General features: G+C 38.1%; 3 protein-coding genes across 16 annotated transcripts; 1 reads left to right on the forward strand and 2 right to left on the reverse strand.

The window, feature by feature from the left end:
* Window positions 1-13,912: 13,912 nt before the first annotated feature.
* On the reverse strand, window positions 13,913-16,903 carry LOC129522051 (uncharacterized). 2 transcript variants are annotated; one of them, XM_055344129.1, is made up of 2 exons: window positions 15,328-16,903; window positions 13,913-15,051 (listed from the first exon to the last, which is right to left on the reverse strand). In XM_055344129.1, exons 1-2 carry the CDS (start codon window positions 15,617-15,619, stop codon window positions 14,924-14,926), a joined length of 420 nt encoding a protein of 139 aa, XP_055200104.1. In that variant the 5' UTR covers window positions 15,620-16,903; the 3' UTR covers window positions 13,913-14,923. The 2 variants fall into 2 exon arrangements, 1 of the variants encoding a protein (XP_055200104.1); XR_008666886.1 differs by having other exon boundaries at window positions 15,019-15,051.
* Window positions 16,904-21,508: 4,605 nt separating this feature from the next.
* On the forward strand, window positions 21,509-69,103 carry TASOR (transcription activation suppressor). Of its 5 annotated transcripts, none has more exons than XM_055344096.1 (24): window positions 21,509-22,085; window positions 29,944-30,089; window positions 31,693-31,785; window positions 32,462-32,534; window positions 32,959-33,050; window positions 33,532-33,693; window positions 36,136-36,260; window positions 38,156-38,187; window positions 38,941-39,046; window positions 39,845-39,948; window positions 40,028-40,131; window positions 49,261-49,333; window positions 49,435-49,506; window positions 50,430-51,131; window positions 54,436-54,839; window positions 56,049-56,190; window positions 57,434-57,493; window positions 60,690-60,757; window positions 64,137-64,259; window positions 64,992-65,151; window positions 65,601-65,709; window positions 66,997-67,175; window positions 67,348-67,512; window positions 68,395-69,103. In XM_055344096.1, the coding sequence occupies exons 1-24, from the start codon at window positions 21,749-21,751 to the stop codon at window positions 68,919-68,921; spliced, it is 4,158 nt and encodes a 1,385-aa protein (XP_055200071.1). In that variant the 5' UTR covers window positions 21,509-21,748; the 3' UTR covers window positions 68,922-69,103. The 5 variants fall into 5 exon arrangements, with proteins under 5 accessions (XP_055200071.1, XP_055200068.1, XP_055200067.1 ...); XM_055344093.1 differs by lacking the exon at window positions 60,690-60,757 and adding an exon at window positions 60,813-61,624 and having other exon boundaries at window positions 68,395-69,102; XM_055344092.1 differs by having other exon boundaries at window positions 60,690-61,624; window positions 68,395-69,101.
* A 185-nt stretch (window positions 69,104-69,288) lies between these two features.
* Window positions 69,289-116,328, reverse strand: CCDC66 (coiled-coil domain containing 66). 9 transcript variants are annotated; one of them, XM_055344104.1, is made up of 19 exons: window positions 116,265-116,322; window positions 113,503-113,567; window positions 112,842-112,867; window positions 103,909-104,353; window positions 101,826-101,991; window positions 101,552-101,655; window positions 99,231-99,352; window positions 98,698-98,799; window positions 86,287-86,418; window positions 85,631-85,881; window positions 85,337-85,421; window positions 84,337-84,498; window positions 80,589-80,733; window positions 79,389-79,475; window positions 73,795-74,270; window positions 73,186-73,223; window positions 71,910-72,139; window positions 71,644-71,768; window positions 69,289-70,346 (listed from the first exon to the last, which is right to left on the reverse strand). In XM_055344104.1, exons 4-19 carry the CDS (start codon window positions 104,351-104,353, stop codon window positions 70,260-70,262), a joined length of 2,757 nt encoding a protein of 918 aa, XP_055200079.1. In that variant the 5' UTR covers window positions 112,842-112,867; window positions 113,503-113,567; window positions 116,265-116,322; the 3' UTR covers window positions 69,289-70,259. The 9 variants fall into 9 exon arrangements, with proteins under 9 accessions (XP_055200079.1, XP_055200073.1, XP_055200076.1 ...); XM_055344098.1 differs by having other exon boundaries at window positions 116,246-116,314; XM_055344101.1 differs by lacking the exon at window positions 112,842-112,867 and having other exon boundaries at window positions 116,265-116,328.
* Window positions 116,329-144,179: the final 27,851 nt, after the last annotated feature.

Genomic DNA, 144,179 nt, shown 5'->3' on the forward strand with positions numbered 1-144,179 from the left:
ATTGGTGGAATCTCATGTTTGTTCTTTTTCTTTGAAGAAAAAACATAGAAAATTATTTATTCAGTTATCTTTTGTCAACACAGATGTAAGCATTGGTTGGAGGTCAAAATAACTTCCTACATCATATGCCTGAAAAAAAGTATTTCCCCCAAGTTATTAGTGGACCACTTTGTCAATTTCCTTTTTTTTTACGATTTTATTTATTTATTCACAAGACATGCACACAGAGAGAGAGGCAGAGACACAGGCAGAGGGAGAAACAGGCTCCATGCAGGAAGCCTGATGTGGGACTCAATACTAGGTCTCCAGGATTACGCCCCGGGCTGAAGGCGGAGCTAAACTGCTGAACCAACTGGGCTGCCCTGTCAATTTCCTTTAAAAAAAAATAGTTTTATGGATATAATTCACATACCACCGAATTATTAAAGTATGCAAGTCAGTGTTTAGTGTAATCATCACATTTAATTTTAGGACATTTTCATCATCCTAAAAGGAAACCATACTCTTTAACTTTCACCCCTAAATCCACCCATGCCTCCAGCTCTAAGTAAACACAAAAGTACTTTCTGTCTCTTTATAGATTTCCATATACTGGCCATTTCGTATAAATGGAATAATTCCAAATGCAGCCTTTTGTGACTGACTTCTCTCCTTAGCATAGTTTTCAAGGCTCATCTTCATTGCAGGTACCAGTTCTTTATTCCTTTGTATTCTGAGGAATACAAAGAGGGGGAGGAAGAGAATCTCAGGCTGACTTTATGCCAAGCACGGGATCCCATGTGGAGGGCTCAGTCTCACGATCTTGAGATCATGACCTGAGCTGAAACTAAGAGTCAGAGACTCAACCAATTTAGCCATCCAGGCACCCCAATCCCAATACTGTTCTCTTAAAATCAGTATTTACCGTGTAGCAAAATGTCCTGTCAAACACATCTTTTATTACTAAGCTTTTATAAATTGGGGAGAAAATGTGCAAAATCAAAGTCAGTCTGAATATGTTTCTGGGACTATGTAGCACCAAATAATAGACCAATAACCTGAATCATGTGATGTAAAAGGGAAGGCTCTTGGTTCAGTTTTTGCTCAGTTAAGGATGGGTGATTTGCTCCCATCTATGAATCTGTAGGTGCCATTAGAAACAAGTAAAAATGCAGGGTGCCTGGGTGGTGCAGTCCGTTAAGGTGTCTGACTCTTGCAGTTAGTTAAGGTGACCAACTCTTGGTTTCAGCTCCTGTCACGATCTCAGAGTCGTGAGATCAAGCCCAGTGCCTGGCTCAGGCTCAGGGCAGAGTCTACTTAAGTTTCTCTCCTCCTCTCCCTTTGCTCCTCCCATTCGTGCTCACACGCACTCTCTCAAATAAATAAATAAATCCTTAGGAAAAAAAGAAACAAGGAAAAATGAAAGAAGCTTGTGTTTGTAAGGGATTTGGTGGAAAGTTTCCTACTGCCCTAGAATAGTGAGACAAACCAGAGAAGAGAAAGACCACACTGGAGAGGGACTGAAATGCAATACTGCTGTACCTCAATCATTCTTCCTTATTTCTCTTGAGAGCCTTGATTGACAAACTAAAGATCCTAGAGACTGGCAAGCAAATTGATTTTGTAAGATTAGAAAAGCCTGAAATTGGAGTTAGGAGAAGCAAATTTGGGTCCTGCTCCATCAATTCCTGGTGGTATTTCAGAAAGACAATTAAGGGGCCATTTCCTCCCCTGCCCAAAGTGGCAATGTTCTCTTCTGACAATTTCTGTGAAGATTAAATGAGGTTATGGGAAGCACTAGATGCTTAACCCAGGGTCAGGATGGACCTGCTTTGTTTTCAGTTGTATACCCAGAAGCCCAGCCTGGGACTGGTAGCAGATAAGGTTCCAAGAAGTATATGTTGAGGGAATGAATGAAGCATTTGGTACACTGTAAGGAGTTATTCAAATGTTCTTTCTGATTTATTACGCCTTTTCTTCCAATTTATTTAATCTTCCACATTAAGCGGTGTGATGGCTCTTATTCTGAAAATATGAATTCCTACCTGACGTTCTTTTGACCTCCTTTATTATAAATAAAACCATAAAAGCAAAGACTTTTCATTTGAATTTTTCACACATTTCACCACTGTTTGCATTTTTGCAGTGTGCTACTTCCTCCTAAACATTTTTACTTTTTGTGTGACTCATTTTCTTGGCACCCTCCTCCTTCTTAGAGAACTCCGCAATGTAAAGTTAGTATAAATCTGAGTCTTTCTTTAGGTGCAGGTGGCAGTGGTTTAATGATCTTATGAAGTCTGTACCAGCTAGCCAGCTGATATGACACAACAATCACTTCCAACTGTTAAATCCTTTTAATTCAACAAGTCTTGGATTTGGCAGATGAAGTTCATCTGTCTTCTCAAATGCAGTACAAGACACTATGAATTTGTGTAGATCATTCAAAGGGCATTTGCTAGACATGCCCTAACTTATATTTTCAAAAAATTCAGATTCTCATATAATGAATCCAGATGGCATAAAGCAAGATATACCAATAAGCACTTAATAGGGTAAAACCAAATTGGGTAATGTGAGATATTAGCAATTTTTTAGCCAGAAAATACCAGATGCCACTCTCTTTGACCTCAGTAGTCAAAACATACTTAGTAAACACCTGCTATGTATCAGGCACTGTGTCAGACCATGGTTAGCAAACCCAGATATTATTCCTCAGCCCATGGAACAGACCATAAGGTCTACTGGGAGAGACAGATTGAATTAATCCCACAAATGCGGGATTGAGGGAAGTGGGAAGTAAATTGGGTGCAAGAAACAAATTTCTATGAAAGCACCAAACAGGGGAACCCAACCTAGATGACAAGGAAGGATTCCTTGAGCTAAAGGAAGTGCAAGAGCTAATAGGGAAGAGAATGGCACACCACACTGGGGAAACCGCATGTACTAAGGTCGCCATGGGGAGCTTAGCAAGTGTGCCAGGCTGAGAAAGCACCAAGGAGGGGCTTAGGGAAGAGGAATCAGATGGAAAGGTATAGGAAGGTCAGAATCAGCAAGACAATATGGGCCACATGAAGAATTCTTTTCTTTATCCCTTGAATAATAAGAACCCTCAGAAGAGCGTGGTTTCATTTTTTTGTTTGTTTGTTTTGTTTTGTTTTTTTGTTTAATTGAAGAATAACATCATAGGGTAAGATGCACAACCCTAAAATGTGTATATAGTCCAATAATATTTATACATGTATACACTGCATAACAATCACCCAGATCAAGATGCAGAACATTTCCACCATTCCAGAAAGTTCCTCATGTCCCCTTTGAGTCAACATACCCTCTCCACACCAAACACTAGGAATCAATTATTTATCAGCATAGATTGTTCTTGCCTGTTATTGAAATTCATATAAATGAAATCATACTACACACAGTTTTGTATCTGGATGTACTTCATTTAACATCGTGCTTATGAGGGATCCCTGGGTGGCGCAGCGGTTTGGTGCCTGCCTTTGGCCCAGGGCGCGATCCTGGAGACCTGGGATCGAATCCCACATCGGGCTCCCGGTGCATGGAGCCTGCTTCTCCCTCTGCCTCTCTCTCTCTCTCTCTCTCTCTCTCTCTCTCTCTGTGACTATCATAAATAAATAAATTTTAAAAAAAATTCTTAAAAAAAAAAAAAACATTGTGCTTATGCGATTCAGCCATAGTACTAAATTTAACAGAAGCCTTAGAAGGGTTTGACTCAGAAATGAAACAAAAACTAACAGTAACTTGGTAACAGCTCTTGACTCCTGTGTTTAGTTGATATTTGTGGTTAACAGAGTCAGCTGTGCATTTGAAGGGATACTTGCATACTTGCTCATCCTTAATTATTTTCATTGCATACAAGTTTTTCCTTCCAGATATCAACTATGAATGAATTTCAAACAAGTTTATTGTCCAACTACAGGGTCTTTATTATAGTTACCTGGGATATACTCAAGAAATATATCTGTTAAACGAATAACAGGATAAATACTTCAGGGAAGAAGACTCCGTGTAAGTAGAATTGCTGTTTTATCTCAAGTGTAATGGAAGGAATGACAGTTTCATGTTTTTTGATGCATCTGAATAGGCAATGGCATTGTAGCTTTTAAATACTGTCTTTATTCATAAAAATGAATGGATTGAACTAATTAATCTCTCAGATCCTTGAAGCTCTATGAATTGAATCTGTTAGTGGTGGTTTTGTTGATTGGTTTTCATTATGCTTCCATACTGCTGCTTTTTAATGGAAATGTCAAACAAAAAGCTTCTTAGCTGTGTGACTTTGAAGTCTCAAGGTGAGCATGAGTAACATCTATTACCTGAAAAAGGCACGTGAAATTTTTTTTTAAAAGATTCTATTTATTCATGAGAGACACAGACTGAGAGAGAGAGGCAGAGACACAGGCAGAGGGAGAAGCAGGCTCCATGCAGGGAGCCCGATGTGGGGCTCGATCCTGGGACCCCAGGATCATGCCCTGAGTCAAAGGCAGGCACTAAACCGATGAGCCACCCAGGGATCCCCGACACGTGAAATTTTTTTGCAAATGTTAAGGTATATTTTGACTACCAATCTTATTAGTGCTTTTGTTTACCTCAGTTCTGTTATTAATGCTTCTGTTTTACACTGTGTGAATCCTGTAACTGGTTTTTTACTTACTTAATAGCTTTGATCAGCATGTAGAAATCTACAGTTCCTCTAGATTAAAACAGAGATCCTTCTAAAATCTCTGCATTGGGTTTTTGGGGGATTAAGACATTGTTTTATTATTGCCAGAGCTACTGAGTAATGACAATGACAGTTTCTGAGCATGCTTTTCCATATCTTCATTCCTTTTCTTTTTTAAAAAGTAATTCTTTTATAGGGATGTATTCATATGCTTTAAAGAATGAAAGGATAAGGGCACCTCGGTGGTGTAGTTGGTTGAGTGTTCAACTCTTAGTTTTGGCTCAGGTCATGATCTTAGGGTTGTGAGACCAAGCCCCTAGTTGGGCTCCACTCTCAGCACAGAGTCTGCTTAACACTCTTCTCCCTCTCCCTCTGCATCTCCTCCTCTTAAATAAATCTGTAAAAACAGAAATAAATTATGAAAGGATATAAAGTCTCCCACCTTCTCTTTCAGAGCTTTCTCCCTTTCAAAGGGAAAGCAATGTTGCTAGTTACTCATGTAGATTTCCACAGAAGTTTTGTGCAAATAGATATACATACTTTTGTAGTGCAAATGATAACATTCTATCCTGTTCTGTACCTTGTTTTTGTTTTGTTTTTAAGCACATAAGCTACTTCATCAGAAAAATGGGAATCACTTGAGTACCCACCTCATAGTTGTGAAAATTAAATAAGCTTAACATATGCAAAGTACTTAGAAAGTACCAAGTGTATTGTAGCCTCTATATTCATTTCCTATTGCTGCATAACAAACTACCACAAACTTAGTGGCATAAAGCAATACCCAGGTGTCTTACAGTTTCCAGAGGCCAGAGTCAGTATAGCTTAGCTGATTTCTGTGCCTGGGTCTCACAAGGCTGAAATCATGACATCAGCTGGGCTTCATTCTCACCTGGAGACTCACTAGGAAAGAATTTGCTTTTAAGTGCTCTCAAGTTGTTGGCAGCTGTAGAATTTATGGCCAATTTGCTTTATTAAAGCCAGCAAGTGGGGGGAGAGAATGATTCTGCTGCTTGGAGTCTCTGATCTCAGGGAATGAGTAGGTCCTCTATTCTTTTTTTTCATTGAGATATAATTCATATATCACAAAATCCATCCTTTTTTAAAAAAAATTTAAAGTAAGCTCTACATCCAATGTGGGGCTTGAATCCATGACCCTGAGATCAAGAGTTGCTGACCTCAGTATTCCAAGGACTGAGCCAGCCAGGCACCCAAAAATCCATCCTTTTAAAGTGCATATTTCAGTGGTTGATAGTATATGCACAAAGCTATGCAATTATCATCATGTCTAACTTCAGAATATTTTTATCACCCTAAAAAGAAATCCCATATTCATTAGCAGTCTGTCATCATTCCCTGAATACCCTCCCTCCTCACCTTTTCTAGCTTTGGTAACCACCAGTCTTTCTGTTTCTATGGATTTGCCTATTCTGAACATTCATATGAATAGGCATATAATATAGTGGCCTTTTGTGTCTGGCTTCTTTCACTTAGTACAATGTTTTCAAGGTGCGTCCATGCAGCATATATCAGTTTTTCATGCCTTGTTATGGCTGCATAGTTTTCCATTGTATGGATATATCCTATCCATTGTATGGATATTTAGGTTGTGTCCAATCCTTTGCTATTACAAACACTTGATATTCCATTATAAACAGCAACAGATATGTTTAAAGATTTTGTATGTGAATGAATATATCTGCATTATAAATTTCTAGAAGTAAAATTGCTAGATCAGAGGTTCATCCATTAATAATACTAATATTGTTCAGTTATACCACTTATAATCTGTCTTTTAAAGTACTGTTTGAGGGAGGGAGGTGAGATTACATAGCAGAAAATGCCCTGAGTTCTGGACTTTATTTTACCACTAACAAGAGAAGTTAGTGTACAGTGGTTATTAAGAGCATGGGCTTTGGAGGCAGACTGCCTGGGTTAGAATCTTAGTTCTGCCACTTATGACTTAAATGACCTTAAGAAAGTTAAATAACAACAAAACAAACAAACAAAAAAAGAAAGTTAAATAACCACTCGGCTTCAGTTTCTTTATCTGTAAAATGGGATGGCATTAGTGTCAGGTTTAGTCTGGTTGGTAGTGAAATGAGGGTAACAAGATGGAGGGTCCGCTGCCATGTTGTTGGTGCCTCCCGATCCTGCTTGATCCTGCCGCCCAACATTCTGATCCTTTTGTTATTATAGGGCATCAGTTCAGATCTGGCTACTTACTGCTGAGTAGGGGGCGTCATGGGGGTCCCTTGGAAGTGGGCAAGCGGGAGTAGGGGTGTAGGAGGAGTTGGTTGACAGATATTCGAGGCATTTCACGAATTCATTCCTGGATGAATCCGAGAATGCAAGGGGCCATCATTAATAATATGCCAATGATTAGGAGTGGGCTTAGAAGGGGGAGGAGCCATGTAGTTAGTGGGGTCTGCCACCATTGAGGTGTAGTTGGCTGCTGGGGTGGTACCAGGTTTGGAGAGACTCATGAACTTTGGCAAGGGTGTAGAGATTGGTCTCAACTACACCTGTTTCACTGATATAGTAACAGCATTCTTCATTGAGAAACTTGCAAGTTCTACCCTTGTCTGTGGTGAGGAGGTCCAAGGTACGTTGGTTCTGGAGAGCTATCTGGGCCACTGAGGTTATTTTGCATTGTAAGGAAGCCAGAGACTCTGCCGAGGCCTCGATGGCCATTTGAAGCCTTTCAGATAGGTCCCTGGTGGAATCTACAGAGTGGATTAAGGCCCCCATCCCCAATCCCGTGGCCACTAGGGTTGAGGCCAGGGAGACACCAACAACTAGTGGGAGAAAGACCACTCGTTTCTGCTTTTCCAGGGTGCTGGTGAGGAGAGCTACTTCTGCCTGACTATAGATAGTTAACCCCAGAACCAAGGAGACAGGCAGACAGAGGAGAGAGGCAGAGGTATTGAGAGATTTAGAAAGGGTGCCATTGTACCAAAAGAAACCACCAATAGGGATGTGATGAACGGTAACCTTTGACAGGGTGGCGTTGCAGAGGGAGAGTTAGGGGTGGAATACAGAAAGGGAATTGGTGGTTGAGAGGGTCAATGAATAAGGGAATGTCATGGAGAGCGGGAGAAGGTCCCACAGGTGTGGGTGTGGGGTTGGTGCAGTTAAATGGATTGCAGAGGAGAATAGCCACCAGGGGGGCTTTGCCCAAGGTGGCACAGATAAAGCAGTGGGACAAATTAATAGGTTTAAGACCCGGTCGGTGAGTTTCTGAAATTGGAAACTGGGGACAAGAAGGAAAGGAGGTTTGATCTTTTAACTGAATTTTTACTGGGGGAAGGGGGGGAGTGGCCACAACTGGTTTAGAGGTGTCCCAGACTTGGGGGTTAACGGGTAAAGGAAGACGGGGTGGTGGGGAGGGATCAGGAGAAGTTAAGGGTAAGATGAGGTGAGTAGAGACAGTGGGTGAGGGAGAAAGACAAATGGTGGCCTTGAGTTTGTGTAGGATATCCCGGCTGAGGAGAGGAGCTGGGCAGGAAGGAATGATAAGGAAGGAGTGTGAGAAGGGGAACCCATCCAGGTTGCAAGAGAGTAGTGGGGTAGTTCATGGACTAGAGGAGGTGCCATCAATTCCCACCACTGCTACTAGGGAGGTGAAACTGGCCCCTGAGTAGGAAGGCAGAACAGAGTAGGTCGCCCCCATGTCCAACAGGAAAGAGATGGACTTATCCGCTGCCTGGAGCAGGATCCTGGGCTTGGCCTGGGTTAGGGGGTGTCTAAGTCTGGGCCCCATCAGTCATCAGCCAATCCGAGTAGTTGGAAGTCTGGACTTACCAGTTCAGGGTTTCTTCCTCGGTGTGGAGGCACCGAGGATCTTCTGAGACCTGGACAGTCAGATTTCCAGTGGCCCATAATTCAACACTGAGGGCATGGCCGCATTGGCTCCTGGGGATTGAAACATTGACAGGCCCAGTGTCCCTCGGTGCCGCATCTGAAGCAAGCCCCAGGCAAGGTATGGTTGGTTCCCCCTTTCTGTGGGCTCCCGGAGCCCGCCGGCTGCAGGGCTGCCACCAAGGCTTGGGTCTGGAGTTGGACCTTCTGTTGGAGCCTGGCCTGCCACTTGAGTTCAGCTGCTTCCTCCTGGGTATTAAAGACTTTATTTATTTATTTATTTATTTATTTATTTATTTATTTATTTATTTATAATTTTTTTTCTTTAATTTTTATTTACTTAGGATAGTCACAGAGAGAGAGAGAGAGAGGCAGAGACACAGGCAGAGGGAGAAGCAGGCTCCATGCACCGGGAGCCCGACGTGGGATTCGATCCCGGGTCTCCAGGATCGCGCCCTGGGCCAAAGGCAGGCGCCAAACCGCTGCGCCACCCAGGGATCCCTATTAAAGACTTTCAATGACATTTTCACCAGGTTGGGAATGGGACTTTAAGGACCCTCCTCAGCCTTTAATTGTTTACAGATATTAGGGAAGGACTGAGAGATAAAATGGGTCACCAAGACAGTAGCCCCAGCTGGGGAGGTAGGGTCCAGGCGAGTGTACTGGGTTTATGCCTCAGTGAATCTATTAAGGAAAACTGCAGGGTTTTTGTTATGCCCAAGATTGCAAATCCGAGAAACCACCAAGGAGCCAACACCAATGCAAGCACACAAGGGTTTACTAGCAAGCTCGAGCTTGGGTCCAAGTATACCTGTCACAGTGGAGCAGGGACTTGGACCCCAAAGTGGGTTCCAGCTGGATTTTTATAGCCTGGTCTAGGGGATTTCCGGTAAGGGTAGGGGAGTTTCTCAAGCTCTTAGTTCCTCATTCCAATATGGAACTTCCTGTTAAGGGCATGCTCTGCGGTTTTTCTTGGAACTAACTTGGGCTAGAGGCCGCAGTTGTTACTATCTAGGGGCCAGGGGTGGGGGACATTTTCTGAAATTTCTTGGGTCCCACATTCCCCCCTTTTTCAGAGGAACCCAATGCAGGACCCATGATTGGGTCCTGAATGTTCAGTGGTTGGTATTGTTGCCTTAGCACCATGAGTTGAACAGTGTTAACCCGGTCCCTGACAAAAGCCACTAGTCTATTAATGAGGCAGGGTCTAAAGGTCAGAAAGAGGAGGAGGAGGGGGGGGCCAGCTAGGGAGGACAACAAGGTAGTTAGCCAGGGAGAATGATCAAACTAGGATTTGAACCACCCCTGTTGCTGCCCTCGCTCTTGTTTTCGCCTGGCCAGTCCTTCCCTGATCTTTGCCATCGATTCTTGGACTATCCCTGAGTGGTCATTGTAGAAATAGCACTCTTTGTTCAGGGCAGCACATATTCCCCCTTGCTGTAGAAAAATTAGGTCTAACCCCCTCCTGTTTTGGAGCACCACTTCAGATAAAGATGTTAGGGATTCTTGGAGGTGGGAAATGAAGGTCTCTATGTGCTCTATGTCTACATCAATGGCAGCCCTAAGGCTACTGTACTGGGAAGCCTGGGTGGCCAGTGAGGCAATACCTATTCCTGCACCAGCCAAACCAATTCCTAGTAGGGTGGCGATGGTGACAGCAGAGATGGGCTCTCGTTTATTTCGCCCGTGGGTACCCGGGTCCATCCATTAAAGTACCTGCTCATCTGAATGGTAGATGATTCTAGGGAGTAGTTGAACCAGCACACAGAAGCCCCTAGTTCTGTTTATAACCTGTCGGTGAGCGCAGGGAGTTAATCCCTCAGAACAGGCCCACCAACTGTCTTAGGGCGGTAGACGATACCTGGTACTATTTATAGGCTGTGTAATGTTGCACAGAATCTGGTAGTGGTGTGGAGGAGTGCCTAGCAGAGCCCCTGGCCTGACACGGATTGTAAGGTGAGGCCTTTACTACCAGGCTTTTGGTTCCACCTGCAAGCATTAGGGTCCATGGTTGTGTTATATTGACCCATTATTGCAATTCCTTCATAGAAGGGGGGCTGGATGTCATAGCACAGCCAGCAGGATCGGGTAAAATTAGGTTTAGCTGCATTGAGGAATCTGTAAGCTTGGGACATCAGAGCCCAAAGAGGGTGTTGAGAAGGGCTGAGGGGAAGGCGAGTCGGGACTGGGGTGCCCTAACTGGAGGAGTTGTGGGAAAAATTCGAAGGGGGTGTTGTAGATATTGCCTAAGATTGAAGAGGCACTAGCACAGGGTTGGGGCCTATCTCTTGAGTTTGACCTTGCGGCTTCTCAAGTTGTCTGATCATGAATAGGACTCCATTATCATACCCGCTTTGGTAAAGTCGGAGCCCCCCACAGAAGTCCTACTCTCCAATTTGTATCTTGTTTCCCAGCCTCTGTGAAGGAAATGGTGACTGGATTACAGTAAGGGCATCCCGAGCATGTGCGGCGTATAGTATTCAGTTGGATTTTTATGAGGCCGGTTGGGTTTTGTGACAGCCAATGGCATGTCCCAGTTTGTTCGCAACCCCATGTTTTGCAGAAGTAGTCCGTCCAGCCACCACATTTGGAGGCCTTATTATGGTCAGACTGGGAGGGGGCCAGACATATGTAAAAGCAGGTATCTCAGAGGGCCATCTTGGCCCTCTTGGTGCCACATCCTGGTATTCCTATTCTGCCTTGGTGCCAGGGGTCCTGAGTAAATAGTTCACATAAGTCGATAGTCAGATTAGGCCACCAGGTACCTCTAGGGGGTAGCCCCGACAGCTGGGTTACTATCTGATTAGAGTTTGGGATGAGGACTTGCCAGGTTAGATTAAGTGGTTGGTGGGGGTTGGTTTTAGCCGTGAGGGGATACAGCGCAAGTAATATTAGCGGGGTAAGTGGGAGCGACACAGCCTTAGCTTTAGGGAATTGTCCTTGTCAGGCTGACTCTTCCATTCTGGAACAAAGTCCTTGAGGACAGCATGTGGATCAGCTGGCCGGATGTGGGTGTAGTGGATCCAGGGAGTTATTCCGTCGACCTTGAGAGCAGTGGGTGTAGTCAGGATCACAATGTAGGGTCCTTTCCAGCGAGGCTGGAGTGTTGGTATCTCTGCACATACATCTAATCGCCCGGTCAATATCGATGGGGGTCAGGGGGTGGCCCAGTCTCATAGAGGGCCCTCAGCTTAGGCCATACCTGCTCATGGGCTCTTTGTAACATTTGGAGGGAGAAAAGAAGTTGTTGGTCATTGAACTCAGCAAGCACTTTGGGTTTCAGGGTAGGAATGATAGGTGGGGGTATACCAAATATGATTTCGTAGGGAGTCAGTCCCATCTTATATGGTAAGTTCCTCACCCTATGTAGGGCAAAACGGAGGAGAGTCACCCAGTCCCTGCCAGTCTCCAAGACTAATTTAGTTAAAGTCTCTTTTAATGTCCTATTCATCCTTTCTACTTGACCTGAGCTCTGGGGTCTGTAAGCACAATGTAATTTCCAATCTGCCCCCAGTATTTGTGCTATTCCCTGTGTTACCTTGGAAATGAACCCTGGTCCATTGTCGGATCCAATCCTGGAAGGAAATCCATACCTTGGCAGAATGTCCTCCAGCAGCTTTTTGGTCACGATTTGTGCTGTTTCATGTTTGGTGGGGAACGCCTCTGTCCACCCTGAAAAGGTATCTATAAAAACTAGCAATACCTTCCAGGCCTTACCTCAGTGAAATCTACTTCCCAGTATGCTCCTGGGCGGTCTCCCCTGAGTCGGGTTCTGGGGTTAGACCCATGGGCAGTGGCGTTGGTTAGCTGGCATGCATGACACTTGCCACAGTCTGCTCGATCTTTGCTTGAGAGTCTTTTTTTTTTTTAAGATTTTTTATTTATTTATTCATGACAGACACAGAGAGAGAGAGAGGCAGAGAGACAGGCAGAGGGAGAAGCAGGCTCCACGCAGGGAGCCCAACATGGGACTCGATCCCGGGTCTCCAGGATTACACCCCGGGCTGAAGGCAGCACTAAACTGCTGTGCCACCGGGGCTGCTCGAGAGTCTTTAACAGTGATCTTTGCATGTCGTATGAGGTCTTCCATCTTTCTTGTTCCCATATGAGTACTCTGATGCATTTTGGATAGGACTCATCATCCTAGTTCCTCTGGCAGGATGATACTGGAGTCTGCGGCCCTCCACCAGCCACGCAAGCACTGGGTCATAGGCAAGCGTTTGATCCAGTGTAAGTCAGCATCAGTATAGTTGGGGGTGTCTGGCAGGGTCGGTGCCTCCGGATCGGGTAGCATGGTTATTAAGACCTGGGTCACCTAGAGGGCCGCCTCCTTTGCTTTTGAATCGGCTATCCAGTTTCCCCTAGCTACTGGTGTATCTGCTTTTTGGTGTCCCAGACAATGGATGATAGCTAGTGCCTTGGGCAGCCAGAGGGCCCTCAGGAGTTCAAGGATCTCTGTTTTGTTTTTAATAGTCTTTCCTTCTGCTGTCAGAAGCCCTCTCTCTCTGTAAAGGGCTCCATGGATATGAGCAGTGGCAAAGGTGTACCTGCTGTTGGTGTAAATGTTTATTCGTTTACCTTCTCCCATGGATAGCACCTTGGCCAGTGCGATCAGTTCTGCCTGTTGAGCCAATGTTCCGGCTGCCAATGGCTCTGCCCAGATGGTCTCCGTTTCTGTGGTTATGACTGCCCCCGCGTATCTGATTCCTTCTTGGACAAACTGCTGCCATCTACCAGGTGGCGTCTGCATTAGGCAGTGGCTGGTCCTGGAGATCAGCTCTGATTCCGTGTACCTGTGCCAAAATTTCTTGACAGTCATGCAGAAGGGGGTCCCAGTCTGGGTTAGGGAGTAGCATTGCCGGATTCAGCGTTGTTGGTGGCTTGAATAAGATTCTGGTGGGGTTTAGCAGTAGGCTCTGATAATGGGTCAGACAAGCATTGCTGATTCAGTGGTCTGGGGGCTGTTTGAGTACCCCTTAAATAGCATGTGGGGTGGTAACATACAGTTCTTGCCCCATGGCCAGCTTGTCTGCATCCTTGACCATAGTGGCCACCACAGCAATAATTTTTAAGCATGGGGGCCATCCAGTGGCCACCTTGTCCAGCTTTATGGAGAGATAGGTTATGGGTCTCTTCCAGGGACCTATGTACTGGACAAGGACCCCTTTTGCCACCCCGTCTTTCTCATCCACATACAGGTAGAAGGGCTTGGTTAGGTCGGGCAACCCGAGAGCTGGGGCAGACACCAAGGCCTGTTTAATGTCATTAAAGACTTTATTCATGGCCTCCGTCCATTCAAAATTTTGCTGGTGCCTGGCGGCCTCGTAGAGGGTCTGGCCATATCAGCAAAACTCGGAATCCATAATCAACAGAACCCTGCTGACCCCAGAAATTCATGTACCTGGCAGACGGTTTGTGGCTGTGGGATCCTTAGGACAGTTTCCTTCCGTGCATCCATCAACCATCTTTGTCCATCCTTTAATTTGTACCCTAGGTAACCTCTGCTCTCTGGGCTTTTTTAGCTGAGGCCCAGTATCCTAGAGCCACTATTGTCTGGAGCAAATCCTTGGTGCCTCGCAGGCATGTGTCCTGGTCCTCTGCCACCAACAGGATAATATCTACATATTGCAATAAGGTCAAATGAGGGTGCTCGGAACGGAACTCACCCAAGTCTTCATGTAAGGCCTCATTGAAGATGGTTGGCTAATTTTTGAATCCTGGTAGTCGAATCCAGGTGAGCTGGCCATTGATGCCTTTCTCGGGGTCTGTCCATTCAAAGGCAAAAAGGTCTTGGCTCTTGGGTGCTAAAGGCAGGCTGAAAAAGGCGTCTTTTAAATCTAATACCATATACCAAGTTTTGTCTGGAGGCAAGGTGGAGGAGGGTGTATGGGTTTGGGACCGTAGGGTGCATATCCTCTACTCACTGGTTGACTTCCCTTAAGTCCTGGACTGGCCTATAATCGTTAGAGTGCAGTTTCTGCACTGGCAGCAAGGGAGTGTTCCATGCCGATTGGCAAGGCCTCAATATGCCCAAGTCCAGTAGTCGCTGTATGTGGGGTGTGATTCCCATTCACACTACGAGAGGCATGGGGTATTGGCGGACCCTGACAGGGTCTGCCCCTGGCTTTAGTTCTATGTATATGGCCAGTCGGTGCTGGGCCAGCCCAATTCCCCCAGTTTCTGCCCATGCTTGGGGATATTCCTGCAGCCAACAGTCAATGTCAGTCATTGGGGCTGAGAGCGTTTGGTGGAGATGATATTCGTCTTCTAAACTCAGGACAAGCACCTGAATCGGGTTTCCCCTCCTTGTTTAGGACTTTTGCCCCTTCAGGGTGGAAGCGAATTTGTGCCCCCATCTTGGTGAGCAAGTCCCGACCTAACAACAGGTAGGGACATTCAGGGATGACCATGAAGGAGTGGGATATATCCAGCCCATGCCAAGATCCACAGTTCTTCGGGTAGTCCATGGTACTGTTTGGTGCCTGTGGCCCCTTGCACCCATGAAGTCTTGCTTGCCAATTGCCCTTGGGGTTGTAATAAAACCGAGTGTTGTGCCCCAGTGTCCACTAGGAATTCAACAGGTTGCCCCTCCACTCTGAGAGTTACCCTGGGCTCGGGGAGGGGTGCCGAACCCCGACTTCCCTAGTCATCCAGGCCCTCCATCTCCAAGATCTTGGCAGGGGCCTTAGGTATTTTGTTAGGGCAGTCTTTGACCCAGGGGCCCTCTTCTTTGCAATAAGCACATTGGTTTTTGTTCAGTTTAGGGCGCTCCCGATGGGGACCAGGGCCATCCTCCTTACCTGTCCCTGAAACCAGCTTCTTAAGGTGCCTCCGTTGTTCCTGTGGTTCATCCATGGTTGTGGCCAGCAGGATCTTGGCCAGGTTTTGGGTCTGCCGGTCGCTTAGTTTAGTTTGTTGCTCTTCCGGACTTTCTCCATTATTATAAACTCTTTCTGCTACTATTATTAAGTCCTGCAAGCTCTTCTCTCCCAGTCTCTCTACTCTTTGCAATTTCTTTTTAATGTCTGGAGTGGCCTGGTTAACAAAAGCCATGATAATTGCAGCCTTTGTTTCTGGGTCTTCTGGGTTCATAGGGGTGTCCTGCCTAAAAGCCTCTATGATTCTAAGAAGGCTGCTGGACTCTCATCCTTACCTTGTCTTACATCATATACCTCGGCCAGATTGGTAGGCTTGCACATGGCAACCTTGAGACCTGCCATTAGAGTCTGGCAGTAGACCCAGAGTCTCTCCTTACCTTCAGCCGAGTTGTAGTCCCAGGTAGGGTGGGATAAGAGGAAGGCAGCATTTATGAGGTCTGGATTTTGAGTCAGCTGTCTGTCCTCTCCCAGGACAGACTTCCAGTCTTCCACCTGAATTCATTCTGTCTCTTTGGTGGTGAAGAGAACCTGCAAGAGCTGTTGGCAGTCATCCCAAGTAGGCTGGTGGGTAAAGAGAACAGTATCTAAAAGCCCGATTAGATCTTTCAGGTTATCAGATAATTTTGCATTTTGGGTTCTCCAATTATATAAATCACTGGTGGAGAACGGCCAATATAACATTGATTGTTCTCCAGTCTCGTTGGGAGGCCCCATGGCGCAGAGGGGAAGGGCGGTGGAGTTGGCCGGCCCCACATTTGGAGGTGGGGCCACCCGGTGGGTCCGTCCGCGTGTCCCTATTGCTGGCCCGCGCACAGGGACTCCCTCGTCAGGGAGGGGTGGTGCCCCTTCTGCAGCCCTCGGTGCCTCCAATGGAGGGGCAGAAGGGTGAGGGGGCATCAGGTAGGGCAGTGGGAGAATCAGGTCCTCTGGAGAAGAATCCTGCAAGACCGGATAAAGGAGCCTTTTGGTCTTAGATTCAGTCTCCTTCTCGGCCTTTCGCAGGGCTAGAATCTTGGAAGGTCCTGCTTTGGGGGGTAAAAATGATTTTAGCCAAGGAGGGGGATTCTCAATCATGTCCTGCCAGACCAGGATGTAGGGCACCTGGTCAGGGTGGCCGACCGGTTTATCCCTGAAGATCAGGGCCTTAACCTGTAAGATAATAGGTAGGTGGAAAGTTCCTTCTCGGGGCCATCCCACGTCAAAGGTTGGCCGTTCTGACATGCAGTTAAGTTTGAAATTTCCCTCTCCGTATGTCTGTGCTCAGATTATGAGCTCTTTCCCTAGCGTCCGAGAAGTGGGAGAGCATAAGAGACAGGGGGGTGGTTTGTGTCTGCCCCGTTATGTCCCCCGTCCACACCAAGGCACAGACAATTATGATGATTAGCAAGAACACAGTAACACAGACAAATGTTCCAGCGCGTTCCAGTGCGGCCGCAGAGACAAGTAAACCTAAGGGCTGGCTGTCCATAAGGGCGGGCAGTCGGCCCTCCTCACAGATGAGGATTTCGTCCTGGCGGGGGCAAGGGACGTCTCCTCAAGAGCCCTGGTTGATGGCCCGCCAGCACATCTGCCTAAGCCAATGTCGACCTAATACAGATTGGAATTCCTACAGGTAAAAGTACAGTTTAGAGCTCTCAGAGAATATGTGCGCAAAAGGTAGAAAAAGTTGAGTGCACTCACGAGGCGCAGGACCCTCTGGGTGGGGCTGTGGAGGCCGAGAAAATTAAGGCCATTCCACCTCAAGTTTAGCGTTGGCACAAGTACAGCCATCTTAGCTTCGGCAGCCATCTCAGGCCCCTTTGAACAAGAGCTGAACTTCACCCGACTTCAGTTACAGGAAAAACCTCAGAACACCCTTGACAGAAAGTCCCATATAGGAATGAAGACAGAGCTTAAGAAACTCCCCCACTCTTTCCCCCATATCAGAATGAAGAAATTCCTCCACCCCTTCTGGAAATCTCCTAGACCAGCCCATAAAAACCCAGCTGGAACCCACCTGGGGGTCCAAGTGCCTGCTCTGCAGTGTCGGGTACACTTGGACCCAAGGTCGAGCTTGCTAATAAACCCTCATGTGCTTGCATCGGTGCTGGCTCCTTGGTGGTTTCTCAGATTCGCAATCTCGGGCACAACAGGGTCCTCTCGGATCCTGGACGGGTCCCCAGTCAGGGCCTTTTGTTTTTGGGACAGAAGGAGGTGGCGCCTGCACCAGGACTTGAGCAGTAGAACATTGGGAACAGAGGGAGGGGTGAGAGCGGAGGGTCCAAGAAGCCTGAATGTAAGGAACCTCAGGCCATTCACCCTGGCGTTGACAGAGGTTGTTCAGATCCATAAGGATCTGGTTAAGACGGCATTTTCTGAGATCCTGTGAGAACCCCAGAGTTTCAAAATTGACCAGTAGACAACCCAAGGGAGCTTTGGGGTCAAATTTGGATTGGGCAGTTCCCATGATTCCCACCAGGTAACCCAGAGACTAAAAACAGGCGTCCCCATTTGCAGCTCAAGGTTATGGACAGAAACAAAGGTCACTGTGAGGATGAGGACCTCTCCTGATCCCCAGGGACCAACGGAAAGCCACACGGCGCTCGGCGGGGGTGCCCTGGCGCGGCTGCGGGCTTCGGGCAGGACCACCTGGTCCGGGGTGTGGAATCGGGGGAACTTACCAGCGTCTCAAGGCGTTGGGTTCAGTTAAGGTCCTGGTGATGAGAGGAGAGGGGCTTCCCACCAGAGTGGGGCCTCGATCTCCTCCCGGGTTTCGGCACCAAATGTCAGGGTTAATCCGGTTGGCAGTGAAGTGAAATAGAGAGGCCAGGCAAAGGTGGGTGGAGGCAAGCTTTTAATGGAAGCGCTTTCAGACGAGGTTCCGGCCCTGCAAGGGAGTGAGGCTGGGGAAGTCGGGGACCGGGGAATCCCACCCAAAGGGCGTACAGGTGAGCATTTTAAGGGGGGGAGGGGTGAGGAGTTGTGTCTGTCTGAGGTGATAGGTATTAGGGCATATTACGGGTGGAATCGGTATGGGGCAATAACTGCTTATGCCCTTATATGGGGTTTGGATAAGGTGCGGTTCAGGTTTCCTGCATAGGTCCTGTGTCCCCATGGCGACGTGTCCTTGGGCGGTCTGCTGGTGCTACCTTCTGAGGTGAGGGTAACTAGATGGGGGATCCGATCCCCCTTGATCCTGCCGGCCCAACAATTAGTACTTTCTGTGGGTATTAATGAAATAATACATGTAAAACTTTTATACCAGTGCCTGACACATAGGAAGTGCTCAATAAATGTTACCTCTTACTAGCTGGCAATGTGATCTTGGGCCACTGTCTTTTTCTATTTTCTTTTTTTTTTAATTTTATTTATTTATTCGAGAGAGAGAGAGAGAGAGAGAGAGAGAGAGAGAGAGAAAGGCAGAGGCACAGGCAGAGGGAGAAACAGGCTCCATGCAGGGAGCCTGACGTAGGACTCAATCGTGGACTCCAGGATCAGGCCCTGGGCCGAATGCGGTGCTAAACCGCCTAGCCACCCGGGCTGCCCTGTTTCTATTTTTAAAATGAGAAGTTTGAACAGGGTTGTTTTGTTTCCAAGTTTTAAAAGGTGATTGTAGTCCCTGGATATTTAATTATATACTGTCTTACGTTGTTCTCTAATGTTCCTTGCATTATTGTTAATTGCTGTTGGTAGGGGACAACACAGGTTTTATACTTTTAACCTTTGGTAGCCATTGCTCTAGAATCATGTACATCTGTAGTGGCTCTCCCCTTGTGTTCCCCCTACCTCTGCCAAATATATATGCTGGATATCTATATGCATACATATATAAATACACATATGGATAGCCTCTCAGTTTTTCTGCGATAGGTAGGATTGAGCAAATTTATGCACCCTCTCTTTCTTATATCTTATTGTCTCTCCTTAACCATCACCACAGATTCTAATTTTACATACATTCCCCACTGATTTGTAAACTCAAAGGAGGTAACCATGTCCATCTGCTTCAGAGGTACATCTCAGCATATAGCAGTGCTTGGTCCCCAATAAGCACATATTTTTCATTAAAAAGGTATTTTTAATATTGAATATTAGTATTGTGACCTGGCTAAACCTAAATATTTTTGCTATCTACAATTGTCAAGATCATATGTTAAATCTTCCCAATTTCTTTTACCTTATGAGGTATAATAACGAATTCATTAAATTTTTTTAAATAAATGATTTGGATGGGAAAAATTTTTGTCCTCATAAAATTTAAGATTCGATCTCTGTAGAAATGGTTTATCCTGACTTCGTTTTAGGTACTGTACCAACAACGTGTGTGTTTGCCTTATACATAGCCTAAGGGTTTCTAGTTTCCAAGTAAAGTTGGCTTTTGCTGAGCAAATGACGAAATCCTTATTTAGTTGAGTAATGGCTCCAGCATGCAATTAGTTCCTCCTTATCTTTTAATCTGATAAAAATGAGCTTGTAGGGATGCCTTTAATGAACCAACAAAAAAAAAAGTTACCATCTGGAGACCTCAACATCCGAGTTTCTGATCTTCTGTAGCCTCTTTTATTATTAACTAAAGTCTGATCCCCCACCTTCCGGTTACCTTTAACTTAAAGTAACATAGTAGTTTGTCTTAATATAGCCTCTAGTGTTTTCATCAGTTTTTAAAAATGTTTTTACATTAACTAATAAAAAGTGATTGTTTGAAACTCACTTTCCTATGATTTAGTGAGCTGATGCAAATAGATTGGCCAAGCATGATTAGCATTTCCACTTTAGCTGGGATGCTATTTAACACAGGACATTGGAATCCGACTTTTCCTGTTGCCCCAGCGGGGGGAGGGGGGGGAGCTCTTTAACTAGTACTCACCTGGTGAGGCCTAGGGTTTTATAATACAGGCTTGGCCAATCAACTCCTTGGGAGACAGCTAGAGCTTGAAAATGGAGACCTGGGTCCCCATCTGTTTGGAGACTGAGCAAAATATTCTCATTTCTTCAGTCACAAAATGCATACTTGCAGGCCTGCTATGAAGATTGAGTTTTAGAAAAGTAGTGAAGTGCAAGTACTCTATGTCAGAATTAGATAGACCTGGCTTCAAATTCTGATTTTTTAAATTAACTTAAATTGTTCAATGTCTTACAACACTTATTTAAATTGTGCATGATAGCATCTTCCTGATATCTCTTTTTGGGAGGATTAAATGGAGATAAAGTATGTATACTTGTCCACAGGCCTTGCATTACGGGAAGCACCCCGTAAATAGTCTGTACTCAAGATAACCCATGTTAGTGGTTTTAATTTAGTTAGCATCAAGTATTTAAAACGCCTTCCACCTGACAAATTGTTTTAAGGGAGAGCGACCACCTGCTGTGTCTCTTTTAATGTGCTGATAAACTTCCAGACTTTTTATACTTCAATACAGGAAAATTGAAAACACCAAAGGGGGGGGAAAAAGCCTAGAAGTCAGCAATCCCCCCCCCCCTTTAAGTTCCCCAGATCCAAATCCTGTTAATACTGGGCGGTTGAAGTCACATCAAAGGATCCCAGGTATTGACTGCTGGCTGGAGGCAAGCCACAGGTTCCAACTCTTTAAGATAAAAGCGGGGCGGGGTGGGTTGCAAGATCTGGTGGGAAAGGCCCAACCTCTGGGCCCAGAGGCTTTCAGGTGGTTGTTTCAGCAGTCCTTTGTCTTACCTCCTCTCCAGGCCCCCATACACACGCAAATATTTCACAAGGCTGGGTTTCCTCCCGCATCCGCTGCTTGAATGCTCTTTTGGTGGAGGAAGCCCGTGCGTGCGCACAGAGGGGTTATCTTGCTACGAGAGGCGACGCCTGCGCCCGCGGGAGCCATCCAGGCTTGCCTCCCTCCCCGCAGCGCCGGCCGGAGCGGCCCGGGAGCTCGCGGCGGGCCTTCAGCTCCGGCCACCCCCAGAGCCCGCCGCGGCGTCGAGGTATTGGCAGGGCGTTGCCGTCACCCCTTTTGGCGGGCTCGGGCGCCCCGAGGCTCCGCCCCCCTGCGCCGTCTATCCGCGCCCGCGGAAGCGGGCGCCGCGCCCCCATTGGCGGAGCGGCCCGCGGAGGCCCCGCCCCCTCCCGGCCCCGACGCGAGCACGTTGAGTGGCGGGGGCCGGCAGAAGAACTGCCCGAGCGAGGAGCGGCTCCCGGGGCCGGGTAGCACGGTTGGGGCGCCAGCTTTGGGACCCCCCCCCAGAGACTGCTGGGTCGGGACCGCGGCCCGCGGTCACGGGGGGAAGGGGGTGGGTGGGCTGAGAGCAGCTCGGCGGCGAGGCCGGCCCGCCGCCCCTTCCCCCCCACCCCCGTCGACCTTGCCGGCAGAAGCTTCCCGGAGCTCCTCACGCCGGCGCGATGGCGACTGCTGGAGAGACGGAGGCCTCTCCGCCGACGGACGCGAGCTGGGAAAGTGGCGGCGGCGGGGACGACGAGATGAAGCTGGCGCTTCCGGAGCTTGAGTCCTCCCCACAAAATGGCGGCGGCGGCGGCGGCGGCCTCAGCATCGCGGAGCCCGGCGGCGGGGCCGGGCCTGAGGAGACCGCTGCGGCCTCGGCCGCCCCGGGCGTCAGCCACGAGCAGCCTCAGGACGCGTCTGAGGCGGGCGCGGCCGCTCTGCTCAAAGGCCCCGAAGAGCCCGAGAGGCCCGTTAGGAGGAGTTTTCAGATCCCCAGGAAGAGCAGAGAAAAGAAAGGTGGTGCTTCCCCTCTTCCCCAACCCCTCTTTCTCTCTCCCCTCCATCTTTTCATTAGAACCTCTCTGTCTCTTCTTCCCACACCCATCCGAGACACGTAAACACGCATGCAGCGCCAGCCGCCTCCCCTCGCTGCCACCCAGCTGCTGCGCCTGGTGCGAGAGGAAAGCGGTGGAACCACGCTCCCCTGCTCCCCCTGTCCCCGCGGAAGTTGGAAGTAGCTCAGGTTTGAAGCTTGTCCGTAAGGCTGCAGCTCCCAGAGAGGAAAGATGGTGCTCGGCGCCCCTCCCTCCCAGCCCCTGAAGGCACAGAAGCTGGTGTGTCCTCCTAAGGATGCTTCTGACAAGTCTCACTGTGGAAATAGCCCGTGGCCATGGATTCTGGGGCTTTCTCCAAGGCCATTGCATTCAGAGGACCACAAGTGCTTCTCCCTATGGAAATTTCTTCAGCTAGAAGTGTCTACTTGAAATTTGCTCGATGTCAGCGTCTCTCTCCCCTTGTTTAGAAGTCTCCATTAGATGTGATCCATGCACACTGCTATTTTCCATCACACTTCATTTCCATGTAGATTCTTCCCCCTTGTTTTTGAAGCGTAAGATTAAATAGGTCTCTCTCTTTAAATCCAAACTTTAGAATGTTTTCTCTTGTATTTGAGAGGAATGGGAAGGTAGGTTCTTGGTGCAGTAATTTCCCTCTGGAAAGGAAAAAAATAGAGAAGTTAGCTTATGCCCAAGAGTCACCAACTTGATCTTGCAGACAAGAGAACTTTTTATAAAAAGGCCAGTCTAGTTTTTGGAACCAACATAGGAACAGTTATATGAACTACTTTTACCTTTTTAAAACTTAATGCTATATTATGACACATTTCCAATGGAGATCGAAATTTCTAGTATCGTTTTCTATTGTACTATTTTTGACTATCCAGTGATTTGGGATGTTCTGGATTTAGTCAATTTAAAGTCTCTGTTGTACTGCGTGGTTCAGTTTTTCATGACTTACTTTGGAAAAATGATGGGAATTCTTATTTGCAGAAAACTTTTTAATTTGTAATTTAAATAATAGTAAAGACTTAGAATCTTGAATGAAGCCTGAGCTTCCTTTTTCCATGTGCTTAACCATCTCCATTTGTACAACTGAAGTTGTTAGAGCCTTTTATCAGTAATACACAAATAAAGTCAAACTGTTGATTTCTATTTCAATGACAAAGCCAAGGAAATCCTTGGTATGAGAAACCATGTTGACAAAAAAGAAGTTACCTTTGTCCACTAGCATGAGGAATGTTTCTAGAAATACCTTTTAAGGGAATTGATGTAGAGTTCAAGAGGATACTTGTAAAAGTCAATTCTTTGGTTTAGTTAAGATATATGGTATCCTCTATATGAGGAAAGTTAGATGCTCATCCTAAATTATCAACTGGCAGAGAATAAGTTTAAAGTACATTCGGGTGGGCTCTGAGGAGGTAGGAGATTGAAGCTTTTTTGTTCCAAGCTTGGTAGTTTTGAAGTCCCGGTTTTTTTTTTTTTCTTTTATCTTTTAAGTGCCCAAGAATATGGTTTATGATAATTCTAAACCATAGATTTACCATCTTTAAATTTTTGATAGGACCAGAATATTGTAGAAATCCTCATGGTTTGGTTTGAGATGAGGGAAGTCACCAGGAAATGTTGAAGTGCACTGTATTTACATGTTTTTTTTTTTTTTAATTAGGTAAATCCAGAGGTTGCTGTAAAATAGGCTTTATTTGAATGCTAAAAGTGGATATAATTGAGGAATTAAGGAAATATAAAACTGAGCTTTCTCCCCTGAGTCTGATGCTCCTTGGGGAAAATTTATGTTTTCTATTTTCACTTACTAGAGGCAAAGAGTTCTCAACCTTTGTCTTGTCAGGGAGGTTATAGGTAAGGAAAATAAAAACACCGGACTTTTCTCCTGTTGAGTGAAAATAAATAATTTATGCGCTAAGCGGCAGCTGTTCAAGTAATACAGTAACGATTTAAATAGAGCTTTTAAAACTTTAAATAAGCAGCTATTTTGCCACCACAGACTTTATCCTGTTTAAGCTGGAAGAAGTTAGTGCTTGCTGATAGTTTAATAGGAAAATTGAACTTTGCATTATTTATAAAAAAATGCTTTATTAGAAATACTATAGCAGGTGCTGCTAGTTTCACACTTCATCCCCAAATCACCTCTTGAAAGGTATCACTTTATGCACCGGATTTGGCTGGATATCAGTAGTGGTCATTTGAATCTTTTAGCGCAAATGTTAGATCATTTTCAGAAATAACCTCTGAACCTTTCAGTATCAGAGATTCTTTTGCATTCATATTTTAATATGGCAGAACTTTGCTTGTGACTGTGATTTTCCAGTGAAACTTAACATTATGACTTGATTATTTTGGGTATCTTAAATACTATGTGAGTACAACTTGCTGACTCAAAGTTTTCTTGGTCTTGATGATAACATAACACCCAGAATACTGCCGTTCTAATTAATAACATTGGCAAACACTTTGTAGTGCTTAGTAAGTTGTAAGCATTGTTTAAAGCAATTTACACATATTAACTAAATCTCAACAACTCTGTAGTAGGTATTCCCATTTTACAGATGAGGAAACCGAAGTATTGAGAAGTTAAAAACCTGGCTCAAGGTCATATAGCTAGTAAAAGGTAGAATTGGATTTTGAACTTAGGTGTCTAGTAGTTAACACTAAAACTGTAGCAAGACTTTTTTTATAATATAAATGTCTTTGTTAGCTTTCGATCTGACTTATTAAAATTTTTTTAACCTCTGTTAAATTTAGAAATATTTAGTATGTCTTCATCTCTGGGGTATTTTGAGATTCAGAAAGTATGTTCATTATGAAATTAACACATTTAATCAGTGACAGATTAAGTGACATAACTATCGACTGGAAGAGTAAAATTTACTCTTTGTGTGTTGTGTTGTTTATCAGCTGGGCTATTTTCTATAGTGTAAACAGGCACTGTTCTAACATTTAACCAAATTGTATGATTGCATTTTGTCAGTAGAGGTTTCATTCTTTTTTTTTTTTTAACTTTAATACTATAAGTCATTTAAAAGTAAATGAAAATTGGTAATTTGATTTAATTTTTCCTTCCAAAGTTCTTGGGGAAATAGTGATGATTCAGTTTCTGGAAAATGTTTATTGGTTAATGTTTTCTGTAGGGCACAAGACTAACTGCTCATGTACCTGCATCCATACTGGTCTAGTCTAGCGGGATAAATGGCTAATTCTCTCCAACACCCATCTTTTCCCCACAAAATCTGCAGCTGTCTTTTTGAAGACTTTGGGGCAAAGTCTCCTTTAAGGATATTTGTATGGTGTTTCCGTAGTTGTACATGAATGATTGGGTTCTAAGTACCATAGATTTCTCTGTATAGAAGTAAGCAGGCAAGCTCAGGCAGAATCCGGTCATCCATATAAAACATTTGGTAGGTGTGTATAAATTCTAAGTAATAGAAGTACAGTTTTCTTTGATTTATTCCTCAGGCCAGAAAAAGTCAATAGTTTTATATTTGTATTTGTCTCTAGTTCTCTGCCAGCGTAGTCATCATATTCTTATTTGTACTATGTTCAATCTTTTTATTTAAAGATTTTATTAGAGAATGAGAGAGTGCAACAGTGGGAGGGGGAGGAGCAGAGGGATAGGGAGAAGCAGACTCCCTGCTGTGCAGGGGACCCTATGCCAGGTTTGATCCCAGGAACCTGAAATCATGACTTGAGCCAAAGGCAGACGCTTAACCTCCTGAGCCACCCAAGTGCCCTCCTATGTTCAATCTTGATTTAGAGATGAAACTCCATTCTGTAAGTATTATGTCTGTAGCAATTTTATTAGACTGAAGAGAAATTATTTTTAAAATCTTTTAAGTAAATATTGGAAGGAACATGGGTATTCGTTGTATTTTAATCAGCACCAGTAGACCTCAGAGAAATGAATTCAGAGAATTGTAGAATCTACATGATCCACGTCCCACTCCTGGCTATTTCCTTTTCTTCCATGAATTAGTTACTTTAAATTGGAATGTGTATTTCACATTGTCTTTTTTGTATGTTTTGGTAACAGTGGTTTTTATTTAAGAAGTTAGTTTGTGGGGCACCTGGGTGGCTCAGTGGTTGAGCGTCTGCCTTTGGCTCAGATCATGATCCCAGGGTCCTGGGATTGAGTCCTGCATCAGGCTTCCCGGAGGGAGCCTGCTTCTCCCTCTTCCTATGTCTTTGCCCCCCTCCATGTCTCTCATGAGTAAATAAAAATAAAATCTTTAAAAAAATATATAAAAAGTTAGCTTGTTTTGTATATATGTTTACATGATTTTTTTGTTTTACATATACACATAATACATGGTATTGAACTAAGCAAATTGGTAAAAGTAATTGAAAATAATGTTCCTTTGAGTAAGGAACCAAGCTGTTTCATGACCTATATTTTATATCTATTCCAGCTACTTAAATTATAACATTAAATTGAATATTTTGTAAGCTACCAGTTATAAGGAAAAATGATTAATGATAGTATGGATAGTATAGAATCAGATCTGAAATCCAGTTCTAATTTTCCTTGTCTGAATTAGTGTCTCTTATTGTCTTTCTAAATCTGCATTCAGTCCCATAAAACCTCTATAATCAATTTTGTCAATAAGGAAATCTTGTGAATTATGAAAGTCAACTCATTAGTCTGTGTTTAACATGTATTTGATAAAAGTCCTGTAAAGAAAAATTGTTTATCAATGTGTGGAGTAACTATTTAACCTTTATGAACCAAAAGAGTGTGATGGCTTTTGGCCCTGTTAAATGCATTAAAATGAGGAAAAAAATAAGATTTGACAGAAGAGACAATAAGAAGGTAGAGCATAATCCTGGACATCAAGTTCATTTCCTTTTACACCTAACTTCCTGTGTCTAGTGTTATATATGATTTCTTGGCCTGAAATGAGAAAACCGTTTTTTTTTTCCAGCTCTGTAATGATTAGTTTCAGCTCTTGTGTATACACACATAAATCTTAAGAGTTCAGTATACAAAATTTGGAGCTAAGTGGCCTGAATTTGAATCTTACCTGTCCTATTTATTCATTAACTGTAACCTCGGGCTGCTCTAGCTGTTAGGTTCATTTGTGAAATGAATATAATCAAATTTCATGAGCTGGTTTTAATGACTAAATGAGATAATGCATGCAAAGCACTTAGTATAGTATCTGAATAGTGATAGTGACCCACTAATGGTTAGACTCAGTAATTGTCAGAATCCAGAGAACAATGTATTTGATACTGACTTTCTTAAGTTAAATAATTACCATGTAAAATGTTCTGTTCCCCATTTGGATAATCACAGAGTTGATTATTATTGCCTCAAATAATGGCCCATAATAAGATTATGATACATATATGTTTTCTTTAAGAGAAGTGACCAAAGGATGTGCAGTATAAGAGGATTATGACGTACAAAATAGGCCACTAGGGAATGTACACTCAGAACATAAATTCGTTAAATTTCTAATTATTACCAGCACATTGATTTGAAATCCTTAAAAATAGTTATTTTTGTGGAAATGATAACTGGGAAGGGAAAAAAGTTCTACTGGCCTAAGTAGTAAAGCCAATGGAGTCATTTGAAATATACCTAGGACACAGGCATCTTTTTGTATATTTTCATACGTAATTATTTTTCCTCGGCAGTCTACTTAAGTACATTTGACATGATTGTAGGACATACTTTGGAATGAAACAACTGTTAAGTACTTCTCAGAATTGGAATGTTAATTTCTACATAAATTTATATGATTTATTTTTTCACTTATTAGGTCAGTGGTGAAAGTAGTATTGGGACAGCTTAGGTAAGGAAAATAATTTATGTAGGCGTGTAAAATTTCGTAGAAGTTTAAAGCCATATGGTACTTTCAGGCAGAGCATTTTAGATGTCTGAAGACACTTTGTTAGAAACAAAAATTAGTCTGCATAAAATCCAATTTTAAAAATCATACTTCACCCGTTTTGGATGTGAAAGCCTATAAAGACTATTTCACATGCTGTTTTTCTTGCCAAGTTTTTCCCAATTTAGTTGGGAACAGTCACAAAGATGTTTTTCCCAACCATATTCTGTAAAACATTTGAATAAGGATGTATTTCCTCCTCTTGAGCTTTCATTTTGTTTTGCATATTACTGAATTGTTGAATTTGAGAATTTAAGATGACAGCCATGATACTTCGGTAGTTGTAGGATATATTTGTATTCAGTTTTAAAAATCTTTTACAAAGCTTATTCTTGTTTTCCTTACCAATTTACTCAGTTTACTTAGGCCCAGTGTTCATAGTTCCAGCGATTGGCATATGATAAAGATAGAGTAAAGAACAAAGCAGATATAGGTCTTGCTCATATGGACCTTAAAAGTCAATAAATTATCGAGTACATGCTACAAATTTGATTACAGGACACCTTTTGTTTTTAATAATATGTTCTTTTTGAATTTTTTTCCTGCTACCCATATTTAGTATCTTTTTTGCATCATAATTATGTTGGGTTTATTTTAGTGTGGGATCCAAAGTAGTAGGAACCATTTATACACATTTTGTTACTGAATGTTAGTTTTTTACAGACACTTTTATAATACATACATAGTTTGGTAGATGAGTGGATATGTCATTTGACATCACATCCTTTAAAGCCTAATACTATGTATAGAAAGTACAATAAACAGTTTATTAGCCTCTGTCTAGTATTTTAAGAATGTGTACAAGTAGGACATTGTTTTTAGTAGTAGCCTAAAGGTAATTTGACATTTATTGATTCTTTAGAAATAGTATCTCAAAAGAAGTTAATATAAGTTCTATGGATACTTCTATACACAGTGAGATATAAGTGGTTCCTTTTGTGGCTTGGAGAACATTTATATGTGTCGACTTGAAATGTATTAGTAAGTTAAACTATTTCATGCATAAAGTGGAAATTTGAAATTACTAGGCAGAAATCCACTGATCCAAGAATAAATAGGATATTTGACTTTTAAGTATTTTAAAAATTAAATGTGGGTATGAAATAGTTGTAGGAGGGGAGAATAAACACTTTTATTGTCTTTATGCCAGATGCTATGCTTAGAGCTTTTTCCATGTGTTGTCTTGTGTGGCATGTAGAATTTAGTGGTTATTAGGATAGCTAGAGTTCTTTTTTACGGATGAGAGAACTGAGCTTGTTTTTGGTTAATTGATTTACTCAGACTCTCCCACAAAGCTAGTGAATGCTAGATTTGATATTTGTGTTCAGGCTTGACTCCAAAGCTCTACATCTTTCCATTTCACTAAGGTTTCATAATAAATGTTCTACTACTTTATGTTGGTGTACAAGAGGCCAATGGATGTAGCATATTTTATCCTAACTTTAGTACTAAAAACCAAATAGAATAATTTTATAGACACCTAAGTGTCTTAAATGTTTTTAGGCATTCATTTATGCTGTAAGTTTTTAGTTTGCTGAAGTAAATGGCCCTAGACATACTATTTCAGTGTAACAAAATAGAAGTTGAGGATATGCACAGGTTTTTTTCTTATGAGTGTCTTTAAGCAATTTAGGTTGCCTAATGTAGCATTCTTAAGGTTTGTAAAATTTTTACCTCTTGTCTGCATGTGTAATGCCAGATGCTCATTGCTGAAGGAACTGGTCAATGTAGGCAACTGATTGTAATTTTTCTTCATTGACTTGATAAGTGTCTCTTTGGCATATCATTTAAAAAAGATAGCCTTGATGCCTTTTTTTCCAAATTCATTTAGAAGTTACATTAAACCCACAAAATTTAAGAGACTGCATTTAAGATGGAATAATCTTAAAATTAATGTCTTTTTTGTTTTAGCACTTTTTCAGCCATTAACTCCAGGCTCTCGAGAATTTGAAGATGTTCTAAATATTCTCCATTCATCTTACCTTGAACCAACCTCAGTAACAAATTTTAACTACAAACGTGCTTGCTTGATACATAATGAACTTTTGGAAAAGGAGGTAGGTTTTATATTTTGCTTATTGTAAGATTCTTCAGAAGCAATTAATAGCCTGAAAGTTGTTTTATGTTCCTATTCTTTAAACACACCAATTTTTAGGAAAACCAAATTATGGTAAGGAAAAAAATTTTAAATGCCATCTTTTTTCTTCTAAATATTATTGATAAAGCACTGTTTATCTGTTGTGATAAATTAATGTTCAGTTATATAAAATCTTAAGCATAGAAATAGCTTATTGTATAACGGCTTAATTATAAATTTACAAGGCCCTTTGCTCTTTTAAGTATGTATTAATTAAATGAAATCTATAATCTATATTACATCTAAACTGGAAGATAATGAAATCAAATATGTACTTTTTTTTAGGATATTTTTAATTTTTCCCCTCAATTACTGCCTAGTGGCTGAATTATCTTAATATCACTAGTAGAAATTCTTAATGAAAAAATAGAAACAGAGAAGAAAAAGTGGAAACAAAGTGTATAAGATAGTAAATTTAAGTTTCATGTAAAAATTAGAATATTTTTAGGAAAAGCCAGAATGTATAATTCTGAGGTAATATAAATGAGATGTTTAGAAATATGTGTTTATTGCTTTCTAATGCACATGAAATACTATTAAGTTTGTATTTTTAATAAGTTGGTGGTTAACTTTCTGGCTCCCTGAGAAGTTTAAAGCCTTGATAGTTTGATGTGATTTCATGGTATGATAGGGGTTATTTATTAACTTTATATGAAAATTTAGTGTAATGATTCATTAATTATATTACTGAACATCAGTAATGGCCTGAATACTGCATATAAATCTACTAGATGTGAGCTCCATATTTTGAATATATATCTATTTGCTTGTATCTAAAAGTGAAAGTCAACAGTTTTAGGCGACATGCAGTTCATTTATACTTAGACAAAGTAGTTTTATCCTGGCAATATGTATGGAGCACATCTTATGTAGTTGGCATTGAGAATATAGTTATAAAGAAACGAAACATTTTTCCTTGTCCTAATTGAGTTTATAGTCCAGAAGTGGAGTTTATACTCATTCAGCAGAGATTTATTAAACCACCTACTGTATGCAGTGCATCATGTCAAGTAAAGTGAGAGATCCAAAGGTAACTAAAATATGAACTTAAAAATCTGTGGGAGAGGGGCAGCTCCGGTGGCTCAGTGGTTTAGCGCTGCCTTTGGCCCGGGATGTGATCCTGGAGACCCAGAATCGAGTCCCACGTCAGGCTCTCTGCAGTGGAGCCTGCTTCTCCCTCTGCCTGTGTCTCTGCCTCTCTCTCTCTCTCTCTCTCTCTCTCTCTCTCTCTCTCATGAATTAAAAAAAAAAAAATCTGTGGGAGAGTTAGAATATGGTAAAATTTTCATAGAAATTTAGTTAAAATTGATAAGCACTAAATGCTTATCTGATTTTATCTGATTATTATGAGGTAAAGAGTTATAATGGAGAAAAAAATTGAAGCACAGAAATTACAGGGAGAGAAAAGATAAATTGTGCTTTGGTTACATTTGGGATTTCTTAGAAGTAAAATTACTGAAGCTCTTAGCTTGAAAGACATAATAATATACTTAAGGAGTTGTTACAGATTTAGTTTCATTTAGTTCACAGAAAAGCGAAGAGAACTGAAGTTTGATGGTCGTTTAGATAAAGAACTTTCAGAATCCTATGCATTTCTTATGGTTGATCGATACCAGGTGGGTGAACTCATTTTATAAAAAATCATTTGAAGATGTTTCCATTGTAAGTTACTAATTTTGCAATGTAATAATACACTTAATAATTATAAACTATTATTTTATAAACTAGTATAAATGATATAAATGAAAGAGATGATTTAGTAGGGCAAGATATTGCATTGTCAAGTAATTTGCTTTTCAAATATGCTTAGTTTTTCTCTGACCAAACCTATATTCTTTTCCTAGGATGTGCTTGATAATGAATAATTTTTCTTTTATTAATTTTATCGTCTGTATTGTTAATATGTGATGGGAACTTTTTTTTTCTCCTTCAATTAAAGATGTTTAGGTGGAGTTACTTTTTATTTAAATATTTTGCCAGTCTAATGCTATCTAAAAAGGGGTGTTTATATATGTGAGTGGCATGAATTCTGACTGTCACACCTAGTATAAACAAAAAAGGATTCCAGCTCTGGTTATATTGGAAGCATAAGCCAGTTTCACATTGATATTTAGTTATAAACTGTTCATATATATATATATATATATATACACATATATATATATATATGATTTCTGTAATGCAGAACTTACATAGTTCAGAAGCTTGGCTTTTATTTAGTGCAAGTTTGCAAATTATCTTTTCACTTTTTTATCTATTATGATTGTGAGATGAAGTGTTTTGTTTATTTAGGTTCAAAGCATATGTGAAAAAGGATTACAGGTTGGCCAGTCCAAAATAACAATTCTTGGCAGTCCTTCCATGGGTAATTTTTTTTTTAATTTATCTACTATTAAGTTGCCACTTAAACATATATTACTTAATTTTACTGCATTACTTAAAATTAAATTCATGTACACTTTGTCCTGTTTCCAGACAAGGAAGATAGTTTCAGGTTCTGCGATATAAAATCAGTTTTGCCCTTTGTTTCTGATTTTGCATACTTCAAATTGATCAGAGATTTTTTTTAAAGTCAGTCCTGGTGATTTTGAGAAATTTGGTTACTTTGATGTTTCTGGGTTTTTTTGATGTTTTGCTTTGGTTAAATATCAGCTAATCTTCACTGTCATTACATTTTTTTTGAAAAAAGGTGTCATACCTTTTATCTCTTATCATTAGGTTAAATGTTTGGATTTTCTTTTTTGTATTTGTGCTCTTATTCAGATTCTTTAATTTTTCCTCTTCACTAGGTATCTATCTTTCTAGGTATGCTGATTTATTACAAGCTAATCCTTTGGAAGCTGGGGCAGTGGGCGATGTTGTTATTTTTAAAATAATGAAGGTAATTTTAACATTTACATTTTCATATATCAAGGACATTTGATTTTGATTTTAGTTGGTCCTATCTTTTTAAGAGTTCAATTAAATTAAAATCAGTCCTTGCTTAGTTTAGTATATAGAGATACTTCCAAGAGTGGTTTGCTATCTTTGATCTATTTGGTTTCCTTTCCAAAGAGAAGGATGAAGAGGGTAATATGTTGGTAATACCATTTAGGCTAATGAACAGTATTGTAAATACAATTTTTATTTCCTTGTTATTAAGCATATTTGAACAGCACTACAGCACTTTTTTTTTCCCATGGTTGGTTTTATTTTTATTATTTATTTTTACTGCTCCAACATTGGTAAAAGGTGTTGAATGTTACCAGCTCTTAAAGAAAAGAGCTGTTGTCATAGGTGATCTATATTCACAGCAGTATTTTATAATGTTGTGTAGTTGTTAATTAAGTTTAGGTGGACTTAAAAGGTTTTGTCTATTTTAGGGTAAAATAAAGAGTATATACGACCCCATGGGTGTAAAAAGTTTGGAATCTATATTAAATAAAAGTGCTTTGGACCCAACACCAAAGCATGAATGTCATGTGTCAAAGAATGCCAATAGAATTACATCACTTTTGGCTTACAGAGCCTATGAACTTACTCAGGTAGGTGCCTGGATTTATTATGACTTCATATCTCTTTGTCACCAAATACTGTAAAATGTCTCTCTTTATGTACCTTTTGCCACCACACCAGTCAACCTCTGGTTTGCTTATACTACCACCAGACTTAAGTGTCTCTTGCTCCTGTTTGTTTAGTATTTTCAAGAGAGCTCAAAAACATATCATGGCTCCCCAGACTTAAGAGTAATTAATATTGAGATTCCGTAGTGTAGTTCTTTCTTCCAACCTGGTATTTTGTATGATTGCTGCCCTCAACATGCCTCATTTCATTTTGAAGCTGTGGCTTCTCTTGGCCTAAATCCTGGTCTAGAAAGATCTCCTACTACTCATCTTTCAAGGTAAAGTTGAAGCCCCTTGAATTACCTTAATTCATGTAATACTATACTATTGATTTGATATTTATTTTTATTAACATTTTTCTAAGATGCAAACTTAGAGTTAAATTTTAAGCTTTATTCAGATACAGTTGATATACAGTAAAGTGTGTATTTGTCTAATTTTAGTCATCGTGTTTTTATATGATCTTTGACAACAGTCCCCCCTTATCCTCAGGGATATGTTCCAAGGCTCCCAGTGGGTGCCTGAAACCACAGATAGTACTGAACTCTGTATGTATTATGTTTTTCCTATGCCTGCATACCTATGATAAAGTTTAATTTACAAATTAGGAACAGTAAGAGATTAATCACAGTAACATTAAGATAGAACAATTATACTATAATACAAATTATTGTGGTCTCTCAGAATCTCATTGTGCTGTTTACCTTTGTGGTGATGTGAGATTATAAAATGCCTGTGTGATGGGATGAAGTAAAATGAATGACATAGGCCGTATGGTATAGTATTAGGCTACTCTTGACCTTCTGACCATTTGTCAGAAGGAGAAACCTCTGCTTCTGGACTATGGTTACCCACAGAAGCTGAAACTAGAAAGTGAAACTGCATATATGGGGGTGGAGGGCTACTGTATAAAGTGTATGAAGTATCGAATTTTTTTTTTTTTAACCACTTCTAAAAAGTGTGTATAGATGGATTGGTTGGGAAGAAAGTGGTATGTTAACCCCCCTGGAAATGTTCTTTTTTTTTTTTCCTTTCTTTAATCAATATTTAAAATAAAATTTATTCTTGCTCCTTTTTTTAAAAAACAGTTGTAAGTGAAACCTTTTTTTTTTCTTTTTTTTTTTTTTTAAGATTTTATTTATTTATTCATGAGAGACACAGGCAGAGGGAGAAGCAGGCTCCATGCAGGGAACCCGACACGGGACTCGATCCCAGGTCTCCAGGATTAGGTCCTGGGCTGAAGGCAGTGCTAAACCGCTGAGCCACCTGGGCTGCCCGAAACCTTTTTTTTAATTGTAGTATAGTTGACTCTTAATACTCACGCTTTTAGCAAAAATTATATTCACTAAAGTCTTCTGGGATGGCTCATTTGATTATCTTCTGGACAGTAGTTTCAGAAGGTAGCAGTAGGTTTTTCTTTTTCTTTTCTTTCTTTCTTTTTTATAAGTAGTATGTTTTTTTCTAGCAGAACTTGTAAACTGGCTTGACGTTTCCAAAAAATTTCCAGGCATTTTTAGAGCAGCAACATTACTGCAATTGTTAGTTTCCCAAGGAAATGGACTTTGACGGACAATGCTTTGTTCATAAACTAGGGCATTCTTTTTAATGAAAATCACTAGTCCGCAAGTCACAAAACACTAATGTTCTGAATAGGTGAAGGGGAGAGGCAGATGGGTAGTAAGAAGAGAATGAACTACCTTTGTCACCTGCATTCATAATCTCTTCCACCTCCTCTTTGCTGCTTGGTCTGCAGTTGGAACCAATAATATGTTTTTCTTTTGAAATAACAAAATGCTAGATTTTGGTTGAGGTTGTGTAGCATTTTACTTTTTTGTATCAAAATGACATTTCTGGGCTGACTTGGGAGGTTACAAATGTTCATTTGTACTTTTTTTTTAAGATTTTATTTATTTATTCATGAGAGAGAGAGAGAGAGGCAGAGACATAGGCAGAGGGAGAAACAGGCTCCCTGCAGCAAGCCTGATGCGGGACTCGATTCCAGGACTCCGGGATCACAACCTGAGCCAAAGGCAGATGCTCAACCAGTGAGTCACCCAGGTGCCCCCAGTTGTAACATTTTTATGAGGAAATTTGTTGCACATTCCCAGCGGTCAGCTCTTCAGAATTAAGCTTTTAGTGCATCTAAGATAGATAGGTACGTACGTACAAACAAAAGCAGAATATATTATATCAAAATATAAAGTGCAAATTATTTTAAATATATTGGCAAACAGTGCTTAAAGATAGTTTCTTTAGAGGTACTTTTAAATAGTGTTATATTTCTCAGAAATCAGGCAGATAAAGATTCCACTGTGTACATTTTGTCTTCTTACAGAAGTTAATTTTGCACTCTCTTATTTTTAGTATTATTTTTATGAGTATAGCTTTGATGAACTCAGGCGAAGACCAAGACACGTGTGTCCATATGCAGTTGTATCATTTACATACAAAGATGATATACAAACTCCAAAGTTTGTGCCTTCATCAAGGTAAGACTCATGAGTTTTAGACATCATCCATAATATTATTTTACATGTCCTGTCCTGCTGAACACTGTATTTTCTTCCCATTTTTTTCTTACCTTGCAATTAATTAGATGCATGTGTGTTCGTGATGACTTTTTAAAGGTCAGTGTAGAGAACATAACTATGTGGAGATACAAACTACAATTTACTTAAACTTGACCAGTTAACCTTTTTTCTTGATATTAAAGATTTGTATAGTTGAGTAAAATGCAGTTTTTAAAAGTGAAGTTTTATGTATTAGCTCTCCTAGAAATGGTGAGCTTCTACAAAAGGCGCTCGAGTCCCATCACAAACTGATTAAATCAAATGTTTATTCAGGAGGCTAGGCATTGGTAATTTTTAAAGCTTGTAGGTGATTCTAATTTTTAATGAATTGAGAATCACTGATGATTTCTTATAAGCTCTAATGTAAAGTGACCAAATATAAAGCAGTTTCCCTTATTTTTTTCCCGTGTGGTGATTTCAGAAAAATGTTGGTGAAGTTGATACTTACTTAGAAATACTGTTTTAAAAAGCCACATTTCATGAAATACATATATATATATATTTTTGAAATACATGTATTTTTGAGGTCGGTCTTTTCATTGGTTTTCCAGATCACATTATCTTGTCTTCATTTAAGTTGAGATCCAGCACTTTTTTTTTCATGTCAGCAAATAGCCCTGGTAACCATCCATCCATAGCCATAAGTAGCAATTCATATGACATCTAGACACTTGTGATTTTCATTTTTCTTGTGGCTCTGTATTTATGATTTCCATGATGTATTTACAATAGTGCCTTTCAACAGTAATCTTTAAAAGACACCCAGCACTTAATTATGAGGCCATACTTCTAGGAATAGTAACTATCTGCTAATTTTCTTTGCCTCTTCTTTGATTCCATCTTTTGATCTCTATATCATTTAAAATGAGCATTGATTAAACATTCTTGCTGTTCATTGAATGCTGCCATGAATGCTTCTGCCACAAGGCCTCTGCATTTGCTGTTCTCTTGCCAATTAGCGGCATCATTTACACTTAACACTTTTATCAGATCTCTCCTTATCATTGAGGTCTTCCATGATTCTTATTTTTAACCCCATACCTTTAGTTGCTTTTTTTCTCCATAGCACTTAAAACCATCGTTGTCTGGTAAACTATATACTTAATTTTTGATTGTTGTCTGTCTTCTTCATGAGATTGTTAACTGTGTGAAGGTAGGGGCATTTTTCATCCTGGTAATCTATTACCTAGAACTGTGCCTGGTAAATAATAGGAGCTTGGTAAATATTTATTGAATAGGTTTAACTTGTAATTAATTTAACATTAAACATTTAATTTTTTAAAAAAATATTTTATTTATTTATTCCTGAGAGAGAGAGAGAGGCAGAGACACAGGCAGAGGGAGAAGCAGGATCCACGCAGGGAGCCCGATGTGGGACTCGATCCCGGGTCTCCAGGATTTCGCCCTGGGCTGAAGGCGGTGCTAAACCGCTGAGCCACCAGGGCTGCCCAAACATTTAATATTTAATAAATAAGTTTAAATATATATGGAGGCTATTTCTTCAAATCTCATCATTAAAATAATTCAGAGACTTTAATGGACTCTCTTCTCTCCTGATGACTATTTTTGAGAAAAATAGCTCCCATAAATTTGGACAGATAGAGTAATTTGATCCAAGTAGGAAACTGTTTTCTTCATGTGGACTTAGATCTATTAAATGTTGTAATAAGTAGTTAATATGTTCTTCATACTTGGATGAAGGACTTAATTTTCCTATACGTTACACTACTAAAAGTAGCACTTACGTCAAGGTCCTGAGTGTTAACCTTCTTGTTGTTACCAATCAGTAATTTTTTTGAAAAATTTATTTACAGATCTAACAGTTTCAATGCAGATAGAAACACAGGTAAGATTCTTTTATTTCTTTCCTTCAATTTTTTAAATTGAAAAAATAAGTACATAGAATAAGAAATAAGTGTTCTTCTTTTTATTTATAATGAACAAAAATTTGCAAAGTCTGAAAAGGGGCTGAGGCCATGTTATGATGTAGCATCAACATTTGGTTGTTCAAGCATAAGGTCTCGTTTGAGAAGCTACTGATACTATGAATAGTCCAAAGGATTTTAACACTTTGACAAAGGTAAAAAAAAAAAAATAAAACAAGCTTCGCAACTCAGCTTTTTAAAATCTGTGTTTATCAGAGGTTTAGGATTCAGAAGACCTAGAGAAGATTAAAAAATACTGACATTTTCTGTCATTCAGTTTCTCCACAATGAAAAGAGAGTAAGTAGAGGGTATGAGATGCTGTAGGAATTCATGTAGTTAACTGGATTTAATACAGTTGTCTTTGGGAGAAATGAGGGCACTAAATATATTGTCTTTGATCTTAAACTTTCAGATACGAAGACATTTAGACAAATTTGTTATTTTTTGGACCTGAAATAACTATGTGAAGGAAAAAATACTGAAAGAAAAATCCTAATATTTCTATTCTCTTGTAAATAGAAATGTCATGGGGTTTATTTTGTTTTCTGTTGTTGTTGCTGTTCCTTTACTTAAACATTGTTTCTAGGTGTGTTTCCCTTATTTCTATCTAGCAAACATGTATTTGCTCCTGGGCTGCCAGTGGCTGAATTGTGTCATTATTCTTTTTATTTAGATAAATTTAACTACACCTTGTGGAAAGGACAGCTTTTAAATAAAGGAAAGCTTTTGTGTTATATTTCTCTGAGGTCAGCCACTCGTGCTTTTTTGCCTATCAAGCTGTAAGTATGTTATATTACAAGAAAATAGCAATTAGTGGTTGCTAATTATTCAGTTCCTTTTTGTTTTTTTATTCTTAAATTTTACTTTGGTTTGAAAGAATATAAATGTCGATTTGTTTTAAAAAAAATTGATTTGATAACTTGGGAGAGTTAGTTGGCAAAATGAGCCCTCTACCTTTCTGTCGTGGTTTGAGAGTGGGCTAAATAAATAGTTGTACACATTTATGGCATAAAACTTTCTCTGAGTGATTTTAAATTTTAACAGTGATTTTTCAAAGTTTTATGCTAATTATATATATATTTTTCACTTAGCACATGATAGACTTAAAAGTTATCAGTTCTGTGTTGGAAACAGTTTTGATGTAGTGAGTTAAAATTTATAGACTGTTTTCAGTCCTGTGCAGCATATATTAGGATAGAAAGGTCTAGAATGATCATTTGCTATCACCCCAGTAAATATGGGCCTTCATAAATGTTTGAAGATTACTTTAACAGTTCATACTGATTTGTCTTTAATAAAAAGACAGCCTTTTATCCTTTCTGTTTTAGTAAAAGTGGTATATAAGGTTAGCTTCTGGCTTAAAGTTGAAGGTTGGTGATACTGGGAGCCTTTTATATACTTCTGTGAATATATCTGGACTTCCATATCAAATCCTCTTTAGAATCACCTATAATATTAATAAATATGCTCTTCTGCTTTCCACCAAGATCCTCATATGAGTGGGGGTGGGGAGGAAATAACATTGGTAGAGTTAAACATACAGGTAAGGGAAAAATGCTTTTTCAATTTTCTTTCAGTCCTGAAAAGTTAGATGTTGAAACAGTTATGAGTATTGATCATCTGAAACAGAAAATCCCTCCAGCACTATTTTATAAGGAAACATACTTAGGTCCAAGTGAAGGTAAGTAATTTAATTTTATTAAGATATATAAAAAGCAGATTTGATTTGAATATTTACTGTGTATTTTTTCTTATGTCAGTTTTGAAGAATGGAATGTATTGCAGCCTTTATGAAGTTGTAGAAAAAACAAGAATTGGAAGTAACATGGAGAGTTTACTACAAAAACTAGAGAAAGAAAAACTTGTGAGTGAAAGATTTTTAAATGTTCCTCATTCTTCCTTAGAAATAAGCATTTGAATAAGTGACCAGATTATTTAAATTTATTTCATTTTTGCCTCTGAAAGTACCATAACGTCTCTTTGTTGCTATTTAGCAAACAGTTTTACTATGGCCTTTGATAGTCTTTTTTATTTTAGCCATGACAGTAGACCTTCTGTAAGCCAGTCTTCCCCATGAATACAATCTTTATTGTATTTTGTGATGTGACAACATATATTTATTGAATACTATTTTCTTATGCTGAGTGTATACGTCAGTAAAGAATGAGATAAGGAGACTATTCTTTTGGATTATACAGAGTGATAAATGGAATTCCTCAGATAGATGTGGTGTGTTTCAGTAGACTCTGTGTCATATTTGAAGATTCAGAAAGAACAGGGTGCTTGGTGAGGTTGAAAAGAGATAAAGGAACACTAGAGTAGTTGGGGGAAAGTGGTAGGACATGAGACTAGGAAAATGTGTAGAGGACTGTGTCCTGCAGGGTCATGTAGGTGGTATTAAAATGTTTGGAAGTTTGGATGTAATCTTAAAAATAATTGGGTTTTAAAGGGAGTAGCATGAGGTTTTGATTATGTACACAACATGATCAGATCTGTGCTGTGGAAGTTTATTTGGTTACTCTTTAGATAATGAATTGAGGGGAGGGGAGGCAGGAAACTAGCATTGCATTACTGGGTGATAGTGGCTTGGAGAAGAAAGGTTAAGAGTGATGATAGAGATTGATTTAAGAGATACTTACTAGATAGTATCCAATTTAATAGATACTGATTTTACTGAATTTGAATAGAGGGATAGGTCAGGCATCAGCTGTGATGGGTTCAGGAATGAACAGAAAATGAATATATGCTGTTATGTATAGTTTAACTGAAGGGGACAGGAGAAGAGCTATTTCAAGGTTTCTGTTAACCTGAGATAGATGAATGTTTAAATGTTTAAATGTTGATGGAATGTTTCAGTAGAGGGGAAGTTTTTGCACAGATATGTTATGTGATACAAGTTTTTCAGTAGTTGACTTCCTTTTACTCCTACTTTGTTGAGCCTCAATTTCAAATTGTAGTCAAATGGAGGTTACTGTTAATGATTTTCAGAATTTGCAACTGCATTTTTAATGGCTTTGTAGAATTTCATTGTATACACATATATTTGCTTACCTAATCCATTGTTTATAGGTAGGAGAGTCAAATTGTATACAAAACTTAGAGGCAGAGTTTATACACTTAGGAATTGGTGGACATCTAACAATAACTTGTTAATTAACCAGCTAGAAATCTTGGGGTTAGGCATTTTAGAACACACACATGCATACACACACATACACATTCACTACATATGGATATACTTTTATATTTACATATCTTTTTTCTTCTAAAATAAAACTATTCCTCATGATCAAAATCTGTTTAATTCCAGAGTTCAGGGGATCCCTGGGTGGCTCAGTGGTTTAGCGCCTGCCTTTGGCCTAGGGCGCGATCCTGGAGTCTTGGGATCGAGTCCCACGTCAGGCTCCAGGCATGGAGCCTGCTTCTCCCTCCTCCTGTGTCTCTGCCTCTCTCTCTATCAAAATTAAATAAATAAATAAATCTTTAAAAAAAAAATAATTCCAGAGTTCAGAAAGTGAAAGTTTTGGATAGTAGGTTTGGATATAATTAGATACTGGTTTATCCAAATCTGTTCGGTTCTTGCATTTCAGAGAATGAATATTGAGTCTTGGCAATGAGGAGTTTATCAGAAGATTATAACATCTGTTCCATTTCTAGTAGTAAGAATCAGGATAGGAAGATACTAGTATTTTCTTTCTTTCCTTATTATTTTAGGTTCTTGGAGGACTGGGTTTTCCCAGAAGTAAGATCTTATATCTTAGAGGACATGAGCATTCCACAAGGATACATTACCTAAATGTAATGGACCCTAGATATTTTGTGTAGCTATCCCTTTTCCTGCAAACCTCATTGGGAATTATTCTAACTACAGCTACTTTCTTTATAGTCTAATGATGGGAGATGCGTTGAGGACTGTTGGGTTCTCAATAATTCTGTCTTGAATATGCACACAAAATGTTATGGATCAGAGATAGATTTAATGAATACATCACAGTAATAATTATATTAGCCTTCCTTTGCCCCAGTCTTTAGCCTTAGGGCAACCCAAGGAAAGACCAATCAAACAGGCAACAGATGAGGTAAAATGATTTCTCTTGACTTATTAGAGGAAGAAGGCCACTATCTCCTTCCCCTCCTGGAAAGTTCTTTTTGAAAATGTAAAGAGCATTACATATTAATTACAACCCTGTAGTAAGTAAATAAATCTTTTCAGGAGCTGTTTAGCCCTCTGGGACCTAAGGACATCTCCAAGTTTCTGGGACTCATTCATCCTTGAAATATACATACCTAAGTCTTCTGGCACCTTGGGGCTTAATATAGGAATTAATTGTGCTGTAACCTCTTGACCCTCTTGTGTACCCACTTGGCATTCTCAGGGAGATAAGGGAAATTTAATTATCCTTTTTGATCAGAGCAGTTATTTAGATAATTGGCTACAGATCTAATTCTTAAAGTATAAGAGGAGTAAAATATTTCTAGAGGAAATGAAAGCAATTATTCCCTATCTTTGTATTTACTTTTCTATGTATCAGCAGGCTAGTTTTGGTGTAGGAGCACTGAGAAATCTAGGGAAATTTTATTTTCTCACAGGGAGATTTATTGTGTGAATATGATTATATTGAGCTCTCTTGTGGTAAGGCATAAGTTAATAATTCTTAGAACTAACTTAATATAAAAAAAATAATTAACTTAAGGAAAATGATGGATGTCGCTAAATTTGAATGTTGTTTCTAATGTGAACATTCTGTATATCTCCTGGTGTATATGTACAAGTTTTTCTCTTGGGTATATATCTAGTATATTGGACTTATTTATAAGTAAAATTATTGAATAATAACATATACACGTGACTGGCTTTGCAAGATAATGCGATAATTGTTTTAAGTGTTGGTACCAATATATATCCCCTGCTACCAGCAAGTTCTCATCAATTCACACAGTCGCTGGTACAGATTGTGGCAGTCTTACCAATCTAGTAGTTGTAAAATATATTATACTGGGACTTTAGCCTGTATTTTCCTAAAATATGATGAGTTGAGCATCCTTTTATAAATTTCTTAGTGTTCACTTGCCTATTTTTCCTTTGAGTGGCTTGTGTTTTCTTAATAATTTGAGGAATTTGATACATATATTTTGGGTACTAACAGTGAGGTATGTGTGCTAGAATTTTTTTTTCATAATCTGTGCTTGCCTTTTTTATTTTACTCATGGTATTTTTTTTGAAGAACAGATGTTCTTAATGTAATTAACTTTTTCTCCCTGAATGTGAAGCACTTTGTGGCCTCTTTAAGAAATCTTTCCTTACCCCTAGATCTTACAGGTATTGCCCTGTGTTTTCTTTTGAATGTGTTATGATTTGGCCTAAGGCACTTAAGTCCTTAAATAAATAGTTTTGGGTTTGTTTTTGTTTTTGTTTTGTTTGACAATATAGGAACCCAACTTCATTTTTCCCCAATGTGAGTAACAAGTTGTTCCTGAATCATTTATTGAATAGTCCCTCCTTTCTCCACTAAGAAGCCTTGATTGGAGGTAGGGCCAACTGCCCCACTTTTTTCATCTTTTTTGGTTTAGGAGTGTTTAGCAATTTGAGACGTAGCCTTTTTCAAGAACTTAAGTTTCAGCTTTACTTTCTTTTTTTTTTAATTTTTATTTATTTATGATAATCAGAGAGAGAGAGAGAGAGAGAGGCAGAGATACAGGCAGAGGGAGAAGCAGGCTCCATGCACCGGGAGCCGGACGTGGGATTCAATCCCGGGTCTCCAGGATCGTGCCCTGGGCCAAAGGCAGGTGCTAAACCGCTGCGCCACCCAGGGATCCCTCAGCTTTACTTTTTAAAAAAAATTTTAGAATCAGCTTTTAAGTTCCCCCTCCCAGCCCTCTCACCTTGCCCCCAAAAAACCCTATTGGGATTTTTTTAATTGGAATTTTGTTAGGTCTATAGATCGAGTTTAAGAGAATTGGTATCTTTTGTGTACTGTCTTATCCATGAACAAGATAGCTATTTACTCCTTTAGGGTATTCTTTTAATAGAGTTTTATAGTTTTCTGGATACACATCTTGGTTATTTTTTGTTCAGTTTATCCCCAGGCATCTTACTATTTTTGATGCTATTATAAACAGTATTTTCCATTTGGGTTCTTTCTGTATTTATTAGGTATATAAAAATGTAATTGGTATTTATGTGGATTTTATGTTAGATCAGTGTATGAAATTTAAGTAATTCTTTTTTATACATTCTTTGGAATTGCTATATAGGCTTTATTATCTGGGAGCAACATTGTTTTGTTTCCCTCCTCCTCCCTCTAGTCCTTAAGCTTTTTATTTCTCTTTCTTGTATTACTGTGTAATCTAGGATCTCTAGTACAATGTTTTTGTTGTTGTTTTTTTTAAAAATTTTATTTATTCATGAAGAGACGCAGAGAGAAAGAGAGAGAGAGAGACAGGCACAAGGCACAGGCAGAGGGAGAAGCAGGCTCCATGCAGGGAGCCCAATGTGGGACTCTGTCCCAGGACACTGGGATCATGGCCTGAGCTGAAGGCAGACACTCAATGGCTGAGCCACCCAGGCGTCCCTAGTACAATGTTTAATAAAGGTGGTAGTGGTAGGCATTCTTGTCTTTTTGATTTTAAAAAGAACATATCTAACATTAATCATTAAGTAGGAAGTTTGCAGTAGGTTTTTCACAGATATCTTTACCAGTTTAAAAATTTCCTTCATTATTTTTTTTAACCATGATGGGTTTTGAATTTTGTTAAATGCTTGGGCGAGGGGCATTTATCAAGATGGTAACATGGGGTATTGGTGTATTGGTGTATTAGGGTTTTCCAAAGGAGCAGAACTAATAGGATGTACATATGGAAAGAGATTTATTATAAAGAATTGGCTCACAGAATTATGGAGGCTAAAAAGTTCCAAGATTTACAGTCAGCAAGCTGGAGATTCGGGAGAGCTTATATGTTCAACTCATCTAAAAATACTCTCAGAAATAGCAAGAATAAGGTTTGACCAAGTATCTGGACACCTTGTGACCCAGTCAAGTTGACATGTAAAATGAACCATCATATATAGAATTTAGCTTACAGGCTTATAAAATGAATTATATTTTATCTTTTTCCGGTATTAAACTGTATTTGTGTTGCTGATTAAGAATACCAACTCCCGTGGCCTTGTGTGGCTCATTTGGCTAAGATCTGACTCTGATCTCAGCTCAGGTTTTGATCTCATGGTCATGAGTTGAAGCCTTGCCAGCATGGAGCCTACTTTTAAAAATAAACAAACAAAAAAACCAACTCTTTTTTTTTTTCTTTTAAATGCATGGTTTGATCTGTGGATTTTTTTTTTAGGAATTTTGTATCAGTGATGATGAGTGAGATTGACCTGCAATCTTTCTCATACTGTCCTTATCTAGTTTTTGTATCAACATCTGCTAGTTTTTCAGAATTGAGTTAGGTAGTATTTCTCATTTTGCAAAAGATGGATATATATGTATGATTAAAATCTATTTTTTGGATGTTGGCTAGCACTTAACTACAAAACTGTGTCATTCATTTATGGATGATTTTAAAGTATTCAATTTAGTAGTTAAACTTTACAGGCTTTCTGTTTTTTCTCAAGTCAGTTTGGTTTTTAGGGATTTGTCCATTTCTTCTATGTTTTTGTGTTTATTGTGATAGTCATTTATATAGACTCTTATTAATAGCAAGCTGCTGTGAGCATTATTTGATAATATTTTCATTATGCTTTCCCTGGTTAGTCACTTTCACCAGAGGTTTGTCTATTTTATTAAGAATCAAATATGGTTTTAACTTCTGTTACAGCTTTGTTTTACTCTCTTACTAGTTTTAGCTGTTTTATTAACTCCTACTTTTGGGGGTTCATTTTGTAATTTCTGCCTTCTTAAGTTGGAAAAATGTTCAATGAATTTTGAGTTCTAAATATTGCTTTAGTTGCATTCCACAAGAGTACTTTTGTTTTTTTCTAATTTAATTCTGTTATAATCAGAACAGGTGGTAATTATTGAAAATTTATTGATACTTGATGTAAAACTGACAGTGTGGTCAGTTTTTTAACATGCCCCCTGGGTATTACCTCCTCCCCCCCAAAAAAGTGTCTTCCTTAATTGTTAGAAACTGGGTACACAATTCTGGGTTGACAGCTATTTTCTCTTAGCACTTTGACATATTACCGTATCTTTTGGCATCTGTCTTTGTTGAGAGCTTAGTTCTTAGTCTAATTATTACTCCTTTGTCGGTTGTCATCTTTTTTGTTTGCTTTTTTAATCTTTGGTGTTTTGCAGTTACATATCTAAGTATAGATTTTTCATTTATCCAACTTGCTGTATATTCTTTAGTATCTGGATTTACATATTCATTTCTGTAAATACAGTTAGTTACTATCTGATTAATTCTTCATTCTGTTTAGACTTTCTAGGACCCTAGAGTATCTATGTCAGGTCTTTTCATGATGTACTTGATATCTGAACTTTTGTGTTTTACATCCACTTGTTTCTCAGTGTGCTGCATTCTGAGTATTTCATAGCTATCTTCTAGCTTACAAATTCTGTGCTTAGCTGTGTCTAATTTGCTGTTTAATTCATGCATTGAGTTTCTTATATCACATAGTTTTTATTTCTAAACAAGTATACTTGATTATTTTTTAGATCTGCTTGGTCTTTTTTGGGGGACAGATTCTTAACTTTTTCAGTAACACTTGAGTACCTGTTATGTGTCAGGCACTGTTACAGGAGGTAAAAGTTATATTCTGATACTCCTTAGTATTTCTTTTTTTACGATTTTATTTATTTATACATGAGAGATACAGAGAGAGGCAGAGACACAGACAGAGGGAGAAGCAGGCTTCATGCGGGGAGCCTGATGTGGTACTCAATCCCAGGATCACGCCCTGAGCCAAAGACAGATGCTCAACCGCTGAGCCACCCAGGCATCCCTCCTTGGTACTTTTTTAATCGAAATAAACTTCACTTTAAGTGTACACTTTTTTTTTAAGTGTACACTTTTTGAGTGATTTTTAGTGGATTCACAGTATTATGCAACCATCACCACTATTTTCAGAACATTTTGATCACCCCAGAGAGCAACCTCATACCCATTAAGCATACACTCTGCATTTTTTTCTTTAGTTCCTACTAACTATGAATCTACTGTCTTTATGGATTTGTCTGTTCTAGACATTTTATACATGCGGTATGTGCCTGGCTTCTTTCACTTAGCATAGTAATATTTTTTAAAGATTCTTTTTATTTGAGAGGGGAGGAGCAGAGAGAGAGACTCTTCAAGTAGACTCCCCACTGAGCTTGGAGAGCCCCATATGGTGCATAAGCTCACGATCCATGGGATCATGACCTCAGCTGAAACCAAGAGTTGGTCGCTCAACTGACTGAGCCACCCAGGCATCCCTCTTAGCGTAATACTTTTATGTATCGGTACTTCATTCCTTTCTTATGGCTGAACAGTATTTTCTTTTCTTTTTTTTTTTAAGATTTTATTTATTTATTCATGAGACACAAAAGAGAGAGAGGCAGAGACACAGGCAGAGGGAGAAGCAGGCTCCATGCGGGGAGCCCAATGCAGGACCCAATGTAGGGTCTCCAGGATTAGGCCCTGGGCTGAAGGCAGCGCCAAACCGCTGAGCCACCCGGGCTGCCTTAACAGTATTTTCTTGTATGGAAAATACCATATTTTGTCTATTCATCAATTGTTTCCACTCTTTGGCTGTTACGGATAAGCTGCTCTGATCATTTGTATACCAGTTTTTCTGTGAGCATGTTTTCGATTCTGCCAGTTATTTCTTTAAGCATCCATACCTATTATTTTATATATTATATTTAATAATTCCAATTTTAAGTCCTTGGATGTTGGAATCTGTTGTTTCTGCTAAATTTTAGAGTAGCTTGTTTCCTATTAGTTTATGAGCTTGCTGTTTTGTATTTTTAACATGTTTTTAAGATTTTATTCTATTAGATTTTGTGTCTGTCATGTTTAGTTCTTTACTTCCATTTTGCAAACAATTGTAGTAGCTCATGAACTTTCTTCACATTTATGTTGTTTTCTTTCCTCCTCCTTCACAGTGCTGTTGGAGTTTTTTTGTGGTCATTTTTTGAACTCCAGTTCGAAAGGGTGTGTATACTTTTGAGGGCATTCCTGGCCAACCTGGCATTCTTGTCTTTTTACAGTTGAGCCTAGGATCTTTCCTTCTAGACTTACACGTTTGGCCTAGTCTGTCATCACCCTTTTGCTAGTCATAAGTACTCTACTGCCTGCAAATTGTTCCCTCAGTTATAACTCTGCCTTTGCTTACGATGTTCACTCTATTGAAATATCCTTCCCGTAATTTTGGGCTCTTGGCGATGTTCCCATCCTTCAAAATCCACCTGAAGTATACTCTCAGTACCTTTTCCAGCTATAAAGTGTATTTTTTTTGTCTTCCTGTTATTTTGTATTATCTTTTTGAGAACTTCTCTGTCTTGTGTTGCGTGTCTTTGAAGTTATTTCTGGCAAGGCAGATTGCCTTAGGTTGAAAGGTGTTTATTAACTACGTGAAGAATTAGATTCTAAAAATACATTTCATTTGAGATTAGCTTGATTTCATGAAAGGCAGTACTTATGCTACCAACATCTAGCACACTGCCTTGACAATTAATAACATGTCTTTTGAATTGTGAGGAAGATATTTGAAGTCTTTAATTTGGTCCTTGTATTTGAGCTTCATGGAAAAATCAAGTTGGTCTTAATTAGGGAAATTCGTTCAGTAATATTTTCCTGTAATTGTTTGTATGAGAAAACTAGGGAATTTTTGTTTGATTGGAATCTTGTTAATTAGTTAGTAGAGTTTTTAATTTGGTAGCAATATTTTTCCTAAAGAAAGATGATCAATAACTTGTTTTCTTCATAATTAGTTGAAACTGCTATGTGCCTGCCTTATGATATGTAATAATAAAGCAGATTCAACTTCTTCCCTCTTCCAAAAATTCAGGTTCTTGTTAAACCTTTGGGAGACCGAGGATACCTTTTTCTTCTTTCTCCTTGTCAAATGGTTTCTCCATATGGTAGGTGATCGCTTTAATTTTTACAGTTCTTTAATTTTTTTCATGAGAACATATTGCTAATCAATTTGGCTTCTTTTTTTTTTTTTTTTTTTTTTTTTTAGAACATCAAACTGCCAAGTCTCGAGTCCTACATGCTTTATTTCTATTTCAAGAATCTAGAGGCATAGTTCCTTGTAAGTTCTTTGAATATCTAAATCCAGTTACTGATAGATACTTAAATTTCATTGAGATTTTCCAGATAACTCAGTAAGCATTTTGTTTATTATATTTTAGAAAATATTAGGGGTATTAAGAGATATTAGAATAAAACATAAGTTATATATGATTCGATTTTTTTTATGAAAAATTATTTGGGTGTGATCAGTGTTTTCACTAAATATTATAATTATTAAAATACTGTTGCTTTGTTTTTTAGTGTTTTATATTATGAATCTTTTCTAGCTGAGTTAAGTTTTGCATTCAAATTTTAGCAACAGTAAAAGAATCGTGCTAGGTTAAATTTACGCCATTTAAAATTAATAAAAATTTTTCACACTGATGTTAGAGAAAATTTGCTATTCACTGTTTTTAAAAACATACTGGAATCCTATATTAAGGTAAAATTCCCACTGATGGGTTTCACTGTTAGATTAAGAATGACATTTTCAGTTGTAGCCACTGGGTGCCTATATGCTTACTTATGAGGGTAGAACATTTATGTAAAGTTAAACTTGTTATAGTAGGAAGGAGTGACATTGCTATCATTTGCAGGATTCTCTTGCTAGGAGCCTCAGATCTTGCCCTGCTTCTTTATCTCTCCTTATATTTTGCTTACCACCAGTTGAATTGCCTGGGGACAGTAAGAAATGAAGATCATCAGTGAAATGGGTGTTTTTCCCTTTAAAATATCTTCTGCAGTTTTTAGTTTTAGTTTATTATTGGCCTGTTTTTAAAAGCAAACTCTTCATTTATTTCTATACTACATATATGTATTAGGTTACATACTGCTAGTTTGGTTTACCATTAATGTATGAATGTTGCATTTCTTTTTGACAACATGTAGATGTGTATTTGATTCTTGATGGCTAACATGATTTGCTTTTTTGTTTGTTTACAGCACAAAAAGGTTCAACTAATGCAGCACCACAGAAGAGACACGAGAGCATGACAGATGTATTAAAAATAACTCAGTTTTTACAGTTTGCTTTGATTCAGTGTCGAAAGGAATTCAAAAATATAAATACTATAAATTTTCATTCTGTTGTTGAAAAGTATGTAAATGAATTTTTTAAACGAGGTTTTGGTTCAGGTAAACGAGAGTTTATCATGTTTCCGTATGATTCACGATTAGATGATAAAAAATTTTTATACTCGGCTCCAAAAAATAAATCCCATATTGATAATTGTTTGCATGCCTATATTTTTCGGCCTGAGATGTATCAGTTACCAATTTGTAAATTAAAAGAGCTTTTTGAAGAAAATAGAAAACTTCAACAATTCAGTCCACTATCAGACTATGAAGGCCAAGAAGAAGAAATGAATGGTACAAAAATGAAATTTGGAAAACGAAATAACTCAAGGGGTGAAACTATTATACCTAGAAAGCAGAAGTCTTCTCATTCTTTGGATTATGATAAGGATAGAGTCAAAGAATTGATTAATTTAATTCAGTGTAGGAAAAAAAATGTGGGTGGGGACTCAGACACAGAAGATATGAGAAGCAAAACTGTCTTGAAGAGGAAGCTTGAGGATCTACCTGAAAATATGAAAAAACTCGCCAAAACCAGTAATTTATCTGAAAATTGCCATCTATATGAAGGTAAAAATATCAGGTTGCTTTTGTATAGTATAAAAATAACCAAAAATATAATAAAGTAGCTTTGTCCTTTCCCCGAGTACAGGGCTCTGCAAATTACAGCCTCAGAGGCAAATCCAGCCTGTCCCTTGTTTTTATAAAGAAAATACATCAGATTTCTGAATTGTGTAGTTGAGGCTAATATGAGGAAAATAAAATATGCTCGGCTATTATCCTATTAATTGGAGTTCTTGGCCTCATATCCCTTTAATTTTATGGTTGGAAAAGTACATTGAATATTGGGTTTTCTTAGCATATTGCTGTGAAAAGGAATCTTCTGAGCTTTAAAATCAGATTTCTTAGGGGCATACAGATTTTTTCACATCTCAGGAGCTCAGTAATATGTTTGCCTTTTTCTTTTTTCTATTTTTCTTTATTTTGTTTTAGTCGACAGTAAAAGAAATGGGAGACCCTTCTCTTAAAAGAGTGTGTTTCATTATTGCAAGTACTCTAAAACATTTTTTCATCTAGTTTTTTATTACACTGCTAAAATAAGCATGAAATGTGTTCTTTGAGTTCAGGGACCTTGAAATTTTGTGCTGCTGCTGTTCTTGTTTATGGCAGATCTTAGTATTCTATTTTTGTTTCTTACTAAGCAGTTTAACTTGTATATGTTCAAATTCAGTGTGTCTCAGAAAAGACTAGGTTAAATCAATGTTTTTATTATACTGTTTTCTGAGCAATTGGTGCTTGTGTCCTCAGTTACTTTTCAATTATCTGTTCTCCTTTACTTCCTCTCTTTCTGCACATATGATAGCCACTTAGCCCCATGTTGTTATTTACGTTTAAATTAAAATTAAAAATTCATTTCATGCACTGTATTGAAACATTTCAGAAGCCCTACCACTGTATTGGAATAGCAAAAATGGGGAACATTTCCATCATTATAGAAAGTTTCTATTTGACAGGGCTGTGTCTTCAGTAACTTTTAAGTGTTTTTTTTTTTTTTTCTTCATGTGACCTGTGTTCTCTCTTTCCAACATTTTCCTCTTGCTCTTACCTCTTGGGTGGCTTTCCTGGCATCTGTCACCCATTTCAGTATCATGTTCTTCAGTCTCAGCTTTGTATTTGTCTTTTCAAAGGTATTTTTATAGACCAGCCAGTTCCACCTGGGTAACCATGTTTCCCACTCTTTTTTTTTTTTACATATTCCTTGATTAGGGTACATCTCTCTCCTCGGAATGTCATAGTCAGTCCTTTACACTTCTTTCTTCCTGAAGCATCTTTCATTTCTCTCAAGCCTCATATCTCTGCAGTTCAGATCCCTCCCTAGCTTTCTGCCTGTTCTGCTTCTTGATGGTTTTTATTTCCTTTTGCTTCAGCCATGCTGAACCTGTTGATATTTACTGATCTGCACTGTCTTAACACTGTTGACCTGTGTCTTGAGAATTAGGTGCTTACTATGTGCCAGGTACTGTACATACAAGGACTCAGTTTAGTTCAAGTGGTAGACATTATTATTCTTAATTTACAGATGAGAAAACCCATCTCCAAGAAGTTGAATAATTATCCCTAAGGTTATAACTTAGCTGTGTCTGGCTCTAAAACATTGTTCCTAAACTTGGCTGTATTTACTAGCACTGAGCACATAATGGTCAAGATACTTAAATTTTAGTACTATTTAAGCTGATAATTGGCTAATTATTTTATGTGTGAAAAAATAGTTGTAGGTGACAGGTTTTATCAATAATTGAAATGGTGGGAAAACTGTACTAATAGGCCAAAGGAGAAGTAGGTCAGGAGAGAAGGGGGAGATAGGTTAAACTGGAACTGGTGACAGACTTGCATTTATAGGTGTTCCTCATTTGTGTTTCTTTTTATTTATTTATTTTTAATTTTTTTATTATTTATGATAGGCACACAGTGAGAGAGAGAGAGAGAGGCAGAGACATAGGCAGAGGGAGAAGCAGGCTCCATGCACCGGGAGCCGATGTGGGATTCGATCCCGGGTCTCCAGGATCACGCCCTGGGCCAAAGGCAGGCGCCAAACCGCTGTGCCACCCAGGGATACCCTGTGTTTCTTTTTAGTCATTGTATATACTTTTGATTTTTGAAAATAGAGATTTAAAGGTTGGTTTCTAACTTTTAAAATACCCTCATCTTGATTTGCTAGTAAATCCACTCATTTCATAAGAGGTAACCTATCTTCACTACCCCCTTTTACATTAATTTTTTTGAGATCTGACTTCTATATATATATGTACCCATTTTAAAGGCACAGTTTAAAGATGAATTTTGATAGCTAGTTGCTACCACACCAACATGTAGAACATTTTCATTACCCCCAGATTTGCCTTGTACTCCTTTGTAATCTCACCCCACCCCACCAGTGATCTGCTTTCTGTTTCTATATAATAGTTTTTCCACTTCTGTGATTTTATAATTCATATAGTGGGAATCATATAGGTTATACTATGCTGTTTCCTTTTTTTTTTTTTTTTTTTTTTGCCGTGGTACATTATACCCTGCTTAAATTGGAAATCCTGACATCTGTCCAGGCTTTATCCCCCTTCAGCATTAAAAGGCACATGACTTTCTGAATGTTTTTTCCCTTTGCAGGTTTTAATATAGTGATTGTACAGAGTACCCAGATTTATACCTGCTTGTAACCATGTCTTAACATGTTTTCTTTCATAGTGTTTTTTGTTCTTAGTGCAAGTTTGGTATAGATTTCTTCAGGATGATTTTGTATCTCCAGTATCTTAGCATTGTTATGAAATTAACTGAGTCATTCAAGATAAAGTTTTAGATTATAAGTATCAGTTATCTTAAAGACAAAATCTAATAGGCATAGAGGAGATAGAAATCAAGCCATGTTTTTGAGGTTTTTTTTAGTAGAGTTAAATGTAATCTGCATATCCTCCTAACACTTTGCAAAAGAAGTACAGATATTTTATCTATTTTCAAGTCAGACAAAACTGGGATTAAACTGATTGGGATTTTGGTAGTAGAGTTTAAGGTAACTACAGCACAGGTATTAATATATATTACCCATACTACTAACATGGTATCTGAGCTCTTTTCTCCATTAATACAATTTTCAAATTATGATGAAAATAAACTTTCATTTATGGGAATTTTTAGCTATGCAAAATTGTAGAATCAGTTATATTTGTAAAGAAAAGGATGAATATACTTCTATAATCTAAGCCAGTTGTTGCCCATAAATATCTTATAATTAATCTTTAGGTATATTTGATTTTTAAGTTTTTATGCTAGCATTCCAAACTTAACTTTAAAGATAGTTTTTCTTTCTCTTCCCCTTCAGAGTCTCCACAGCCTATTGGCTCTCTTGGGCATGATGCTGATTTGAGACAGCAGCAGCAGGATACCTCTAACTCTGGTGTTGCTGACATCCATCGGCTATTTAATTGGCTATCAGAAACACTAGCAAATGCACGTCATTCTGATGCATCCTTGACAGACACGGTTAACAAAGCCTTAGGATTGAACACTGATGATCCCTATGAAGAGCTGAGGCAAAAGCATGAGTATGAGTTGAACTCTCCAGATAAGAAAGAATATGAGCAGCCTACTTGTGCAAAAATTGAAAATGTGCATTTTAAGGGTACTCAGAGCCCATTGCTAGAAATTGATACATCATTGTTAAAATATCCTGTTGCTCTTTCTACCAGTGAAGCAGGCACTGACCATAAACTACATTTGAAAGAAGTAAGCCTATGTCTTTTGATTATCTTTGTTGCTTTTGTGAATGTATGTCTGAAAGAGGACGTAGGTGTGGTTCAATGGGGTTTTTTCCCTTTCAAAAAGAAATAAAATACACATTGCAATAAAATTATCTTTCCAGGGTAGTACTTCTAAGTTATTCCTTGTTATAAAGTGTAAGTGCAGAAGTAGCAGTTTTCCTTCCAGCTTACAGGATTATGTATACTAACTTATATATAGTTAGTAAAATTGAATCCTCAAAAGATTGGCTTTCTGCTGGCAGTACTAGAACCCAAAAGTGAGGTCGATAAGGTGACCAAAGCCAGTGTATCAGTATTAAAAACAAGATTAGGTATTTCATATTTTTCATGCAAATAGGAATGGAAAGTGACAGGACATCCAGTTTATGATACGACGTTGGAGAGTACTGATCCCTAGCTAAGAAGCGGTTTTGTCTTCCCCAGAGAGTGACTGCATCTCTGGGTAATAACAAGATGGTACCATTTTCCTAAGGGCTTATTTTTAATATACTGTTCCCTCCTATTTCTCCTCCTTGCTTTTGAATAAAAGTCATATGCACGTGCCCAGACTCTCCATTTAGTTTTAGGATATTTTAGGGGGAGGATGATGGCAGGAGACTCACTTAGGGAAGTATGTAACTTATGTAACTTATATTAATAACATTTCCTGGCATATTTAATATTCTAAATTGGGTCAATGGGAGCGTGGGCTGAACCCCACCCACTGCCTTTTTTGTAACTAAAGTTTAATGGAACACAGCCATGCCCATTTATTTAGGTATTGCTTCTGGCTGCTTTTGCCACTACAGTGGCGACTTGAGTATCTGGCCCACAAAACCTAAAATATGTGGTGCTTTACTAATAAAAAAGCTTATCTGCTCTAAATCAACATCAAATTATGTTTTGAGGGAAAACATGTTTTAATTTAAGACTAGAGTATTTTAACTTTGCCATGCTGATTTTACTCCCTTGTAATGTTTAGATTGAAGGTTGTGGATTTGCTAACAAAAAACAGAACATGAGACTCTTGGTCTCAGGGTTGTGAGTTCAAGCCCCACATTGGGTTTGGAGCCTACTTAAAAAAAAGAAACTTTTTTTTTTGTTTTGTGTTTTTGTTTTTTTTAAGAAAGTTGTTTATTCTGGACATAAAAATGAATCGAAAAGAAAGCTATTGAATATGTACTCTAATTTTTAGGATCCAAATTTAATTAGCATGAATAATTTTGAAGATTGCAGTTTGTGTCCCGCTGTTCCCATTGAACATGGATTCCGTAGACAATCTAAGTCAAACAATGTTGAAGAGACTGAAATACATTGGAAACTGATTCCAATTACAGGTATGAAAAGTATACTGGGACTTTGGTTGGCTTGGTTTTACTGAGGGAGCAGTTTCCTGAAGGGCTTCATCTTTTCTAGATTCCATTCTTGGGTTACTAGGTGGCTCATCATACTTGGCTCTGACATCTTCATATCTCATTTTGAGCAGTTTAGAATTCACCTTGATTATTGCTGGTTTGGTCAACATCAGCAAATATCTGCAAAACAGCCTATGAAAGCAGAGGGATTTAAAAAATACTTAACCTTCCCAATGCAGTTTAGCATGCAGACTTCCAAATGAAAATTGTTGGCAGAAATTTGAATTTCTAATAAGGTAAAGTAGTGACAAAGATGAAATGATGGTCTTTGGGGAAGCAGACTAAATGCAGTCTTCATTAGAGTATACTTATAACAAGCTATCATCTAAGAAGTGGTCATGTTGAGGTTCATCTATTTGAAAAAAAAAACTTCATTTCTTAATACTGGGTTATATTCGAGAAATTAGATCATCATAGAGTGTGGCCTGAAATGATCAAATGCAAAAATCCCTAGAAAGCTTATTGGATCATGGGGCAAGACTAGGTTAGCAAATGTTGAAATATCATTTTTCATTGTTCTAATTTCTCTGCAAACACATACATATACACATACACATATGTACATACTCTTACTATTCCAGTTCTTTGTTAGCTAAGCATTTTTTAAAATATTCCCAGGGGACATCTTTTCTATTCCTAGATTTTTAAAAAGAAAAAAAAATAACTTTTGCTAAAAGACTGGCTTGTGACCTAGAAGTTACTGAGACTTCCAAGAACTTTGAGAATAATTTCTAAAACTTGATGAGTTTCCAAGGGTGTCAGCACCATTCTCTACTTAGTAACCTTACCAGAGGGGCAAAAGACCTATAAGTGATGGTAGAGAAAAGTAACTGGCACTTAGGAGCTGGAGGTGTTGGCTTGAGTGGGAAAAACAGAATAAGAAAGTAGTCAATACAAATGATTATCGTAACCATTCCTCATTTAGGCAGCTTCATAGTTGATGTTCAGAGCCATTTGAAGGCATAGCATCTAGGTGTTGATGACTCCATCATCATCTGAATGGAAAGGGAAGCAACTTCCTATTTCTGAATGACCCTTCTGGATTATTGTAGGCAAAAGGTGGAATACTTGGATTTGTTAGCATTTGGGGTTGTCTGAAGGGTGTTTAATAGTTATCACCAATATCTGAAGAGAGTCTACAAATCTAATGGATGCTTTCCCTCAGGAGGGAATGCAAGAAGCCCAGAAGACCAGCTGGGGAAACATGGTGAGAAACAAACACCAGGTGAGAAGGCTCCCTTTGCTTTTCCTCCCACTGTGCCCTTCTTCAGAATTGCTACTTGCATTTCTGGTTCTCTATCAATAGGCATCATTTTAAGTTCTGTTAATTACAGAAAATTTGGACAATATCATATTTGCATTTAAAATCGTTATCTGATTTGCATCAAATATTCTTTTACAAAGAATGTGTTTAAAGAAGTCACTGAATATTCACAGAAGTTAAGTTTTCTTCACCTGTAGTGATTCTGTCTGATATGATGACTTGGGAAGACTGGAGTATTTTTCTTAATACATTTCTGTAGAATATCCTAAGAAATAGTCTTCAAGAAGTGATGCCATTTATCTTTCAGGTTATATATTCCTTATCTTGAATTTTTTTACCCAATTCTTATTATTTAAATAAGGGTAGCATAAATAAGAGATTAGGAAACTCTGGGACTCCAGAAACCGTTACAGATGTTGCTGATGAGCTAGTTGCTGGTGGTTCCTAGAAGACTTTTTCTTTTGTCTGAGTTCAGTCAATTCAGCATTTCTGCAGATGGTCATAGACCTTGTTTTCTTGCTTTGGGTTTGGTGGTGGGCCTTTTTTGTTTTTATTTTGTTGTATCCTACTCTTTCAGAAATCTTAAGTGGTAGTGGATCCCCCACACACAACCCTTAATTTGGAAGGAAAGCTGAGTGGCTTAGTTTTAGTAGATCTTTATGGTTTTCCTCTCTTTGGGGAATTAAAAAAAGGTTGAATAGTTTTCTTCAAGAAAATCTTTGTCTCCTAGGAAAAATGACCCAAAAAGGCAAAACAGGAACAACAGATAGATGACATACAGGAAGGTGTATTAAATCTTTAGTACACAATTCAGTGGATTTTTACATGTATATAGACTTATGTTACCACTACCCAAATCTAGATGTAGAACATGTCCAACATCTCTTAAATTTTCTTCTATATCCTTCCTGTCAGTACTCTCCCTGACCCAACAGTAACCAGTAATCTCTTTTACCATAGTTCAGTTTTACCTGTTCTTAAATTTAAGATAAATGGAACCTACACACGTCCTGTTTTACTTTTGGCTCTTTCACTCAACAATTTGTCGGGGATTCATCTATTTTGTATCTGTCAGGAATTCTTTCTCATTAGAAGCAGCCAGGTATCTTGTTCAACATGTGCCACTGGCATCTGCAGTCCTCTCTTATTTGGTATACCATCTTTATATTTTGTGATTGAAAATGTAAATGCATGAATGATGCTGCCTTTAGAGAACCCATTATTCCCCTTTTCACTTAAGTCAAAGTACTGCAATGCTTGAATGACAGTAGAAAACATGCATTATGGATATTGATGGGTGTTTCCTTTAAAACGTTTATTGAAGACAATTTATAAAATACAGTAAATTTTAGTGATTAGAATTTCATAGGGGAAATTTGTGCAAAATAGAATTAAAATTAAGTAATGGTAATTTGCATTTTTAAAAGGGATTGCCTAGATGGATGTAAACTCTATTCAGCTTTAAAAAAAAAAAATCCCTTTATCTGTAGCCTTTCAGGTGTAAGCTTATTGGTCTGAACTACAGCTATACATTTTGGGAGCAGGTATTTCATTCGAAATAATACGTAATCGGAGGTTTAAAAATTATAGGTAGTCCTCCCCAGCCTTTTTGTTTTACAAGGTACAATTTAAAATGTTTTATTTAATAAATCAGATATTTGATATGGTACATAACTCAAGAAGTACAAAAATATTTCAGAAAGTAAAATACTTCAGGAATTCTTGCAGCCCTAGCCCAGACACCTAGTTTCTTTGCATGGATCAACATCTATTATAAGTTTCTTATGTACTTCCAGACATTTTATGTGTGCACTAAACCACATGGTGCAGATTTAAGAAGAATGTTCTATATTTCAGTTACTTTATGGAATGTGAATTTCTGGTTTATCAGTTTCACACAGTTTTAATTCTTACGTTGCTACATTGGATATTTTGGTTCCCTACTCTTCTTCCATAGACCTGTTGTGGTCTTCTTAATTGCCAACAGGTGCCTTTGCAGTAGTTAATGGGAAGGAGTGGTTCATGGAAACTACCAGGGTTGGTGGAGAAATGTTACAAGCTGACTGCTGCTGAGGCTATTAAGAGCCTTAGGAAAGTGTGAATGTGAGGAAACCCCAAACTGAATTTGTGTGGAGAGAGCATGTGGCCATACCTGGGTGCAAAACTTAAATAGGGAATTTACTATACCTTTAAAGTACTGTAATTTTGAAAACTATACTTGTACCTGCAACTTCCTGATATAGAGGTACCTTTTCATAGACCACAACAGTGATTTGTTAGGAAATATTGGCTAAGATCTAAGAAAAATTAATTTAAAAAATAGAATAATATTATCTAGGCAAAGATCACGAATTTTTTTTTCTTAAAATATTACTATATATTGCCATTAACCATATTTTCCCCTTGTTTTTAAAAAGGGACTTAAGGGGGACGCCTGGGTGGCTCAGCAGTTGAGCAACTGCCTTTGGTTCAGGGCATGATCCTGGAGTCCTGGGTTCAAATTCCGCATCAGGCTGCCTGCAGGGAGCCTGCTTCTCCCCCTGCCTGTGTCTCTGCCCCTCTCTCTCCCTCTCTCTCTGTGTCTCATGAATAAATAAATAAAATCTTAAAGGGGGTTACTTACGGGTATCTATTTTGAAATGTAGTTCTAAAAACATATTGTTTGAATTGAGAATTTCTGGGGAAAAAGGTACAATCTGTGGATTGAGCTAGTTGTCAAAAGTCAAAGTTATAGTTCCATTAACATCAGGTAGCTGAATGACCTCTTCATCTCAAGAGTATTACTGTTAATGCAGATATGAAATATGTTCTCTTTCATATTATTGAACCTTTTTTATCCCCCTGATCTATCTGGGAAGCAGAAATAAGCAAATGACTTAATTTGTATTGATGCCAAATTGGCACATGTTCGAACACTTCAAAAGGAATCAAAGAAAATAACATCCAAACTTGTTACTCTAGCTACTGAAATCCAGAGACCAGGCTTAAGTAGGGCACATAGAAAATGGGGTTCATACCATCATTTGAGATTTTTGTTCTGCCTACCAGTGCGTAGTTTTAAATATATACTTTGATCTGACATTCTTATTTATGAGTTTGTATTTTCAGATGTTATTTTTTTGGATTGCTCTTATAATAATGAACTCTTCCTATATAGGTATGAAATCACCAGAAGAACAGCTGGTGTGTCTGCCACCACAGGAGGCCTTTCCTAACGACCCCCGGGTAATAAGTAGACAGAGAAGTTCTGATTACCAGTTTCCATCCTCTCCATTTACAGACACACTAAAGGGCACCACTGAGGAGGACGTATTGACAGGTCAGGTGGTGACAGTGGAGGAGCAGTGTGTGCCAGCAGCAGAGCCGCCCACAATGAGTGAAACCACAGAGAGGACAGTGTTAGGAGAGTACAATCTCTTTTCTAGGAAGATAGAAGAGATTTTGAAGCAAAAGAATGTTTCGTATGTCAGTAGAATTTCCACACCTATTTTTTCAACACAAGAGAAGATGAAACGGCTTTCTGAGTTCATATATTCTAAGACTTCCAAAGCTGGTGTACAGGAGTTTGTAGATGGCTTGCATGAGAAACTAAATACTATTATTATCAAAGCATCAGCCAAGGGTGGGAATTTGCCACCAGTCAGTCCTAATGATTCTTGTACTAAGATAGCATTGAATCCTCTGGGAAAGCCTGTCTTACCAGTTTCCTCAAGTGACTTCAACAACAAACAGCTCCTTGAGCCACTTTGTAGTGATACTTTGAAAGACACCAACTCCAATGAGCAGCATTCCTCTTCAACTTTGGGTTTAACTGAAGTAGAAGTGAACCAGCCACAGCATGTCACAGAGCTGATGCTGACTTCTGATCATACTGTACCTGGTGATACTGCCCGGGAACCCATAGAAAAAGAAACAACAAAATCTCCCAGTGATGTAAACATTTCTGCCCAACCAGCTCTTTCAAATTTTATAAGCCAGTTAGAACCTGAAGTATTTAACAGTTTGGTTAAAATCATGAAAGATGTCCAGAAAAATACTGTGAAATTTTATATTCATGAAGAAGAAGAGAGTGTGCTCTGTAAAGAAATAAAGGTAACTAAATGAGAAGATAATAATAGTCATGCTGTATAAACTTGTCTTGTTGGGCCTGATCTCTATAAAATGGAAATTTTGTTTTTAAATGTTGATCATATATTTTCACAATTTAATACAGTGTATTAAGACTAATTAATAGCAAGTTTAAATTTAGAACCTGTGACCTAAGTATCTTTGAATTTAGAATCTTGTTTTATCCAGTGATTTTAAAGACGATTTGTATGTACATTGCAAACCTTAAAAAACTTTTGATTCAAATATTTTTTTAAATGTTTTTTTTACTTGGGTTTTTAATGGGAAAGATATAGAGAGGTAGAAGAAGCTGTTAGTGTTTACCTCTTGGGGGTTTTTATCAATCAAATAGAAAAAACTGTCCAGGGATGACCTAATGGTGATATACATAATCTTTTGGCATTTCTCGATACCCTGGTCATGTCAGGGTTCCCTACAGCCTTTTTGATAAAAAAATATGATGATTCTGAAAGACTCTCCAGTCATGAAAGATTCCTCACTGTAAGGTACATTTTTTTTCTACTGAAGCTACAGAGTAAGACTGGTGTTTCAAGTATTTGATTTTTAAAAATACATGCGTATTTTTGTGTGTGTGTATCTTATCTTTTACATAAGATATGTAAAATTTCTAACAAATAGGTGAATTAAGACAGGAAAAATCATATCAGCGTTTTAATATTAATAATTAGTATTTACTAAACTATAGGATTTTAATCCTTTAAGGGATTGGCATAGGTTTTAAAATAAATGCCTGCTCCCATTTATGGAATTGACATATTATGATGAGTTTATGCTTGTTTTGTCAGAGAAAGCAAAATGTACTACAAACAAGTGCCTTATAGCCTAGAGTGGCCCAGAAACTGTCCTGACATGTCCTGAGCCTCCGTTTGAGGATCTCTTTGATGTCAGCATGTTTCAGATAGTGTGCCCATGAGAATAAGAGGAACATAGAAATGAAGGAGGAAGTGATTTTTGGAGAAGATGAAACCAGACTTACTAGGAGTTTCTTAGTTGCATTTTTGCCCTGTATCATTAAATGTAGAGCTTCTTAACTTTTCCCACTCTCAGCAACATATTCAAGCATAATATTTGTAGGGGCAATAGCTGTGTGTTGGGGGTTCTAGATAAGAGGATAGAGTGGATACATTTCCTCGGTGTGCTCATCATTATCCCACCTACCCCACCACATTTTTAAAACTAATTGTATCACACAGGAAATGCACTGATTTATGAATGGTGCATTCAATTCATTCTAGCATAGAGTAAGTCCAATTTTTGTTACGTAGAAGAAAAGGGTACCATGTATTTTACAAATCTGATAGGAGACCTGAACTTTAACTCTTTTAATCAATATCTATTGGAAAATATACAGCAAAAATGTTTAGAGTAAAAATACTGTGAATAAAATTTTAAGCTTCTTAAATATTTCCAGAGTCCAACAGATTTATTATTATAGGAGTAAAATGGTCTTTTCTAAAAGGAATTTGCAGTTAAAGTTTTTTATTGTAAAAAGGACCAAAAATTACAAGCTGGTCAGACAGTAATTTACCTTCTCATTACCTATCTTTAAGCTGTTCTGAGATTTGCCCAGAAGCTTTAGAGGTTGGATCAAAATCTAATAATGAAGATGCTGCTTTAGTTGAGGGCTACACAGAAACATCCTCTTTGGGGTATTGCTTATAGACCGTTCTTGACAGAGCAGCAGACTGGTTGTGAGGCACGCTAGGTTTAGACTTAATGGCTGTCTAACCAGCCTTGCCAACCTAGAGAAAATTAATCTGCTCCTGTATCTGAAGGAATGTGACCTCTAGGACCCTGTAGTTTACTTCAGACTTCAGGATTCCACCAGCAAGCAAAGAGCAAAGGAAACTTCTGCGTGTACTACCACCATGTGTCCTTTGAAAGGTAGTACCATGTCACCAACATGGAGGGGAAGGTATTAGATGGGAGGGTCTGTTTTATTTGAAGGTGTGAACTTGACAGGCATGGCTAAATAGAATGTGAATGCCATGGTACATGCTGAAGCTCTGTATGTAGGACTTTAGGACCATTAAATGAGCTCAAGTAGTCAGAAAAGTGCTTTGTAATGGAAGGAGTAGTTTACCAGCAACCTTGATGCAAATAACCATTGAAAGGAGAGGAAAATGAGATGAGGGAGTGGTTACTGATTGGGCTCTGGGTTGCCCAGAATAAATAATGGAACTGGGTTAAGAAGCTGGGCTAATCCCAGCTATTATTGTTACAATTTTGTTACCCATCACTGGCATTTACTTGGCTCTGATTGCATAGCATCCTAATATTGTGACTGTGGCCACTTAAGCTCTGAGCTATAGATTTTTCTACAAGAGTGGGCCTGATCTCTCAGGTTCAGAGTATAAGGCCCTCATTACTCAGTGACTGTACTCAGCGACTACTTATTTTAATACTGTATCTCTGGTGTTAAGTAGGTATTTGCAAAAAAGCTTTTTAATGTTGATTTAGTTTTTCTCTTTAACAGGAATATCTTATCAAATTAGGCAATACAGAATGTCATCCAGAACAGTTTTTGGAAAGAAGATCAAAATTAGATAAACTATTGATTATTATTCAGAATGAAGACATTGCAGGTTTCATTCACAAGGTAGACTATTAAGTCAAATTCACTATTATTTTGGTTATAAAAGCTCCCTTATTTTCAAATCTTACTGTCTTTGAGGCTAAAACTGTTTGTTTTTTAAATATAAGTTCCAAAAGATAAAACTTCAAGGTTGGGAGATGTAGGACTTGAGACCTAAATGATCCATCTGTGAATCAGCTTGTGATCGAGTTTGTACTTCTGCAAAATTTTAAACTACAGCATGTCACCGACCCTCCCTGTCACTTATCAAGACAAATAATATTCTTTGAATGTCAGTAGGTCTGTTGACTCTCTTTATATTGTTGTCATCTTCATTTGTATGTCCCAGGTAAAACCTGTTTGTACCCCCAGCTTTGCCAGATCATTTCCCCTTTGTGTTGCATTTGGAGGTACCCCATCCAGTCTTAGGAGCCTGTCTCAAGTCCTACGGCCCTTTGAAGGCTTTCCTGACTGCATGGGCTCTTGCCCTCTAATTCTGACTGCACTCTAGAAGGCTAGACAGGATGGCCTTTGTCATTCTTTTTCTAGGTCTGTTGTAGGTGCCATTTTCTCAGAGTGTTCTGTACATGGGATGTACCCAGTACAGAAAATGTTGATTTATATATTTGGACATGTTGGGAATAATTATTTTTGTATTTGTTAGCCTTTACTTATAGGTTTATTTCACACCTGAGTTTTAACCATTTCATTCTCTTACCTGTCCTTAATTCTGTTTTTGTTTTGGGATTTAAACAGGTACCTGGCTTGGTGACTTTAAAGAAGCTCTCTTGCGTTAGTTTTGCTGGTGTTGATAGTCTGGATGATGTTAAAAATCATACATATAATGAATTATTTGTATCTGGAGGTTTTATTGTGTCTGATGAATCCATTCTAAATCCAGAACTTACCACAATTGGTAAGATTTATGCATTCTTTGGAGCATGAACAACTTCTATCCTTTCTAGGTTTTTCTCATTAATAACTCATGCTTTCTAAATGTATTGTCCAGTGTGCCAATCAGAATAACTAGTACGTTTCCATCATTTTATTGCGTCAAATTCTGAGTCTCTTAGTCTTTGCATATAATTTCCTCTAAATCTGGTGTAAAGCAGTTCTCTGCACCTACTGCATTTGGATCCCTTCTGCTTTGTTACTGTTATCAGCATGGGTTTTTTGTTTTTTTAATGCATATGTTTTTAAATCTAAGAGGATATATAGATGTCTGTCTCCCTTGTGGGGGGGTGGAACAAGGAAAATACTATATAGGAATGTAGAGGTTTCTATATGGTAGCAACAAACATTTCTTCCATAATTCAGTTGAGTGACTTTTATTAAATTTAAAATGAACTTCATTATCTCTAACAGAGAACCTTAAAAATTTTTTGACATTCCTTGAAGAACTCAGTACTCCTGAAGGAAAATGGCAATGGAAAGTCCACTGTAAATTTCAGAAAAAACTAAAGGAATTAGGCAGGTAAGATTTGAAAAAGAACTATAAAATGGTTGTTGATGTTAACATTGTGTTCACAAAATTTCTCTATTTTTGTTTATAGATTATAAATGCTGCTCAGTTTTCACATATGTGTTTAGCCAGCAATAAGGGGGAATATAGTTATTCTAGCCTGTTTGGAAATAGTATTCTTATTTAGGTAGAAGTTTGCTAACATTGAAGTTCTAGTTATGTGTATAGGTAGAATTGGCTTAATGTTTGCCACTTGAGGGTTTAGAATAGTAATCAAAATGGAATAGTCTGCATCATTTTTTTTTTAAATCAAACTATATATGCCAACTAGATCAGACTCTCCCAGTTGAGGACTGCCTTAGGCTGCTCATCTAATAATAACACACATACTGAGACATCAATTCCAAGATAATGATGGGATTTGTGATTAGGACATTGATTTATGTAGTTGATTTCTAAAATGCCTACTGGTCATTGGAGTACTAGTCCACTTGAGAGGCTCCACAGATGATATCTAAGATGAATTTTGGATAGTGTATCCTACTACTAGAGTCCATATAGTGTACTTACACATTTAAGGTTCTGAGAGAGACTCTAGTTAAAGTTGTTTTCTATTTTGTACAACCAGCATTCTTTTAAACTTAGACAAGAAGACATTTTTTTCTTCTGATACTGTAATACCTTCTAATTCTATGGTACACAGGGAAATTCAGGCTTAGATAATTGAGAAGTATTTAACTTTTTGTATTTAGTTTTTTAAAACTTGCTTTATCTTCAAATTATGTGAAAACAGGCATTGGAAAAACCTTTACCTTTGTATAGGGCTTGTTTACAGGGAACGGTAAACAAATAATAATGAGGCCCAAAAGTATTACTTTGGTGCTAATTTCTACCACTTGTTGCCTTGTGCTTGGAGGTATAGAAGCAGCTTTGAGCCACGTTTTTTTTTTGCAGGAAATATTTTTTTGCCCTTCTATGACCTTTATTCAAGTTCTAAATTAGTAAAGCTAAAGGAGGAAATGTTATTTAGTAAGTAAAATGACTGAGATTTTAGTCTAAGTTCAATAACTGGCTCTCAGGCTTTGCACCCATAGAAATCCCCTGGACTTACGTGGGTTGCACAATTTTCCTACTCCCCTCTCTCTTTGGAAGCACCCTGTGCATCAGGCAGGAACTAATAAGCAGTGCAGCTGTCATTGGTTGCCTCAATTGAGAAATTATGGTTTTAATTTGAAGCAAAAACATCCATACCAAATTTTAGAAATGCAGACCCAAATATTGAACTACTTACTTTCCCAGGTTGAATGCTAAAGCTCTAAGTCTGTTGACACTTCTGAATGTCTATCAGAAGAAACATCTGGTTGAAATTTTGTCATACCACAATTGTGATTCACAAACTCGAAATGCTCCAGAATTGGATTGTCTTATCAGACTTCAGGCTCAGAACATACAGCAACGACACATAGTCTTTCTAACAGGTAAAGAGCATCTTCTTAAGCTTTCTATTATGAATATAGGAATGTGCATGGAATGGTTTTGTTGGCCTGTGGTGGGTGTTAAGCACTTTTCATGGGGGCCGGGGGCAGGCATTGTTGTCTGTGTAGGTTATCTCAGGTCTTGACTTGAATCTTTTTTTTTTTTTCCATTTAGAAAAGAATATCAAGATGCTTTCCAGTTATACAGATAACGGAATAGTGGTTGCAACTACTGAAGACTTCATGCAAAACTTTAAAAATCTTGTGGGCTATCACAACTCAATCACAGAAGAAAACCTTCCACTGCTTGGTGCTAATGAGAATCTTGAGTCGCAGTCAGGTAACTTTTCAGTAGTTTTCCTTTTCTTTAAGGCAGACAGAAAAAGAGGAACGATTTTGGTTCGTTTTCATAGAACGAAATGCCTGTTCTGAAACTACTTCCCCCTCCGTGTAAACAGCTTTAGGGGAAGTGTTTCAAGGCACTTATCGTTCTTACGCTTAGCGTACACAAAATCTGCTCATTTATCATACTGTAGTCAATACAAGCTGTTAAGTATGCTGCATACTACAGAGTAGGCATTTTTTCTTTGAGGGTATGTAAACTTTATTGGCTGCTGTTGTCAGCAAGGGGGTCCTATTTTTTAAAAGGACGACACCAGATAATGGGGATTTAGCACTGGGCTACAAAATCTCCCCAGACGTATAAAGCAATTTAGGTACAAGGTAGTAGGGATATATCCATAGCTTTAGTGTTTTGTGTGGCGGCCTCTGCTTTGGTTCCAGGATTTAGGTTAAATGAAAGATGTAGTTTGTTTTTGATGAAAAGCAGAGATGATCAAACATTTGCTAGAACTAACCAGTTTAGTCATAATCCAATGAAGCTAGATGTCAAAATTTTTATTTTTTATTTGTCTTGTCAAATACTGAATTACCGTATAACTTTAGATGCTGTTTTGACATTAACCCCTTTGGAGCTGGGAGTTGGGATTTCCCAACATTAAACGTGAACACATTTCGCAGAAGCTTTTAGCATCGGATTATCTGGACATTCACACCTAGTGTGAGTGTTGTGACTAAGTGAACTTGTGGCTGAAGACCAAGCTTTAAGGGATTGTGGACTTGCAGACCCTGACGCATTATATTGTGTGAGTAGTGTATAATTTTAAAACTTAAACAAATTGTGTATTTCAATAGAGGAGGACTTTTTGTTTTTTAAATGTAGCTCTTTTAGAAAACGATGAAAAGGATGAAGAGGATATGTCTCTGGATTCAGGGGATGAAATCTCACAAATAGAAGTATGCAGCAATTTTCATTCAGAAATATTGGCGAAAGAGACCAAAGGATCACGTGGAACAGATCAAAATAAGAATATTCAAATTGAGTTGCAATCATCTCTTGACGTGCAAAACAGTTTATTAGAAGATAAGACTTATCAAATTGATTCTGAAGAGAGAGCTTCTGTTGCTATAGTATGCTCTGAAGGAGAGAACAGCAGTGCAACTGAACAAGATTCATATAGCAACTTTCAGGTTTATCACAGTCAATTAAATATGTCCCATCAGTTTAGTCATTTTAATGTTCTCACTCATCAGACGTTTTTGGGGACACCATATGCCCTTTCATCAAGTCAGCCTCAAGAAAGTGAAAATTACTTTTTATCTGCTTATACTCAAAGCTTGGATAGAGATAAATCTCCATTAAGTTGGGGGAAAAGTGATTCTTCCAGGCCGTTTTCAAAAGAGAAATAGTCACTTTTTTTTTTTTGAAATAGGTTGTTACTGGACTGTTTCTTATAAGTGAATTAACAATTTATATTTCATTCTCTAAACAAAAGGTTTCTTGTCCTTCCTCAAATGTTTTTTTTTTCTCTTATTTAAATCATGATGGCCTGTAACAGTTGAAGCATCTGCAAATTGAAATAAATATATATATATTTTTAACATATATTGTACTTGAATTATCTCATGTTGGCACTTTTAAGTTTTAAATTTATATGTCACCTGTACTTGGGCTTCAAATTGAAGCCTGTTTTATATATAAAATGAGATATTTGCAAAAGGATAATAAACAGTGGCTTTTCTTCCCCCCCCCCTCTGTCAGATGATACCAACTACTTTTGCTGAAATGATGTACCAATCAACTGTTGTATTTATTTTAAGCGTTTGTATAGTTTTTTATACAGGTATAAGCCAGTGATGTCAATAGATACTTAGAGGATTTGGGCTCAATACCTCAAAATTTATCTATGTACATAAGACTTAGGACTTATACCAGGCAGCATTATTTTTTATCTTTAGACTTAGCCGTGTAAAAATTGCCTGCTGCTAAAATTTTGGGTAAACCTTTCCTTTTATTTGAGGTATTTTGATCATTATGGTTTTCAATGCTTAATTAGTGTGTGGTCTTTGACTTAACCAAATTCATATTTCCAAAAGATAGACTTCTTCTGTTTATTAAAGGCATTGAACCTTGCTATAGATTTTTAAATTGGTAGTCCTAGAAAAAAGTATATTTTTGAGGTGGTAAACACTTAAGTCCTTTACTAAAAATAACGTTTAAAATTCAGATACTGGTTTTAAAATTGATCCCCATATACTTTATCTATTGCTAATAACTGCCTGCATTACAAATGCAAACTTGTTTTTGAAGAGTCTTAAAGAAATCTTGAGCTATTTTAGTTAATGTTAGGATGTGTTAAGTCAGACCTTCCTTTGGCCCCTCAGAGAACTTGGAAGAGTTCTAACCTCTTAAATCTTTTTATAGACTATACCTAAGTGGTACTTCAGTAATAAGCTATGTAAGTGTAGAAGAACATTGTGAACAGGTCAGAAACCTGTCTTAAGGTAAGTAGAAAGTGCTTAAATGCCTAGATTGTGATAGAGCAGAAAAAAATGGTTTTTTAAACTAAGCTTTACAAAAATGTGTTTTATTGTAAAAATATATATATATACACACACACAGCATTGTACTATATAATGTACAAGTTTTAAATAGCATTTTTAAAATATAGGTTATTTGGAAAATACAGTTATGCAATGAACACATAATTTAGAAGCAACAAATGTGAAGGATTTGATTTTCTACATTTAAAACGAAGAATTAAAATTCTCTTCTTGATTTGCAGCTAAAGGCATGAGATTAGTTTCCAACTCCCTTTGCTTCTGGAGAAGGCCCTGAAATCACATTGATATGTTAGTAAGGTGTGCAGCAGACTTGCAAATATTCCTATTTTACATTTCAGCCCCGCTAAATCCAAGAATTATATTTACTTTGAAAACCTGTAATAACTTAATTGGCCATAGCTTAATAAGCTTTTTGTCATGTTGGATTTTAAGCACTCAAAAAACTTACATCAGATTTTCTCACTTGGATATTGTGTAGCTATCACATATGTTTTTAGCATAAAAACCAATAGGGATGACTTTTCCAAGTCTCCACAACTGTGGGGCTGAAATCCCCCCCCCCAAGGCTCTTAAAATGGTAATTAGACACACTGAAGGAGTCTCCCTTAACACATCCAGTGTTTATCTTGACTGCACTAACCTTTAGTGGCTTAGATAAGGCCCTGCTGAAATAAGATGTGGCTACTACACATGGTGGGTCACTATATATATATATATATATATATATATATATATATATATATATATATATATATATATATATATATATATATATATTCCTGCCTCTTGACCTCCCAACTTTTACCTCTATTAAGTGCCTTGTCACTTTGAAGGAAAATTTTAAAATATTTACTGCTTGTTACATAACCTATATGTAACCAAAGCTAGCATTTAAAGAACTAAAGGATATTTTGTTGTCATTTTTTAGCTCTATGCCAACGAATTGGGTAACATTTTTGAAATGCAAGAGGCAAATGTAAATAAATGACCGGACATGGAAAAGGACACTCCTAAAGTGGTAGCATATTTTTTCCTAAGATCAGGGATAGGTATTTAAAAGCCAGTTGATAAAGGTTATAGCCTTAAATATTGAATGTGTTACCAGATTTTATTTTTGCCTGAGCAAGATAATGAGAAGTGACAATAACTGATCTGGGAGGAAGACCCGTAGTCGGATGGGTATTTTTCTTTGGGATTTGCATCAATATTCTGTTCTGAACACTGCCAACACATTCAATTTTTTTAAAAAAAGTGAACTGCATCACTAAGAATTTATTAAAGCATAATTGTATATTTTCTGCCGTTCATTTTAGGGCCTTATGATAATGTTTTACTTTTCAAATGTATGGTTTTTTTTTTTTTTTCACTTAATAAAACTGTCTTAATATTTGAACTGTCTCATGGTTTCATACTGGAATATTTAAGATGGCAATGTGAATCAAACTCCTGTTTTATTTCAATATTAATATACAAGGGAATTTTTAAACATCATGTAACTCAGTAGTCCTGCTAATATCTAGCTGTCCATCAGCCATGTACAGCAAAGTTATTCACACTTAAACCCTACCTGTCTCAGTTCTGATAGTCCCTTAAGGATTGCTTGCTGTCGATCCCTGTTTTTCACCAAGTTAGGATTGAGAAGTGGGTCCCTGACATCAGATTCAAATAGCTGCCATTGTTCTTGGTCACAGTCTGAAGACAGATGAAAGTGGTAAGTATTAGGATTCATTAAGAAAGTACCAACAAGCAAAATTTGTTAATATTCAATTAAAAATTTAGTAACGGACCCCGGAAGAGAGATTCTACCCCTCCTAGCTACATGGGGGTGCTTACCATGTGGATTTTGGTACTGAAGATCCTGGGTTAAAGGCCTGGACAGTGGTGCATCTGGATCAAGATGATAAATCTCATTGGTTCGGACATAGGGGATAAAATGGGATGGTTCAGAAGCTCCAGGTGATGTTTCTGTCTGATGTTTCTGTCCTAAGATCAGATTCTCTCTGTTTTTTAGTGTCTGAGTTTGTTGTGTTCTGTTTTTCACCAGTACCAGTGGTGACTGAGACCTGTTTTTTTTTCCCCAAAAAAAGCACAATTAACAACTAAGAAGCTTTAAGCACATCTACTCTTTAATCACATTTCAATTTATTCTACATGTAGCATTTTTAAGAATACTAGGTATAGAAGTGAGTTCTATGACAGTTTTCCTAAAATGGCAACAGAATAGGATGAATTTTTACTTGGCAAGGATATATGCAGTACAGAGGAAAAATGAGGATCAACACTAGCTGGGCTGATTTAAGCCTAATGTTTCTCTGAACCAAACTTCTTGGTAGAGCCACATTGTGACACAACTCTAAACCACCTGGTTCATGCACAAAGGCATGGAATAAAATTTCTCATCCCTACTAGTCATTTTTTCATAACTTCCTTGATCCAAGTAGAATGTCTGTTCTACTACTGTAATAAGTAGAAAGTTCAAACTATTTTAACAGGAAGGGGGAAGGAGCAGAGAATTGTCCCAAGCAGACTAAGCACAGAGCCTGACATGGGGATCAATCCCATGACCCCGACCGAGATCATGACATGAGGTGAAACCAAGAGTCACTTTACTGAGCCACCCAGTCACCCCAAGTCAAAACTATCTTGGCTAAGTCTGCAGACAATACCTCCCCTACACTGCTACCTAAATGCTTAGGCCCAGTCCTAACTGGGTCTTCAAATTGTAGATAAATGCTAGCCACACCTCCCTTAAACTTTTTTTTTTTTTTAATTTTTATTTATTTATGATAGTCACAGAGAGAGAGAGAGAGAGAGGCAAAGACACAGGCAGAGGGAGAAGCAGGCTCCATGCACCGGGAGCCCGACGTGGGACTCGATCCACGGTCTCCAGGATCGCGCCCTGGACCAAAGGCAGGCGCCAAACCGCTGCGCCACCCAGGGATCCCCTTCCCTTAAACTTCTGTATCTCACCTCAAAGTCCCTACAGTTTACTGTAACTGACTTCATGTATATACATGCTTTGATCTTACCTATAGTCTGAGCAAAGATTTTGTACTTTTTTACCACACAGCACTAAGTAGCTATGCAATCAATCCAATCCATAACATACCTTTCCTTGCTGAAAGAATCACTTTTCAGAGGTTCCTCCTGAAAGGCAGATAAATGCAGAGAGAGGTAATAGTACTGCCGTATGTCCCCACAAATATTTAATAACTTTTTGAAATAATCTGAGGATAATAATGGAGTAACAAGATACTAAATAATGGGATAAAGAGATTTTATTTTTTTCAGTCCCAGGGAACCAATGCAGTAATTCCTGACCTTGTAAAATTATCCTGTCTATATGAAATACAAATGAGTTTTAAATGGCTATTTGAATAATGAAACCCTGTATAGATTAATGGTATTAAGTGTCAAGTCTTGCTGTAAGGACCCAATAGTAAATACTTTTGGCTTTGTGGGCCATGTGGTGGTCTCTTGGAACTACTCTAAGCCAGACACAGACAATTCATAAAAGGATGAGCCTGGATGTGTTCCTATAAAACTTGATTTACAAAAAGCAACAGCATGATGGATTTGCCCATGACAAATGCCTGGTACAAATGAAAGCAAATTTCTTAAATTCTTGCTTAGATCCAGAACAGTCTTGTCAAAATAAGCATGTGGGGAACTGTTTTCATCAGAAACATCAATACATACTTTAAGACAGAAGAGTTACCTTTCTGATTAGATGCCACCTGAACCTTGCCTCAGCTTCTTGAGATGAAGGAAGAACTGGTGAAGTCCCTCTATTTTGAGAGAGATGTCCAGGATTATTTCTTTCTACCAAATTAAGCAGTTCCATCTGCCTTCTTACTTTTTTTTCTTCTCTCTGCTTTTGAAGCTGTTTAGGGTACTTTTCTGATGCCGGAATATACCTTTTGAGTGGCTTATTTATATTCCAATCAGGCCTTTTAGGACACTTCTTCATATGTTTTTTCTCTGTCCTTGCAAACTCATACTGATCATTATACCAACTGTTTTCTTTTTCTAAGTTGGCTGCTTTATCCTGATTGATTAGTTCCTGTTTGTCTTTATTAAACTGGTCATTAAATTCTGCAGGAATCTCAGGAGATGAGCAATTTAGAATTTCCCTCTCTATTATTGATCCACAGCATGATTCTGCAATGGTGAACATTCCTGTATTTAAGTCATCTAAAGAAAAATTTTCAGAGGATTAAATTTCAATTGTTGTAAAACACAAAATTTATTATTTTAACTATTTTTTTTCAAAAGCATTTACATAGTTTTTGGTTTTCAAAAAAGGTTCTATACCTATTAACTTCCCCTTCCCTTCTCTGCCCACTTCTGGCAATCACCATTCTACTTTGTTTCTATGAGTTTGACTAAGTACCTTATCAGTGGAATCCTATGTTGTCTTTTTAGGACAGGCTTGTTTTCCTATGAGGATAATGTCCTCGAAGTTCGTTCATGTATTTGTATAGCTTGTGTCCTAATTCCTCCCTTTTTGAGGCTGAGTAATATACCACTGTAGGTGTATACCACAGTTTGTTTATCCATTCATCTGTAGGGACATTTGGATCGATTCCACCTTTTAGTTATTGTGACTAATAATTGCTATGAACATGAGTGTCACCCTAAAGCATCAGAATACATCCTTTTTGAGTGAACATGGAACATTCTCCAGAATAGATCGCATACTGGGTCACAATGGCCTTCAACAAAAACAAAAAGACGGAGAATCCTACCACGCATATTTTTAGACCACAATGCTACAACCCTGAAGTCAACCACAAGAAAAAATTTGGAAAGACCACAAATGCATAGAGATGAAAGAATATCCTACTGAAGAATGAGGTTAACCAGGAAACTCTTTAAGAAATTTAAAAAATGCATGGACGCAAATCAAAATGAAAACATGACAGTCCAAAACCTCTGGGATATAGCAAGGTGGTCCTAAAAGGGAAGTATACTGCAATAAAGGCATACCTCAAGAAGCAAGAAAAGTCTTAAATACACAACCTAACCTTACACTTAAAGGAGCTAGAAAAGGAACAGTAATGTCTAAGCCAGCAGAAGAAAGGAAATAAAGATTACAGCAGAAATAAATGGTACAGAAACAAAAATACCAATAGAACAGATTAATGAAATGTTTCTTTGAAAGAATTAATACAATTGATAAATCCCTAACCAGCTTTATCAAAATGGAGAAAGGACTCAAATAAAAGAGGGGAGATCACAACCAACACCACAGAAATACAATTATAAGAGATTATTAAGTTTGTTTTTTTTCTTTAAGATTTTATTTATTCGTAAGAGAGAGAGAGAGGCAGAGACATAGGCAGAGGGAGAAGCAGGCTCCATGCAGGAAGTCCTGTGTGGGACTCAATCCCAGGACCCCGGAATCACAATCTGAACCAAAGGCAGACGCTCAAGCACTGAGCCACTCAGGTGCCCTAGTTAAGAGACTATTATGAAATCTTATATGCCAACAAAATGGGCAATCTGGAAGAAATGGATAAATTCTTAGAAACTTATAAACTACCAAAACTGAAACAGGAAGAAAAAAATTTTAACAGACCCATAACCAGCAAAGAAACTGAATCAGTAATCAAAAATCAGGTCCCAACAAACAAACAATAAAAACAGAAATGGAGGGATGCCTGGGTGGCTCAGCGGTTAAGTGTCTGCCTTCAGCTCAGGGCATGATACTGGAGTCCCGGGATCAAGTCCACATCAGGCTCCCTCTATGGAGCCTGCTTCTCCCTCGGCCTGTGTCTCTGCCTCTGTGTCTCTCATGAATAAATAAATAAAATCTTAAAAAACAAACAAAAGAAGATCCCCACTAATAAAGAATTATAGGCCAATATCCCTGATGAATGAACATGGATGTGAAAATACTAGCAAATCAAATCCAACAGGACATTAAAAGAATTATTCACCACAATCAAGTGGCATTTATTCCTGGGCTGCAAGGATATTTCAATATTTGCAAATCAACATAATACACCACAATAATAAAAGAAAGGATAAGAACCATATGATCCTCTAAATAGATGCAGAAAAAGCATTTGACAAAATACAGCATCCATTCTTAATAAAAACCCTCAACAAAGTAGAGATAAATGGAACATTCCTCAACATCATAAAGGCCATAAACTAAACTCAGAGCTACTATCATCCTCAATGGGGAAAAAACGGAGAGCTTTCCTTTACAGTCAGGAACAAGAGGGGGACATCCACTCATCACTGCTATTTAACATAGTCTAGAAGTCCTAGCCTCAGTAATCAGACAACAAAAAGAAATAAAAGACATCCAAATTGGCAAGGAAGAAGTCAAACTTTCTCTATTACAGATGACATGATACTCTATATAGAAAACCACCCCATAGTGGCGCAGCGGTTTGGCGCCTGCCTTTGGCCCAGGGCGCGATCTTGGAGACCCGGGATCGAGTCCCACGTCGGGCTCCCGGTGCATGGAGCCTGCTTCTCTCTCTGCCTGTGTCTCTGCCTCTCTCTCTCTCTCTCTCTCTCTCTCTGTGACTATCCTAAGTAAATAAAAATTATAAAAAAAAAAAAAAAAAACTTAAAAAAGAAAACCACCCCATAAAAGAAAACCAAAAAGACTCCACACCAAACAACTGCTAGAAATGATAAATTCATTAAAGTTAGGATAAAAAAATCAATATATAGAAATCAGCTGCATTTCTATACAACAGTAATGAAACATCATAAAGAGAAACTAAGGACTGAATCCCATTTACAATTGCACCAAACAGCTTAAGATACCTAAGAATAAACCTAACCAAAGAGGTAAAAGATCTGTACTCTGAAAATTATAAAACACTAAGAAAAGAAATTAGAGACAACACAAAGAAATGGAAAAACATTCCATGCTCATGGACTGAGAGATAAATACTGTTACAATGTATTAACCAAAGCAATCCATACATTTAATGCAATCTCGATCGAAATACCACTAGCATTTTTGACAGAACTAGAACAATCCTAAAATTCGTATGGAACCACAAAAGACACCAAATAGCCAAAACAATCTTGAAAAAGCAAATTTGGAGGCATCACAATTCTGGACTTCAAGCTATATCACAAAGTTGTAGTAATCAGGATAGTATGGTACTGGCACAAAAACAGACACACAGATCAGTGGAACAGAGAACTCAAAAATGGTCACACAACTATATGGTCAACTAATCTATTCAACAAATGGCGTTGGGAAAACTGGACAGCAACATACAAAAGAATGAACTGGACCACTTTTTTATACCATCCACAAAAATAAATTCAAAATGAATGAAAGATGTAAATGTGAGACAAGAAACCATTAAAATCCTAGAGGAAAACACAGGCAGAAACCTCTGACCTCAGCTGTAGCAACTTCTTATTAGACACGTCTCTAGAAATGGAAAGGGAAACAAAAGCGAAAATGAACTAATGGGACTTCATCAAAATAAAAAGCTTCTGCACAGTGAAGGAAATGATCAACAAAACTACAAGACAACCTAAAGGATGGGAGAAGATCTGTGCAAATGACAGATCTGAAAAAGGGTCAGTATCCAAACTCTATAAAGGACATAACGAATTCAACACCCAAAAAATAAGTCATCCAGTTAAGAAATGAGCAGAAGACAACATTTTTCTAAAGAAGACATACAGATTGGCTAATAGACACATGAAAAGATGCTCAACATCACTCAGTATCAGGGAAATACAAATCAAAATCATGATGAGATATCATCTCACACTTGTCAGAATGGCTAAAATTAACAGCACAGGAAACAACAGATGTTGTCAAAGGATGTGGAGAAAGGGGAAACCTCTCACACTGTTGCTGGGAATGCAAACTGATGTAATCACTCTGGAAACCAGTATGGGGGTTCCTCAAAAAGGTAAAAGTAAAACTGTTCTCCAACCCAGCAGTTGCACTACTAGATATTTACCAAAGGACACAAAAATACTGATCCAAGGGGCACAGGAACGATGATGTTTACAGCAGCATGATCAACAATAGCTAAAATATGGTAAGAGCCCAAATGTCCATGGACTGATAGACGAATGGATAAAGAGACGGAATAGCACAGCCATCAAAAAGAATGAAATCTTGCTATTTGCAACAATATGGGTGGAACTAGAAGGTATTATGCTAAGTGAAGTACGTCAGTCAGAAAAGACAAATACCATATGATTTCATTCTTATGAATGAAAATTTAAAAAACAATTTAAAAAACAAAACACATGAAGATAGGGAAAGGGGGAAAAAAGAATGGGAAGCAAACCCTAAGGGACTCTTAACTAGAGGGAACAAATTGATGGGTGATGGAGGGAAGTGGGCGGGGGGGATGGGCTAAATGGGTATTGGTATTAACAGGCACTTGTGTATGCACTGGGTATTTTACTAAGTGATGAGTCACTATATTCTATCTACACCTGAAACATTTTCACCACATATGTTAATAAAAATTTAAATAAAAACTTGAGGGGCGGGGATCCCTGGGTGGCTCAACAGTTTACCACCTGCCTTGGGCCCAGGGCATGATCCTGGAGTTCCGGGATCGAGTCCCATGTCGGGCTCCCTGCATGGAGCCTGCTTCTCCCTCTGCTTGTGTCTCTGCCTCTCTCTCCCCCCGTGTCTCTTGTGAATAAATAAATAAAATCTTAAAAAAAAAAAAAAACTTGAGGGACACCTAAGGGACTCAGTGGATGAGCAGCTACCTTTGGCTCAGGTCATGATCTAGGGTCCTGGGATTGAGTCCTGCACCAAGCTCCCTGCAGGGAGCCTGCTTCTCCCTCTACCTTTGTCTCTGCCTCTCCATGTGTCTCTAATGAATAAATTAATCTTAAAAAAAAAAAACTTAAAAAACACTGCACTGTATCCTTTAAAAGGGTTAATTTTATGCTATGTGAATTATACCTCAATAAAGTTGTTACAGAGAAATTAAAACCGAGGACATTCCTTTATTTTCTAATTCTTACTGAAAACTTTGAATTCCTTTCATTTTTTAAGACTTTATTTATTTACATATTTGACAGAGAGAAAGAGAGCGCATGCACACAAGCAGGGGGAGTGGCAGAGGCAGGCTCCCCGCTAAGCAGGGAGCCTGATGCAGGGTTCAATCCCAGGATTCTGGGATCATGACCTGAGCCTGAAGGCAGACTCTCAAACAAATGAGCCACCCAGACATGCCTACTCCTTTCATTTTTAATCAGGAGCTCAATTCTAAATTGAGTTTAATTCTAACTGTGACATTAATTTTAAGTAAATTTTAAACCAAATCACAAGTTTTAAACGAATACCTGTTTGTACAGCAGTATCCTTTTTGGGAGAGGTTGTAGAATTAATACATGTATTCATTTTACCACTGACATCATCCAAGCCATATCCTAAATATGAAAGGTTGTTAGTAGATGTAGCATATTCCACTTTTATCATCAACTGACAAGAGAAATATATTACCCAAATAATGACAGTTCAGGAAGATTAACAGAAAATATGTGTAGCAGCAACCTAATACGCACAAGACTTTTGGTGCAATCAGTATGTGTGAACAGTGCAATGAAAATGTAAAAGGACTATCCCAAAGTTTCTTACAAAAAGTGACCTGCATTTTTCTCCCTTATCGAATATAGAGAGATCACTACATAGATTTCACCAAAAAAATTGGGTAAAAAAGTATACATTTTACCTACTATGAGCAAAACATAAGGAAATCTATGTAAAATGATATGGAAAACAAAGGCAGAAAAAAATTATTAAATTTCCTTGCTACTTACAGCCCACTGACCAGTCCCTGAAACAGGCAGAGTAACATTCCTCTAGGAACTCAACTGCCAGGATGCTGACACTTTGCTAAAGACAAACGGCAATCTTAGCCCCCAGAATCCTGTAAGTCTACTTGATACATGTTGGCAATCATCCCCAAGCATATAACCCACCAATATACATTTGAAGGGTCCCTAATAAAATTAAGGTTTTACTAGACAGTAATAAATGACCTTTTCCTAACAAAAGCTAGCCCCTGCAAGGTCCTGAAAACCTTGCCTCCAAAATTCCTTAGAGACTTACATTCTCTCTAACCTCCTCCCAACTTGAAAGTATATAATGGGTTAAAAAGAAAAAGAAAGTATATAATGGGTCACTACCTCATGACCACAGTGCAGCTCTTTCTGCCCATGGGTCCCCTCCCCATGCTTTAATAAAACCACCTTTTTGCACCAAAGACGTCTCAATTCTTTCTTGGCTATCAGCTTCAAACCCTAACATCTTTCCTACATCATAAAAGATTATTGGAAAGTGTAACATTATTTAGTTCTGCTCTTAAGGCAATCTCTCAAATAAAATAAGCAATATAAAGTTACATTAGTTCAAGGTCTGAAATTCCTTAAAAAAATGTTAATAAATGTATTAAAAGTATTTAAAATAGGCAGTTAAAGTCATCTTCAAAAGTTATTATAAGTGAAATTCTAAAAAAAAAAAAATTCTAGCAAAGTGCTTACCACCAAGATTTTTAATCAATCCAGATGTATCATGTCCCTTCTGAGCCAATTCTCGTATTCTCTGTTCTTGTTTCAGTCTCTGTGCTAGCTCCTGTGCTCTCTGCATTGTCTGGAACAATTCATTTGTCTTGAGAGTCATGATTTCCTATTAATATTGAAGTACACAAAATTATTAAACATAGTTATCATGAACAAACTTTTTTTTTTTAAGATTTTATTTATTTATTCATGAGAGACACACAGAGAGAGGCAGAGACTTAGGGAAAAGCAGGCTCCTCACAGGGAGCCCGATGCTGGACTTGATCCCAGGACCCAGGATCATGCCCTGAGCCAAAGGCAGACACTCAACTGCTGAGCCACCCAGACTACTTAACTATTCTGAGCAGACAAGCTCCTCCTAGGGGCCAGGCACTATTCAAGATACTGGAAAACAACACAGCAAAGTTTCTCCCTTTTGTAACTTACACTTTAGTATCATTTTCTCCAGCTATATTAGACCACAAATATAGAACTCCTTTACCCACTGAAGTTTATAGTAATAAAGTTTTCAAAGTTTCTAAAACCAGGTTCAATTCCATCAGAACTCCATTAAGATTAAAAATATATTATTAAGATGTAAAACACAAGGTTAAGGTCATTTCCTTCAATTCAAACAAATGATCCTTTTATTTTTTTCAGATCTATAGTTATTTCAAAGGAGTAGTTGGCTCAAGCCAATTCAACATAATGAAATTAGATCCCAGACTATCGCTGCTTCATCAGCTAAGTATGGAATGAAAGCAAGAAAATGCATGCTCTGGGCCCCATCTCCCAGAGCCAGGGGAAATGGTCATTGCTCTACCCCTAAACCTCACAAATCCTTGGCAATCAAACGTCATTGTAGGATTTGCTCACGTGAGGTCAATTCACACATGGCACCTGACACAATTATATCTATGATGTCTACACCACTTAATAGAGATGTTCTCCTAGGTAACTAAGTATCTACTCTTTTTAAAAAGGCTCTTATATATTAGCACACAGGAAACCTCTAACACAGCAATAAAATGTATCATTAATCCCAGCCAATCACTGCAAACATATGCCCCTGTTCACTAATGAATACAGACAGAAAGGCCAATCATTTCAACACATACAGAATATTTTTAATAATCACTGCTTAGAAAACATTTCAAAATGAAGCACATGGATAACTTTTGTATTCCATTGTATTGACCCTTCTCAACAGAGAAAACCACCAAAGCAATATGGCACTGGTGAACCAATCTCTTGAAATAATTAAACCTTCTCCAGCTTCTCCTATACGTTCATAACTTTTTTTAAAAAAAAGATTTATTTATTCATGAGAGACACAGAAGGCAGAGACATAGGCAGAAGGAGAAGCAGGCTCCCTGCAGGAAGCCCGATACAGGACTCCATCTGGCATCAAGCCCTGAGCTGAAGGCAGATGCTCAACCACTGAGCCACCCAGGCATACCACATTCATAACTTTTTAATGCAAAACTTCAGTGTTTTTGCATATACCTTCAAAATTTCAAAATAACTGCAAATGTTCAACTTCTGATTACTTTTCCTTTAAAAATACATCCAGTTTTACTCTATGTTATTAATAATATAAATACTGCCATGTTCGTGGATAGGAAAAATTAACACTTAAAATGTCCGTTCTACTCAAAGCAATCTACAGATTGAATGCAATCCCTATCAAAATACCAATAGTATTTTCCATAGAACTAAAACAAATAATCTTTTTTTTTATAAGTTTTAATTTATTTATGATAGTCACAGAGAGAGAGAGAGAGAGAGAGAGAGAGAGAGAGAGAGAGAGAGAGAGACAGGCAGAGACATAGGCAGAGGGAGAAGCAGGCTCCATGCACCGGGAGCCAGACGTGGGATTCGATCCCAGGTCTCCAGGATCGCGCCCTGGGCCAAAGGCAGGCGCCAAACCACTGCGCCACCCAGGGATCCCTAAAACAAATAATCTTAAAATTTGAATGGAAACATAAAAGGCCCCAAATAGCCAAACCATTTTTGAGGAAGCAGATACAAAGCTGAAGATACCACAATCTCACATTTCAAGCTGTAGTAATCAAAGTATAATAATGGCACAAAACAGACAGATCAACAGAAAAGGATAGAGAGCCCAGAAATAAAACCATGCTTACCTGGTCAATGAATCTACGACAAAGGAGGCAAGAATATGCAATGGGAAAAAGTCTCTTCAATAAATAGTGCTGGGAAAACTGGACAGTTATACACACAAGAATTAAACTGACCACTTTCTTCTACCATACACAAAAAAATAAACTGAAAATGGATTATGGATCTAAACTGTGAAACCTAAAACCATAAAACTCCTTAAAGAAAACAGGCGGTAACTTCTTAAACATTGGCCTTAGCAACATTTTTCTAGATGTGTCTCTTCAGGCAAGAGAAATAAAAGCAAAAACAAACTGTTGTAACTACATCAAAATAAAAAAGCATCTGTACAACAAGGAAACCATCCACAAAACAAAATGGCAAATTACTGAACGGGAGAAGATATCTACAAACAATATGTATCTACAAACAAAAGGAGTTAACATCCAAAATATACAAAGAACTAGTACAACTCAACATCAAAACCCCAAATAATGTCTTTTTTTTTTTTTTTTTGAGAGCACCTTTGCTTGCGCATGTGAGGAGGGGTAATGTGGGGGAGGGATTTTAAGTAGGCTCCACACTGGGCTTGGTCTCCTGATCTGATGAACATGACCTGAGCTGAAATTAAGAGTAAGACTCTTCACTGATTAAATCACTCTGGTGCCTCCCCCACCCCAAAATAATTTGATTTTTAAAAAAGGGCAAAGGACCCAAACAAACAGCTTTCCAAAGCATACAGATAGCTACCAGGCACAGGGAAAGACACTCAACATCACTATAATCAGGAAAATCCAAATCAAAACCATAACTATATCATCTTACCCTAATGAGAATAGTTAATACCAAAAAGTCAAGAAATAACAAGTGTTCGTTGAGGATGCAGAGAAAAGGGAACCCTCATGTACTGCTGGTGGGAATGGAAATCAGTATAACCACTGTGGAAAACAGTATGGACTTTCCTCAAAAAATTAAAAGTAGAACTATCTATCATACGTCACAGTAATTCCACTATTGAATATTTACCCAAAGGAAACAAAAGATATATGTACCACTATGTTTACTCCAGCATTATTTATAATAGCCAAGATATGGAAGCCACCCAAGTATCCATCAGCAGATGAATGGATAAAGATGTGGTATATACAAAAAGTAGAGTATTATTTAGCCATAAAAGAAGGAGATCTTGCCATTTGCAGTAACATGAATGGACTTAGAGGGTATTATGCTGAATGAAATAAGTCAGATGGGAAAGACAAATACCATATGAAGTCACTTACAGGTGGGATCTAAAAAGATAAAATGGAAAGCCAAACAAAAAAATCAAACCAGCACAAAAATGACCCACAAACTGGTAGTGGGGGAGAGAGGGTTAATAAACAGGTGAAAGGGAGTGGGAGGTACAGGCTTCCAGTTATGAAATGAATAAGTCATAGGGATGAAAGCAACAGCATAGGGAATACAGTCAATGGTACTATAATAATGTGTAAGGAACGCTTGTGAACATAGAATATATAGGACCCTTGAATCACTATGTTGTTGTACACCTCAAACTAATGTGACACTGTGTTAACTATATTTCAATAAAAAAATTTTAATATGTACTTACTTCCTTTTGTTTTTGCTTAAGTATGTCTTCTTCATACTGTTTCTGCATCTCTTCTCGTTCCCTCGCTAAGCGACGCTCCTCTTCTTGTTCTTCCTTCTTTCTTTGCTGTTCTTCCAGTTGCTTCTTCCTGCGTTTCTCTTCTACCTGAGCAGTGATGGCTTTCTAGTCATAAATCATAAATCACAAAAAGCATTGCCATAAATTTAAAAAATCCATTTTAACATTTATTTGTATTTCTAAAATAAGTTTATCAATATCAGATAATATATAATATAGTATTACATATATAAGTAAAGTTAAAATGTCAAATTTCCAATGTATTAGTCCCATATCTCATCTGTCTGATTCTATATGCTTTTTCTTTAACCCCAGAGGACTGTTAAAACTAATCCGAAAACTGAAGAAAAAAAATTCTCAGTGCTTAGCACAGTGCAGAAAATTATATATGTTCTATAATACATTTGACTGATTAAGAGTAGCAATATTAATTAAACCAAATTCTCCATGTATCAGAGGTTTTAAAGAATTATTCAGAATCTTAAGTTCCTTTAGTGTTAAAGACTAAAAATTAGGAGAGAATTTTAAACTTAGTCCTTTCTTATCTGCTAGATTTCTCAATCAGAATTCTACTTCAATGCCCTATATAGTTCCCTTAAAAGAACGAATTCTCATCCTGAACAGAACTCAGAACTAAACCAAAGAAAAAAATAAACAATACTAACTTAAGATTTAGTACCATTTCACATATACGACTTCTATATTAAAGACCTACTCTTCTGGAAGGCAGGTGGCTGGCTATACTATGTGATACTGTCTGGTTCTCAAAATGAATATAATCTTAATGTAAATGTAAGCTTCAGTAAGAATCAGATTCATCACAGAACTGGACAGTGCCTATGCTGTACATTTATATTGAAATTTTTATTTCCATTTATTTAGGTATCCACTGGCCATGACTATTATTTATTAAAGCAAAGAACAGTGTTTTACAATGTAATACCTGATGTTCTAACTGTTTCTGTCGTCGCCTGTCACGTTCTTCAATCTGAGCTGGATCCAGGAGAGCAGTCATAGAACGGAGAAAGCTGGCAAGATAGACATTTTAGCTATTCAAAACCCCCAAAAGGTAGATTTAACAGGATGCTAAATCATTTTTTCCAGATATATCCACTAGTCATTTCACTTTAAAGAAAAATACCAAACTTCAATCAGTTAAGACGTATTATAAATATGATGACAGTCCTTTTCATAAAAGCACACTTTCTTAAGCATTAGTACTGAAAAATAAACTTACTTTGTTTTCTGACTATTTGCCATAGCCATATCTCTAACGGGTTTTGCTATATGCTCCTCCTCTGAAGGTTCAACCTGGCTTCCAGTCGTTGGTGTATAAACATTGCTGATATCAGACAGTTCCTGAGTGTCCGGAGAGACACAGAAGTACTCTGGTTGGTTGTGTATTGACCGAGAGGACAGTTGAGACTGAGAAGCAGGATAGTTCTTTAATGAATCAAAATGCATTGCCCATCTGTCATGTTCCTCACCCTAATCATGATAAACAAGAATTACTAAGAATTTTTCCAATTGTTCTCATGTATAAAGTCCTAAAACGACGATCAAACATGATTTTTAAAAGTTGCCACTGAACAGAGTTATCATCATAAAAATGAATGGAACTACATTCTTTACTGATTCCATATACTTAGACACTAATGTGGAGAATATTAGAAATTCATAGAATCAGGAAATTCCTAAAAAGGTAGTTTTAAGGAGCTATGCAAAATCACTTACTAAAATACATTCAATAAAAGGTTTACAAGAGCAAATGTGAAATAATCTGAATACTAGTCTAGTCTTATCAAATAGTTTTAGGATACTTTAAGGTTTATAATTAAAGATTCTAAAATTGTTTTTTCCCTTTATATCATCCACATAAATTTGTCAAGTTACCTTTGAAGATGTAATTTTTTCCTCTATTTTTCTTTGCTGATCATCTTCTATTTGCTTGTTCAAATCTTCAATCCATTTTCTCGGCTGTTCTTGTTTCACAGTACTCAAAGGGCGCTCCAGTGGTACTGTTTCCTAAACAAGTCATCAATATTATCTAAAGCACAGCTCACTTTATAAATCTTCCCAAAAATTTATACAGATTTAAATAGAAAGGCATTTAACTCTAAGAGGAATAATAATTGTAAACACAAAATTTGAATTATACAAGAATAGATGTATTCCAATCTTTAAAATATTTGTAACATATGCTAGTAAACATAGAATAACTAAATGTAAAAAAAAGTAATTTCCAAATAAAAATTCTTTTTCTAAAAAAATTATAGAATTTTCAAAATTCTTGTTTATACTTTGAAAGGAGTCACTAATAATTTAAAATAGGTGAATATCATTTTACATTTGGCTTCAGAATACAACAAATACTGCCTTTGCACCAAGAGCCAGAAGGATGTCAAAAACTAGAGGCTTTCTCTCTTGAATCATAATGTCTCTCTAGGCTATCCCGCTTTTCAATTTCTCCTGCTATAGCCCTATTACAATCTCTGATGTTTCAATAAGAAACACATATTGTGCCCAGGTTGTCTTTGGACTAAAAAACAAAAGCAATAGCATAAAAATTTGTTGTTGCTTAATTTATGAAAATTTAGTACACTCTAACATAAAAGAATATATTCTATTCAAATTTTCCTGAAAGGCAAAAGCTAAGCAACAAACATTTCATTATATGGAATACCTGGAGGATATACCTTAAAAAGTAGTTGACAGAATACTATGACGGCAATATACCTTGTGTTACTTTGCTTTTGTCTTTAACAAAAACGATGGCAAAGCTCCTAGTTTACAAGCAATTGCTTTGATCAAAGGAAGGAAATAGTTATATAAAAGAAAAAAAACTGGGATCCCTGGGTGGCGCAGCGGTTTGGCGCCTGCCTTTGGCCGAGGGCGCGATCCTGGAGACCCGGGATCGAATCCCGTATCGGGCTCCCAGTGCATGGAGCCTGCTTCTCCCTCTGCCTGTGTCTCTGCCCCCCCCCTCTCTGTGACTATCATAAATTAAAAAAAAAAATCTTATTATCTCATATATTCTTACATGTTTTAAAGAGATAAAAACTATCACATTTCTTTAAGCCTGAACGAACCACTTCAAAAGGAGCACTATCTTTAAGGAGGTAATTCAACAATTCTATCTCTAGAAATCTTAGAGACCACAGTGGAAAAGAAAAACAAATGGCCCTTCTGAACTCCATAAAGCAAGATATTCTCAACATGGCACTCATCATTTTAGAACTACCATCTGTTCTTTTTTTTAAGATTTTATTTATTAACTTGAGAGAGAGTAGAGCATGAGAAAGAGAAAGATCACAAGGGGAGGGTGGGTAATTGGGAGAAGCACACTCCACACAGAGCAAGGAGCCGGATTCAGAACTTGATCCCAGGACCCTGGGATCGTGACCTGAGCCAAAGGTAGACGCTTCGCTGACTGAGCCACCCAAGTGCCCTGTCATCTGTTTCTTGAGTCTGATTTAACCAGATCTGGTTTCAAGTCTTTTTTCAGTTTGTCTTTTTAATTTGTTCATTTTTTTTTACATTCACATTTGAGTGAAATCATATGGTATTTGTCCTTCTCTGACTTATTTTGCTTTATACTCTCTAGTTCCATGTTTTTGCAAATGGCAAAATTTCCTTCTTTTTTATGGCTGAGTTATATTCCATTGTATATATGCCACATCTCCTTTATTCACTCATCTGTCAACAGACACTTGGGCCTGCTTCTATAATTTGGCTATTTTAGACAATGCTGCTATGAACACAGGGATGCACCTATCCATTTGCATCCATCCATGTGTTCATATCCTTTGGGTAAATATCCAGTAGTGAAATTACTAGATCATGTGGTAGTTCTGTTTAATTTTCTGAACATACTGCTTTTCACAGTGGCTGCACCAAGTCTGCATTCCCACCAACAATGCATGACAGTTCCTTTTCCTCCACATCCTTGCCAATAATTGTTTTTGATTTTAGCCATTCTGACAGGTGTGAGGTGCTATCTCAGTTTTGATTTGCATTTCCCTGATGTTGTGATGCTGATTATCTTTTCATAGGTCTGCTGGCCATCTCTGTCTTCTTTGAAGAAATGTCTGTTCATGTCTTCTACTCATTCTTAAACTGGATTATTTGTGTTTTTTTGTGTTCAGTTGTGTAAGTTAAATACTTTGGATACTAACCTTTATCAGGTATGTCATTTGGAACTATCTTCTCCCATTCAGTAGGTTATCTTTTAGTTTTGCTGTCTCCTTTGCTGTACAGAAGCTTTCTATTTTGATGAAGACACAACAGTGTATTTTTGCTTTTGCTTCCCTGGCCTGAGGAGACAGATCTAGAAATCTACATTTAACGATCAGAGGACTTTCAAGCTTTTTGTTTCTTTTTAAGTCAGTTTTTTTTTTAAAGATTTTTTTTTTTTTGAAAAAAGTAATCTCTACACCCAACATGGGGCTTGAACTTACAACCCCAAGATCAAGAGTCACATGTTCTACGAACTGAGTCAGCCAGGCACCCTTTAAAGTTATAATTTTTACAGCAACTTCTCCCATTTCACCTATTTTTTAGAATTTTTGGCATAAAATATTCACTAATGATTTAATCTCTACTGGTAATTATGTCATTTTCTCTTGTAATTTTATCTTCTTGATCAGTCTTTTCTGGAGATTCATTGTTATTTCTTCCAAAACAGGCAATTTTCAGCTTTGTATGTTATGACTGGTATCCCTATTTTCATTATTTATTCTGTTGTTCCTTTTTCTAACTTAAGATGGAAAAGTACACCTTGCATACTGACAGGTTTTCTTTTCTAATACACCTTCTCTTGAATTTATGTGTTTCTGGAATATATCCATTATCATTCTTTCCAAGTATTTATGATTTCTGGTTTTTTTTTTTTTTAACTCAAATTACTCAGGTAGTGTGATTTTTATTTCCAAATACATATATATAGTACTTTAAAAACTCATTTTGTTAGTAACTTCTAAATTACCTGTAATTAGAGATCACTTTACAATAGCTATTTAAATTTTATCTGAACCTTTATGTCCTAGTACAAATGAATTTTGTAAATATCCATGTGTGCCTGAGAAAAATATTTTCCAGTTACTGAACAAAGAACCTGATATGTTAACTGGACTAACTTGCTGTTCTTGATTTTTACATTGAAATCTCTGTTTAAATAAAGAATTTATAAATTTCTATGCCATTTTAAGGTGCCTGGGTGGTGCTATTGGTTAACATCTGACTCTTGGTTTTGGATTGGATCATGATCTCAGGGTCATGAGACAAGAGTCCCACTTTGGGCTCCGCACTCAGCATGGATGGACTCTGCTGGAGATTCTCTCTCACCCCCCTCCCACTCATGCTTTCTAAAACAAACAAATCCTTAAAAAAAAATTTCTCCACAGGTATAACAATTTCTCAATTCAGATACTGAATTGAATCTTTATTTGAATCTACCACTTTTTGCTTCATGTATTTTGTCAGGTTCATGCATGTTCAAAATTGCTATACCTTCTTGATATGCTATATCCTTATCTATATTAACAACCCTCACCATCCCTAATAATGCTTTGTCTTATTTTTATTAGTGTAGCAATAACAATTTTATTTTGGTTAGCATTTTTTTAAAAATACTATTTTCAACCTTCCTGTGTTCTTATGCTTTTAAGTATATTTGTATTCTAGAAGGTATTCCAACTGATTTATTCCAATCAGTTATTTTCTTTTTTTTTTTTTTTTAAAGATTTTATTTATTTACTCATGAGAGACACGGAGAGAGGCAGAGACACAGGCAGAGGGAGAAGCAGGCCCCATGCAGGGAACCCGACGTGGGACTCGATCCCAGGACTCCAGGATCACGCCCTGGGAGGAAGGCAGACGCTCAACCGCTGAGCCACCCAGGCGTCCCCAATCAGTTATTTTCTTAATGAGTTTTGGTTCACTTAGATTAGATTCATTATGTTTATTGATGTATTTGGCCCTATTTCTACTATCTTAATCTTACATTTCAGTTTATCCTACTTTATTTTTAACACTCTAAATTTGTGATATCCAAAATACCATCTTCTAATAAGTTTAATATGCTCTCATATCCTTTGATCTTGCACCCTCTGCCAACCCATCAAGGTTGGTATTAACTAGACCTTTCTTAGTTAGTAAGGGTATATTTATTATAAAGATAATAATCAACTCTACCAAGGTAAATAATCACAAATGTCTTGCAGCATCCTTTAATTTACCTTACCTTTTTGGTTAAGCACTTCATTCAAAACTATTTTCATTGTGCGCCTTTTAATAAAAATCTTTGGAGGACTTTAATGCCTGAGGGTATTATCTACTCTTATTTCAATGTTAGTTTCGCTAGATATTAAATTCTAAGTTTAAGACCTTTTCTATCAACTTTGAAAATAGGATTCCATAGTTTCTTATACCCAGTGTTGCTGTTGAAAAATATGCCCCCTGCCAAAAAACAGTTAATTAAGCTCATATTTGTTCTTTTATGTGCTGCTGCTTCTTTTTGTAGGCTTTTACAATTTCTTGGTCTTTCATATTCTTAAATTTCAGGTTAGCATGTGTAGTCAAGTTTTCTTTATTCTTTTTTTGGTGCTCTTGGCTTTTTAAGTCTGAGGTCAGTTAACAAACTGATCTCAATTACTTTTTCAAATATTTTCTCTTCTCCAAATTTCCCTCTTGTTTGAGCAGCGTATTATCTGAATGTCAGCATTTCTATTTTCATTCTCATACTGCCTTAAAATTTTTTTTCCCTATTTGTCCTTTCCTTTTTCAAGGTATTTTCTTTTTTTTTTTATTTTATTTTATTTTATGATAGTCACACAGAGAGAGAGAGAGGCAGAGACACAGGCAGTGGGAGAAGCAGGCTCCATGCACCGGGAGCCCGACGTGGGATTCGATCCCGGGTCTCCAGGATCACGCCCTGGGCCAAAGGCAGGCGCCAAACCGCTGCGCCACCCAGGGATCCCTTCAAGGTATTTTCTAAATATGGCTTTCCAATTATTTACTCGTTCCCTAGCTCTACCATTCCTGCTATTTCTCATCTATTGTGTTTTTTACTTTATTGTATGTTTCACACCTAAACTTTCTGCTTGGTTGTCTCTGGTCCATGTTCTCATTTGTAACACTTTCCCTTCTCTTATGATTTCATTAAGCTAAATTTATTAATCTGTCCTAATATTTTTGCTTCTGTTGGACTCTGATACCCTCTATCTACATTGTTTTTCTTTGAAATAGTTGTGTTTCTCCAGTGTTTTTGTTATTTCAGGAGTTAATTTTTTTCCTGGCATTATCAACCAAACTTGTCCAGCAATGAACAATATATTCAGTGGTAGGAATGGCAGAAAGCAGACTAGGCCTTGGGTGAAGACTCAGGCATTAACCTAAAATCACTGTCCTCAGAGCTTCTTTTTGGGGGGAAACACTACTTAGGTTACAACTGTAAATCACCAGACAAGTGAGTATGAACAGGAAGAGGCAGAGCAGTCTCTACCTGATTTTCCAAGTTTCTCCAAAGTAGTAAGATTTAAGCAAAGACTGGCCCAGGATTTTATTCTAAAGGACAACTAGAATAGAGATCTGATATACAGTAAATGGAGGGTGAGGCACTATTTAAGACAATGAAATTATGGGAGGGAGGGGAAACATGTTAACAAGAACAGAATTCCAACAATTGGTTTCCTATTTTATACTCCCACAGAGATGCTTGAATTAACTTCTACCATAAACCACCTACTACCAATTCAACAAACCAAAAAAGTATCCCTCCCTCAGTTCTTCCAGCATCTTAGGAGCTAATCATAAGGGGAGGTACTAGCCGTTTACAACCAAGGTGCAGTATCTTCTTGAGATTATGGGATCTTAGTATTTTTAGGTCTGTAAAATCTTATTTGTTGTATTTTCTGCTTGGTTTTTATTTTTAGTTATGTTTTAACATTATAGCATATTTTGTAAATGCTCTGTTGACATTTAAAAATTTGATATATTTGTAGAAAATGAAATTACTGATATTTTCATTGTTCAAATATTGATAATACTCTGGTAAAAATGTGCCTCAATTTCTCCTATTTATTTTTGGTTTATGAATCACAAAAACATTTTTACATCTTTGTTACTGCCTCTACTTTTTATCAAAAATCTATTATGGAAAAAATAAAAATAAAAATGAAAAAATTAAAATAAAAAAATTAAAAATAAAAAATAAAAATCTATAATGGGGGGAAAAATCTATTATGGGGGCACCACGATGGCTCAGTCAGGTAAGCATCCAACCTGTGATTTCAGCTCAGGTCTTGATCTTGGGGTTGTGAGTTCAAGTCCATACTGGGCTCTACTCTGGGCATGGAGCCTACATTAAACTAAGTAAGTTAAATGGCTTTCTCTCCCAAGGTAATGTTTCCAAAATTACTAGAAATTTTGCTTTCCGTTTTTTTAAAATTTTGATTGGCTTATATAATCTATTTTTAGTAAAGAATAATTTTATTTCAAGTATATCTCTTTTAAGTAGCATGTCTTTGGGGTTCTCATACCTCTGCTTTTAAATAAAATACTTTTGACCTTTCAGAGTTGACTTTTGTTTTACTATATGTTTCCTGTTGTACAGGTTACATTAGTAGATACTCTGTTTATAATTAAACTAGTGGTTATCTTTGCTTTCTACATTTTTTTAAAAAGATTTTATTTGTTTATTCATGAGACAGAGAGAGAGAGAGAGAGAGAGAGAGAGAGGCAGAGACATAGGCAGAGGGAGAAGCAGGCTCCATGCAGGGAACCCGATGTGGGCCCGCTACTCCAGGATCATGCCTTGAGCCAAAGGCAAACATGCTTAACTGCTGAGCCACCCAGGCATCTCTGCTTTCTACATTTTTTTATTTTTATTTTTTTTTTTTTTTTAATTTTTTTTATTTTTTATGATAGTCACAGACAGAGAGAGGCAGAGACACAGGCAGAGGGAGAAGCAGGCTCCATGCACCGGGAGCCCGATATGGGATTCGATCCCGGGTCTCCAGGATCGCGCCCTGGGCCAAAGGCAGGCGCCAAACCGCTGCGCCACCCAGGGATCCCTCTACATTTTTTTAAAGATTTATTTATTTATTTATTCATGAAAGACAGAAAGAGAGAGAGAGAGAGAGAGAGAGAGAGAGAGAGGGAGGCAGAGACACAGGCAGAGAGAGAGAAGCAGGCTCCATGCAGGGGGCCTGACTGAGGTAGGACTCGATCCCAGGACTCCAGGATCACACCCTGGGCCAAAGGCAGGCACTTAACCACTAAGCCACCCAGGCATCCCTGCTTTCTACATTCTTAAACCATTATCTGGTTTTTCAGAATTAACTCTGTCTTTATAAAGAAATCATGCAACATATCAACACTCTTCACAAAAGCATAAACATAAAACCATAAAGAACAAAAGTGCAAAGTTCCCATTTGCTTCCATTACACTTCACCAGACTCAGACAAGGCTAACAATCTGCTTTCTTTTATGTATTCATATTTGTTGATGTCTTCCAGAGTTTTTTTCCTTTAAACACAGAAATGGTTACACTGTATTGTTCTGCAATTTACCTTACTGTACAAAGTCTTAGAGATTTTGTGTCAGTATATATTTCCTTTTTTAAACACACAAATTCCTGTGTTTTAATTCTGATCCACTTTTCTGACCCAGAAATCATCTTTAAAAACTTAAAAAAAAAAAAATTGTGGAAAGATCCTTGGGAGGAATATTTTATAAATTCTTATAGGTCTGAACATATCTTCATGCTCCCTTTACATGTGAACATGTTGTTTAGGCATTAAATTCTTTGCCCCACTGTTTCTATTAAACCTCTTAAACATTGTTCTATTATCTACAGAGGAGAAATCTAAGGTTAACTTGATTTTTGTTCTGTCTTCATCTTATTTGAAATGCATAAAGAAGTCTATACTTGTTCTTTAAATTTTAACACTTACTGGGAAATATCTTCAAATCAGCCTCTTTTTATTCATTTAGCTTAATTTTTTTCCTGGTCTAGGAAGTTTTTTTCTCTGATGTGTATGTTAATATTTACCTATCTGCTGTTTTCCTTGAAAAAAAATCTATCATTCAAGGTTGTGTTTTAAAAGCTATTTGTAGGGGATCCCTGGGTGGCGCAGCGGTTTGGCGCCTGCCTTTGGCCCAGGGCGCGATCCTGGAAACCCGGGATCGAATCCCACATCGGGCTCCTGGTGCATGGAGCCTGCTTCTCCCTCTGCCTGTGTCTCTGCCTCTCTCTCTCTCTGTATGACTATCGTAAATTAAAAAAAAAAAAGCTATTTGTAATCTTCTATGTCAGACATTTCATTTCTTTTTAAAATTCTATCTATATTCAAGCCACTGGGTGGCTCAGTTGGTTAAATGTCTGACTTCAGCTCAGGTCATGATCTCATGGTCCTGGGATTGAACCCTGAGTCAGGCTCTGCGCTCCATGGGGAGTCTACTTGTCCCCCTCTGCCCCTTGTCCTCCTGTGCTCTATCTTGAATAAATAAAACCTTTTAGGGGCACCTGGTGGCTTAGTGGTTGAGCATCTGCCTTCGGCTCAGGTCGTGATCCCAGAATCCTGGGATCAAGTCCCACATAAGCCTCTCCCACAGGGAGCCTGCTTCTGTCTCTGCTTCTGTGTCTGTCATGAATAAATAAATAAAATCTTAAAAATAAATAAATAAAATCTTTAAAAAAAATTTTTGATCTATATTCATGGGGTGTCCCCACACTGATTTCTTCTTCCTGTGATTTCAATTTATTTCATTACCAAATCTTTTTTTCTTTCCTTCTACTGTATTCTTAGTTTTCTGCTACTCTCACCTTGGACCTATTCTTGTATAAGAATTTCCTGAAACATGTCATCAATGGAATAAGACAGGAATAAATAAAAAGGGCTCTATCAAGCAAGTGAAAAAGGCAACATGAAGAATAGTACAAAACATATGCAAATCATAGATCTGATAAGGTGTGCAGAATATCTAAACAATGCCTACAACTCAATAAAAACACCAACCCAATTCAAAAATGGGCAAAAATCTTAGACATTTCTTCAAAGAAGATACACAGCCAATAAGCTATGAAAAAATGTTTAACATTACTAATTATTAAATAAAATGTAAATCAAAACTACAAAGAGCTACACCACTTCACACCTAATAGAGGTCGGCTCTTATTAAAAAAAAAAAAGTTGGTGGGGTGTGGAAAAATCAGAACCCTTGCGCACTGGTGATGGAAATGTACAACGGCATACCAACTATGGAAAACAGTAGAGTAGTTAAACATAAAATTACCAAATGAAAATTGGTAAAAATCTGGGGTGCCTGGGTGGCTGAGTCAGTTAAGCATTTGATCTTGATTTTGGCTCAGGTCATGATCTCAGGGTCTTAAGATCAAGCCTCACTTTGGGATTCCCGCTGAACATGGACCCTGCTTAAGATTCTCTTTCCCTCTCCCTCTGCTCTGCCCCTTTCCACATAGCCTCTCCTACCACCCACTTGGGTGTGCTCTCTTTCAAAAGAAATCACAAAAAAACAAAAACTCTCTTCTTAAAAAGAAAATTGGTAAAAATTTAACAAAAAAATTAAATATAAAATACTATAGGATCCAACAATTCCACTTATGGGTATATACCCCAAAGAACTGAAAGCAGAGGGGCACCTGGGCGGTTCAATGGTTAAGCACCTGCCTTTGGTTCAAGTCGTGATCCCAGGGTCCTGGGGTCGAGTCCCGTATCAGGATCCCCAGAGGGAGCCTGCTTCTCCCTCCACCTATGTCTCTGTCTGTCTCTGTGTGTCTCTCATGAATAAATAAAACCTTTAAAAAAAAAAATTGAGAGCAGAGCCTTAAAGAGATTATTTGTACCTCAATATTCATAGCATTTTTCTACAATAGACAAGAAGGGGTAACAACTCAAATGTCCATCAACATTTGGAAAATAAACAAAATATTATAAATACAATGAAATATTTAGCCTTAAAAAGGAATAAGATTCTGAAACATGCTACAACATGGATGAATCCTGAAAACATAATGCTAAGTGAAGTATGTCAGAAACAAAAGAGTAAATATTACATGATTCCACTCAAAGGTATCTAAAATAGTCAAATTCATAGACAAATTAGAATGGGTGCCAACAGTGCAGTTTGCAAACATGAAAAAATTCTGGCGGTGGACAATGGTGATGGCTGACGGACAATATGAATGTACTTAATCCCTCTACATTGCACATTAAAATTATTAAAATGGTAAATTGTGTGTATTTTGTCACAATAAAAAAGTTTAAAATGAATAAAAATAGAACTTTTTACTGGCTAACTGCAGAACTATGATATGGTGGTAGCAATAAGATACTTAGCAGAATGATAACCTCACTTTCCTACCCATGTTAGAGAATTCATTAGAATATACTCCCTTCTTTCAAAGGCCTTCCCAAAGGGAAGTAGTGATTAAGGAAAGCCAAGTTTTCATGGAAGTGAGGTATTCCCAAAGAAGTTGAGGCTGTAAGTAAATTTCTTAGAAACACAGTAATTCAAAATTACACAGTATGTGAGAATATTTGGGTTGAATACAACAAAGATGAGAATACAGGGCCATTCAACTGGAAGAGGAGGGGTAAGACTGAGAATTAAGAAAAGAAGGGAAGGAAGCTGGTGAGATGATTCAATCTAAAGAACCTCACTGTTCCAAATGGATTTGCTTTGTTATGGTACAGATAGAGTAAACCGTCACTGAAGACTTGCTAGTTGTCAGTCACTGTTCTAAGCACTTTACATACATTACTTCATGTTTTAACAAAATTGGCCTTGGTGACTCTGGCTGAAACCAAATTTCTGCTCTTTTTAACTAAATGAAAAGGTTAACTTAATATTCAAATAGTAGGGCAGCCCGGGTGGCTCAGCGGTTTAGCATCGCCTTCAACCCAGGGCCTGATCCTGGAAACCCGGGATCAAGTCTCCCTGCTTCTCCCTCTGTCTCTCCCTCTCTCTCTCATGAATAAATAAATAAAATTTAAAAAAATTCAAATAGTATAAATAGTTCTAGCTATGGCTTAGATTTCTGAAACCAACTGTTTGCAGATATTTAAGGGGAGTTTTTAAATTACAGTTAATTTCCCCTAAATAGCATTTCTCCAATATCTTAAAACATGCATATATAAATGCATAAAAACTGTATTATTGAGGAGGAGTAGATAATCATAGACTTTAACCACTGGTTGTCCTTATATTATTTTACTTTCTAGTCCTTCTCCCATCCCCAACTCCCATCTCTTCTGTGAAATGTAAGTAATTTTATTGGTATTTTGGATTATAAAAAAAAAAAAATACATGTTAGCATCTAAAAATATATACAAAATGTAAAAACATCTAAAAGTCACCTCAAATGGCTCTTTGCATGAACAATCATAGTATGAATTACTCACAGATAATAAACGACCTAAAATACAGTGCAAATTAATCAATAATAAATGATATACTAACATTTCAACCTAAATTTCTTTTGCTAACTGAAAATACCTATTTCATAAATAGTTTTAGTTGTAATTTTCAGTAGTACCTGCACGCATCAATTTTTAAACTTTACACTTAAAGTTATCAAAGTTATCATACTGGGGTGCCTGGGTGGTTCAGTCAGTTAAGTGTCCCACTCTTGATTTTGGCTTGGGTCATGATCTCAGGGTGGTGAGATCAAGCCCTACATCAGACTCCACACTGGGTGGGAAGCTTGCTAGATTCTCTCTTCCTTTCCCTCTGCCCCTTCCCCTTTATAAAATTATCCAGAACTACAGATTTTTACCAAATGCCTTTTTATCAAGGCTATTTATTGCCTTTTAATAGTCAAAGTGTTTTTGGGAATGTGGAAAAGTACAATTCAGATTTCATTCCTTTTGTTAATGTAAAATTATCAACAACTATAAAACTCTTTGATATAGGCAAGTCAACCCTATATGGAACAGAACAAACAGCCATTAGAGCCATGCAAACAATCTAACTTGGAGGGGTTCTATAAGAAATCCACCAGTGCTGAAAATGTCTACCTTTAGAATCATCCCTTTAGGCTACTACATTATTTTCAGAATACATCTGTTAAAAGGTAAATGTTCACTAGGAAGGAATAATTATTATATGTATAAAAAGAACAACTCATAACTTCTTTAAATTTAAGGAGCATAATACACTCAGCAAAAATTAACTGGTAATTAATAAGAGTATTAAGATTCACTCTTTCAAGGAAAATAGGTAATATAGAGATCAAGTACAAAAGGGTTTATATATTCAAAGTAATGACACTTATGACTTACCTCTAAAATCTGACTGGCTCTACGTAGTGGGTACTCATCAGCCTGGACCACTGTTATCTGACTGGGAGACTGTGACAGAATGTTGGAAGAGCTAAGACAAGTCTAAAACAAAGAGAAAACAAAGTACTTTTTCTGTATATAATATTAAACACAGGCAAAATTTAAAGGTCACTAAAATACTACCTAACAGACACCTGGTCTGTACTTATGTTTGATAAGTAATCACTTAGGTTTTATAGAACCTTGTAGAAGATACTACAAGGTCAGTGGTAGAGTTTTGCGGTCATTTAAAAATTGCAGAACTTTTTTACAGGGGCCTAAAGGAATAGTCTCAGGCCTCTACAGTCACCTACAAAGTAAGACAATTTACACAATGCAAATAAAGACTAGTTGAGGTCCTAATTAAATTTAAAATAACATTTAAAAAAATAACATAAAAAATTTTTAAAACGCTTTATGAACATGGCTTACCATTTTAAAAAGTAAAATTAAAATGTATATATTCCATAAATGCTTCATTTTGATACTCTTACCTTAGACTGGCCAAGAGTTTGAAATTTTTCCCACACTATTTTATCACTTTCAAATTTTTTCCAAGGATTGTTCCATTTTTCAGAAGCTTCTTTTTCTTTCTTCTTTAAAGCAACCTGTTCATCTGTAAACAATGTCCTTTTTAAAAAAAATGTACAAAAACTGTAAAAAAAAAATCACGTAAACAAATCATGACCTTCTTAAAGAGCCCAGATTCCAACACAGATTTAATCAAAATTGTTTCTTAGGGAGATTAATTCACAAGACAGAAAAAAATTTTAAGAGATATAACACTTAACTGAACCAAACTTAGATATGGCACAAATGGATTAAAAATATTTATCACAATTAGCAATACAAATCAATTTTTTCAGAACATATTTTATATTATGCAAATTATTCTGAGGTTCTATTGTCCTATAATTTTCCTTCATTTATTACTAAGAGACTGAAAAGCTAAATCTCTGGATTCAGAGAATCCTGGAATTAATCTAACTGCAACCACTTCCTACCTATGTAATTGTGGGAAAACTGCTATTCATCTTCCTAAACTCCGTTTCTTCTTCTGTAAAGAGAATAGTGCCTATTTTATACAGGGCCTAGCACAAAATAAATATATAATAAATGTCAGCCACTATTATTCGTAACTGCTGAAAGTGAAAAAATCAAAATCTTATGTCTAAAAACTGATATAAAAACTAGGCCCCACACTGAGGGGGGGCACTTGACGGGATAGGCACTGGGTGTTATGCTATATGTTAGCAAACTGAACTGCAATAAAAAAAAATATACAAAAAAAAAAAAAACTAGGCCCCAAATCACCAATAGTTCTTTAAAAAGTCAGACATATAAATTTAAATTTCAAGAAAATTAATGAAAGCATTACTTCAACAAAGAAAGATTGCTTTTTTAACATTATCAAATAAAAGTAAACTTTTCAGATAATAAAGCATAAAACTTCATTTCCAAGTAGTTCCATCCTACTTCAGAAGTTTGATTAGTTTGATAAGCAAGATCTTATTGAAAGAAAATATACAGACTGAAATTATGATATAAACACATCAAATCTCCAAACCTTCAGATACTACTATATATTTAATTTCTCCAAACTTCTGTTACCTTAACTTCCAACATCAAATCATTCCCGATTTCTTCTACTTATCTCTTTTTCTGTATCACCTGTCTCAGCAGCATTACAAACTGCCTCACAGGACTTTCTAGTTGAGTGGAGGGTGAAGCCCATCTTTATGTTTTTTGTTTGTTTTTTTTTTACAGCTATTCTTAAGAAGTACAACTGTTACTTCACATATTTTCCAAATTCTGATACCTAGACGTAAGTCTAGTCCAAAAAGAAGAGTTTCTTAGTTATCAATATTTTAAGACCCTAACAGAAGTGATAAATTTTTCTAAGGTCTATATGCTGACAAAAGCAGTAAGCTGGTTTTTGTATGAAATATACTTAGAATATTAATGATTCTTGATGAGAATGTTTTAAAGAATGAGCTCAATTATTTTTATTTTTATTTATTTTTTAAAGATTTTATTTATTTATTCATGAGAGACACAGAGAGGCAGAGAGAAGCAGGCATGCTGTGGGAAACTCCATGCAGGACTCGACCCCAGGACCCTAGGACCACACCCTGAGCCATCCAAACTCAATTATTTTTAAATAAAACCATCTTTAAATCCATAGAATTTCTAGAACAGAAAAAGATGAAAATGGATTCTCACTCAGGAAATGAGAAAAGTTAGGAATCTTTGAGCTCCTGAGTGATACTGATGACATTAATGCTCAGTGCTCACCTCTGGTCTTCTGGTATACACCAAGAGACTACCAGACAAAAAGACACAATCTAAAGGAATGTAAAACCACAAAGCTTTTTCTTTCTTTCTTTCTTTCTTTCTTTCTTTCTTTCTTTCTTTCTTTCTTTCTTTCTTTCCTTCCTTCCTTCCTTCCTTCCTTCCTTTCCTTCCTTTCTTTCTTTCTTTCTTTTTTTAAGATTTTTATTTATTCATGAGAGACACACAGAGAGAGAGAGAGAGGCAGACACAAAGGCAGAGGGAGAAGCAGGCTCCATGCAGGGAGCCCGACGTGGGACTCGATCCCAGGTCTCCAGGACCACACCCGGGGCCAAAGGCAGGCTAAACCTCTGAGCCACCCAGGCTGCCCCCACAAAGCTTTCTATGTATTACAGCAAACTACTAGATGGCAAATGTTATAAAACAAGATTTTTCAGAATATCATACTGAAAGATATATTTCAACCTCAATGTAGATTCCTTAAGGCAACCAACCTGTAATAAAAAGTATAGTAATTACCTACCAAGCTCTTTCTTCCACTGGGCTTTTTTTGCTTCCAACAAACTTCTATCACGTTCTCTTTCCCCCAGAGTACTGAATATGTCAGCTGGTTTCCATACATTCTCTCTAAGACAATACAAAAAATAATAGAAATCTTATGTTTCTACACAAGGTACTCCATAAATATTAATAAACTTAAATAGCTCTTAGTCTTCAGAGTATTTTACATGAAAGGCAAGGAAAAGCAAAACCATTTTCATAAGATGATTCCACAATAATAGATATGAGTTACATACATGGCAATTTTCTGCTCATACTGCTTAGATGTCTCTTGATTTTTATTTAAAGTGGATTTATTTTCATCCAGGACAGATGAAAGAGCCTCAGTTTTTTGGAATACTCCCATTATGTTCTCATCCTTTGACTGATTGGAAGTATTGTTTAAATGTAGACTGTCTTGACCTGGGAGGTAAAAATACAGGTTTTAAAATTAACACTAAAAGTGCATGTATTACAAGAACTTATTTTGGCATACTGCTACATACTTTAAAAACATTGCCAGAGTTATCACCTCTCACAGCAGTCCTTCAGCGGGAATTACGACTCCCTTTCGTCAAAAGAGGAAATTGAGCCCAGAGGTTAAATGGTCCAGAGATATGGCTATTGCTATATAACCTCTTCTGTCTAATAAGAAAACAAATAAGCAACAACAAAAAAACTCCCATTCATCCTAACAATATTTTTACAAATAAAACACAAATCACAACTTAAAGAATAAATGCAAATAGATCTATGAAAAACTCATTACCTTGACCTGATTTTTCTCATTTAGATGGGAAATAAATGGAAAACTTTTTTATGGACCACTGTCTCTATGCCTCCGTTATCTCTCTTCCAAATGTTTCATATACAGTCTCCTATGCCTGGCTCAAAAATTGTTCTAATTCTTCCTTAATGTGCTAGTTTTCCCAATGAAGAGAAAGTATACTTAATATGCATGTCATTATATGAATAGATAAAAATCTGCCTTCAACTTTGTTGATATTCTCACTCACTATACGTAGTTAAGTTTTTACTTTTTGCTCTCTAGGCTATAATTCTAGCATTAAACACTCAGCTCCCTCATTTTACAAAGAATAATCTAGACCAAGACAAGATAAATTCCTCCAACTTGAATACCTTGGGAGTGTACAGAAGCTACCTGGTCCCCATATCAGTTGTGGAGCCTCTACCTGGTGACTATTAATGTTATTTTTATTTATTTCATTACTGCCTAACAACAAATTTTTTTTTTTTTGCCTAACAAAAATTTTAATGACATTTCTACTCATATTAATTCCTTATCCCAAAGCTAAGGAAATCAGAAGGCTTTTAAAAATATAAAACAAGGGATCCATGGGTGGCGCAGCGGTTTGGCGCCTGCCTTTGGCCCAGGGCGCGATCCTGGAGACCCGGGATCGAATCCCACATCGGGCTCCCGGTGCATGGAGCCTGCTTCACCCTCTGCCTATGTCTCTGCCTCTCCCTCTCACTGTGTGCCTATCATAAATAAATAAATAAATAAATAAATAAATAAATAAACAAACAAACAATGCCCTGACTAATGAAAAAGAAGACACATAACATACTTCTACTCCTTCCAAGTCTGTATTTTATATTGGTTAAAAAGATAATAAAAAAAAAAAAAAGATAATGCTGACAATCCTCAGCATGGATTAAGGGTCAGGAAAAGTACAATGAAGGCATCAAGAAAATAATCTTTTTTGGCAACCCAAATCAAATATTCAAGTTAAGGTTCTTTTAATTTTGACTAGGAACATTATAGTGATATTTTAGCACATTTTATATAATTATTTTTCATGTAAGTGAAGCCTCCTACATTTATTTTGTATTTTTATTTTTTTTAAGATTTTTATTTATTTACTCATGAAAGAGACAAAGAGAAGGTAGAGATAGGCAAAGGGAGAAGCAGGCTCCCCGCAGGGAGCCCAATGCAGAACTCGATCTTGGAACTCTGGGATCATGTCCTGAGCCGAAGGCAGATGCTCAACTGCTGAGCCACCCAGGTGTCCTTGCCTTCTACATTTTAAAATAAGCACAATAGCTTTTTGTATGAAGATCTTTATAGCGTTCACAGAGTTGGGTTTCTTAAGGCTATGGTACCATGGTTGTTATATTCTGATCATTAACCTTAAAATATAGCACATTGTAGCTATAAAAGTAATTTTGCATGAGAATGTTCTCTGAAGAGTAATTATTTTTTACAGTGTTACATGGTAAATTAGAATTTCAGACACATAGTTATGTAAAATCCAAAGAATAAGAAATTCTAAAACACTGGTAAAATTAATATTAATTAAAACTTCAGAAAAACCTTACTTGTTTCCTCCTTTCCATTTTCAATCGCGGAAATAGACTTATTTCCTTGGTTCATAGTCATTAAAATCTGTTGTAGTTGGTCTTGTGTTAGACACACCAAACCGCTCTTCGTATTTTCAGCTGTGAAGTGCTTTTTGCAATGCTTCTGCTTAGCTACTACAGAGGTATTTATGGTGTTTCTAGTCTTCTGTGTAGTGGGGGTTGCAGGTGAAATCTCTTTCTGGACATAAAGACAGTCTTTATCTACATACTGCTTGCATAAATCCTTAGTGGGTGAAAAAATCATGCTACTTTTTTCACCTTTTGCCAGTGAAGTTTCTGAACCCATTCTCTTCTTTTGCAAAAGTTTTCCACTCCTGATACAAGTATTTTGTGTTGATTTTAGAATGTATCCAGTCTGTTTTGTTCTTATAGGACATTTTGCAATCTTGTTCTTACTTCCCATCTGTTAAAACACCAAAAATTTATTCTTTATAACAGCCACTGAAAAATCAACACTTATCATTATATCATCTGTCATGTCAGGCCTCTAAACATTTTGCATTTTGCTGGTAAGACATGCACGATACACTAACATTTAACCTTTGCACATCTTTACTTAAAAGCTTCAACAACTGGAAATTATCATTTTATTTAGACATAATAAAGAATTTTTATTCTTGCTGCTATAGGACATCTCCATTCTACTCCAGTTTTGAATTTCATGTCATGATTATACCACTCAGACTACCTCTTTTCTTTATAGGTATCTATAGACCTGTAACTTAGTTATTTCTTGAATAACTTGTAGGTCAATATCCCTCTACCATAATTCCTATCTTAATTATTAGTGCTTTCATATCCACATAGATCATTCTTCCAATTCCCTGGCCTCTCATTTCCTTGAACTCTGCTCCTTTTTTTTTTTTTTAAGATTTTATCTATTTATTCATGAGAGACATAGAGAGAGAAACAGAGACATAGGCAGAGGACGAAGCAGGCTCCTCGCAGGGAGTCCAATGCAGGACTCAATCCCCAGACCTGGGATCATGTCCTGAGCTGAAGGCAGATACTCAATCCCTGAGCCACCCAGGTGTCCCTTAAACTCTGCTCCTATACTCTATAGGAGTATATCTCAATTACTCATTCTCATAGTGATAGTTCATACTAATCTTGTAACTACTGCTCACTGTAATCCCTCCATAACCTCAAGTAGGGCACAATGACTACTACCTTTTTTTTTTTACCAGCTTAATTCCTTGCATATCCCAATTCTGACAATTCTTTTATTCAGCTGGAATCTATATTTATCCTACCACTTTCCTCGTGTCTTCATTTCCTTATCAATCTTAAATTCCATGATCAACCAAAACCACCACCATCTTCTATTGTCAACTGCTCTGCTCTGACATACATGCTTTGCAAATCCCCAGACTGAGAAAATCTAACTCTTCACCTACTCTGTGCCTGCACTCAGAAGAAAAACACAAAGCCAAAGCAACTAATTTCACCTTAAATACACAACCCAAAACAACAAAGAGGCCCTTCATGCTACCTGGCATTTCACAAATTCATTTACTCTTAGTCTTTTAACAATTTCAACTTTCTCCTCTTTCCCAAAACTCCAAACACTTTCCCCTTTCACTTATTCTCAGCTGAAGATCTTGATCACTATTTCACTGAAAATCTTATAGAAAAGTAAACAGAAAAAACTTCAAATTTCTATTACTAAACCTGTACCAGCACTAGTACTCATACAAATCGCTTATACTTGTTACTCATAGATATTCCCATAACCCTCTCTTTCTAAAGGATCTTTCTCTAGCATTTCTTGCTTTCTCCTGAATCACCAACTGTTTCTTTCCTGCTAGACCACATCTTTATCATCTTTAAAAATACATGAACACTTTCTCCTCTCATCTTCCACAATCCCATTCCAGTTAGGCTTTCACCCATATCTCTCCACCAAAACTGCTCATCAAGGTCATTAATAACTTTTCACACTGCAAATTCAGTGACTGATTCTCAGATCATCTCACCAGACTTATTAGCAGCATGTGACTCAGTTGATTATTCCTCCCATTTTGAGTCACTTTCTCTACTTGATTTCCTGAGGACTCCACAATTCTGGTTCTTGCTGTTCCTACTGTCTTATTGGCTCTCTTTCCCCCAGACCTCTTGAAGTTGCTTAGTCCCAGGACCTCTTAGCTCTAATTTACTTCATTCACTTGCTAATTTCACTTACCCTTGTGGTTCTAAATATTATCCATATACTGATGACTCCTAACTAAACTTGTCTTCAGTCAGGATGGACCTCTCCTCTAACTTGAGGTTCCATCTGCCTATCCAAACACTTCCACTTGGATTATTACTAGCCATTTCAAACAGCATGCCCAAAACCAAACTCTTGATTTCCTACATACCCCTAAATAACTTCCTCCCTTCAATTTTTCCCATCTCAGCCCCCCATGCCAAAAATTTTGAAATTATCGACTATTCTCTCATATGCCAACACGTCATCAAACTTTGTTTTGCTCCATCCCCAAAATATATCCTAAATCTGACCACTCCTGAACAACTCTTTTGCCACCCCTCTATTCCAAAATATTAGCTCTTGCCTGAAAAGCCTTCTGATTTTCTTGGTTCCGCCTCTGCTATCTAGTCTCTCAACACAACAACCACAGTGAGTACCTTAATAGGTTAACTTAGATGTCACTTTCTACAAAAGCTTCTAATGGTTTCCTAGCTTGCTTAGGAGGAAAAATTGAACTTCATACTATGACCAAAAAAAAAAAAAAAAATTAACAATCTGTGCACCCTTCATGCTTTATCACCTCATCTGATCTCATTTTCTATCTTAGCCACGAGCCATATTGGCTTCTTCACTATTCAACAAGAACCTTCAATTTTAGGCCTTAGCACTAGTCAATCCCTCTAACTGGGACATTCCTCCTTCAGATTCTACATGGTTTGTGCATTCACCTCCTTCAAATCTTTCCTCCAACATTACCAACTCAGTAAGGTCTTTCTTCTCTGATCACCCCATTTAAAACAGTAGGTTTTCTGTTCTTTGTGTGTGTGTTGGGGGGGGGGGGCGGGTTGCAAGTTTCCTGTTCCACTCTCACACTTCTACCTACCTAGCACTCCCTTTTCCAAAGACTGCTGTTCCCCTGAAGTGACTGTGCCTCTTCCCTTTCTCTATTCCTCTATAGCACTTTTCATCTTGTAACATTCTATATTTATTCTGCTTATTGTATGTCAATTCAACTCCTTTCAAATGTAAACACCCTAGGGTAGAGATTTTTGTATATTTTATCTATTGCTATAACCCCAATAGAGAATAGTAAATGGAACAAAGTAGGTGTTCAGTAAATTTTATTATCCTCAATGATACTATTTTAAAAACTGAATTCTATGTTTGTTCCCTGTTCCAAAATGTCCCATTTCTGTGGCACTGTTGATCTAACATCTCCGATCGGTAAGCATAGTCATCTTTAACTTCATCCTCCTTGGTCTTCTTTACCTCACATGCAAGTATTGGTCTTTTCTTCCTTTCAGATATCTTTTTCTCAACCATTTACATGATGATAAGCCTAAACTTAGGTTTTCATTACCACACTACTAGATTACAGCCTGTTTATATCTTTCCTCTATTTAATCTACTGTACCTTTTGGCAAATCTAATTAACATAATTAAACAGTCATTCAATCAATATTAACTGTTGCTTTTTGTATGCTCACAAATATGGAAAAGTGCTGGGTGTAAAGATTAATAAAATACTTGCTCAAAGAGTAAGGTAGATACCACATGACTTACCCAGCTTATGATATCCCAACTCTCCTTGTCTTTCAGTAACTTACATGATATACAAAAACATTTTGACCAATTAGCCAAATTCATTTCACCTCACTTTTCAAAATGTACCTGTACTATGAGCTACTAGATCTGTTTATTCTCATCTTCATCTCATCTACATCCCATTTGTTCCTGGCTTTAGGCTTTTGATAATATCAATACACTATAAAATGCCTTTTTACCCTCCCAATTTGTGGCTGTTTAAAAAAAAAATTTTTTGGGGGGGGGACTAAGGGGGGAAGGAGAGTCTCACACAGACTCCCCACTGAGCGTGGAGCCCCAACATATGGCTTGACCTCATGACCCTGAGATCAGGACCCAAGTGGAAACCAAGAGTGGGACACTAAACTGACTGCACCACCAGGCACCCCTGAGGCTATTTTATGTAATATAACTAATCCTCTAAGAGAGGAGTGGCAAACTCAAATACCTACTATAAATTACTCTGTAATGAGCTGGTTCTTATGCTCTGTAAGAACTGGTTTGAGCTGAAGAACATTTTTTCCACTTAAAGGAGGCAGGCATTCCTCAGAACCAGCCTATACTGCTATATAGGAATCTGAGACTACTTGCTATATCATCCAGTATTTCAGGGAAACCAAAAACGTCAGATTTTACTTTAAATTTTCCAATTTTTAGATACTGACAACTCACTCCAGTTTTTAAAAACCACTGTGTGGATTAAGCAATTATCAGCAGATACACATAGCTTATATAGCTGAGCCCTACCACCTCACTCTCTACAGCTCCTACCATGTCACTTTTCTTTGGCTCATACTAGCTTTTTGGGTCACTCATAGTTGAGCATTTCATTTCTCTAATCAGCTGCTTATCCAAACTGTTAAAAAGTACAGTGCATGCCATTAACATATCTTGAAAGTCTCTCATTTCTGTCCCATTTTATTCATTTCACTAACCACTACACATGTTCAGGAACTTATAAGACTCTCCTTGAACTATAACTGGCTCATAACTGGTCTCCCTTTTACAATTTGTCCTTCACCTAACTGTCCAAAGTCCTATCCTACACACAAATTATACTATACAGACTCAATACTTTAATCCTCCCTACACAAAAACCGAGGAGTTCAAACTCTTTAAATATACATTTGAACTCTTTAAGACTGTAATCTACTCCAAGTTTTATGCTCTGTACTTCCCCAAGATATGTACTATTCCCCAAATGCAAATTATGCTATCTTGGTGTTTTGCCCACTATTTTCTGAGCTTAGAATACACTCCCCTACCTCCTTACCTATAAATACCCGCCTCATTTTTAAGTTCTAATTAAAATGTCACCTCCTTTTACGAAGCTTTCCCTAGTCTCCTCACACCACAAAGAGCTGCTCTTTGCAGTGCTCTCTGCCTTTTATAACCCTACCATGGCATATTTACATTCTACTTGTATTACACAGTTATTTACCTGATACCCCCACTTCCAGAAAATAAGGCCTAGGTTTTACTCTTTTTCTCTCAGTCAAGGAAGAATTACAGTCAAGAATGGCACTCCACTAAAACTTTACAGCTTCAATAAATCATTGTTAAACAGAAACCTACTAATTGGAGCTCTAAGTAGATTTATCTAGTTACATTCCACTTACAAAAGAAAAAATACACCAAAAAATCTTCTAAAAGTATTTAATTAAGGGGGCAGGAGGGTGGGCAATGACCTGGCATGAGGTCAACATACATTCATTCAGCTCAATTCTGATTACTTTGGGGGTAGGGGGCAGTGCAGAGAAAGAGGGAGAATCCCAAGCAGGCTCCATGCCTAGCTTGGAGCCCAATGCAGGGCCTGATCTCACAACCCTGAGATCATGACCTGAGCCAAAATCAAGAGTGGGATGCTTAACTGACTGAGCCACCCAGGCAGCCCCTGATTACTTTTTGTAGCTAAACACCAGGAAAAAAAAGAAAAAAAAAAAAAAATGAATGGAGCTAGCAAAAGATCATGAACTACTAAATATTCAATTATACTCAGATTACTTAATAATAGAAGCAATCTAGCCTAAATAATTCCCCAAGTATTTACTGGATCAGATGAATTTTTAACAGCTCAAAGAGTCTTCATGTCATAAACATTTTTATATAGCAAGTTGCTCTTTTAGCTAATTTTAATTCTACCAATGTTTTTCAAAATATAAACAATGTCCAATGCATTTGTTTAATACTGACTGAGTTTACCATTTATATGGAACCAAGATCCCAAGGCCAGAAAGAAGCAAAGTATTTTAAAATATAAAATATGATACCTAACACTAATATTGTATACATCCTTTAGTGTGTCACTACTCTGATTCTCTCATGTAGAAATACCTGTGGGGAAAAAAATCTTTTAATGTTTTCTATTTCCACAAATTTGTGAGAATTTTAAGCATAAGAGTTTAGAATTTGTAAATTACTCATGACACTGAACCATTAATATTTCTTTCATTTCTCCTTCTATAAGTTTAAGAAATTAAGCTGTTAGCCATCTTTACTTCTTATTCCTTACCACAGATTTTAAAAATTGCAGAAGGGATTTTGAAAAGTAAAGAACGTACTCTGACCACACGTGTTAAACTTGATGATGAAGGGATCCCTGGGTGGCGCAGCGGTTTGGCGCCTGCCTTTGGCCCAGGGCGCGATCCTGGAGACCCGGGATCGAATCCCATATCGGGCTCCCGGTGCATGGAGCCTGCTTCTCCCTCTGCCTAAATCTCTGCCTCTCTCTCTCTCTGTGTGACTATCATAAATAAATAAATTAAAAAAAAAAAAAAAACTTGATGATGAAGAAAGTTCAGTTGTGTTTAAAGAGCATACTATGACGATGATAGTAATTCAACCTGTGAGAAAAGGGAAAAACAGAACTGTAGGTAGATGCTGTAGTCACTCAGGAACTTCGCCCAGTAGAAAAAGAAAAGCACTATGAAAAAAGAATCCATCAATAACTTATGGAAAAGAGAATCCAACATATAGCTGCAGAACTGAGATTTGGGAAATTAAAAAACAGATTTAAGCAAAAGGAAAAAGACAAGCGCTACTGTTTTTGTCTTCTGTAAAGAGCAAAGAAAGAAATGAGGAGGATCTTAGCAACTCCGATAAATAAGGGAAGAGAAGCTCCTTGAAATAAAATCAATAGAGAAGGGAGACTTAAATTGTATCAGTATTTTCTTACAGCTTTATTAAGTTATAATTGACAATTATAAACTATTTATTTAAGGTATACAATTTAACATATGCATACACTGTAAAATAGTCACCACAATCAAGTGAATAACATATCCATCACCTCACATAGTTACCAGCATCAGTATTTTGAAGTCCTCAAAGCAAGAAAAATAAAACGAAACAATTTGCTCTAAGACAGTAAATAAAGATCAACATCAGCTGACACATTATTCTGGAAAAGAATCCTAGGATAAAATATTTCTAGACTGTTAATATAAATCTTTAAGTTCAAAACTAGAAGATCACCACATATTCTAGGTTGGTTACAAAAACAATGAAATGTCTTCACAAACGTGGTGACTAAAGCAAATGCATTAAAGACATCAATGCAAGGGGATAAAAGTGAGAGAGAATAGAGCCGAGGAAGATGGAAATCAACTATAACAAGCAGCTTTTTATCTAAGATCTCAAAAACAGGTGCTGTTTTTGTTAATGTAAATCAAATAAAATAATGAGTTCCAATATTTTAAGAGTAGGACCTTGGACACCTGGGTGGCACGGTGGATTAAGCATCTGACCCTCGGTTTCAGATAGGTCATGATCTCAGGACCGTGAGGGAGAGCCACAATCCTCATGTGGGGCTCCACACCCAAGTGTGGAGACTGCTAACAGTCTCTTCTCCCTCTGTCCCTCCCCCTCTAAAGTAAATAAATAAAACTTAAAAAAAATTTTTTTTTTTTAAATAGTGCAGGAACAGGAAAAAAATATACTATTCATATTGTGACTAAAAAAGCACCCAAGAGGGATCCCTGGGTGGCGCAGCGGTTTGGCGCCTGCCTTTGGCCCAGGGCGCGATCCTGGAGACCCGGGATCGAATCCCACATCGGGCTCCCGGTGCATGGAGCCTGCTTCTCCCTCTGCCTGTGTCTCTGCCTCTCTTTCTCTCTCTGTGTGTGACTATCATAAATAAAAAAAAATAAAAAAAAATAAAAAAATTTAAAAAAAGCACCCAAGTTATATGGCTATATACCATATTTGGAAAATAACTTTTATAAAGGGCAGCATATGGAATTACTCTGTATCATCACCCATTTATGCTGGATACTCAAGCAACTTCACTTTGATTAAACCTGGAAAAAATAGCAAAGCCATCAAGAGCTCAGAGGTGGAAAATGCCACATCATCCAAATTGAGCTCTATTCAAGAAACACAAAGACTAAGATGCTACAAAGAAAAAAAAAAGATGCTACAAAGATATGAGGAAAAGGAGGGCTACAGTTAATAATGGAAGGGTTGAAATTTCTGCTGATATCAATCTAAAACTGGAAAAATAGGGAACAAGAAAAGTAGGATATCGAAAAGTTGTTAAAGTGGTAATGTATTTTGTTGAAAAAGGCATTTTGGGCTCCTGAGAAAAATAATTTAAAAGGAAAACTATCATTAAGCTCAAGTACGATCTATTAAGGAGAAAGCAAAACGCATGTACAAATTTGTGAATCAAATACAGCATTTTGGTGTGGGAAAATGGAATTTGAGTATGAAAAGAAAAATATTTTCATCTCAGGAACTGCACTGTCCAGCAGAGTACTAAATTTATTTTTTAAATTAAAACTTCACTTCCTTTGTCACACTAGCCACATTCTAAGTGCTCAGTAATCAAACATGACTAGTGACTGGCTACCATCTCGGAAAACACTGATCTTAGGACAGTTCCACAGTTCCATCATCACAAAAACACTTACTGGACAGCACTGAATTAGAGAAAGAGGTTCTGTATGGCTTTTTAAACTGAAAAATTATGATTCCTTTTCTATGAAAGGACCAACCTGAAATCAAAAGAACAGTAACTTCTCACACCCTTTAAAATATATTGACAGGAATTATTTTTAAACCACTGTAAAGAAAACCACATTTTACATTCAAAAACAGTTCAGGTCATTTGGCTTACCTTCACAGAATTTTTTGATTTACATTCTACAAAAGAAAACAATAATTACTGGACTATCAACAAAAACATACTAAGGCAATTATAAAAGAAATTTTTAATTAGCATGGTTTTAAAAAGATATTTAGCAGAAATATTAACCCCCAAAGCATTAACTTTAGGTCCTATTTGAGTGTTCTAACTTTTACAGTGTAGTTCAAGTATTCCTATTTCATTTGTTTATTTTCCAAGGTAAAACTATAAACAGATTAGAGAAAAAGAAGATGAGAATGAGAGGATTACCATAGTATACTGAGTTTTAAAACTAATACTAAAAATGACTTTAGCAACTGTGGTCTTACTACAAATTTAATTTTCTTGAGCAATACATCTTAACATGCACAGAACATAATCACATAAACCTCACCTAATTATTGATTAGGCAACATATTAAATACGAAATACACTGGAGCATTAAATTTTATGAATAAATACTGACAGTGGTAAGCAATGATGTATTCTGACTTTACTTGGCTAAAAATAAATCTGAGAAAGTTAGTCAAAAACATCTGTTCACAAAGTATCATTTAAATATTACTCTACAAGCAAAAAGTATATTAAGCTTGTATAATTTTATGTAGGAAGCTAAAAGTTAACATTTTAGATTTCTGATAACACATCATACCATATGGAGACAATATTAACTTGGTTTTTCCATCCAATAATTCAGTTTCAAGCTTTAAGCCATCTCTGTAAAATAAAATAAAGTTTGTCATTTTTAAGAAATAGCAATATTTTAAATAGAAATGGCATGCTCATTTGAATCTTGAAAGTAACTATGGTCTTTTGAATTCATATATAAATCTTGTAAATACTTTTTTTTAAATCTTGTAAATATTAAACCATTCTTTTAATAAAAAACGTTTTTCAATCCAAGATAAAACTAAGCTCTAGAAGGAGAAAAATGGGGGATCCCTGGGTGGCGCAGCGGTTTGGCGCCTGCCTTTGGCCCAGGGCACGATCCTGGAGACCCGGGATCGAATCCCACATCGGGCTTCCGGTGCATGGAGCCTGCTTCTCCCTCTGCCTGTGTCTCTGCCTCTCTCTCTCTCTGTGACTATCATAAATAAATAAAAATTAAAAAAAAAATAGGAGAAAAATGCCTGAAACTTTTTTTTTTTTTTTTAAAGATTTTCTCTTTTTTTTTTTTTTTTTTTAGGATTTTATTTATTCATGAGAGACACAGAGAGAGGCAGAGACATAGGCAGAGGGAGAAGCAGACTCCATGCAGGAGCCTGACGTGGGACTTGATCCTGGGACTCCGGGACCACGCCCTGGGCCGAAGGCAGGCACTAAACCGCTGAGCCATCAGGGATCCCCATGAAACTTTCTAATAATGCAAAGAATTCGTTATGTTTAACATGAAAAGTCATTTTTTTTAAACTTCATTTTCTTACTAGTAAGCAATAAATTCAATCATCATAGCACTACTTTAACTCTTTTTTAAAGATTTTTTGTTTATTCATAGAGACATAGGCATAGAGAGAGAGAGAGAGAGAGAGAGAGAGAGAGAGAGAGGGGCAGAGACAGAAGCAGGCTCCATGCAGAGAGCCTGACGTGGGACTCGATTCCAGGTCTCCAGGATCACGCCCCGGGGTGCAGGCGGCGCTAAACCGCTGCGCCCCCAGGGCTGCCCGCACTACTTTAACTCTTAAAACTTTTTTTTTGGCTGTTACCAAAACTCCTTACCTAAGTTACAGGAGCAAAAACATATCTAACTTTTATTAGTTTCATGATGATCTCATGACTAACCCATTCTATGGCAACCTACAGCGTTAATTTGAGAGTGAGCTATAACACTGCCACCAGGATTAACTTTTTTGAGTACAGTGACAGTTTGTTACTATCACAACAATAAATCTGTAATAAACTTTGGCTGCTCTAATTGACTTGTGTATGTCCAATGCAAGAGCGCAAAGTAACAGCAGACACTGCCAAGGAAACTTGTACATAAGATCCTAATAAAAACTCCACTGAAAACAAAAATAGTCCACATTTAATACACGGTTTCCCAAAAGCGGGGCGGGGAAGGGGGAAGGTGTGTGTCATTAAACATCAAGAGGAACAAAAATGAAGTCCAAGAGACAGAATTAAATCCAATGGGCGAAACAGAGAAGAGACACGTTGGGAAAGGTCTCCCTGGGAACACGACATTTGGCAGCGTTGCTCAGTAGAGGACATCAAAATACCTCCACTTAATTGATATAAAACACTGGGAGGAAAACGGGTTTTAAACCCTGTTGCAGGGCAGCCCCGGTGGCGCAGCGGTTTAGCGCCGCCTTCAGTCCGGGGCGTGATCCTGGAGACCAAGGATGGAGTCCCACGTCGGGCTCCCTGCGTGGAGCCTGCTTCTCCCTCTGCCTGTGTCTCTGCCTCTCTCTCTCTCATAAATAAATAAAATCTTAAGAAAAAAAAATATCTGATTTAAAAAAAATAAAAATAAACTCTGTTGCAGGGTAGCCCCAGTGGCTCAGCGGTTTAGCGCCGCCTGCAGCCGAGGGTGTGATCCTGGAGACCCGGAATCGAGTCCCACGTCAGGCTGCCTGCGTGGAGCCTGCTTCTCCCTCTGCCTGTATCTCTCCCTCTCTCTCTATCGCTCACGAATAAATAAATCAATTAATTTTTTTTAAAAAAGCCCTTTTGCGGAGTTAAGACAATTCACGTTTATGTCGGTGAATCTGAACAAACAAAAGAATGAACCCAAGAAGTAGGTCTGTTCAACATTACTGCACTGTCCACTCCCTGGGGGGACATGGTATAAAACACCAAGTTCATTTGATAAACGAGGTGCAGCTGTCGGAACTTGGGGGCCTTTTCATCTTCTTTTCATATTAAACGTCCCAGGGGAATGAAAACCCTGCGACAAACAGCCCTTTTCCTTCAACCACTACTTAACAAGTAGGGTCTGTGAGGGGCCAAGCACGGGCAGCGACCCGGTTGCTTGCGTTGGCGGCGCGAAGCGCATCTGGGCGCTCCCCACAGGCCGCAGAGAAGCGAAAGCCAGAGCCGCACAGGACCAGCGAGCGGCCTGGGCCCGGATTCCTCCCGGGAAGCCGCTAAGCTTTATATCTCTCCATCTGCCCTCCCCGCTTCTCGCCTCTTCTCCCTCTCCACCCTGAGGTCAATGTGAGGGCAGGAACCAGGTTCCGGGCAGATTTACTCCGCGTTACCATGTGGAAAGGCGATGGCGGCAGCGGCGGCCAAGGCCGAGGCCGTCCTGGGGCCCTCGCCCCCTCACCCCCTCTCCGCCTCAGGGAGCCGGGCCGCTGACGGCGGCGCAACGTGGGAAGGGGTTCCACGAAGGGCTCCAAGGGACCACCCAGCCTCACGCGCCTCTGCTAAAGACCGCTCTGCTCCGCCCGGCTTACCCCAGGTTCATGGCCTGACCTCTCGCTCTCTCCACAGGACGCTCCAGCCACCTGTGTACGCCGGTTGCCGCCGCCGCCGCCGCCGCGCAACAAGCGCTGCGCCCATTGGATACAGTGATGCCGGTGAGCTGGGAGAACGGACCAATCAGAGTTGAGCGTGCTGCCGGGTGCACTCGGAGGCGGGGCTGCGGGGGCAACCCGCCTAGTTGGCGGGGGTGGATTCGGGCGCTCTACCCTGAGGCTCTCTGGCTGGCCCTGGGCTCCTTCGTTCTACGGGGTTGTACCCCCCTCCCCCCCCGCCTCAGTTCACTCGGAGCCCTCAGAGACGTGCCTCATCTCAGGTGGAGGTGACAAAAATGTGGAGAAACAAAAAGCATAAACTTATTAAGGAACGGACATTTTCCATATTTGTAAGAAGAGAGGTTAAAATTTGGGAGTAAGGTAAGTTGGAGGGTTGGGCGTTGGAGAGAGACTCCTAGGTTGAGGACAGGATTTCTCTTGTTTGTCGCTCGGCATGAAGCCTAGTACATTAGACGTCTTTTTTTTTTTTTATTTTATTTATTTATTCACGAGACACACACACAGAGAGAGACAGGCAGAGACACAGGCAGAGGGAGAAACAGGCTCTATGCCGGGAGCCTGATGTGGGACTCGACCCCGGGTCCCCAGGATCACGCCCTGGGCTGAAGGCGGCGCTAAACCGCTGGGCCACCCGGGCTGCCCAGAACTCTTTTTTTTTTTTTTTTTTTTTTTACAGAACTCTTTTTAAATTGCAACAATCACAGGGGATCCAAGCACTTTGTCTATTATTTGAGCTTTACAAAATTATCCTTGAGGCACCGAGCTTAAGCAGCTTGCCCAAGGACTATGAAACCATTTAACCCCAGACCCGGTGTTCCCAACTAGTGTTTTACGAGTCTAACTGCGGTTCATTCTTAAAGATATAAATGTAAACGTTATTTCCTCCGAGAACCTCCTCTGGAATCCATTAGTGGGTAAATCAGGAACCTATTCTCTGCTCACCCCACCCCCAATCCCTGCCCTTTTGATCAGAGTACTAATCCACTTAAGATCCTGTGTCAAGAGTGAGCTTCAGAGGGGCAGGCGGTTGGTGTCTTACATACCTCCATAGGTGAGCGCCTGACACTGAAGGGTGTAGACAGTAAATAATTGATAAATGAAAGAACAGTAAAAAGTAAAAAATGTCACCAACTTTACTAATTTTTTCTGAATGCTATTTTGTGCTGAGGATTTTTTTAAAGATTTTATTTATTTATTAATGAGAGACACAGAGAGAGGCAGAGACATAAGCAGCGGGAGAAGCAGGCGCCCTGTCTGGAGCTGGATGCAGGACTTGATCCCAGGACCCCAGGATCCTGAGCCAAAGGCAGATGCTGAATCACTGAGCCACCGGGTGCCCCCTTGTGCGTGTGTGTGTGTGTGTATGTGTGTGTGTGTGTTTTAAGGATTACTTATATATGCATAGAAAAAACAAAAGACTAAAAGGATTTAAACCAATACTTTAACAGGAGTATTTCTCAGAGATACAGCTGTGTGACTTTAAAAATGTTACCTTGTTTCTAACTTTTATTATTATGAAAATATTTAAATAACAAAAAATAACAAAAGGGTACAATGAACACCTAAATATCCTCTACCTAGATATGACAGTTGTTAAAATTTTGCCACATTTTCTTTCTCTTCCTCTCTCTACACACATGTGGGCAGGCACACCATACACTGTCCCCCACCACACACCTTTTTTTGTATCACTATTTGTAAGTAAGTTACAGATGTTATAACACTTTACCCTTAAACACTAAAGCATAGAAATCCTAGGAATAGTAAGTTCTCTTATATAACCATGGCACTATTATTGTACCTAGGAAAATTAGCAATTTCACGATAACATCTAATGTTCTGCCTGTATTTACCTGACCAGGGGAATATCTTATGCCCAAGGGTCTTGGCATCAAGGTGTCTGGAGTCATTGGTCTTGGGAAACATATGACAATCTCACCCTCATTAGGTTACTCCTTAGATGTTATCTGTTCTGCTGGAAGACTCCAAAGAAATCATTAACTCCTTGACCTTTACAAGGAAGACATACATTAAGGTGTGTGTAAGGTGGGGGTGCAGGTCCTAGCAAGAATAGAGGCAGCAAAAAAACAGTCCTTTGTGAGGTCCCTTTAGTTTCCCTATCATAATACAATATTTGTCCTTTTGTGTCTGGCTTCTTTCGCTTAGCGTAATGTTTTTAAGGTTCATTCATGCTGAAGGAAGCATCAGAACTTCATTCTCTTTTATGGCCAAATAACATTCCATTGTATGTACATACTACAGTTTGCTTATCCATCCTTCTGTTGATGGACACTTGGGTTGTTTCCATGTTTTGGCTATAGTGAATAATGAACATTGGCTACAGGTATCCATTTGAATCCCTATGTTTAGTCAGTGTGTGTATATATGTGTACAAAGAGAGAGGAAAGAGAATTATAAGGAATTAGCCCACTCAGTTATGGAAGCTGAGAAGTTCCATGATCTGTAAGCTGGAGACATGGGGAAGCCAACGATAGAGTTCTAGTTTGAGTCCAAAGGCCTGAAAACCAGGATTTACACCATGGTGTAAATCCCAATCAGAGGGTAGGATAAGAATAATGTCCCAGCTCAAGGAGTCAGGCAGAGATACAATTACATTGCTTTCCCTTTTTGTTCCATCTAGGCCTTCAACAGATTGGTTGATGCTCAGCCACACTAGGGAGGCCCATCTGCTTTACTCAATCTACCAATGCAATGCTAATCTCATCCAGGAACACCCTGACAAATACACCCAGAAATAATATTTAAGCAAACATCTGGGCACCCTGTGGACCTGTCAAGTTGACACAAAGGAAATTCACCATCACATTCTGTTTTCAGTTCTTTTGGGTATCTACCTACACATGGAATTTCTTGGTCATATGGTATTTCTTTTTGAGACATTAGCAAACATTTCCACAGTAATTGCTCCATTTTACATTTTTTACCAGCAACATACAAGGGTTCCAATTCTCCACATCTTCATCAACATTTATTTTCCATTTTTTGTTTGTTTTTAATTATAGCCATTCTAATAGATTCCCTGATGCTCATAGTTTCTGCTTGTTTTGTTTCTTTTTTATTATTTTTTGAGATTTTATTTATTTATTTGAGAAAGAATAGGTAGAGAGAGCATGATCAGGGGTGAGGGAGAGGGAGAAGCAGGCTCCTTGGGCTCCATTCCAGGAGCCCAAGGGGTCATGACCTGAGCCAAAGGCAAACTCTTTCCCCACTGAGCCACCCCGGCACCCTTTTGTTTGTTTCTTGAGAGCTTCTTAGAGCTTGGAGCTGCCAGCTCCATCTTTTTGCTGCTGTCATTTCTCTTTATTCCCTTTTAATGTAGAACAGTCACCTGACCTGCAGAATGGCTCACAGATTTGTCTGATTATTTCCTCAGGATGTTGTTTAACTCGTGCCTCTATCCTCTATCTTTCCTGTAATCAGCAATTTAGACACTTTTTGCTAGGAACACTTTAAGGTGGTATTGTGTGGTTCACAGTATAGCACAGAAGGTTGTCCTGTTACTGTGGCCAAGTTTGAAGACTTTAGGTGGTATCTGGACCATCTCTCAAGTGTAAATGTCCATTTTCCCTTTTGAAATTAGTAAATAATCTGAGTGGTTGATAGTTTGATACTGTGCAGATATCTTGTTCCCTAACAGCCCTTCACCTAACCGTGAGGGGTGATTTTTATTGTACATGTTCTGTAAGTCATATTTCGCATGGCTTTATATCCTTTTGTGTACTACTCTTCTGCACAACAGAGATGGGATATACCTTGCCCATGATCTTAACTACGGTACTGTGCTTCTCTCTTTTATAGAACTAGTCTCCTTCAATTTGAACCAAACAAGTAAGAAAGGGACGCCTGGGTAGCTCAGTGATTGAGCATCCACCTTCAGCTCAGGGTGTGATCCTGGGGTCCTGGGATCAAGTCCAGCAGCAGGCTTGCTGCAGGGAGCCTGCTTCTCCCTTTCTCTATGTCTCTGCTTCTCTCTGTATGCCTCTCATTAATAAATAAATAAAATCTTTAAAAAAAAAAGAAATGTTTTCTTAAAGATAACAGCAGGTTTTGAAAATGTAGTTTTCTTAAAGATGACCATAGGTTTTACTGAAGAAAGGAATGTAAGCCATTTGGTTGTCTGATTCCCCTGAATTTAACTTTTGATTAAGCTAACTTTAAGGGCACTGCAGAGACCCTCCTAACATAATAAAAAGCATACATCTTGCTTATCCAAGAATAAGCAAACATGGTTATGATTATTGAACTGTTGATATCTGTAGAAAAGCATTAGAAAAAAAATCTCCGTTCTTTGCTCAGTCATCTAAATCCCACATGTGTGAATCATTTCCATTTCTTCATATACTGTATTTTCTTTTTTAAAGGGTTTATTTACTTTTTTTAGGGCTTTATTTACTTTCTTGAGAGAGTGGCAGAGGGAGGGGGAAAAAGATAATCTCAAGCAGACTCCCCACTGAACACAGGGCTCCATCTCACAACCCATGAGATCATGGCCTGAGCCAAAATCAAGAGTCGGCTACTTAATCAACTGCACCACCTAGGCGCCCCTGTATTTTATTACTGTATGAGTAAACACTTTTTGTCAGGGAAACTGCTGCTTTTATCAAATACCCAATAAGTTATCTTCAAGTTAAAAAGGTGTTCTGTGTTTATTTTGCTTCTAGGAGTTTGTATCAGCCTAAGCCCAATCAAGAGAGAGAAGCCAGATGGTAATTTGAACAAGGAAAATTTAATATAAAGAATTATTATTTTTTAATATAAAGAATTATTAACTATGTAATAGTTAATAAGGGTCTGGCATAATGAGAGATTGATTAGTAAGAAAGAGAACTCTAAAAAATACAAGAATAACAGATGTAAGGTGTTTTCCCCAAGGAAAGTCCCTCTTATCCCACAGGACTGAGATCCAGACCTTACTGAGGTCATGCCCTGGCTTATGTCAGAGGATCTTACCAGAAATCCATGCTCTAGGTTACTGGGGGAATCTATTCAAGGAGATATCTCTCCAGGGGCAGGTCACTACAAAACTGCCTAAGGCGGTTGCTGGGGCAAGATGATGATGGCTGGGAGCCGCTGGCCACCATGCTCTACAGGAGTAAGTGCTGAGGGGGACTTGTGCGCTGGGGGCCGGACCCTTGAGATACTGCCCATGTTGCATGAATCTGATGTTGGAGAAGCTTCCAGTGCTGCAGAAGCTGGAAAGTGGGGGAAGCTTCTTCCACTAAGATGTCGGATGCCAAGGAGCCTACCAAGTGAACACACTGGAAGCAAGGACAGGACTCTTTCCTCCCTCAGTATCTTTCTAGCCTCCTCTACTAAGAAAGCTAAACATGCTGTCAGCTACAAAAGAAAAATATTTAAAGGACCCAGATTCATTTTTACAGAGACATAAAGGATGAATGTGAAGCTGAGCCAACAAATTGATAACTAACATATATTTTTGATACCTACTGAGGCTTTCACTAGCACCATGAATTTAATACTAGTAGAACAGTCTTTCAACAAAGAGCTACAACATAATAGTAAGGTTCATCACTCCATGATCTGATGGACGTTGAATACTAATTGATACAGGTGTGGATATAGCATATACTGTTTGAGAAGATTATGTATTTCAGGTGTTTTTACATATTGCTGTCCACTTTAGAGTTCATTTGTTTAATAGCACTCTCCTTGAATGCTACTTTTATGACCAATTTATATTCTTAATAAAAACTGACTTTAAAAAAATTTACAGAGTCACCTGGGTGGCTTAGTCGGATAAGTGTCTGCCTTTGGCTCAGGTCATGATCTCTGGGTCCTGGGATCGTGTCCTGCATCAGCGGGGAGTCTGCTTCTCACTTTCCCTCTGCCCTCCCCCATCAGGTGCAAATCCTGTCTCTCTGTCAAATAAATAAAATATTTAAACATAAATAAAATAATTTTTATATAGTAAAGCACACAGATCTTAGGGTATAATTCAAAGAGTTTTTTGGTAAATGTATATGCTCATTTAACCATCGGTTCAATCAAGATATAGAACATTCCTGTGGCCCCCCAAAATTCTCTTGTACTCCTATCAAACCCTATCCCTTTCTGTAGACAATCACTGTTGTGATTTTAATCGCCATAGATTTAGTTAGGTTGTTCTAAAATGTTACAAAAATGGAATCACGCGAGGTGTGGCTCTTGAGCCTGACGTCTTTCAGTCAGCATAATATGTGTGAATTCATCATGTTGTGTGAGTATAGAAGTTTGTTCTGTTTTGTTGCTGAGTAGTGTTCCATTGTGTGAATGTATGACAATCTGTTGAATATTTGGACCACTTCTAGTTTTGGAGTTACCACGCAAAAAGGCTGCTCTATATACGCTTACACAAGTATCTGTGGATATATACTTTAATTTCTCAAGGGAAAATAGGAGAATTGCTGAGTCAGAGAGCAGATGTTTTGAAATTTTTATTAGAAACTACCAGACTGGGATGCCTAGGTGGCTCAGCAGTTAAGCATCAGTCCTCAGCTCAGGGTGTGATCCCGGGATCCGGGATCAAATCCTGCATCGGGTTCCTTGCAGGGAGCCTGCTTCTCCCTCTCCCTGTGTTTCTGCCTCTCTGTGTGTGTGTGTGTGTGTCTTTCATGAATAAACAAATAAAATCTTTTAAAAAAAAAAAAAAAGAAAAGAAACTACCAGACTGTTTTCTGAAGAGTTTGTGTCATTTCACACTCCCAGTGTACAATAGCTTTCACATTTCATCAACATTTGGTATTGTTGCTTTTCCTTTTAGCCACTCCAGTGGATGTGAAATGGTATTTCCTTGTGGTTTTAGCCTGCATTTCTTTACTGACTACAGAATGATTTTCAATACATTCACCCAGTTTTTATGGAATTTGCAAGGGGAGGCCCTATTATTGATGGCTTTCTTCCCTTAGGTCTTCATAGAAGGCTCTATTAAATTCACTCCTGAAGGGATCCCTGGGTGTCTCAGTGGTTGAGTGCCTGCCTTCAGCCCAGGGCATGATCCTGGAGTCCCAGGATCGAGTCCCACATCGGGCTTCCTGCCTGGAGCCTGCTTCTCTCTCTGCCTATGTCTCTGCCTCTCTCTCTCTCTCTCTCTCTCTCTCTCTCTCTTTCTCTCTGTGTCTCTCATGAATAAATAAATAAAATCTTAAAAAAAAAAATTCACTCCTGCAGGGGCACCTGGTGGCTCAGATGGTTAAGTGTCTGACTCTCAATTTCACCTCTGGTCACAGGGTCTTGAGATCAAGCGCCATGCAGGGCTCTGTGCTCAAGCAGAGTCTGCTTAAGATTCTCTCTCTCCCTCTGCCCCTCCCCTCATGGTCTCTCACTCAAACTAATGAATAAATCTTTAAAAAAAAAAAATTCACTCCTGCAGTTCCACCCTAAGTAAGTATCAGACCTACTTAGACATTTCTGACTGACAGGGTGTGGCAGTGGACCATTCTCTCTTCATTTATATTAAAATGTTATTATATCATGTATGTCAAGCATTAGCAGTTGGTGCAGGAGCATTTGGATTGATGGTGCAAACCAGTGGCTTCAGAACTGTATAACTTTGAGGACTGTATCAAGACTACCTAGAAGCTTCTTTTACCATCAATGACTAAGGACCCTGCTGTCGACCTCTATAATTTTCTTCTTATTGGACATCAGCAGATCCACTTTTATGTTATTCAAAATAATTAAAACTATACTGGAAAGTTGCATCCTTGACTGATTGAACTATTCAAACGCCTTTCAGAAATAACTAACTGGGAAGACCTTCCTACATCCTCTATTTATGGAATTCACTTTTCTTCCTTACACACCATTACTGTCGAGTAGTGTTTGTGATTCTTTTGTGAACACCACTCTACAGAGCCAGTTAATTAGCCATCTTCTTTGTCTCCAGGAATGGATACAAACCAAAGGACCAATATATTAGACAAAAGCAAAACTAAATTAAGTAAATTGTTCAGGTGTGAAGGGATGAAGGTCTTAATTGTGCAATTCTGAGAAACGTAAGAAATACCAAAAGAGCAGAGGAAGAAGAGAAAGAAAACCACTATAGGAATAAGTCAACCCTCTCTGACCTCAGAGTCTTCATATGAAAGATTAGATGAGCTGTCTAAGATTCCTTTCAGTTCCTAAATGGATGATTCTAAATTATCCTCACTTCTCTCCATGCCCACTGTTCCATCCCATTTAAAGCCCCCTGCTGCTCTCCCCAGAACTATTCCAACAGCCTCCTAACTAGTCTCTATTTTGTGGTCAGAATGATTTTTTTTTAAAGATTTTATTTATTTATTCATGATAGTCACACACACACACGGGGGGGGGGGGTGGGCAGAGACACAGGCAGAGGGAGAAGCAGGCTCCATGCAGGGAGCCTGACGTGGGATTTGATCCCGGGTCTCCAGGATCGTGCCCTGGGCCAAAGGCAGGCGCCAAACTGCTGCGCCACCCAGGGATCCCGTCAGAATGATTTCTAAAATGCAAATCTGTTCAAGTCCCTCTGCTGCTTTAATTATAACAATAATATAAAAACTCTGTTGCCCTTGCCATAAAGTCCAAATCTCTTAGCACATTTACCAGCCCCATCTTGATCTTTCTGATTTTTGCTTCTTACCACTGCCCCTCAAACCCTGAGCTTCCCTATACCAATCTCCCACTTCCTCGAAAGTAGCCACTCCTCCTGTCTCCCACCTTTGCGTCACAGATTTTATTGGGTGCCTATTGTGTCCCAAGAATTGTTTTAGCCCAAAGGATAAAGCAGTGATCCAGACAGACGAAATCCCTGCCCTCCTCAAGCTATTTCTTCTCACTGGAGTGCTTTTCCTCATGGCACTTCCCTAAGTAACTTTGCTGAGTAACTTGTCCTGTAGGTCTTTACTGAGATGTCACATCCTCCTGGGAGGTTCTTCTCACTGCTTTCTCTCCTCATTTCTTCAGGGTGTACCCTCTATTTCTCAAATGACATTTGTTATCCTGTGTGACCATCTCTGTGTTCCACTAGAGTGTACTCTGTATGACAGCATGGACATGCTGCCTTTGTTCATCATTTCCCCCCAAAGCCTGACACATGGTAATTTCTAAACAAATATTTGTTGGAAAGAAGATACATTAAAAAGGCTATAAGCCAATGACTACCTGCTAGAAAAGGAATCATGTAGAATGGAAAGGTGCTACATATAAATCTGTAATGGGGCAACAGGGAGACATAATTTACATATTAGGCATACCAAAGAAAGGGGTACACACAAGGATAAGATGTAGCAGCAACCAAAGAGAGGTTAGCTAGGCAGCTCTGAGTCTTAAATTTGGGGGGAAAAATCTCTTGTAACTCTTGTAACAAGGGTATAAGAATAGAGATTCCTTCACTAACTCCCCAAGATGAAGTCCCTAGCATGGAGACTTCTTCACTGGTCAATCTTTTTTTTTTTTTTTTCCCCCACTGGTCAATCTTAAAAGAGCACACAGAAGTAAAAGTTGAAACCTTTGTGGAAAATGAATTGTGCTGGGACACCTGGGTGGCTCAGCAGTTGAGTGTCTGCTTTGGCTCAGGTCATGATCCCAGGGTTCTGGGATCAAGTCCCACATCGGGCTGCACGCAGGAATCCTGATTCTCCCTCTGCCTATGTCTTTGCCTCTCTGTCTCTCTTAAATAAATAAATAAATAAATAAATAAATTCTTTAAAAAAAAAGGAAATGAATTGTGATATCAACTAATTATATTTATGACAGGTCATATACATAAAAGCCATTGTAGTAGGCAGAATGATGCTTCCCCAACCTCTCACCCCAAAAATGTGCCCAACTTTCCTAGAACCTTACATGACACAGAGGAATTAAGGTTGTAGATAGAATTCACATTGCTACCCAGCTCACCTTAAAATAGAGAGATTATCTGAGATAACCTGAGGTGATCCAAAGTAATCACAAGGATCCTTAAACACAGAAAAGGGAGCAGGGGAGGGTCAGAAAAAGAGATGTGACAATAGAAATAGGGTCAACTAGATGTTATGCTCTTGGCTTTGAAGATGGAGGAAGGCGACCATGAGCCAAAGAATTTAAGTGGCCTCTAGAAGCTGGAAAAAGCAAGGAATTGGATTCCCTTCTAAAATCTCCAGAAGGGGCAACCCGGGTGGCTCAGCTCAGCGGTTTAGCAGTTTAGCGCTGCCTTCACCCCAGAGCCTGATCTGGAGACCTGGGATTGAGTCCTACATTGGGCTTCCTGCATGGAGCCAGCTTCTCCCTCTGCCTCTCTGTCTCTGTCTCCGTCTCTGTCTCTCTCCATCTCTTTCTCTCGTCTCTCATGAATAAGTAAATAAAATCTAAAAAAAAAAATTAAAATCTCCAGAAGGAATGCAGACCTGTCAACACCTTGATTTTAGCCACATGAGACCAATAGCCAGACTTCTGATCTTACAGTTCACCCAAAACTGTAAGATAATTAATCTGTGCTGTTTTAAGCCACTAAATGTGGTAATTTGTGAAAGCTGTAATAAAACTAGCACATATGTTTACTCTGTAAGCATACCTCCTTTCTAGTAGAGCACCCAAAAAGAGTTGAGCCCCCAAATCTGAGATCTGATCACTGTTGTGATAAACAAACTGTAGCATTTGCTTTAGATCTATGAATGGCTTAGAGTGCCCTGACTTTCTTCATCACCCGCTCTCCTACACACGTTTCACCACACACATGCAAACATAAAAATGTGAACACCAACCTGATTCAGAAAGATGTGGCCTGCCACAAATATGCCTAAGATCCTTCTTTCACAATACCATCTAAAGGGATGGTTTTCTCCTCCCTGTAAACTAGACTCTGCAGGCTCCTCTCTGGTTGTGGCTTCTCTTTTCCTTCGGGTTGGCCTGATATTCACCCTAACCAGTTTGTTCTTATAAAAGCGTTGAAGGAGTTGGGAAAGTGGTTGTAGACTGCACAAGGTCTCAGGCTCTGTATCCTTTCTTCTGGGATTGCCTCTATTCAAGTGCATTAGAACAAAAGGACACTTCTAAGATAAAGCCAAAATTAAAAAACGCTCTGGGTATAGCCAGTAACAGGGGTCAGGTGCTGTGAGAATTGGGGGTGGGAGTATTTTTATCATTTGCAAAAAGTGTGCTGTGGCATCTCAGTACTAACTCTTCTAGTTTTATTTTCTAGCCCCCACGGTCCATGCTCTTCTACAAAGGCCCCTCCTCTGGCTGCTCACCCCTCACTCACCTTTACGCTCTTACCTCTGTAAGGATGGCTCTGAAATAGCCAGGCTCTATTTCTCTCCTTAGCTACAAAATTCCCAGTTTCTGGCTGCTGCAGTTTTCAGGCTATTTGAAAATATACGAATGCAGCAGAGGCCATGCCCATTGTGCCAGGCTTTCCCTGACCTGACACTTGGTGTCCAAATTTTCCTTCATTCTGTGAATGACACAATGTCTTTCCTGGCCCCTGGTAGTCAGTGTGCAGGTGGTATGACATGACCTCTATGTTTCTCCTCCTCCTCGTGCTCCAGCTGTGACAATCTATTTATTCTTCCCCACATACACTTTTTATTCTCTCATTTCTGTGTCTTTTCCTTAGCTCTCCCCCACCTAGAATGCACGTCTTTGCACATGCACTGTAATGGGACAACAGAGGCTGATAAGTTATATAGCATCTGAGACATGCCAAAGCAGGAGGGGCGCCGTGTGATTGCTGTCAGACTTAGGGACAACCAGGGAGAAGTTAACTGGGCAGCTGTGCATCTTAAATTGAGGGAAAAGATTCTTGGGAACAGGTGTATTGGAATAGAGCCTTCTCCACTAGCTTCCTAGGATGAAGTGTTTCTACCATGGAGACTTCACTAGTAAACCTAGATAAAGCACACAAAAGTAGGTGAACGTATTTACCTGTTAAATGTACACATTTGCTTATTAAAAACTTTCCAGGGATCCCCGGGTGGCGCAGCAGTTTGGCACCTGCCTTTGGCCCAGGGCGTGATCCTGGAGACCCAGGATCGAATCCCACGTCGAGCTCCGGTGCATGGAGCCTGCTTCTCCCTCTGCCTGTGTCTCTGCCTCTCTCTCTCTCTCTCTCTCTCTCTCTCTCTCTCTCTCTCTCATAAATAAATAAAAAAATTTTAAAAATTTAAAAAATAAAAAAATAAAAACTTTCCAGTGATAAACATGACATTGGAGAGTGATTTCTTTGGCATGGGTGTAGGAGTGGTGGGCAATGGAACCAAGGAGACAAATAAGCATCGGTAATATTCATTTTTCTTTTAAGATTTTATCTATCATCTATCTATGTATCTATTATCTATCTATCTATTTGTGTGTGTGTGTATGTGTATGTGTGCATGGGAGAGAGAGCACATGTGGTGGGGGGCAGAAAGAGAGAATTTCAAGCAGACTCCACACATAATGTAGAGGTCCACTTGGGGCTTGATCTTATGACCTTGACATCATGACCAAGGACTGAAACCAAGAGTCAGTTGCTCAACCCACTGAGCCACCCAGGCACTCTGGTAATACTCATTTTTACATATAGATGGTTGGGACATAAGTTTAGTTATATTCTCTATTATGTTTTTCATGTCATATTCAAAACACACACACATAATTCCTCCCCACACTTTCAATATAGTTTGAAGTATATAACTATAGGCATTTATTTTCCCTTGTATTCATTTTCCACAAAGCACAGTGACACAGGCTTTCCATATGTATATTTTGCATTCCTTAAACCCAGTTTATGTGGGTAATTTTTCACCTAATCTTGACACAGCAGATGGCAGTGTAGGTCCAGCTTCCTATGCAATAATAACATGGATAATTTCAAACAAAACTTACTTTAGCTGAAAATTTGTGGTTTTAAATAGTTAACAGAAAATATAAAATTGTAGAAAGTCATGACTCCCTTCCTGGGGATTTAGAGATGCATATTCTAATTATATTAAACTCATTAAAAAATACTTCATTAATAATATAAAAGCTAATTCTAATGCAGAAATAGGAATCAGCACCTCCAAAGAGACACTGAACAACTCTCATTCTCATAAGATTTGAGTAATTGTCTCCTAACTCTGGGAAACGAACAAAGGGTAGTGGAAAGGGAGGTGGGCAGGGGGTTGAGGTGACTGGGTGATGGGCACTGAGGGGGGCACTTGGTGGGATGAGCACTGGGTGTTATGCTAAATGTTGGCAAATTGAACTCCAATAAAAAAAAATAAAAGATTTGAGTGATTGTCTGAACCGACTGATACTTCAAGTTCAACTTTGGCAAAAAAGCCCCCTTACATAAAATTACTTAAGAATCTTCATGTTCGTTACCATGGTATAAGATTACATTTTTTACAAGACTTAAAAAAAATCAAACCCAAAGAGAGTTAAATCAATTTTTATTTAAGAACTGCAGATAGACCTTGCCAGTACATTTTCTTTGCATCCCCCGCCCCCAGGCCCCTGTACCTTGGTTTTTCAGATTCTGTTGAATCTGCAGCTTTCTTCCCATTAGCAAGAACTTTAAAGGCAGTATGGGAAGACACAGGAAAGAACAGTCTGGTTAAGCAAAGCCAGATTCAAATCTCTGCTTTGTTGCTAGCACCTGTGTCATGTATGGGGGGCAGGAGTGTTAACTGGCTGCTCTGAGTCTCAGTTTCTTTCCCTGTAAAATGTAGATAATAATAGATGTTGATGTGTAGGATTACTATGATAATATGTTCACAGTGGTACCACAGATGACAGCTCTTGAGGATTGCCAGGCTTCACTCTCATTGTTATCCTCTTGCATATATTCTCTCTTCCCTTCTACACGATGTGTAAAAACACCCATCACCTGACATCTTTCCTTCCCAGTCTTTGGAGTGATGTGTTTCTAATATGCTGCCCTTCTTCATTAGGCCCTGATTTTTTTTTCTTTCCTCCTTCTCATTCTCTTTACCATTCTGAAACCCCACTTGTATCTCATTTTGCTCACCAGTGTTCATCACATTCACTCCTAATTTCTAAAGAAATTAGCAACAGACCTTGTTTACTGCTTCCCTGCTGGGGACACAGGCTTCTTTTCTTCAGGGTCCACCTACCTTTCCCCTAGAAAAGCTCAGGAGAACCGAGAACTCCATGTCTCAGCTAGAAGATACACCAACAGGCTCTTCTTTAAATGCTGGAAATATCTGGAAATGGGATACTTCAGAAAGGTACTTGAAAGTATCAAATCATTGTACAATTTTCATTCTGTTGGAGAGATTTTTGTGATACTTTAGTTTTGTATTTTATTTTGTATATATTTTTGAAAGCTTCATTAATTTTTCCAGAACACAAAATACATCACAGCAAGAATTATCTAACTTTATTTCTACAGAGAATCACTGGATAGGGACAAAAAATTTTAATCATGATATTGATTAACTAGTTGTTTCACTAATAGTATCTTGAAATAAATTCCCTCTTATTGATTACCTACTATATTAGGCATAGACTAAGGACTTTAGAAGCACTTATTAATTTATTCCTTTTTCTCAACTTATTTTTTTAAAGACTTTATTTATTTATTCATGAGAGACACAGAGAGAGAGAGAGAGAGGCAGAAACACAGGCAGAGGGAGAAGTAGGCTCCTGACAGGGAGCCCAATGTGGGACTCCATCCCTGGACTGTGGGATCACGCCCTGAGCCAAAGGCAGACGTTCAACTGCTGAGCCACCCAGATATCCCTCAATTTATTCTTTTAAAAAACTCCTCAACTATAGATACTAATATTATCTCTATAATACGAATGATAAAACTGAACCCTAGAAAAGTTCTATAATTTAAGTTCAGACAGTAAGCAAGTATAAAGCCAAATTAGTCTAATTCTGGAGTCTAACTTCAATGCTAATATTCTTTTCAAATTATTATTGGATATAATTGTTGTATACTATTATGTTAGTTTCAGGAATACAACATAATGATTTTTATATGTGTATACACTGCAAAATGACCACCACAATAAACCTAGTTAACCTCCATCACCACACATAGTTACAATGTTTTTCTTGTGATGAAAACTTTTAAGATCTACTCTCCTAGCAACTTTCACATATGCAATATGGCATTATTAGCTATAGTCAGCATGCTGTATACTACATCCCAAGACTTATTGATTTTATACCTAGAAGTTCATATCTTTTGACCACCTTTGCCCATTTTTCTCAAGTCAGTACAAGGCAAGTTTTCTCAGTGAAATTGGCCAGTTGGATCCTGAATCAATTCTACAGGTCCATCTTTTTTCGGGGGGAGGGTATTTATTTATTTATTTATTTATTTATTTATTTATTTATTTATTTGAGAAAGAGAGTGAGAGAGCACATGCATAAGTGGGGAAGGGACAGAGGGGGATGGAGAGGAAAAGAATCCCAAGTAGACTCCTTGCTGACCATGGAGCCTGATGTGGGGCTTAATCTCACAACCCTGAGATCATGACTTGAGCCTAAATCAAGAGTCAGATGATTAACCAGCTGAGTCACCCAGGTGCCCCTACACGTTCATCTTTTTAAAACTAGTTTTCAATTATCAAGGAGCTTATTTGTACACAAATTTATTAGGTACTTATCAAAGAAAAGTCATTCTTAATTTCTCCACTTCCCTTCCCACCCATAAGAAATCCATGTACAAACCCTGCTGAAATGTTGGATTTATCTCAGAAATGTGTCTCAAGTGGATCCAATTCTCTCCCCTTTCTCCTCCCTTCCCTCACTCTATTCCAAGCTGATATCATCTCTGCTCTCTGGATGGCTGGAACAGCCTTCTAACTAGGCTCTCTTCTCTGTTCTCTAAATATGCTGCACTACTATATTTATCAGCTGCTTCTTCCACCTCCATATAAACTCCATAAGGGCAATGACTCTGTCTTGTTCAATACTGTACCTCCAGGACATAGAATAGTGCCTGGCACATGGTGAAGAGCTCAGGAAATGTTTATTGGTTGGATGAATTTAACACCAAACATATAAAGATGAGGAAAGTGGGGGTGCCTGGGTGGCTCAGTTGGTTAAGTGTCCAACTCTTAATTTTGGCTCAGGTCATGATATCAGGGTCATGAGATTGAGCCATGCGTGGGGGCTCTGCACTCAGCACAGAGTCTGCTTGAAATTCTCTCTCTCACTCCCTCTACTCCTCCCCCCCTCTGACACACACTCTCTAAAAAAAAAAAAAAATCTTAATAAAAATATTAAGGAAGTGCATTCTTTACCCTCATGGAATGTATTAGATATTACTGGGAACAGACACATAAGCAAATATATATAGTATAGTGTGATAAATGCAGTAAAAAAGGAGCATACACAAGATTTAGTTCATAGTGGTGAAAAAGGCAAGGGAGTGATTCTATCTGGTGGGGATGGGAATGTCTGAGGAAAGTTTACAGATGCTTAAAAAGATCTTCTAGGTTAAAGAAGAGTTCATCACATGGAAGAGGAAAAAGAACACTCGAGGTAGAAGCAGCAGTATGCTCAAAGAGAGGGAAGTAGCTACTGGTTAGTGGGATGAAGAGGACAACTATAAATATCTTGAAATGGTTACAACCAACAGTACACATGGGGGAATGGTGAAGGATGAAGGTGGAGGGATGGGAAGGCGTCTTATCGTGGAGGCATGAAATATACCACAATAAGCAGCTTAAATTTTATTCTATAAATAATGAGAGTGCCATAAAAGACCTTTAAGCAAGGGAATAATAAGAGATTGATATTTTAGGAAAAAATAAGACTGGGGAAGTAAACAGATTACAGAAGTCTGAGGCAAGGTGATCCATTAAGATTTAATTGCAGTATTTCCTTTTCTAATCAGTACAGAGTAACAGGCTTGGATTTACCCTTCTTCCTGAAACAATGAATATATATATATATGGTTTTCAAAACACTGGACATCAGGCAACAAAGGACAGAGATCCCTGTGAAACGAAACAAATGAGATGAACTCTATGATTAATTACCCCAACTTACTACCCTGAGAGAGTGTCTAGACTGCAGTACAGGGAGGGGAAAACAGATGGGGTCAAGGGGTCTCCCTGATGAAAGAGAGTTAAGAGTCTGGGGAGACCAGAACAGCTGATTTCATAGAACAGAATACCAGAGAGGAGAGAGCTAACAGGGAGGGAAAGATTTGCAGAGACACTCCCTCCAGTATTCAGCAGAGTACTGACCAGCATATGTATGAGGCCAGGGAAAGAACTATTCAAAAAGATTAGAAAGAATAGCACCTGACACCCATGCAGGGCCAACAGTAACCATTCCCACCAGCCAGACTGGAAAAACCAATAATTCAATTCATGGCATTGGGTGGATAAATCAGGAAAGTTTTTCTTTCTTTTTTCCAATATTGAGGAATAATTATTCCTGGACTGAATTCCTGACAGCTCTGGACCTGTCTAACAAATCATAAAAACTAGAAAGGATCAAACTGTTCCCAAGTTACTTAACTGCCTCCTGGAACAAAGCTCAAGAAGATTTATAGGATTACAAAAACATTCAGTACTCAACAAGGTAGCATTTACAATGTCTGGCACCCAATCAAAGATTACCACACATACAAAGAAGTAGGAAAACATGGTCCATAATAAGAAAAATAATCAATCAATTGAAACTGACTAGGAACCCACACAGGTATTAGAATTAGTAGAGAAAAACATGAAAACAATTGTTATAACTATATTGTACATATTTAAAAAGCCAAGTACAGATACAGAAAATATTATAAAAAAAGATTCAAATAGAACTTTTTTTAAAAAAGATTTTATTTTTGGGGTGCCTGGCTGGCTCAGTTGGTGGAGCATGCAACTCTTGATCTCAGAGTTGTGAGTTCAAGCCTCACATTGGGTAGAGAGATTAGTTAAAAATAAAATCTTAAGAAAATAAATAAAAATAAAAATTTTATTTTTAAGCATTCTCTTCACCCAACATGGGACTTGAATTCACAACCCCAAGATGAAGAGTTGCATGCCCCATAGACTGATCCAGCCAGAGACCCTCCAAATTGAACTTCTAAAGACGAAAATCAATATCAGAATTTTCTGACCATTGTATGAGAGTGTAGAGACAGAAAGGGAGAGGGAGATTGGGTGTTAAATGCTGCCATTAAGAAGAACAAGGAATAAGGAAGGAAAGATGTGAATGGGTGTGGCAAAAACAGAGTTTGGGGCTTATTGACTTCGAGGTGCTCCATGATAGAACTCTGAGGAACTCTATCATTTAAGGGATTGATAGAAAAAAGAGGAATTTATCAAAGTGATTAAGAAAGTGGGGTCCTAGAAGGAGAGGGAAAGCAGGTATTAGAGGCATTGTAGAAGCCAAAGCCCCAAATTTCAAGAAAGAAATAATTGGTATGACCAGTGCTACAGAGATCAAATAAGAAAAAAACCTGAGAAGTGGCCAAAGCGGTCCCTGGATCTGGTAGGTAGGAGGTCACTGATGATCTCACATACATGATGGAAGAGACTCCATCTGTTTTGTTCACCCAGTGCATATTCTGCAGTTTCTGGAAACGGATGCTTAAAATAATTTGGCAAATGGATGGATGAATTCAATAGTTATAAGATATTCTGTGTATGGCAGAGCCCTTTTGTGATGAGAATTGTAGCAGATTTAGTGGGATCAAAAGGCAGAAGCTGGGGATCCCTGGGTGGCTCAGTGGTTTAGCACCTGCCTCCTGCCCAGGGCATGATCCTGGAGACCTGGGATCGAGTCCCATATTGGGCTCTCTGCATGGAGCTTGCTTCTCCCTCTGCCTGTGTCTCTGCCTCTCTCTCTCTCTCTCTCATGAATAAAAAAAAAAAAAAAAGGCAGAAGCTAGGGTCGCCTGGTGGTGCAGTTGGTTAGGTTCTGACTCTTGATACTGGCTCAGGTCAAGATCTCCGGGTTGTGGAAATGAGTCCCACGTAGAGTTCCATGCCCAATGAGGAGTCTGCTTGAGATCCTCTCCCTCTGCTCTCCTTTCTCCTCCCCCCTCATACCTGTGTGTGTGCTCACGCAAGGATGCTCACTCGCTCTCCCTATAAAATAAATAAATAAAATAAATATATATATATATATATATTTTTATTGGAGTTCAATTTGCCAACATATAGCATAACACCCAGTGCTCATCCTATCAAGTGCCCCCCTCAGTGCCCATCACCCAGTCACCCCCACCTCCCGCCCATAAATATATTTTTTTAAAGGTCTTCTACTAGACTATAGTGGATTTAGTGACTGGAAGGCGAAAGGAAGAAGGCGATAGCAAGAAGCAGGATCCAGTAAAACTTATTTTGGGAGGGGCCATGGATTTGCACAATATCAAGAAATCTGAAAAATACTGAGACAGGAAAACAGTATTTCAGAGCACATACGTGTTCAGGTGTTGAATTGTACGGGCCAAACGTTGTATAATGAACTCATCTAGAGTTAACTTCTCTGAGCCTTATTTCCTGGATCTGCAATAGTGCTCCCTACCTCATAAGGCTGTTGTCAGGATTTAATGAGGTAATGCAGGCAAAGTGTTTGGAACTGTCCCTAGCTCAGTGAATGCTAGCTGTGGCTGCCAAGAGGATGGCACCATAAGAGACAGACAGGTGGGCACAGGTGGCAAATTGCCTTGATGAGGAAGGAGTCTCTTGTTCTGAGACAGGAGGGAAGGAGGAAGGATGGGGTGGAGGTAGGTAAGCTCCAGAGAAATGAGGAAATTCATGGAACTACAGTTTTATGTTTAGGGATGTGGAACTTAAAAAGCTGTTTGAATTTTGAGAAAGGTTATTTAGATGTTAAAAAGAGAAAAACCGGGACAGCCCGGGTGCCTCAGCGGCTCAGCGGTTTAGCCTTCAGCCCAGGGCCTGATCCTGGAGACTCTGGATCAAGTCCCACGTCGGGCTCCCTGCATGAATAAAATCTTTAAACAACAACAGGTCCAAGCAATCATTGTATTTGAGCATTTGTATAGATTAAATGAAACATATTCCTTTAGCTACAATTTTGAAACTTTTTTAAAAAAGATTTTATTTATTTATTCATGAGAGACCCAGAGAGAGAGGCAGAGACACAGGCAGAGGGAGAAGCAGGCTCCATGCAGGGAGCCCGACGCGGTACTCGATCTCCAGACCTGGGATCATGACCTGAGCTAAAAGCAGATGCTAAACCGCTGAGCCACCCAAGCATCCCTATAATTTTGAAACTTAAAAGCATCAGTCCCTAGCCTTGAGAAGTACTGCAATATAGAAGTCTATATGGGACTAGGATAAAGGAGGTAGGAAAATGTAACAAATCTCTTTGGCTGTGAGCAAAAGAAAGGAACTCTGGTAAATTTCAGCAAAAATAAAAAAGTCTGGAGTAGCTCACAGGATTTAAATGAAAGTTGAAGAACCATGTCTCAGAGAGCAAAGGCCCAAAGGCTGCTCCAGGATCCAATGGAACAAAAGCTGACAGCTTGTCTTTTTGGGACCTCAGGCCCTTCAGATGAGGCTTCACCTCTAAGCATTTGTCCTGTATGATTCCCTCAAGATTTAAATTCCTGGGAGAGAACAGGTCTGATTCGCTTGCCTCGGGGCTCTTGGTAACAATTATATTGCTTTCTTAATGTGTGACTTCAATCACCCTCATTCTCTCCTACAGGAGGTTGGCTGGACCTCAAGAAGGATGGCTCCAGGAAAATAATCTAGTGTGCTGTTTTTCTTTTCTTTCTTTCCTCTTTCAAGGAATACTTTATGTGTTTGCTCTGTGCCAGGGGCTCGTTAATATAAAGAGATACAGTCAATACAGAGCAAAATGTGACAAGGACTCTGCTCCCCTGGTGGGTTGAACTGTGGGAGATCAGCATGAATTTAATGTTTAACTTAATGATTATGCAATGGCAAACCAAAGAAATGCTCTAAAGAAATGACTGCCTCTTGGAGAGCAGAGAGCATTTAACAAGAGAGTCTGATCTGACTTGGGGGCTGAGGATAGACTTCCTACAGGAAGAGATGCCAGAACTGAGATATGAGGGATGAATGAAGAGCCTGGCAAACATGCAAGCAGTATGTGCAAAGGGCCTGTGGCTGGAGGGAACCTATGATACACCCTAATGGCAGCACAACTGGAAAACGGGACTTCTTTGCTTTTAGCATCTGACAAGTTTGACCCAAGTGCAGGTTTATAGGTGACTCCACCATTCCTATTTGTGATATTAGTACACTTCAATTAATAAAAGAAAATTTTAAATGTGGGTTTAATGAGATCACTTTTTTGAGGACACAAATGTTTGCATTTTTGTGTGTATATTAGCTGATGCATATCTAGAGGTTGAACATAAATTTTGCAGTAAAAATTAATTCAAATTTCATCAAGCTGTAGCTTTCTGTAATATTGATAAGGATCGTGTTATATAACTAACAATAAAGAAAAAAATCAAGCTTAAGAATTTTACTTTAACTGGACTATTCTCTGTGGAGAATAATTACATAAAATTTGCATAAACGTCAAGAGCCAAGATAGGTGCTTTCATAGCTCTGTGTGTAATCATTCATTAAATATGACACCTTAAAACTTGTCTACTAAATAGAATTAAATGTTGATCATAGACATAATTATTGCTTGAACTTTAAAAATTCTAGCAATGCATTATTAACTGTAAGATAAAATAGTCATGAAAACCCAGATCAAATTTTGTAATTGTTCTTTAGAAGACTTTCTCATGCACAAATGTAACCCAACCAAAATGAGTTTACTCCTTGGTGAGTCAGAAATTGCATCAGGTTGAGTTGTCGCACAGAGAAAACCTTTATTTGCAGCTAATCAGGAAATCATGGAGAAGAGCTTCCAAAGCTTTGACTCCCTGAGAGAGGGTGAATGGGTTCCTTTTATTTAGGGTTAGGATGAGTATTTAGATAGGGATGCCTAGTGATCCTCTGTAGAGATAAGTATAAGGAAAAAAAAAAAAAAGATAAGTATAAGGTCACAGATGTGCCTTAAGGAAATATGCCTATCCATACATTGTATGCTATGTGAATGAGGCAAAGGCTCCTCCCTGGGAGATTTTAGTATTATAATGAGGTAAAGGCCACACCATGGTCCATCTACACAGGTGCAATTCGGGTTTAGTTCAACTTGTGTCGGTGGTCTGGGCCTGCTGGAATCTTGTCAGGGCTGTTGCCATCACCTGGGGAGTACTTAGGGGTTTCATTGGCTAGAGTCTAGACATAAGCCAAAGAAAAGAATTTAAGGAAATGTGTAAGACAAAGGTTAGTGAGCACAAGCAAGTAAGTGGTAAAGGCCAGGTCTTGGGAGTCTAGCTGGTGACACAAATACTTATTTCACATAATAGTTGATACACTTAAGTGTTTTTACTATTAGTACAAAGTTTTAATATCACATTGGGCCTTATTTTTAAATTAATAGCATTTGGGGAAAAAAACCTTTTGAGGTTTCATCACCACCATCTAGTTTTAGAGCACTACCATCACTCCAAAAGCTCCTACCAAGATTCATATGGATATCTTTTGAAAAGACTGTAACTGAAAAAAGTACAGTTGACCATTGAACAACACAGGGATTAGGGGCACTGACCGTCCGTGGAGCTGATTCACATATAAATTTTGACCCCCCTAAACTTAACTACTAATAGCCTACTTTTGACTGGAATCCTTACAGATAACATAAACAGTTGATTAACACATATTTTGTATGTTATGTGTATTATATACTATATTCTTATAATAAAGTAAGTTAGAGAAAAGAAAATGTTATTAAGAAAATTATAAGGAAGAGAAAATACACTTGCAGTACTAAACTATATTTATCAAAAAAAATCCACATAATAAGTGGACTCATGCAGTTCACAGTTCTGTGTTGTTCAAGGTTCAACTATAATTATATGTTAATGTTTGTCATTGATTAGGTAAGCCAATCAATCTCAAAAATCCAATTTTACAAACAAATGACATTCAATCCACACTCCCTCCTTCACCCCAGGCAACCACTGATCTATTTTTTGTCTCTATAGAGAAGCTTTTTTTTTTATTTTAAAGATTTTATTTATTTATTCATGAGAGACACACACAGAGAGAGGCAGAGACATACACAGAGGGAGAAGCAGGCTCCCTGCAGGGAGTCCCGATGTGGGACTGGATCTGGAAACTCCAGGATCACGCCCCTAGCTGAAGGCAGACGCTCAACTGCTGAGCCGCCCAGGCGTCCCTCTATAGAGAAGCTTTTGACCTGATTAAATTCAACTGAGGCAGAGAAAAATGTGGGAGAAATTGCAAATAATGTGGTTCAACATGGAAGCTCTTGGGTGGCTCAGTCAATTAAGTGTCTGCCTTGGGCTCAGGTCATGATCCTGCGGTCCTGGGATCGAGCTCCAAGTTGGGCTCCCATCTGGGAGTCTGCTTCTCCCACTCCCTCTGCTGCTCCCTCTGTTTGTGCTCTCTCTCAAATAAATAAATAAATAAATAAATAAATAATAAATAAATAAACTTTAAAAAATGTGGTTCAACATGTAGTTCATGGCACATAGTAGATGCTCAATAAACAGAATCTTTTGTACATACAATATATAAATGCTGAATATATTGTAGTTACTTTTTAATATTTCTTTCCTTGTACCAGTGTGCAAAATACTACTACATCTACGAATTGAAAAGGAGAGTAATATAATCCAATTCTACCCATCCTGATGCTTTATTCACAACTTCTTAAATAACATTTCCATTCTCAATAATAGCCCTCGATAACTGTCACCTTATTTACTGTCCTTCCTTAGAGGTACAAATAACATCGGCTTAGAATGTAGTAAAGCCCTGAGGTTATCTCTCTTAGCCTATTTGGGTTTAATGTTATTGCAACAACAAACAAAAGTAGTTTCATTTTATCATATGAAATGTCCTTATTTCTCTTTCTTGATAAATTTTTCTTTTCTGAGTGTAAGAATTTAATGCCTTTTATTTCTGAGACTGGCTTTTTGGGATCGATTGGCTTGCTGATTCAAGAATAAGTATTTTAGGGGATCCCTGGGTGGCTCAGCGGTTTGGATCCTGTCCGGGGCGTGATCCTGGAGTCCCAGGATTGAGTTCCACATCAGGCTCCCTGCATGGGACCTGCTTCTCCCTCTGCCTGTGTCTCTGCCTCTCTCTCTCTCTCTCTCTCTCTCTCTCTCTCTCTCATGAATATTATCTGAAAGGAATTAACTATGGAAATAGGAAAACCATATCTTGAACTCCAAATGTTCTCTGCTTACAGATTTAAAAGCATTGACGAAGCATAGACATTTATCTAGGACACTAACTTATTATTATATTTTAAATCCATCCAAATAATTGTAAAGGAATGATAATTTGACAATGAAGAATATTCAAGGGAAGAGAGCACATTTTGTGCTTAAACCCAAAGGAACTTCTTGGGCTTTTCTTCCTATGGGTGGAAGGAAGCAGACGTGACAAGAGAGAACAAGCAAGTGAGGAAACTGATGGAAACAATCAAGCCCTAGGATCTATCCCTGTGTAAGCAAACTTGACTTCTATTCTTAGATATTAAGCCAATAATTTCCCTTGCACTTGAGCTAATTTGGTTGGAATTCTGTTACATGCAACCAAACCGTCCTGACATAGTTATGTTCTATTTTTCTTTTTTTAGGAGAAGTTGATTTTATGAAAATTTCAAGCACACAAAGGGATATATGTAATAGATACATTAAGTGAACATCAAGATATTCACACAAGAAGCAGAGCTTCCCAAAGACCACTGGAGTCTCTGGTGTGCTGCTTCCTGGGCTCATCCCTCTCCCAGCCACAAAAAGACCCACTGTTTTTTTATTTTAGTTATCTATTTTACTTTTTGTTTTTCACTGTAGCTTCACTTATATGTAGATATTTGTTGTGGGCTGAATTCTGTTCGCCCAAAATTTGTATGTTGAAGTCCTAACCCCTAGTATACAAGCAACCCTCAGTTTGTTTACTGTAGTTAAGAGTCTCTTATGGTTTGCCCCCCTTTCTGTTTTTATCTTATTCTTCCTTCCCTTCCTCTATGTTCATCTGTTTTGTTTCTTAAATTCTCTATATGAGTGAAATCATATGATATTTGTCTGTCTCTGACTAACTTATTTCACTAGGCATAATAATGTGGTTCCATACACGTTATTGCAAATGACAAGATTTCATTCTTTTTGCTGGCTGAGTAATATTCCATTATATATATATGTGTGTGTGTGTGTATGCCATGTGTATATATATATATTAATATATATATGCCACATCTTCTTTATCCATTAATCCATATATATATGCCACATCTTCTTTATCCATTAATCTGTCAATGGACATAGGATCTCTTTCTATAAATTGATTATTGTGGACATTGCTATATTTTGCTCCCTTCTATATTAGATTCTGTATTTTCCTTCTTATATTTGGTTATCTTTTCCTCATTCACATATTCTTACATATATTCTGAATACTAATCCTTTGTTGCTTACATGGATTGCATATTTCTGCAATCAGTTTGTGAACTATCTTTTCACTTTCTTTATGGTGTATTTTTTAACAGAAATTCTTAATCTTAATGCAGTAAAATATATGAATATATTCCTTTATTATTTGCTTATAATGTCTCTTAATTAAGAAAATTTGCCCTATCCCAGAAAGTTCCCATATTGTGTGTGTGTGTATGTGTGTGTTTTCAATTAACTAGTTTATTAATTAATTTGTTTTTTTGTGTGTGTGTTTAATTTAAAGACAGTTTTTGGGAGTTGCCTAGGTGGCTCAGTCTGTTAAGTGTCTGACTCTTCACCTCAGCTCAGGTCTTGATCTCAAAGTCATGAGTTTGAGCCCTTCATTGGGCTCCAGGTTGGGCATGAAGCCTATCCAAAAATAAATAAATAAAAACAATTTCTCTTTTTTAAAGAGTAATTTTAGATTTACAGCAAAATTGAGAGGAAGGTAAAGAGACTTCCTACACGCACCTTTTCTTCACATATACATAACCTCCTCCACTGTCACTATCCCCCATCAGAATAGTACATTTGTTATAATGAAAGAAGCTATACTAACATGTTATAATCACCCAAAGTCCATAGTTTACATTAGAGTTCACTGTTGGTGTTTAACATTCTGTGAGTTCAGATGAATGTATAATGACAACCATCGTTATAACATACAGAGTAATTTTACTGCTTTTAAATCCTCTGTATTCCACCTCTTCATCTCTCCTTGCCCTAAAATTGTGTTTCTCACATTACAGTCTTTAATCCCTCATTCTCATTAAAGTCTTTAATTGATTTTTTTGTTTGTGGGATGGGTTTGAGATCCTTCCTCCACTGTTCTAACAATGCCACTTCTCTCATATATTAACGCTCCATATGTGTGTTCAGCCTATTTGTTTTTTTCTTTCCCCCATCAGTATATTGGCTTCCTAATATTTTATTGTCGTAACTACTAAAGCTCTAAAATAAAATCTTGATTTCCAGTATGGCAAGTCTTTCCACTTTGCTTTTCATTTTGGGAGGTCTTTTCTCTCCCATATGTATATATATTCACTCCCTTCCATATATTTTAATATTAGCTCGTCAGTTTTCTTGGTAGGAATTGCACTGAATCTATAGGCCAGTTTAGGAAATTAGAAATCTTTATGATATAGAGGTTTTCCATCTGGGAACAGGGCACATCTCTTCATCTGAGTTACTTTTAAATTTCTTTCAAAAATTTTTACAATTTTCTTTATAGAAGTCTTAAATATACTGGCTTGATTAATTTAAGAGCATCTCACAGTTTTTGACTTTGCAAATGGCATCTTTATAGTTGTTTTTGTGTCTGCAAATAGTGTTCTTTTAAAAACAATATTGAAGTTTATTACTCATCTGTTTATTATAAGTTACACTTCATAACTTTATGAATTTCAGTAATTTATAGATTCTTTTGGCTTTTCTATGTAAACAATTATATCATTTTCAAATAAACACAATTTGGTTTTTTTGCTATCTAATCTCAATACCTTTTTCATCTCATCTGGTTAGGATCTCTGGTTTAATGCTAAATAGAAGTGATGATAGAGGGTAGATCTGTTTTATTCTGCTTTTAATAAGAATGATCAAGATTGGGCAGCCCAGGTGGCTCAGCGGTTTAGCACCACCTTCCGCCCAGGGCCTGATCCTGGAGACTTGGGTTCCAGTCCCGCGTGGAGCTCCCTGCATGGGAGCCTGCTTCTCCCTCTGCCTGTGTCTCTGCCTCTCTCTCTCTTTCTTTCTCTGTGTCTCTCATGAATAAATAAAATCTTTAAAAAAAATGATCAAGATCTTGCCATTATGAAAGACATTTGTTATTGACATTTTGTTGTTTTCCTTTTATAGGTTAAAAAAGCTCACTTTTATTCAGAAAATATGTCTTAAATTTTATCAAACATTTTTTCTGAACCTACCAAGTTCTTGACTTTTTTTCTTTTAACCTCTAAATGGTATTTAGTACACTAGCAAATTATTCTAGTGTTAGACTAACCTTACATTTCTTGGATAAATCAAACTTGGTCATGATAATAATATATAATTTACTTTACTAATATTTTGTTCAGAATTCTTGTTTTGGTGTATAAGTGAATATAGTTGGCCCAGACCTTTTTCTTCCCCTGAATATTCCTTGTTTTTGTTTTGATATCAGGTTATATTAAGTTTTTAAATAACCTGAGTATTCATCTTCATTCTCTTTTATTTTTGGAGAGTTTGTATAAGTTTGGAATTATTTATTAACTGGAAATTTTGATATATGTATCTTTATCTTATCTATAACTTTTAAAGTTAGGTGTAGAAACAGAAACATATGGGGACTGACATTTGCAAAGCTGAATAACAAATCAGGATTGAAATAATTAGTGTTAACAACTCAGCCTTCCTACGGTATTCACAACATGTAACTAA

Source organism: Nyctereutes procyonoides, unplaced genomic scaffold, assembly GCF_905146905.1.
Source record: "Nyctereutes procyonoides isolate TBG_1078 unplaced genomic scaffold, NYPRO_anot_genome, whole genome shotgun sequence".
In the NCBI taxonomy this organism is placed as follows: Eukaryota; Metazoa; Chordata; class Mammalia; order Carnivora; family Canidae; genus Nyctereutes; species Nyctereutes procyonoides.

Coding starts and splice junctions, on each gene's coding strand:
- CCDC66 (XM_055344097.1), bottom strand. CDS start 110,415: ATGCACCGGGAGCCCGATATGGGATTCGATCCCGGGTCTCCAGGATCG. Junction 72,140..73,185: donor GATTCTTTCAGCAAGGAAAG/GTATGTTATGGA, acceptor AAAAAAAAACAG/GTCTCAGTCACCACTGGTAC. Junction 70,347..71,643: donor GACTATCAGAACTGAGACAG/GTAGGGTTTAAG, acceptor ATGTGATTTCAG/GGCCTTCTCCAGAAGCAAAG.
- LOC129522051 (XM_055344129.1), bottom strand. CDS start 15,619: ATGAACCCAGAAGACCCAGAAACAAAGGCTGCAATTATCATGGCTTTT. Junction 15,052..15,327: donor GAAGCTGGTTTCAGGGACAG/GTAAGGAGGATG, acceptor TACAACCCCAAG/GGCAATTGGCAAGCAAGACT.
- TASOR (XM_055344092.1), top strand. CDS start 21,749: ATGGCGACTGCTGGAGAGACGGAGGCCTCTCCGCCGACGGACGCGAGC. Junction 36,261..38,155: donor AAGTTTGTGCCTTCATCAAG/GTAAGACTCATG, acceptor ATTTATTTACAG/ATCTAACAGTTTCAATGCAG. Junction 38,188..38,940: donor CAATGCAGATAGAAACACAG/GTAAGATTCTTT, acceptor CTTTTTATTTAG/ATAAATTTAACTACACCTTG.